Source organism: Ixodes scapularis, unplaced genomic scaffold (genome assembly GCF_016920785.2).
Source record: "Ixodes scapularis isolate PalLabHiFi unplaced genomic scaffold, ASM1692078v2 PGA_scaffold2__306_contigs__length_199485367, whole genome shotgun sequence".
In the NCBI taxonomy this organism is placed as follows: Eukaryota; Metazoa; Arthropoda; class Arachnida; order Ixodida; family Ixodidae; genus Ixodes; species Ixodes scapularis.
In genome coordinates this window covers 71,188,299-71,332,477 of record NW_024609857.1, presented here as the reverse complement: position 1 = coordinate 71,332,477, position 144,179 = coordinate 71,188,299, and the positions used below count along the sequence as shown (strand labels likewise).

The 144,179-nt window shown below is 46.4% G+C and overlaps 1 protein-coding gene across 1 annotated transcript; it reads right to left on the bottom strand.

The window, feature by feature from the left end:
• Nucleotides 1–44,155: 44,155 nt before the first annotated feature.
• LOC8050584 (4-coumarate--CoA ligase 1) lies at nucleotides 44,156–102,233 on the bottom strand. The gene is made up of 9 exons (XM_029978191.4): nucleotides 102,213–102,233; nucleotides 99,983–100,184; nucleotides 79,790–79,893; nucleotides 79,409–79,611; nucleotides 63,449–63,614; nucleotides 55,393–55,668; nucleotides 45,912–46,056; nucleotides 45,499–45,762; nucleotides 44,156–44,443 (listed from the first exon to the last, which is right to left on the bottom strand). Exons 1-9 carry the CDS (start codon nucleotides 102,216–102,218, stop codon nucleotides 44,316–44,318), a joined length of 1,494 nt encoding a protein of 497 aa, XP_029834051.2. The 5' UTR covers nucleotides 102,219–102,233; the 3' UTR covers nucleotides 44,156–44,315.
• Between the last annotated feature and the right edge of the window lie 41,946 nt (nucleotides 102,234–144,179).

The window sequence follows — 144,179 nt, the reverse complement described above, 5'->3', positions numbered from 1 at the left end:
GAGTGTGAGCGTGAGTCCTGAGAACTGATGAGCGTGAGTCTGATCGCGAGTGTGATCGCGAGTTCTGAGAACTAATGAGTGTGAGTGCGAGTGTGAGCCCTGCGAACTCATGAACGTGAGTTTGACCGTGAGTGTGATTGTTAGTTCTTACAACTCTTGAGTGTGAGTGTGAGCTTGAGCGCTAAGTGAAGTACTCATGAGTGTGAGTTTTGAGGTCTCTTGAGTGTGATTGTGAGTTTCGAGGCTCATGAGCATGAGCCTGAATCAAGACGTGAGTCTTTGGGTGGATATGAGTCCGGTGATCGCATTAGTCTGCGTGATGGCGTGAGCCTGAGGCCCATGGCCATGATGAGTCGCGGTGAGCGCTGGTATATTCTTAGCTGGGTTGGTCACGTGAGCTCCCGGGCCGTCTTAGTGGGCGAGGAGACTCTCGCTTCGCAAGTACTGCGTGGGGTTCGGGCCTTCAGAGTTGGTTTGGGTGTCGCTCGCCTGCTCCTTCGCCATGTGAACGCGCCGGTTCCTGTGGAGGGCGGAGGAGGGGGGGGGGGGGGTGCTTGTTCTTGCAGGCTCCTCCTTGCCAGCGCCCTCCGCAATGTGTCAACCAGCTGTAGAGGGCAGAGGGAGTATGAGGAAGGGGGGGCGGGGGGTCGCTTTCGTCTCTCCTCGGCGTTCGCTCTTCGCTTCACGGCAGACTGCGAGACGCCAACGGACTGACGGCGCCTCGAGGCGGCGCGGTAACGTCGGAGTTAAGGAAGCGCTCCAAACGGCTAGCGCTCCTCTCTCTGTGGCAAAGAAAGGTTCGTGTGTATTTCGGTTCCTGTTGTCAAGTTGGTGTCAGTGGGCACAGAATTTTATGATTGCGTCAACTATAACGTTCGCACGGCTGCAATAAAATTAAATGACTCGCATGATCCTCATCAGCACCCGGAATTTCATTTCTCCGCGCACCTCAACGTACCTTTCGCAATGAGTCATCACTCAGGAAGTGCGACAAAGGCGGTGTCATGATCGATCGAAGCTTCGAGTGAGGTATTTCACATTGTGCGATATCATGCTTTTAAGTGTTGTTTGGGGCAAGATGGCGCAAGTGCAGGACAGCCAGCCGGCAATGGCCAGGCGGCGCCACGAGAGTGCTGCATTCGGCGCCACAAGCGGAGGGGCCGGTCTCTCTTAATGGGTCGGCCAGTGGCTAGTCTGCCCGTCGGGCCGTGGCGAGCGGCGGCGAACCCGATTTCAGCAGTCCCCGTGTGCACGTGCGCGCCATGTCCCTTTTTATTTTATGCGGTTTTTTAAGACCATCGGGAGCCTTGATAGGTCCAAGTGTTGAGAGCATAATCTGAAGCTGTCATTTGGACACCTGTTTGAACTGTCTTCGTGCGCTTGCGGCGTCGCTCTATAATAATCGCCGCCCGATCGGTCTGTGATTCGCTCGTCTCCCAGGAAGTGACACAACGCAACGAGAAGGCAGCGAATAGGTTTACTGAACTTCCCGGTTGCCCGTCTTCGAGAGCCGGCAGTCCGGACCCGCCGACCCTAGTTGTCGCCCGTCGTCCATAGCTGGCAGTCGGAGTCCGTGTCCACGCCTGCGGATCGTCCTTCCCACGCACTGCGTACGCTAGCTGTTCCGGGCTATCACAGCTAGAGTTTCGCTGCAGAACCACTCCTGGACCGTCATGGACTAGGCCGATAAGGCCAGGCTCGCCGTTTCCGCCGGTCCTGATCCGAAGCTCGCTGGTGGAACGCTCCTGGGACCGACATGGGCCGGACCAGCCAGAACGGCTCTATCGTTCCTGCCCGGCCCCAGCCTCGTGCAGCACGTTCTTCCTCTTTCCTCGCCGGCTGGCCCCCGCTCGCGCCTCGCTCGACCGTCCTCATCTTCTCCCGGCGCCCCCACGACACTAGAATAAAATGTGGGTAATTAGAACCAAACTCTCCGTGCTAGAGAACAGTGCACAAGTCTGGCGACAGGATATGAGAAGGATATTTACGCTTCGCATGAGCTTTTCCCAGAAAAAAAGTAAGCATCCTGTTTTCCGCACGCCGTCACATTTGTTACCAGACTCAGCATTAAATGTGGTAGCCGAAACAAACAAAAATTTGTTCTACGAAAATCCACTATTTAAAAACTTGCATGCTTAAAAGGTTTTGGTTGCAACCGCGCGTGCCGAACGGCGCGCGCGGTCGCAACCAAATGCACGCCTACAACTACGAGTGCCGGGAACAGGTCGAAGGGCATCTCGCTTGAAGACCTGATCGCCTGATTCTCGACGTCAAAGCGAAGCAACAATCGGCCCAATTTTTCCGGGTCCATATCACAAGAGCGAATGACATTTTAGCGAACGGCGACATTTGAGCGAATGGACGTTTTAGCGAATAATGGGGGCGCGCGTTAACCCATCCGTCGCGCTGCGCTTTGCGCCGCTTCGCGGCGACAGTCTGCGCCAGCTCATTACAAAACTATGAACCCACTTGGCCCACCCGAAAACGCCGCTTCGCGTTAACGTAGCAGCTTGGGCGAGTTGGTTGCACATGATAACACACACCACAGCGCACTATAGCCGCTTCGCGGCGTCCGACTATTCGCTAAAGTGTCGTTCGATGAAACGTGGGCGTTCGCTAAAACGTCATTCGATCAAGTGAGTGCCTCCCAATTTTTCCTACTGTATTTCTCTAAATGGTTGTCTCAGAGACTCGTAAAAAAAACTAGTATAAATACGTTATTTTGCAAAAGGAGTCTGTCAGACCACTTTCCAAGCCTGCACATCTATTTTCGTTCACTTCAACAATTAATGTAAAATTCACTTACTTGATGCATCGCACTTCAGTAATCCACTTTGTCGCCGTGTCGCTTCCCAAGGTCTTAAAGGGAAGCGGTAAAGTCTGACGCTTGGGTCACCTGCACGACCGTGGCAGTCCTTCACGCAGCAGTAGCGGCGTTTATTTTTGGGGAAAACTCTAGGCTTAGGGGAGATGTCACAGGAACCCGGAAAGGTCATAGAGACGTGAAGTTGAGACTCAATTTTATGAAAAAAGAGTTCCAAAAAGGCTCACGCCGATCCAAAATGCCACGTTCACACGCGGTTTCTAAATGCGCCCGCCCACAGTCCTCGCGACCCAGGCCGTCCTGGACTATCCAAGTTGTTTTATTTTTCAGTCGCTAGATAGCGCAACGTGTCGTGCCAACATTCCAAGCTGCATTGCTGGTTGCTTATGGGCACACTTAGCAAACTGTGGAAGCTACGACTCAGTGGGCCAATTAGAGCGTCGCATAGAGACAGGAGGCGTCTTGAATGGACGCCTGTGAGACGCTGCCATGTGTCTTACTCCAATAAATCTACTGGCTCATCGGGATTCGCAGAATTCGCCGTGTGCCGTGTGCCTTCGCTGACGGAGGCGCGCAGTGGCCGCAACGTCGCGGCGCCTGCCCCACGGCCACGGCCGGGTTGCCGGCGCGCCGGCTGGACGCGACTCCGAGGCGCCAATTGCCCGGGCTTCTCGGGCTTCGTGCGTGAAGCTGTGCTCCCCTTGGCCGTTGTTTATTCATGTTTCTTTTTTACGTTGTTATGGTCTAATGCATAGGTGCTCAGAGTGAGGCAAGAATCTCTTGTAAAACAAAAATAATACATCTGATAACCAACTTTTTACAATTCAATTCTGAAACACTTCTTATCGTTGGAAGGCATATGACACATATCGCGATGATTCAAGCCCGTAATGAATTTTTACAATGGTGTAGCGGACAGCAAGACTGATCAGCGGTTCGTTGAAGTGCGCTACTGCGTTGAATGAACACTAGTTAACCGAGCGACAGAGAATCTGTCTCGAACCGATGGTTACAGAAAGGCCACGAATTTGATAATTATGCAACATAAATTATAATATATCTTGTGAATTTGCAACTAAATGTCCGGAGAAACCGTTTGTCATCATTTCCGCGAGTTATGAAAAAAAAAAACACTCAACTTCAATTTCCCGAATGTGCTGCTAATTTCCGGGAACTTAATGCGCGAAATAATGCTAAATATTGCATTAAAAAAAACCGCCAAGTTCGATTTTGATATGGGTGGACATTGTGCCCGGGAAGACACCTTCGATATTTTATTTTACAATTAGAATAGGATTCAGGCAATGTTGACAGAGTCATAACCTGTAGTGACGCTTGTGTGCCGAACAAATCACTTAATACCCCGCCAGTATTCGTACCCGTGGCGACACCTCGAAAAGGCGAGGAGACCGATTTTCCGTGACGTTCAAGCGTACCATCAGAGTAGGCTCGTAAAGGCCGGTTCACACATCTGCCTTCCGAGCTACAGGAAAGACAGCAGCGACACGAACGACATGACACCGGGACAACCGTGACACATGATTGCTTGACAAAGCTGCTCATTACATTATCTGCCACGCTCTGTAATACGAACATAATCGTCCCCTTTGTCATGTCGTTCGTGTTGTTTTTGTCGTTTCTGTCGCTCGAAACGCAGATTTGTGAACCGGGCTTGGGATAATAGACCGACCTCATCGCCAGTTTCGCAATGCCTCCTCTGTCGCAATGAATTGCGGGAACTGTGATCTTTCCGCACGAGGGTAAACGCCACGGTAGTGCACGAGACGAGCCGTCTCGTGCACTACCGCTGCCTCCTGTGAAGTACAACTATGGCTGCGTCACGCACGCTCTTGACGGTTGGTGAGATCGGTCTATTGGTCAAAGCCAACGTTGGTCAAAGCGAACGGCGAGCTCTCGTTTTCTTTCTTTGTCGGGGGGTGTTTACAAATATTGCGTTTTCCTGGGCCCCTAAACTCGTGAAACACAAAGTTGGGGCCGAAGTTGACGGAGCGCACCGATTGGTCTATCACGACGATGACTTCGCGCTTTTTTTGCCAACGTCCAATCAGCGCGCTCTGTAAACTTTCGGCTCCAACTTTGTGTTTGACGAGTTTAGGGCCCCTGGTTGATAACAATAAACTATTGATATGTTGGGCCTGAAATATTCGCTACAGTACACACGGATGAGCACTATATAAATAGGATTACGCTTCCAGCGAGAGCTCGCGCACGTAGAAGCGGTCAGCTGCCCTATGGCAAAGAAGACGACGTAGGCGATTGAGGAGTTTCAGCGACGATGTCACCGCCCTGGCGGCCGGTCGCCGAAAGAGAAAGAGGGGGATAGGTTAGCTGGGCGTTGGCTTTGTGTAAATGCGTTGGCCACGAACGTAGGCTTACAAACTTCAGCAGCAAGAATATTACGCGGCTTTAGTGTTCCGGTACGAGCAACAGAGCGGACACGATCTGTTACGACTAGCTACGACCACCCGCCGCAGCGATGCAGACGTCGAGTGAGCGCAACCGCAGTCAGTCGCCGTCGCCCGACGCAGATCGTTTGGCATTCAGGGCTTTCCGCCCAGGATTCTTCGCTTGTACTTGGAACCGAGTTTTATTTGCTGTGCTTGTGTATGTGCTCAGTGGTTGGATATGGACCTCATAGAGCAGTTCTTCAGACTCAACAGCGACTCAAAGTTGACGGCGGAGGTGCTTGCAGCAACGCTTTCGTTTGGTGCACTGGTGTGACGACTACACGGGTAAAATTTAAGATAGCTGCTAGCATGGCGGGCCATAGTCGCTTTATGTTGACACGATTTTAAGTTTAAGTACTCCGTGCAAAGGCGAATCTATCGCGTTTCTAATCCACCTTTGTTTTTGTTGTTGTTTTTATCACGCACGACCGACTACTGAGCAAATGCTTCTGTACCGATCACGGAGTGAATGTCTTCGGCCTTACATTGCGGAACGCCCAATAAAAAGTAATGTTCGTTCGGCGAGAAAACTTCCGTTTCGAGGGTCCTTCTTTGATTGATTGATAATTTCTCCCGTATTTAGGTGCCTTAATCAACACGATCGATTAAGTTTGCTTCCCTAGTTAGGACATTTTGCTGCCACACGCGGCACTAATGCTTGGCACGATGTATGCTGCTGGTGGTATCGTGAACTGGTTTACTTCCAAAGCTAAAAGTGTAACAGGTGGGACCATTCAGTTTGCTAAAAATGTGATGATATGGGAATTTCGTCTACAGCATAAGCTTTCCAGATCTAGAATGGGTGTGCTGGTGGCTACAGCCTCAAGGTTTTTAATGGACCAAATGGGTGATTACACGGCGATAATGCGGTGGAAAACTGCCCATTGACTCGGTGAGTTTTGATTGTGACCATTGGTGTGCTGTTGGCAAATTAGGTAACGGCACACCTTTTCCCTGACCATCTGGCTTTAAGGAACATCGTGTCTAGATGTGCTTAAATATGTTTATTTCAAGGTTCAGTTGACCCCTCTGCATCATTACAGGAAGGCAGTCTCAAGCCGCAACAAACAGTGGTGAATATACAATGCATAATAACAGGCAGTGTCGAGGCGTTTAGTCCGCAGAAACCAATTTGAACCTAAAAATGATTTTTTTTTAGATAGTTTGCATTTGGTGTATACTCCGCAGGGCCTGGCTTCCGCGACCAGTGCATAGTCCACCAAGCTGGTGCGTTGTGTCTTCGTGCTTTTTTTCCTGGGTGGCATTTTCTTCGCAAGTTCTTCGGCGAATGCTATTGAGCCTGAAGAACTGCTCTTGAGGCCCATATCCAGCCACTGAGCACAGACACAAGCACAGAAAATAACACTTGGTTCCAAGTACAAACGAAGCACCTGGGCGGAAAGCCGTGAATGTCAAACGAGCAGCGTCGGGTGACGGCGACTGACTGCGTTGCGCCCCTTCGACGCCTGCATCGCTGCGGTGTGTGGTCGTAGCTAGTCGTAGCGAGATGATCTTCACTTCAAGCAAGAAATCTTGCCATACCCTAGTCATGATATGGGTGCAAGTGTTCGACGACGTGGGCTCTCTCACGTTGGTGCAGTTGTCATCAAGAAAGGTACATATCAACAATGTTTGGCGTTTGAGGCTGAAACTATGAGGCATACTTTATCTAAACCTAAATTTATCGGTCTGCGGCTACAAACATTTTCGTTGACGTTGCTTAGATGATGTAACCATTCAGGCCTCGCATTAAATGGTGTTGCGAACTCTTCGGTTGTGTATGAAATCCTATTTTTGCCCTAATAAAATACATTTTAAAAAGGACACGTGCCTTCTGCTGATACATATCTTTCAATTTACAATGCAGAGGCAAAAGAAAATTAACTGTGTACATCTACCACTTAGCATAAGCACCTTTTGCCATTCATTCTTGAGCACACTCAAATATCAGCTTAGGTTACTCTTGGTTCAGAAACTTCGCCCTCTTTTGTAAAAAGAAAAAAAAAGTTAAAAAAGCTTTACCTTTGCACACAGCAGATATCACCGTGGTACATACAACCCGAACGGCCGATGAGACTATTGATATTACAATAAAGCTTTCCACAAGAGCCAAAAGGAGGCTTGTAGGGGTGCACAAGCACATCGAAATGAGATTGGCGCTTCCGGGGCTTGTTTACATTATGCATAAAAACAGGACGATCGGCGACCAGGTGATCGCAATATAACACCAAGGATACCGATGTTTCCATACATAGAACGCAGGATAAAGACCTCAGTCGTCCCTTGTATTCTGTAGCTGTCATACTTTCCATCCAACCGCTTTTTAGCACTATTAACTAGAACAACCGAAGAGTTCGCGACACCGTTTAATGCGAGGCCTGAATGGTTACTTCATCTAAGCAACGTCAACGAAAATGTTTGTAGCCGCAGACCGATAAGTTTAGTTTTAGATAAAGTACGCGTCATAGTTTCAACGCGCCAACATTGTTGATGTGCACCTTTCTTTGGACCCAAGTACATTCGGTTCAACTTGATGACAGCTGCGCCAGCGTGAGAGCTCACGTCGAACACTTGCACACATATCTTGACTATGGCAAGATTGCTTGCCTTCGACTGGCTTGAGCACTTCATTTGTAGCATCACGGTAGGTCTTGGTTGAAGCGATGATCGTCTCGCACACGTAAACAAACAGAACAGCACGCTTTGTTTAATTTATACGCTACCGATCTACGGGCGCCGCAAATCTACCCCCTCTTTTCCGCCATGTTGGATCGATCGGAGTGCCCCCTATATTCGCTCAAACTCCTTATGCTCCGACTCTATAACAATGCAAATACCTCGTTTATTGACTTTTAAAGACTACCGAAACCGACAGATTAACCTCTACGTCACTACCTATTTCGGAACACTTGCAAAACGTCAGTTTTGGAATTTCGCGGGCATTACTGGGCACAAAATAAGCCTCACATGACGCTACAAAAATGAGCGGTATACTAAGCCACCACTGCGTCGAGAAAAACTCCTTTTAGAAAAAGTTTGGAATGATTCAGCATCTCGCGAGCGTCAAGTGTGCACGCGGCCAAAAGCACGACAGAAAGCAACAATTACGTCCGACCGTCTGGCTGCCGAGCTCCGAGCCTCAGTTTCCCCCCCCTCCCCCCTCCCCTCCCCTATAGGGCACGCTCCTTTCGTAAACCAATATCCGCTAGACAGGCCGAGCACGCGGCCAAACGGTCATACGTGTGCAAAAGGCCGCCGCGCCGCACGCACCACTCCAGCAACGTAAGCGACGTAAGCGCACAGCCAACACCACGCACAGCACACTGCACTGCATGCGTACAAAGAGTGAGGAGCATTTGCGCTTGCGCCACCTGCGCCCTGTCCGAAGCGGACACCGTAGTGCGCTGCGAACACGCGAAGAACGCATGACGTCAAGGAGCCAACGCCGCGTCGATGAAAGAGAGAGAAAGAGAAATGTCGTTAGACGTACGAGTAAAACGAAACGAACAAAAAAAGTGTCGACGAAATGTAGTAATATGGTGGCTGAGTAATAAGCTCTGTCGAGCATCGAATGTCGAAGAAACGATCTTCGGATGACACATCGATGAAACAAATGTTGAAGAAACGATCTGCCGATGAAACATCGCAGTGTCGATGAAACAATCTGTCTATGGAACCTTGCTCGACGAACTGATTGCCCATTATAAAACTGCGTGTCAAGAATGACGCGGTTTGCCACATGAAAAGTGGCGCGCCCTACATGATCGAGAGCGCGACAAAGAACCACATGGGGAGGGCCGCAAACCCCCAAACCACTCCAAACCAAACCAAGCAAAGTCATGCCAAAGTCAAACCAATCCAAACGAAATCAATTTAAGGACGGCTGCATGTATCAAGATAATGAATGCTGACAGTATTTTGTAAAGGCCGAGATGACTGAAAAACAGTGCCAGCCGATGATTCTCCTTAAATCGCAGCCTACTCCGGCAAGCACGGTCGATCAACAAAATCAGAAGCAACTCAAGTGAGAAGAAAACTCGGCCACCGCGGCCTCTGTTCATAGAATAGCATACGACTGACAGACACCACTGTGAACAGGGATTACGGTGAGATTTCAAACCGTCGTCACGTGCAACCACCCTACCTAGTATAACCGTTCTCCCCCCCCCCCCCCCCCCCACACACACACAAAAAAAAATATGGGTCGATGCCCATATGCTTACTATATATACATTCTGCATAAACTTCCGTAGAAGTACCTGTGGGTGGCACAAAAAAAGAAACGGAGGTGATATATGTAGTAATTGTTTATCTGTGTACAAATGAGCGAGGTATGCACAGCGAGGCGATGTTCTAATCACTGCGACATTGTCTGTGTAACCTGTCGGAAGGCGCGTTTCTGTTTTCCCGCCGCCCTGGTCAGCAGGCGAAAGTTAAACGCACCCACTTTAGTCAGCTTGCATTTAGTTTCTTTCGTAATTCATCCAGGTTTACGAAATTTGGTAGAAATGTGCGGAGCATAAACATTAACATAGTACATTTCTTTCAAATTGGATTAGTGGCTCAGAAGTTTCCCCGCCGCACGACTCACGCGAAGACAAACCAAAGGCTTGAGAGAAACAAAAGAAAAGCACAAAGAAAGCAACCGGCAAGCGTGATGACCTGTGAGTGTGAGGACCCGTGAGTGTGATGAGCGTGAAGACCTGTGTGAGGACCGTGAGGACCTGTGTGAGTGTGAGGACCGCAAGGACCTGCGAGTGTGAGGACCGTGAGGAGCTGAGTGTGAGGACCTGTGAGTGTGATGAGCATGATGACCTGTAACAGTGAGGACCGTGAGGAGCTGAGAGTGTGAGTGCCGTGAGGACCGTGATGACCTGTGAGAATGAGGACCGTGAGGATCTGTGAGTGTGATGACCTGTGAGTGTGAGGACCATGAGGAACTGTGAGTGTGATGACCTGTGAGTCTGATGATTCGTGATGACCTGTGAGCGTGATGACCGTGATGATCTGTGAGCGTGACGACCGTGATGATGACGGCGAGTGAGTTTTGGTTTTGCGTTGAGTTGTGAGGGTGAGTCCGGGTGATGATCCTATTTTGAATAAATCGTGATCGTGAGTGGGCGTGAGTTCTGATTGAAGAAGAAATAGTGATCGTGAGTTTGAGTGAGGACAGCTTAAAATGCCGACCTATGCCGAGGAGTTCCCCAGGCAGCCTCAGGCAGGGCCAGGCGAGTGTTGCGATAGGCCTTGGCGAAGGTCACGTCCTTCCTTCGCCTCCCCTTCTCGTCCACCCGGCGGGGTTTGGCCTTCGCATTTAGGATCGGCGACCGGCCGTCTGAGCCGTTGTTGACAGAACACGTCGCCCGGCGCCGCGTGGACGCCGCCACACCTGGGAGCGGAGCTGAGCCGGACTCTTCTCTCTGGCTGCGGGGGTGAGTCCATCCAGGAACCAGCTGCCCTGCCGAGAGAGGATTCCGGGGGACGACGCCGGCGGCGGGACTTCCGGCCGAGTACGTTCGGCTCAAGTTTTCGTCCGGCGCCACTTGCGGATTATCCCGCTAAACCTTTCCCGAGCCAGGACGCCGCATAATGAGGGGATCATCTCCATCACGGTCAACGTCTCACGAGCTGACAGCAGACCCTTCGTCACCGACTCCTGGCGCGGCTTATTGAGGTCAAGAATGCCCCGGCGCCGGATTGGGAAGCCCGTCCGACGCTGCAGTGTGTGCGTGTATGTGTGTGCGCGCTCGAGAGGAGTGGGGGCGGGGCCTGAACGTGACGTCCGTTGGCAGTTCGGCCACCATTGGCTGCCAACCGCTGGAACATAAACAGCGACTGTATAAAAAGAGCAAACGAGAGGCCGCGAGTGTGCTCTCCGACGATCAAGAAACGTCTGTACATATGTATTAAACAGAGTTTATCGCGAGACACCCTCCCGTCTCCTGATGTCCCTGCCTGGAGTCGGCCTGCGGTTCCTGTCCTCGCCTGGCCCTGCCTGAGGCTGCATGGGGAACTCCTCGGTCGCAACAACTGGTTGGCAGCGGCGGGATGACGTGCCTGCTTATGGTTCCTGGTACGGGTGAGTGCTTTGCAATTTTCCCTTGATTTGCCAGACCTTTTGCTCAGTGTTAGGTACGCGAGTAGAAGGCTGCCCTTTCGGCTCAGAAAAAGCGAAGTTCAAGCTGACTGAGTTAGATAGGGGAGGGAGATTGCGACACTCGGGATCATGGAAGTCTGTAAGCTACGCATTCCTGAGTTGGTGGCGCTATGCGAGGAGCTTGGCATAAGCGTGGGGCAGGCAAGGCGAAGAAAGCCGATCATGGAGCTACTTCGCGAAAAGGAAGTGTCCGACGTAGAGCTTCAGGAGGCTTGGGAGCTGATTCGGGAGCGGGACGAAAGAGCGAAGGCTGAAAAGCAGGAGCGGGATGAAAGAGCGAAGGCTGAAAAGCAGGAGCGGGACGAAAGAGCGAAGGCTGAAAAGCGGGAGCGGGACGAAAGAGCGAAGGCTGAAAAGCAGGAGCGGGACGAAAAACGCGAACGCGAACGCGAGAAGCGGGTTCGTGAATTGGCGGAGAAAAGGCTCGAGATTGAAACGTTGATGCAAGAAGTTCGGTCTCAAAGAAGAACGGTAGTAGTAGAGGTCACAGACTCGAAGTACCTAGCAGCGACATTTCCTCACTGGTTCACGTACGAGGGTGATCCGAAGCCACGAGAAAAAGACCTTGTGTCCAGGAGGGAAAGAGCGGTTGCACTAAGCGGAGCTAGAACGCGTCAGGTAGCGGCAGAGACGGTGGGTCAGAAAGAAAAGGTTGAAGAGGAAGAGTTCAATTTAACCGACGACCAGGGTCTTCGTGCCGACGGGACTACCGACGCCGTTCCGCACAACGCCGACTCCAGACCTGAAGTGCTGGAAGTTGGAGGGGATCCCGCCAAAGGAAGAGAAGAGGCCTCTCAAGCATCTGACGTCTGCTTCCTGGGGGACGAAGACAAGGCCAGCATGGTGATGCCGCCGCGGAAGTCTATCCAACTCGAGGAAAGCAACGTGGAGAAGTCAGCGGATGGGGAGGCGGAGCAGGAAGTGGGTCGTCCTGGCCGTCCCCCGTGGAACTCTGAGACCAAGCCAGGGCTGGACGAGCGAGACCAGAGTCAGGGGTGCTCGGAAAAAGCGTCCTGTTCGAGCCGTCCTTCTGGAAAGAAGGAACAGAAGAGGAAGCAGCGCAGGGTCAGCGCTTTCCGTCCTGCTCCGAACGATTCTGATCAGCAACGTCAACAGATGCGCGACGCGTCGAGCCAGAAGCAGAAGTCGTCCAGGCCGGGAAGGGGGAAGCGCGGAGGCACCCATCCCAAGGATCCATCAGCCGGCGGCGGCTGCAAGAGAAAAGGATCCAAGGGGAGCGCGGAGAAAACCAGGCTGGATGAGAAAAATCCGGAGCAGGGTCCCTCGAAAACCTCGTCTCCATCGCAGAACGACATCGGGTGTCCGTCCAGACGGAAAAGACATAGGAGGAGGAGGCAGCGCGAGATCAGCGTTTTCCGTCCTGGTGCGGACATTTCTGATGAAGGGCATTTTTGGAAATCTGGCGAAGGCGAGTCTCGAAAAAGGGAGCTGTCGTCGAGACTGGGACACAGAAATCCCGCGCATATTCATCCCAAGGAAGTATTGACGGACAGCGGCTGCGAAAGCAAGGGGCTTGGCTGCGACAAGGAAGAGTTAAGTCTGGGCAAGCGAGAAGATCCGAAGCGCAGGCGGTCCGAGAGGTCATCACGATCATGGCACGGCAAGTCTGATGGCGACAATTCAGGCGCCGACATGAGCGGGCCGTTCACTCAAAAGAGACCCAAGAAGAGAAGGCTGCGCAGGGTCGGTGCCTTCCAATCCGGCCCGGCCCCATCCAATCAACAACGTCACCAGAAGCTGAAGAGGAGCAACTCCAGAAAGAGAAAGCCGTCGTCTGGGCTGGGAGACGGAAATCGTGAAGATATCCACCCCAAGAAAGCACCAGCCGACAGCGGCTGGAGGAGCAAGGAGCACAGCGGTGACGCTAGGAAGCCAAAGCTGAAAAAGCAAAAAGGTTCGAAGCAGCGGCGCTTTAAGAGGCTCAGTGCGCGCAACTCCAGAAAGTTCTCTTCGAGGCCGGGAGAAAGCAAACGCCAGGACACCTATCCCAAGGAGCCATCGATCCAGACCGGAAGTGCGAGCAACGGGCCTGGTGGCGACACCAGCAAATCTACACTAGATGCGGAAATGACGAGACAGAGCCGCTCGGACGAGAAGAACGAGGGCTGCGAGGAGTCACGCAGCGTAAGGAAGCCGAGAGTCAAGCCGTCACATTTGTCTCATGCTTCCACGACGAGAAGAGATGATCAACAGAATGCAGGAACCTTGCTGGACAAATCCTCCATCTCGTCCAAGTACCTCGGGTCCTATGAGTGCGTGCTCGCCTCGCAGCTTGTTCTTCAGCGGAAGATTAAGTCAGATGCGGAAATCAAGTCAGAACTTTCCGACTGTGGCTTTGAGGAAACTTTCGAGTCTGGGGACCAGGGCTTTTCTTGTGAGAGTGTCACCGAGAACAGACTGGGTGTAGGTTAGAGCGCTAGTTCTCGCCAGTGAAAGCGGACGAGGCAGAGGCCGCCAGAAAAGGGGAAGGCTTAATTTGAATGTCTTTTCCTGAAGTCGGCTTAGCAAGTGGTATGAATAGCTTTTCTTTTTTCGGGAGTCTGAGTTTTGCGTGTTGTTCGACTTCAGTTCGTTGTGTCGGCGGTAGAGTTCTTTTAAAGCGGTTTTATCCTCGGTATAGTTTGCCTTATGGAGGACGCGCTTGAATTTCATAGGGATATATCCTATGTAAGTTACGTAACGGTACGTAATGTGTTCTTTTCACGGGAGTCCGTTTTCGCGTTTTGTTGAGCCGCAGTGCGTTGCGTTAGCAAGCTCTAAAGTTTATCTCGCTTCACGGTAGTAGGCCTTCGACGCGAGGTAAAAAGGGGCACAGCTAAAAGAGGAACACTGATTAGCTAAGCCGGGGCTTCTAAGACGTGAACGAGCTCCATGATCGGATTGTACAAATTTGTAAAGTTTTTTGTTTGTTTCAAATCCTTGGAAAGGGTCATCTTGATTTTGTGATTGTGTTTTTACGTCAAAGCAGCTACCATAACTTTTGTTTCTGTCTGCCTGGTTTAGGGTATGGTTTACTTTAAAGGGCTTAGTGACAGCCTGAGCTCGAGTGTCGAATGAGGGAGATTTTAGGTAGTAGGTGGAGGGGGGTTGTCTTTATTTTTTTTTGGTCTGGCGGATCGGGGGAGGAAAGCGAAGCACTTGTCGCTGCTGGGATCGTGACTTGCTATGTTTGTCTCGCCCACGCCTTCCTCTTGTGACCTGAGTTGAGGTCCCCCACTCCAGAGATTTGTACCCGACCCTCGCCTACGTCTCAAGGCAGGAGATGATCACCGGACCCTCTCCCAAGAAAGCGAGGCACTCATCGAGTCAGCGCAGCAGTGTGGGACTGCTGCCCTCCTGATGAGCTCAGTGGCGGCGGAGGTGTTGTTGCGATAGGCCTTGGCGAAGGTCACGTCCTTCCTTCGCCTCCCCTTCTCGTCCACCCGGCGGGGTTTGGCCTTCGCATTTAGGATCGGCGACCGGCCGTCTGAGCCGTTGTTGACAGAACACGTCGCCCGGCGCCGCGTGGACGCCGCCACACCTGGGAGCGGAGCTGAGCCGGACTCTTCTCTCTGGCTGCGGGGGTGAGTCCATCCAGGAACCAGCTGCCCTGCCGAGAGAGGATTCCGGGGGACGACGCCGGCGGCGGGACTTCCGGCCGAGTACGTTCGGCTCAAGTTTTCGTCCGGCGCCACTTGCGGATTATCCCGCTAAACCTTTCCCGAGCCAGGACGCCGCATAATGAGGGGATCATCTCCATCACGGTCAACGTCTCACGAGCTGACAGCAGACCCTTCGTCACCGACTCCTGGCGCGGCTTATTGAGGTCAAGAATGCCCCGGCGCCGGATTGGGAAGCCCGTCCGACGCTGCAGTGTGTGCGTGTATGTGTGTGCGCGCTCGAGAGGAGTGGGGGCGGGGCCTGAACGTGACGTCCGTTGGCAGTTCGGCCACCATTGGCTGCCAACCGCTGGAACATAAACAGCGACTGTATAAAAAGAGCAAACGAGAGGCCGCGAGTGTGCTCTCCGACGATCAAGAAACGTCTGTACATATGTATTAAACAGAGTTTATCGCGAGACACCCTCCCGTCTCCTGATGTCCCTGCCTGGAGTCGGCCTGCGGTTCCTGTCCTCGCCTGGCCCTGCCTGAGGCTGCATGGGGAACTCCTCGGTCGCAACACGAGGACAGGAACCGCAGGCCGACTCCAGGCAGGGACATCAGGAGACGGGAGGGTGTCTCGTGATAAACTCTGTTTATATTACATGTGTACAGAAGTTTCTTGTTCGTCGGAGAGCACACTCGCGGCCTCTCGTTTGCTCTTTTTATACAGTCGCTGTTTATGTTCCAGCGGTTGGCAGCCAATGGTGGCCGAACTGCCAACGGACGTCACGTTCAGGCCCCGCCCCCACTCCTCTCGAGCGCGCACACACATACACGCACACACTGCAGCGTCGGATGGGCTTCCCAATCCGGCGCCGGGGCATTCTTGACCTCAATAAGCCGCGCCAGGAGTCGGTGACGAAGGGTCCGCTGTCAGCTCGTGAGACGTTGACCGTGATGGAGATGATCCCCTCATTATGCGGCGTCCTGGCTCGGGAAAGGTTTAGCGGGATAATCCGCAAGTGGCGCCGGACGAAAACTTGAGCCGAACGTACTCGGCCGGAAGTCCCGCCGCCGGCGTCGTCCCCCGGAATCCTCTCTCGGCAGGGCAGCTGGTTCCTGGATGGACTCACCCCCGCAGCCAGAGAGAAGAGTCCGGCTCAGCTCCGCTCCCAGGTGTGGCGGCGTCCACGCGGCGCCGGGCGACGTGTTCTGTCAACAACGGCTCAGACGGCCGGTCGCCGATCCTAAATGCGAAGGCCAAACCCCGCCGGGTGGACAAGAAGGGGAGGCGAAGGAAGGACGTGACCTTCGCCAAGGCCTATCGCAACAAAGGGTAAGCACAGACTTGTCCGCCATTTGGATACCTTCTTTAGCCAGGACACGTCCCAGTACCTCGCTTGTTTCGTTTATGATAGGAAACGCCGATGCGCGAGTTTGGGCGGGAATTTGCACTTGACTGTTGCTGCACATGTCATTACAAGGCAGGCCATACGATGGATGAAGCTGCTCGTGTAACCGTTTTTTCTTTTTTTTAAGGTACGCAATGACGGTTTGTTCTTTTCTTCTGCCCTCTTCCAATGAGCAGATGATCTTTGCCCTGGTTAAGAGTGTCCTGACCACCGACGCCTTCAGATTGGCTTTTCGTTTTACTTTTAAAACACGTAATATTTCTTCGTCATGTCGCGAACTGTTTAAACATTTGGGAAAAACGGAAAAGCGTTCCCTGTGGTTTCAAATAAAGCTTGAGATAACCGGCCACCATGATTTTAACCACTAAGAAAAGTAAGTGTCGTTACTCTGAAGCGTAGCTTGTTTAGTAGCTCTACATTCCTACCTTTTCTTTAAGTTTCAAGGCAAAAGACCAGATGGGCTGACGAGGACTCGATGCCGCAGTAATACAAGAATAGTTACCGTTAACAACTAAACAAAATATCAAAAACGCTCTTACAACATTACATTTTTCTGCACTCCCAATAGTATTACAATTGAAAAGAAAAAAAAAAAAACTGCGAATAACAAGTCGCAGATGAACAATCCATACCAAACAGTCACTTCAGTTTCAATTTGATTTCCTCTTTATGATTCTATTCCTATCAAGGTTTTTTTTTTTTTCAGTATGCACTTAAATTTGCTTATTGAAGTACTAGATGTGATAAGTTTTTGAATGTCACTACACGTATTTAAATAGTTCAGGATTTGATACGCCACTGTATGTGTGCGATTGGCCGGCGCTGGCCAATCGCGACGGCGGATCCGTCCTCGCGATTGGCCAGCGCCGGCCCTCGCGCCTTCCTCGAGGAAGTGGACGGGCCCTTCAGTTTGAGTGTAGTTTGAGTGACGTTTCTGAATTCGGCGGTAAGCCACCCGGAAAAAGGGCGGGGGGAGGGGGGGGGGGGGGGACGGGCTAAAAGGAAGGCTGGTAACGTCAGAGTTTCGTTAGAAATGTCTGGTCATCAAACATATAGTACGAACAGTAAGACAGATAGCCTTGCAGAGAATAGAACTGTATGAGTTGTGAAACTTGGTTTGTATATGATGTTTGAAGAATTCATGCTAAGAAGTGTGTAAGTTTTGTGTCATGATAAATTTAAGGCTTCTTATATATAAACTATTTTGTCGTAATGTTCGTAAGAGAAAGACAACAAAATAACGTACATAAGTTATGTGTATTTAATAATATTTAAAACAAAAGCATGCGCGTCCAAATGAGAGCGCGCTATACAAGATTGTAGGTGTTTAAATATAGCCGCAACTCAAGCAAAAGAGAGTCCACACTAAAGCTATTTCACTTCGACATGAAAATTCGCAAATCAATACCAGTTTGTGTGCGGAGTTAAATATATCGTTACTTTTATTTGAGAAGGCGTATTTTTATCCATATTTTTACAAACACAATGCCTCATATCTGGTCGCACCTTCGCGTTAACTTAAAGCATCCTAACGTACGACCTGTGGCGGGTTCGAATCCCGACCGAGGTGCCCGCAATCTGACGGAGGCTTATTGCGGAGAAGGCGCCGTGTAACCGAGCTTTCGGTTGCAGGTCAAAAGATCCGCAGGTGGTCGAAATTAATCCTCAGTCCTCCGCTGGGGCGTGCCAGATGCCCGTCGTTGGTCTGGCACGTAAACCCCCCAAATTTGACTAACGTACGACGGGGGCGATGTTTACTAGTGCTTCAGGCGGAGCTTGGGATTTAGTGGCACTGACACGAAAAAAGACTACGCCGTCGTCACCGAAGCGCGTGCGTGCGGCCCATGACACGTTGGTCTTCTAACGCGACAGCGTTAAGGCGCCCGTGTCGCAGAAAGGCCGGCGTCGGTGGCGTTGTGGCGGAAAACTACTGATTGGTCGATAGGGTAATAACGTCACAGCCACATAATCTCGTGAGAGAATTTCAAACAACCCACAACGCTCACGTGAGACATGATGTAGCCCGTGAAATGAAAGTTATTAAAGAACATGCGAATTAAAGGTCGACGCACGTTTCAAATAATTCCGCGTTATAAAGTACTTCATTTCCCTTGAAGAGAATGGGAAGAATTGTACGCGGTATTCGAACCCACCACTCTTCGCTTGCCAGCCGGACACGCTACTGACAAGGCCATGTCCGCCGCACTTCCTGCTCATTGGCAGGAAGAGCATGAATAGCCAACGAGGAGGCGATGCGAACGGACCCCGTTAACGCTATTGCGTTCCACTCTTTTAGGTAACTATATTTTTCTTTTTTTTGTGAGGAAAATTGAAGGCTTACTGACACACGCCTTGCGCGTTCCTGCAGTAAAAAAAAAAACAAAAAAAAAAAAAAAAAACGTTTCTATTTTTTTTTTTTTTTTTGTGCTGAAGGAGTCGTAAAAAATACCGCTAGCGTTTTGAAAAGCCTATATAGGGCAGACAGGAGGATGTTTAGACTACGAGAGCACAAAAACATCTGCAAGCTGTCGCAAGTCCCGAGAAATCTGGCAGCGCAATGTGCAAGATACAGTTGTGGGACGCAATCCCCCCCCCCCCCCCCCCCAAAAAAAAAAAAAAAAAAAAAAAAAACAATCATATTGACTAGCTGAAAGCACAGGCGAAGTGGTGAATGCGTTTTTCAGGACGTCAGGAACGCACGGGCCTTGCGCACGTACCTCAGTGACAACGGCGTAAGTTTGAGCGTTTTTGATGGCGGAAATCGCTAAACAGCAGTTAGATATTTATATGTTTTTTTTTCAGTTCTCTCTCTCTCTGTTTTTATTTATTTATTTATTTATTACATGTACCCCACAGCGCCCGTGAAGGCATTATAGTGGGGGAGGGGCAAAAAGAAGAAAAACAAAGGGCGTCACAGAACATTAAGTAAAAGCACTCGCAGCCTGCAGCAAGGCATAGAACAACATGAAACCAGCCCTGCGAAAATGTAACGCAGAGAAACGCGCTCATTGTTGCACCAATATACACGTAACAAGGAATAACACATAACGAAGACAGCATACATTGAGTGCTAAAGGCCAAGCAGAGCTTGAAAAATGTTTGAGTTGTTTTTCTCTAACACTAATTCCTCCGGTAATTCATTCCAGCTCTGAATAGTGCTCGGGAAGAAAGAATGTTTAAAATGTCCGTTTTGGATGAGAAAGGTCTAATTTTCGTCGAGTGATCACGTCTTTGGGAAATGAAATGTGGTTCAAGTAAGTATGTTCCTTTATCAATTCCAGAGAGTTCGTAATGGATCGCGTGTAGTAGTTTTAATCGAAGGCAATTACGGCGAGTTTGGAGAAGCTCCCACTTGAGCTCCTCTTTTAAGCCGGTCACGCTTTGACGCCAATTATAGGAGTTAAGAACGAACCTGGCAGACCTATTCTGAATACTTTCTATGTCGTTGATGAGGTACTGTTGCTAAGGGTCCCATGTCTTCTCTCTTTTTTTTCGCTTTTTGTTACACTCTCCTGTGGAAAAAAAAGACCAGTTATTGATTCGCGCCGATGTTTGTAGGTCGGGTTGTCTGTCTCGTCTCAGTGCTGATTACTCGTAACCCTTCGCAGCGCCGTGTAGTCAAAGTTTTTTATCTTCATTTCAATTGAGCTTCACCCCAATCAACGTGGTAAAATTGTGTATTTAATATGTAGATGTCGCAAAATGCAACCTTGAACCATCTCCAGTCTCAAGGAACTGTGCACCTGGCACAGCCGTTAGCTCCGCTTAGTTGAGCACATACTGAAAAACAAATTTCATCGCTCTTTTCAAAACTTGGGTATAATAATAGGTTATAATAGGAGTTTATTTTCCAACAAAGTACAGGTTGGAGGGCGGCTTGGAAAAAAAGCTGTTAGCACAGCTTGACTGGTCCCAAGCCCCCACGACATCAGCAGCGGCAGAACAGCGAAAAAAAAAAGATGGAAAAAAAAATCAACATTATTTTTACACGGAAGAATCATTTGCACGTATATTAGGAACAAAGTCGAGCTCTTTAAGAGGACACTGCCGCAGTGTTTTCGAACGCAAACACATGAAATACACCCACAAGAAAAATATACATTGCACAAAACCACTCTCGTATAAGAAATACAACAAAACATTCAAAAACAACAAAACCTTCAAAAGCATCTTTCAGTCATGGTCGTTCCGGCTAGAGAGCATCATTTCCCGCAGACCGCCCACTGATAGGTTATCAAGTTCTATGTGATTTGTAGAAAGCTGATTCAGAATTGTTGGAAGTGTGTGAGCTATGGTTTGACGACCGTAATCTGTTCGAGAGAAAGGCACTTGCAAGGGTAACATTATACGTGTTTGATAACTGTATTCTCTTCTTTTTAGATTTGATAACTCTTCAAGATGTCGTATGTGCATATTTTGTTCAATTTTATATCTTAAGCAATTTTTTTATTACACCAAGTTCATTGAAAAGCAAATCTGCCGGGTATTCCAGTGAAACATTGCAAATACTTCTTAATATCTTTTTTTTCAGTACGAATACCTTTTGAAAATTGGTAAGTGTGGTTGTACCCCATATTAAATGACCATAGTTTATGTGGGAATAAAATAAAGGATTCTATAGTAACAGTTTTATTCTACGTGGGAAGATATGCTTATTGCGGTATATTAAGCCAGCAACGCTGGATAATTTGGATATAATGAAATTAATATGATCATCCCATGACATAGTCTCCGAGAAAGATATACCTAGGGTTTTAAATGCTGAAACTAATTCTATTTTAGTGGAGTTCAAAAAAATTGCATTGGTTATATCTACTTGTTAATTTCTTGGGCGGAATAAAATTGCCTTAGTTTTATTTACGTTCACTTTTATAGCGTTACTTTTGCTCCATCTCTCAAGTTGCCTGAGTGCATCATTCGCGTTATCTATGAATTCGGTGGCCGTATCACCAGTAAACAATAAAGTGGTGTCGTCAGCATAAATTATAAACTTCGCTGTTTGGCATATACTTATGACGTCATTTACATAAAGGTTGAATAAAACCGGTCCAAGGATGCTTCCCTGAGGAACGCCTGATGTAATTGATATTACTACTGATGAATGACCGTTCATATGCACATATTGTTTACGATAAGACAAGTATGAATTGATAAGCGCTGCTGATTGACCGCGAAATCCATACATGTCTAACTTCTTAATAAGCAAGTCATAATCAAGACATAGTCAAAAGCCTTTGTAAAGTCAATGAACAAGCCAAGCGTTCGTTTTTTATTTTCGAAATTTTTAAGAATATATTCCTTTTGTTGAAGAAGAGTAAGTTCAGTTGACCTTTGTTTGCGGAAGCCAAATTGAGATGTGCTGATCAAGCTATGATTATCTGCAAACGCTGTCATTTGAGTTAACAAAAGTTTCTCGAGGCCCTTTGAGAATACTGACAAAATTGAAACGGGTCGGTAGTTTCCCAATTCATTTTTATTACCTTTCTTATATAAAACTATAACTTTCGCCAATGGCATCCGCTTGGGAAACACGCCGTTTAAAAGGCAAAGGTTAAATATATGCGTCAAGCAAAGGCATATAATGTCAATTATGTATTTAACAGGCTTTATTTGCAAACCATCACAGTCACAACTTTTACTATTTTTTAATGCATTAAATACGTTTACTACATCTGTGTCTGTAACAGAGCTAAGAAAAATGGACGCGCAGTTTCGAGAACTTATAAGCTTGGAAACATCTAACTCAGGACTTTCTTTGCTTGAACTAACAAAGTACTCATTGAATAGATTTGCTAACGCTTGGCCTGTCACATCGTTACCATTGTAGCTTATCTTTTCTATATGGTTTGGAGTATATGTACGATTTATAACTGAGTTTAGTTTTTTCCATAGGATATCACTTCTATTATAACATGTTCCCTGCCATTCTGGTGGACGTGCGCACTGGTTTCTGCGAACGAATTAGATTTAGTTTATTGCAAAAATATAGTTTATAAAAAAGTTACGGGTCATTTCTTAAGACTAAAAAAAATATTTTGGTGTCGCACCATAGATATTTTTAATGCGTTAGTATTAGTGGTTTGGTACAGTGGCCCAATTTTTAAATAATATCAAGGGAGCGTGGACCGTCGGGACGGCCAGCGCTGTGCCGCGGAAAAATGCGGCGTCACGGGAGAGATTAAGCGCGTGCGCACAAAACTTTATCTGTTGCGGGCGTCGTCAGCTAGGGTATTCCGCGGACCACACACAGCCTCTGTTGATTATCTGCTGGCATAGCTAACCGCCTTTAAGCAAAGGTCTGAACAGCGCTTCCTTGCGTGATACTGCTCAAGCGTGGCATAAACTGCGCGTCGTCTCGAGTTTAATTTACTTTTTTTGTTAATTTCATGCATGCCTTTATTTTTTGGGAACACCAACAAAAATGAAAAATACGGTGACGCGACAAACTGAATGCAACGATGCTTTAAACTACATACCGCAGAATATGCTACGAGGCATCAAAACCAATCCAGTGCTTCCTCCCTGCCACGTGACATCGTGCTATACCCCGTGCAGTTGTACCCAACGGGAAGGCCACGTGACACACTTTTAGCGATGGACTGGCCAAGATAACTCGTAGCGTCGGCTGCGGTACAACACAAAGTAAAACGGAGTATAAACAGGGTTTTCGCTTGGTGTTATGTATTATCAGCTGCGTTGTTGCTGTCGTCATCTAACCTGTGTAGCCGGGTGGTCACAGTTTTCTTTGACCAGCGGGCGCGCGCACATTTTTATGCCTCCTCGGGGGCCCATAAATACACGGGAACGTATTGTGAGAATGTCGATGGGCGGCATGACGCAGAGGGATATAGAAACAACGGTCGGGGTTACACAGCTAGACCAACGAGGTAGAGGGGCTTAGAGCGATAAACCGGGGTTCCGGTATGCACTCGAAAGTGACCCCCATAAGGAGGCTGCCATTGTACGCAAATTTGACCACACGTCACATGACCAAACCAAAGACGTGACGCCACAGGAAAGATGGCAGCGCCCATGCAGCGGCTGGGCCCAGCTGGGCCGGAGCATTGGCCGGAGCTTGTCGGATGCTTTGTTCGTTGTCGTTCGTCTCGGCGAGTTGATTTTAAACGCGGAAGCCGTCATATGAGGTTGTGTTAAGCCGGTCGAAAGCGACTTCAGAACGTGAAAATACGGAGGGACGGTGAGCATTTCGCTAGTGACTTACGGGGACATTGCCACGAAGGAGACAATCGGCCCTACGTTGCTTGGACCTCGGATTGATTCGGACACCGCTAGGATAAATTTTAAGGCGACATTCTTGTGCTATCGCTGACCATCGGAACCTTCGAGATCTGCAGTATCTTACGGGGACATTGCCACGAAGGAGACAATCGGCCCTACGTTGCTTGGACCTCGGATTGATTCGGACACCGCTAGGATAAATTTTAAGGCGACATTCTTGTGCTATCGCTGACCATCGGAACCTTCGAGATCTGCAGTATCTTACGGGGACATTGCCACGAAGGAGACAATCGGCCCTACGTTGCTTGGACCTCGGATTGATTCGGACACCGCTAGGATAAATTTTAAGGCGACATTCTTGTGCTATCGCTGACCATCGGAACCTTCGAGATCTGCAGTATCTTACGGGGACATTGCCACGAAGGAGACAATCGGCCCTACGTTGCTTGGACCTCGGATTGATTCGGACACCGCTAGGATAAATTTTAAGGCGACATTCTTGTGCTATCGCTGACCATCGGAACCTTCGAGATCTGCAGTATCTTACGGGGACATTGCCACGAAGGAGACAATCGGCCCTACGTTGCTTGGACCTCGGATTGATTCGGACACCGCTAGGATAAATTTTAAGGCGACATTCTTGTGCTATCGCTGACCATCGGAACCTTCGAGATCTGCAGTATCTTACGGGGACATTGCCACGAAGGAGACAATCGGCCCTACGTTGCTTGGACCTCGGATTGATTCGGACACCGCTAGGATAAATTTTAAGGCGACATTCTTGTGCTATCGCTGACCATCGGAACCTTCGAGATCTGCAGTATCTTACGGGGACATTGCCACGAAGGAGACAATCGGCCCTACGTTGCTTGGACCTCGGATTGATTCGGACACCGCTAGGATAAATTTTAAGGCGACATTCTTGTGCTATCGCTGACCATCGGAACCTTCGAGATCTGCAGTATCTTACGGGGACATTGCCACGAAGGAGACAATCGGCCCTACGTTGCTTGGACCTCGGATTGATTCGGACACCGCTAGGATAAATTTTAAGGCGACATTCTTGTGCTATCGCTGACCATCGGAACCTTCGAGATCTGCAGTATCTTACGGGGACATTGCCACGAAGGAGACAATCGGCCCTACGTTGCTTGGACCTCGGATTGATTCGGACACCGCTAGGATAAATTTTAAGGCGACATTCTTGTGCTATCGCTGACCATCGAAACCTTCGAGATCTGTACAACATATTTGGATACACAGTTTAGGGACGGAAATTGCGTGAGTCGTGCTTGGCAGTGAGCAATCGTGGTGCCGCTTCGTTCAAGTGTCCGAAGGCTCACTTTGGTTGTGCGGTGCACCGGAGGGCTGCCTTGCCACTTGAAGTTCCCGTGCGTTGCTAAATGATACTGTGCTGCTTCCCAAATTGTTCCGGCGTAGACGTGCACTTTCACGGAGCACAGGTGTGCGGCGCGCCGAAGAGCTACCTTCAAGCTGATAGTTCCTGTGCCGTGCTTTAGGTGATGCTGTGCTGTCTACTAAATTGTTCTGGCGTAGACGTGCACCTTCACGTAGCACAAGTGTTACAGTTGGTATTGATTCCGCTAGTCTGTCGCACGTTTCGTCGACAGCAAAGTTTCATCAACACTCGTTACGCGAATTGCAAGCTGTATGGACATTTCATCGCGCGTGTTACCTACCCAGTCCACCCATTCACGCCGCTTTGCGACGGCAGTCTGCAGTGGCTCATTACCAGAAAAGTGGTCTCACATCGATTTCAGTTCAGCTCGTCCACAGCAGTCGCCAGACCCCGAAGGAGAGGATTTATTCAGACAGAATGCCACTAAAGCAGTGCAGCTTCTTTAGTGGTCAGGATAGACTCTTTTCTGACTGTTTTGTTATATTGTCACGGATGCTTGCTCCAGTCCTACCTTCTGTCAATATTTACTATTCTGGAAAGTTCCAGGCCATGCTCAGCTGTCATTGTATGTTCTGGTGGAGGTGCTGCGCACTTTACCCATAGCCCTTCACTCTGTGTATGCCCTGGCGGCTCCCCAGCCGAGTTGCCCGATAACAAGACACGGGTGGCACATTATCCCGAGTCAAACCTCCAGCGAGCCGTGAACCAGGTCCTATCCCGAGCCCGGCAGAAAAACCGCAAGAAGAGCGAGTATCACAAGGACGAAACTCGGAAATACACCACGAAGAACTTGAAATCCAAGCCAGTCGCTGCTACCTGCAAGAACCACCGGAATTAGGTCTTTTGCCAGAAAAAACCGAAGCTGACTAAGTCAACAATGACAAACCTGTAGCAGCAAACCACATCCGCTCCCACCATCGTTTGCATGCCCGTCGCATTTCGCACTCTGATGCCCTTTCACGCAAGGTGCATAAGACGTCGAGGGCTGGATTGAACAATATGACTGTGTCGCCCGCCACAGTGGGTAGATGGACAACCAGCTCCTGCAGAACCTATACTTCTCGTGGAAGAAACTGCGAGGCACTGGTTTGAAAGCCACGAATCCTCCTTAACGTCATGGGAAGTTTGCAAGATCGAGCTGAAGTGCATGTTCATCAGCCAACATTGACGAGAGAGAGCCGAATTCCTGATTCTGTCCAGGACACGGCCCCAACAAGAGCGTCGCTGCCTTCATGGAGGATGTTTTGCGCTTGATCGAGCACCCACGCCAACCCCGTATGCTACAGAAGACAAGAAGCTAAGAATCCCATGTTCCTTATGTGAGGTACAACACCTTCAGCAGCCTTGTCCGCAACCCCACGACAACAGTCGAAGGCCGGGTTCATATCAATGAAGCTTCCAACATTGAATGTACACTGCAGGCCTGAGCATGTCACTATCAACAACTCCCCAGCGTCGCAACACTCGAGTCGTCCAGCTGCAACGTCGACACCAGCCCCCCAGGCGTCCGTGACATCATTCACAACGGTGTCCGGGAGGAGATAAGGAAGCTAGTTCCTGCCATCAGTTGCCCGGCTTTTATTTTGATCGCCGAGATTGTTTCGGAAGAAGTTCGACAAGCATTTCAACTGGAGAGTTCTTCGAGCGAAGCGGCATATGACGAAACTAGGGCGACTTATGCCACAAAGTCACAACGACCACCACAGGCTACCTGTTACTATTCAATGCCAATTCAACGAGACACCCCAACGCCGAAGCATTCCTGACATCGGGAAGAACCAGTGTAGGTCCGCGCTGAACAAAGTACACCGAGGAAAACAAAGGTACTGCGAATGGCCAACCGAAAACCACTCTGCTGCCACTGCATGAGGCCGACCATGTCTACTAAAGGTTCCCGTACCAATAAATTGGCCTGCAAGGGTTTGTGCCGAACGACCCTCGACCACGTCTCGACGAGCGTCCGGGGAAGATTGAGGACTATTTTCGGCGGTCTTTGTCCCTGGTGCCGACATTACCCCGAAGCTTCTGATCTACTTCATCTGGACGGGAGGTAAGCACGACAAAGCAGGTGAGCGGCCATGCAAGGAGAGTTGATCAGGTGTCGGTTGTCGTCCAAGGACAATACCTGATAATTTGCTGACACTAATTATCTGTGTCCACACCACGAAGCACACAATTTCCAACGTTCACAGAGAATGCCGCTCAGTGACCTTAACAAATAGAATGGTTGGTTGCTCTCAAAAGTGGACTGCAAGCATCACGAGACTTCACTTTGCCACACAAGACTTGCACAAGTTGCAGTAGTCGTGGGATGCAGAATAAATCTCCATTACGAAATGGAAGTGAAAATTCTTGGATAGCAAACAAACATTGTTGCCAGCTATCAAGTCAACGGTACAGCAAAAGGCACAGCCACCTAATGAATACGTGCCCGAGCTTGCTGCATTGATGCAGAAAAATACCAGGAAGGTTTTGCAGATTAGAAGCCACCCTGGCAGCTTCAGTGCATCAGATGTCAGTGGGCACACATGACGTATGATTACATGACGCCATCAGTCGGTCAAAGTTGTTACTCAACCAAACTGAACACAGACGTGCCAGGAGCGTCGTCCTACAACAAGGTCCACAGGTATTACGACTGAACGCCTGACGTGAAACTGTCGCAGAAAGAATTCGTTCTGGAACCATTAACTAAGAATCAATAATTATGTAATCCAGTGGAAATAAACATATTTGATACACTAACCAGATAAACCTATTTCCGCTTGCCTTTACGCCTTGAAAGTTTATACACCAAGAATTGTGTTCACCACACGCGCAGGTCCTTTGAGGACACACTCATCTCTGACCCTTCAATATTAATTAATGGGACATGCCAGATTGGCAGACTTGTTGCATTGGGCTGCACTCATTCCACTTCTCCGGAGCACACCTCTGTGCATATACTTTAATCGTATGTGTTGATGCATTGTTATATGGCATGACATTTCCTATACGTAAGACACAATAGACCCTTTGCAGAACCCCATCAAGCAACACAACTGTCACCATTTTATTTCGGCGTAAAGAATACGGATGGGCCCCAGTTCATGTCGAATGCTAATGCAGCATTCGAGTCCAATAGGCGCTGAGCCGAGGTCAGAGTGATGGCGTACATAACATTCTTGTTGAACAAATGATCGAAGTATGAAAGCCTGGGGTAATTAGAGTAGTAGCTACTGTAATTCGTTTCATCACAACTTGGCAAACAGCAAAGGCTACAGTCTCGGTGAGCCAATATGCTCGTTGGAGAGAGGCACATGACAACATGTCATTCAGGGTGCTTGTCTGCACAGATTTGTCACACACCTTCGCTCTGTTTATCTGACTGGCTCGAGGAGGCTGTGGCGGTTGCCCTTTTCCAGGTTACAATGATACGAAGTATAGGCAACCCACACTCTTCAAAAAAGGCTATTGAAGAGACCGAAAGGAATGGTCAGCATTTTTCAACAAGACTGCTCTTCAGGCAAGGGATGAACACAAATATTCATCATCTTATCAGGTAATTAGAACAAGTAAATAATTGACCGACTAATACAATGCACTCTTGATTAAAAAGTATTGCTGCACTAAATCCTACGAAAGAGAAAAAGGTGCAGTTAGTCTATGCATACACCAAAACAATTGTTTTTATTGCAAGTTGAATAGCTTTGAAGCAGGTGCTGCAACGATTTATTCATCCCCACACTCAATAAAACGTCATCCTCGTAGCTGAAAATAAGTGTGCACTTCGCATTCACCAAAAAAGGAAGAAAAGCGATCGAATGTAGAATCGTCGATTAGCACAAGGGGTTAAAGATCGCATGAGCTTTAACTCCTTGAATTGCTATGGTTATTCGGTGACGCAGGCCTGAAACAACTTCTCCTAGGCCCTAACGCGACGTATACCTTTCGCGTCGATTCTCACACATTACAACGTTCAAACAAAACTAAGAGAATGCAAAAATTTTATGCTAAAACCACTCAAAGTTCTATCGATCCTCGAACAGATCCCGAATCCGAGCACCGGTAACGGCGATACGGCTGATGCTGTCTCACAGGTGTTAATATCCAGATGATCCAGAGCGATCTCGAGCAAAAAGGGTATAAAGTCTCCTTCCTTCATGTTTTTCACATTATACCTGCGTCAGCGAGCACGAAAAAGCCCGAAATCGTCAGAAAGCCGCTGCACATCACGGCTGCCGCGCACCGAACAAACTCGCATCCGTCAGCTCTGGGCGCTGCCATCTTACCTGCGACGTCACGGCTCTTGTGAGGTCACGTGACGAGTGGTCACATTTGCGTAAAGCATGGCGGCAACCGGGGGGGTGCCACTTCCGAACTTCCGGTTTATCACTCTAAGCCCCTCTACCTCGTTGAGCTATTGACTGACGTCAATAGGACACAGACTGACGTCAACAGCGTACACGCCACCTCGCGGCGCCCCGCCCATAGAGTAATATGGTAAACGTAAAGAGAGGACACAGAAGTCGATTCGCGTTCCAGATAGTGCGTTTAATGCCCTCCGCTACGTGGCGCTTTTCCGTGATTTGGTTAAAATTAGTTAGAACTTTTTCCGTGAGAAGTATTCATTTTTGAAATTGTTATGCTTTAGAATTATTTAAAGTACTTAGAACGACTAAATAATTTTAATTTAATACGTCACAAAAGTCACGTGAGGAATGGCGCCTGCCACGGCCTGCCGTGTGCCTGCTTGCATGCACGCCGTCGCCTCAGCCTCTGCTCGTCTGTGCGTCGTTCGTCCGTGCCGTGCGTGCCGTCCGTTTGTGCTTTCTGCTGCGGCGTGTTCGGTCGGCTTTGCATCAAACAAGGTGACGCATGACTGCCCGCCTGCTCGCATGCTCGGCGTGAGTTCGTGGAGCCGGCTTGAGCTTCTCGCGCTGTTGTTTCCGTCGGGTTGTCGGGCTGCAATCGTGTGTGCACCTTGATTTTCGATGAGATTTCTTTGAAAAGGGAATTGACTTATGACTCTGCGAACGACATTGTCCATGGATTTACAGATGACGGTGTTGAACGGTGTTTCAGATAGATCCTTGGTTGTTGTGTTGTGCTCTCTGAAATTTCCAGGAGGTGAGTTCAGCCACTTGCATACACTGTTGTGCACACTTCAACACCGTTTTCTGTTATCCGCAGTCTTCTAATTTCTCTCATTGCAAGAACTTAAGACTGGCTTCACAGTAAAGGCTTTGGTCTATGATCAAGAGGCTTCAAACGTAAGCTTGGCCAACCAACTTGGTGTGTCTGTGGGTAAGCCGTGTTTTCTGAAGTTGATAACTAATATGTTTACTTCACCTTTGATATTTCGCACCTCATCAAAACAACCAGGAACAATCTCCAAGCACACAAATTTTGCATTGGAAATGAGGTCATTGACTGGTCCCGTATTGTTAAACTTTATCGTTCTACCCATGAGATGAGGTTGCGATTGGCTCCGAAACTTCCAGAGAGACACATTTTTAAAAACCTTTTCAATAACATGAAAGTAAAACGTGCCGGAAAACGTCAAGGTATGAATAAAATGTGATAATTAATAATATATTTACGTAAAATTTGCGACTTATTCTTAAATAGTAGTCTAATTTTTCAGATTACAAACAGATTTCTTGCCCCTCGTCCGAATATGATGTAGCAAGTGCTAAAAGTAAGAGAACCGAATTATTGTTCGTGCTGTTCTTTGGTGAACATAGACTGTCTAGAGTCTGCCATACCAAAACTAAGTAGAAAACAGTGCCAAAAGCTGCGCGCCCGGAGCGACATCAGAGTGCGGGGTGCCATGGTAAGTTCCACGCTACACTCTCTAACTGACGTCCGCCTCGGTGAATAACGTTATGCTGAAGGTATAATTTTTTTTATATAAAGTGAAAGTGCCACTTTTAATGTAGCATCAGTGTTTGGTGAAACACCCTTACACTTGTAAGTTGTACTGTGCGGCTTGCAAAACACTCGAAGTGGATGATATGGGTCGATGACGTTTGTCGGATAACGTTTGGATAGCTCTGGGCTTTATGAAGCCAACCAAAACCGTATTACCGTCATTTTATGCCGGCTAGTTACGAACAGGATGTGCGCTTCCTAGCTGCAGTTGGTTTCTCAACAAAGAACACGAAATTATGCTGCGTCGTCGCTGTTCGCGTATACAGTCAACCCGTTTATAACGAACAGCAGAAAACGCTACGATCAGTTCGATATAGCAAGTAGTTTTATATAGCAAAAAAACATTTGCAGCGAACTTCCACGATGAGTTCGTGGTAAGGCGAGAGCTTCTCTTTCTTTCTTTCTTATTTTTTCACTTCCGCCTTGTAACACCGCGCTAAAACACTCTTTTTTTTTTTTTTTTTGCATGCGTGCAGTATTTTCATTTTATTTTTTTTAGCTTATCTCCCCTTCTGAATCGCTTTTCGTCGTGGGCAAACGCTTTGGGATGAAAAGTATTTTTTTTCTGAGCGCGTGTGCAGGGTGTATTTTTCCAGGTTGAAATGCCTTACTACTTTTTGGTCCCGCACACCAGAGACGAAACCCACGTGACTGGCAGCGAAACAAACTAACGTCTATACCGTCCGCCCTCTCCTCTGGCAGGCGGACTATCGATACATGATGCATGCCACGCGAAGCGCCAGTCATATGTTCTCCGAAGAAAATGCATATATAAACCTAATCGGAGATTAAGTCCCCTGCATAATACAAAAATCCCGAAAACCGTCGTGCCAAAGGTCGCGCGGTGCCGCACGATCGCCTCCCATTGTTTTGACCAGGTGACCTAGACTCGTCAAACACAAAGTCTGAGCCGAAGGTCCCCGGAGGCGCCGGTTGTATTTCGTCGAAAAGAAAAGCACAGCGTTATCGTCGTAGGGGTTCATTCGGCGCTCTGTATACACTCCGTGCGACGCGACTGGCGCGCCGCAGCGCGGCCGGTACCGAAGGTAGGCAGTGAGCACCCCAGAGAAAACGAAACCAAAACCACGCCACGTACGTTGGTATGCGTTGAAGTCGGAGTGGTGCTGTTGCGCTGTGTTCACAGCATGAAGTGCTGCCTGTGCTGCGTCATTAAGTGCTTCAATAGTTATTCGTCGTATCTCGTGGAGACAAAGTTTCACAGTTTTTCACCTCGCCGATGTTTTGTGGGACAGCGACAACGATGGAGCCGTGCCGTACGACGCGAGAAATTTGGTGTCCCGATCATGTCTGCCACTGTGTCGGCACGGCTGACATATTCTGCACTGCCGCTTTGCGCTCTGCGTTTGTTTTCGTACCAGTAACGCCTACGTGTGTCAGCGCCGATGGGACGAACTGAAATGCCATCCCACACTCGCGGGTAGGCGGTGCCAATTTCGTTGGAGGAATGCCCTCCAAAGAAGTTTCGTCCCCATCGTACGTGTCGATGATATTTCCGGACAAATATGGCACGCAATCTGTACTTCATGAAGAAAGATTCGAACGGTAAAAAAAGTGACAAATATAAATCTAAAGAAAACAACCATGAAACTCGGAATCACTGGAGAATCGGCGTTTGAGTATGGAAGTTCATGTGGTGTGCTTTCTTTCTTGATCAGCCTCCTTTTGGATGTGGAAACACTGACACCCCGAGTTCTATAGACAACATTTTTTTTTCTCGGCTTTGGAGTCACCTATCGCAAAGTGGTTCGAACTGGAAGTACCGTTCACTGGTCCCTTCCTACCTGTAAAGTGTGCACCTCCCACGATGAGTGGTATTTTCTGACAGCCTTTGACGGTCAAAGCCAGTTCCCATTTAGTTACGCCGCAGAAACTAAATTTCCACCTGGTTTCGCTGTGTCAACTATTTTTGTTATAATAAGTGTTGTGCCAAGTGACGGTCATGTCAAAGCACCTGTGGGCCGAAAATCAGCACCTCGCACAACAGGTTATTACACAACAGCTGACCGCAAAAGCCCTTGGCGGCCAAACCGTGTGGTGGCCGACAGCTTTGTTTTCTCGGCTTTGGAACCACCTTTCGTAAAGTTGTTCCAATTGGAAGTACAGTCCACTAGTCCCTTCCCACCTCTAAAGTCTCCACCTCCCCCGACCAGTGGTATTCTCTTGACAGCCTTTTCATGGTCAAAACCGGTTCCCATTGAGTTACGCCGCCCAAACCAAATTTTCACCTGGTTTCCCTATGCCACCTTTTTTTTGTATAATAAGTGCTGTGCCATGTTACTGTCAAGTCCAAGCACCTGTGTGTCCAAACCTGCACTTTGCACAGCCCGCTATAACACAACATTTTGGGTCCAATATTCGATATACCGTACAGCTTTATTTTTTTATTCGTTAGAAACAACTTTCACACCTGCTGTCTTAATGAAACTTGGCACACTTCGTGCAGAAACTTAGTGAACATCTCACTCGCCTCCAATATCATCGTTCCAGCAGTCTTACGTTTAAAGCGACGAGCGAAATAAATTTCCCGCTGAAAGCAATTATGGTGGCGGCCTTCTTGCTTTTCGGAAAATTGCTCCAACTCCTTTTTTGGCCGCAACTAGAGAAATCGCCCCGAATAACGACTAAAACTCAATATATAAGAAGAGGAGAACAGCTAAATGCCCTTTTTAGGTCTGCCCCAGCATTCATGCAACGTCACCCTCAACGTATCGGCTCAAAAAGCAAAAGTTTCGTCCGTGCGCGCTTCCGCCGCCACAGCTTGGCATGCGAAAAGGCGCCGCAGGCTGCTGAACGTGCCTCACGGTCGAACGCCAGCTCCTCCACTAGCGGCGCTGCGCGCGTTTTTGAAAGCGCCCCCTATAGTTCCCGCACGGAGTGTATACACCTACTAAACTCTTTGGCGTCACGCCGCTACGGCCGCACTGCTGTCGGTCTTGCGCATGCGCAGTAGTTTTGCCCTCACGCGAATCAAGTTTCTCCGCACCCGCAGTGCCCACACCCGGCGTGGGCAATCGCGGGCTTGTCTGTAAACAGTGTGACGAAGTAGAAACTTCGACCCCTACTGGCAGACGACTGCGAACAACGGTATGTCTCTCTACACCCCGTATATATTACAGCCATGCCATTGGCCACGGTAATATTTGTCGCATCTAGAACGTGACAAATCGGCGGCGTGCCAAAAGTTTATTTTTCAAATTTCGACCAACTTTTTATTTTGATGCCACCAAACTGTTCATTCTCGGAAGAAAAGACTATGCTAATATCGCGGGAAAGGACCCAGTGAACACGGTTAAAAGTGTAATGCAATAGCTATAACGATCTGTCGTAATTTTTTTGTGTTTAACATATAATAAATGTTAATCAGCCCAGAGAGAATCTAGAGTTCGGTGGAAGCAAAATTTATGGAAGGATGTCCTTTGTGGAGACAAAAAGTACGAAAATGGACAATGGACTCCCGCACCAACCAAGTTTCGGAACGCTCCTGCGCACATTCAGTGCCGACACCCGCGTCGTGCTCACTGATAAACAGCGTACCCGGCTACAATACCTTGAGAGGTGCGCTGGAAAAGATACATATTACTACCAACAATAGCAATGAACGTTGTAAAGAGAACAGGGAAGTCATGTGACTAGAATGAATATAAGAAACCCCGATTCTTGAAGACGAGAGGCTAGCTCGAAAGCATATACTCACCCATGTTTGATGAGTCTATAGCTTCGCTGGCAGCAGCTCACGCGGTCTGTGCGCAACCGCCTGGAATTGGGGCTGCCAGCTCAACGACAGGTGTGCGGCGCAAACATGGTTCGTTGAACCAGTAAAAGCCGTCACCACCGCTCTGCACCCCAGATTTATTCGTGGCTCTCTGGCAGAGCGTTACATGGCGCGCGTGACAAGCAACGCATCAGTTGTATATTTGGTACTATTTTGAGAAATAAGTAGCAAGTTTGTTACTTTCCAAGAACACAAACGAGTAACACATATTCGGTCTGTATGTGCAACGAGTAACAATACCTCGCTCCTTTTTTTAAAGAACATGTTCAGTTGGTTTTAAGTAAAAATAGCAGAAAGGAGCAATCACCGAGAATGGTGACACGTGGCGGGTGTAGCACTTGTTCCCACAGCGCGTTTCCGAAAGTCCGCTCGTCTGCCTCGGGCTTTCGCCGGCCATGTGTGACCGTGCATGTGGAGTTTTCATAAAAAACGAGAAATAATCATGCACCCGCAAGACACATATCTGAAAAAGCAACACGGAGGAACATAAGAATAAAAATCTAAAAATGAAGTGGGTTTTGTCAGAAGAGCGGAGAATTTTAGGTGATTCAAGGCAATCTGCCTAACGTATACACGTATTGCTTACCTAAAACGCAAAATACTGCCGATGATGTGCGCCACATTTATTTAATTAAAATATCGCCGAGTATAAAGTTACTAAATACTGGTGCAAGAGAAACAATGCGATTTATACGTCGTTTGACAGGTAAAGTATAATATACAACCAAGGCCAAACCTTAAATTCACGCGTGCGCTCTTTAATGAGAAAAATGCATCTAATGTATCATACGATCAGACGTGTGCTGGTTAATTGAAAAATGTAAAGAAGATTAGAATTACAAATTACCGAGCCTCAAATTTACTGGATTACCGTTAAAAATTACTTTCGCTGAAATGTAACTGATTATTTTACTCGTTACGTTAGAAATTACTTTCACGTTACTTTTTCCGTACACTTATCAAAAAAATATTTTGATATTTTCCAAAAAATGTTCTGCAACACTACATTTAATTTCTTATGAGCCCGTATTATGGCAGTCCTCGTAACGATGAAATATTGTATTTAAGAAAAAGAGTGTAGGTGCACTCCGTTCACCTGTAAGCTGGTAATTAAGGCACCGAAAGATGCAACTACACCCGCCATCCCGCTAGCTTACGGCCTCCGGAAATGATCCCTGGAATTGTGCAGACAAAGCTAGCGGTGCGCATGCTCAGAAGCAGCGTCTACCTCCACTACGAGATTCGGAGCTAAAGAAGTGATCTACGAAAGCTTCCTGTTATTCGCAAAAAAAGAAAAAAAAACTTGGTTCTATCGTTACAAGGTTCTATCGTTACAATAGCCAATGCAGAATGCAGGTGTCCCAGCTTACCTTGATGTGTTTCCGTAGATTAGAGTTTGCTGTTCTTGCTGATAACAATGTGTGTCTTTTTGGCAAGGAAAGCATGCACTGAAACTCTACGTTTGCATTCTCCTTAATGATCTGAATTTCGAACATCTCATTAAGAGATGGCCATGGAGACGACGGACACTCCATGACCAAAAACTCGACCAGTCAGAAAAAAAGTGGCGGTTACGGGTTATCGATCGTCCATCGACTCTCACTTTAATACCAATATTCGTGGAGGCAGGGGGGAGGGGAGGGCATAGAGACGAAAGAAGTGGTGGCCATTGACCTTACAAAACAATGGACGATCACACCACCTTTACCCGTTCTCTCTCTACCTCTCTTTGTGAGCACTCCTTGATGGCCGAACCCCCACCCCCCACACACAACACTTTATGTTGACAGTTGACTGTAAAGTGAGGAGTGGACTCTACCACCATGCCCAGACAAGTAAACCAAAAGTATCGTCCATACCATCGAAGACGATGCTCTTAGCCTCGTGCCGGGCGGTTTTTAGCCTTACCTCAAGAGCGTGCTAGAATGCAGTACCACACGTCAAAGGCAAAGATAATTCAACCCCCTCGCGCGAGGCTACATCGCCTGTTACGGAAGTTGTGAGCCCGCGAATCGAGGGGGCATGGACCCGCGTTGGATGTCTGTGGAGGTGGCGGGAGACGTCGAAGAAGTTGGAAAGGCTGAAACAGTGTAAAAAAAAAAAAAAAAAGAAAAAAAAAAACATGAAGAGCTTTTTTTTTGCCCGGGAGAAGAAGAAAAACACGATGGAAGGCGACGGAGAGCCTACTCGGCGTTGTCTTACTTGATAATTGCCTCTCGTATATTTGTACATGCCTTGGCCATTTTTCTAGTGGTTCTAGTGACCGGTCATACAAAAAAATCGTGTTTTCTTTTCGGCTATTTCCCCCTTCCTGGTGTTTTGTATTTTGTTGAACTCGCTCTCTTTATGCTGCTGAAAGTTCTACTCGTAATGCTCCAGTTACTGTATAATGCTCATATTTTAAAAAAAGTAACGAGTAATCAAAGTAATCAGTTACAATATTTTGTAACGAAATTACGTTACAAATTACTTCCGAAAAAAAAAGTAACGAGGCGATGACAAATTACTTGAAAAAGTAAAGGATTACAAGCAATCCGTTGCTTGTTACGAATTACTTCTTAAATCTGCATACGGTTCATTGATATGGTGATATGGGTCGTATGGGTGTGTACTTTTTTTCCGTGTAGGGGGCGTCGATTAAAACGTTTAACCCGGCTATAACCGGGTTCAAACTTTTAGTATTATAATCGCCCTCCCTTTAATCCATTATTCCAGGTATAATATCGCTGAAAAAGCAAAAGTACATTTCGTTGTGCTTTTTTTTTTTTTACACGCAGCAATGTACATTTTTAGCTGTGTATAAACGCAGTCAAATAAATTAAAAAAAGAAACACTTAGATTATCATGTTAGCTGCGAAAGCAAAGGATTTTTCTGGCATTATTCGGCATGAGGGAGTTTCTTGCGTCTTCACAATCAACCTTGCTGCACTATAGACACACGTTCGAGAGACGTTTAAAGTTTTAACCGGGAGAGGCACTACTTTTCTTGCGGCCGGCACTATCCGAGGAAGGAGGAAGCACCGCAATCGCCACCGCAGTTCACCGTTCGTCACCTCTGCCATGGAACGATACAGCGACACTCCCGGACCTTTTGTTGACCATTTGACACTGTGTCCCGCCGCCATTGAGCGGCATGACGAGCGGCTGGAGTTGTGAAAATCGGCTGCTTTGAGAGTATTGACAACGCCACGAGTAGCAAACACTTTACGAGCGTCATTATGGTGGGACCGACCTCAACGAGGGAATACGAAAAATGCGTCGGCGGCCGTCGACGCCACAGGAGCGAAAGAAAAAGCCCCAAAGCCCTACAGCTGTGCCTCTGACTGGATGCACTATTAGGGAAAGTGAAGCTGCGGGACTCAAGCCTTCTGTCCATCTTGGCACTGTTGGAGAATTTCCGCGTGCAGGGCTTTGTACATGGCTTTCGAGTTGGAATTAGCCCTGGCCTAACCATGAAGAATGATGTCGGTATTTTTTTTTAGTTTTGCGCCGACGAACAAGATGATGCTTGCGTTTCAAAAATAAAAACCCCGTCAGTAAAAAAAAGCAACAACAAAAAACAACGCATTATTTCCCATTTCCCATTTCCATAACAAGCATTCCGTGTAAACTTCTTGAGCATATTATTTTTTCTCATCTCATTCAACACCTAGAATCCAATTCATTCTTTGCTCCTGCACAACATGGCTTCCGTAAATCATTTTCGTGTGAAACTCAGCTACTCACCTTCACTCATGACCTTCACCTTATTCTTGATCATGGTTCCCAGGTGGATTGTATTTTCCTTGATTTCGCCAAAGCTTTCGATAAGGTGTCACATAATCTATTACTCCATAAGCTTAGCAAACTTAACATTGATCAGGATGTACTTTCATGGATTCGCGCTTTCCTTAATAACCGATCTCAATTTGTGTCTGTGAATAATACCTCTTCAAGTCCAGCTCCCGTGACATCAGGCGTACCTCAAGGCTCAGTGTTAGGTCCCCTGCTCTTTCTTATTTTTATCAACGACTTATCTTCCTGCGTTTCGTCCTCTATTAGCTTATTTGCAGATGATTGCGTTCTTTACCGAGAAATAACTAACACCTCTGATGTTGCTATCCTTCAGTTTGACCTCGATTGTGTTTCTAATTGGTGTAACAAATGGAACATGCAGCTCAACACTAACAAATGTAAAGTAATGACTGTTTCTCGTCTTAACTCGCACTCTACTTTCTACTATCTAAACAGTGTTTTGTTGGAAGGTGTATCATCGTATAAGTACTTGGGGATCCATATTTCATCGAACCTGTCTTGGGAGCCTCATATTCGCTACATAACTAACAATGCTAACCGCATGCTTGGCTTTCTCAAACGTAATTTTCCATCTGTTCCTGTATCTCTCAAGCTACTACTATACAAAACCCTTGTCCGCTCAAAATTGGAATACGCCTCCCCTATATGGGATCCCGGTACTGACTTACTTACAACAGCAGTCGAAGCTATTCAAAATAGATCTGTTCGCTTCATTCTTACTAACTATCACCGTAGTGCAAGCGTAACATCCATGAAAACGTTTTTAAACCTACCTAACCTTTCTTCACGTCGTGAGTTAACCCGTCTTTGTCTGTTTCATAAAATTTATCATCACAATTCTTCCTTGCTTCAAAAATTACTAACCCCCCCCTCATATGTCTCGCGACGCGTCGATCACCAACACAAAATCGGTCTACCTGTTTGTAAAGCCACTACTTTTTATAATTCATTCATCCCCAAAACAACAATCACGTGGAACCACCTTCCATCGTCAGTTGTGTCTGTAACAGATGCCACCATGTTTAAGCGTTGTTTAACCACTTTACTAAGTTAAAATTTCTTATGTTCGTGTTTCTATTCTTAGGTTGTCATTTTGTTTTTTAGTGATTTTACTTTGTAACCCACTCCCCTCTGTAATGCCCTCGGGCCCTGAGGGTACAATAAATAAATAAATAAATAAATATGTTTATATTTGCTTGGTTTACCCGGCTTCAAGTTGAACCGATTCACCATGTAATCGTGATTAAACCATCAATTGGTTAATCCATCAACCGCTTAGCCCTTTTTCAATAGTATTTTATTTTCTTACTTGTTGAGAGCAGAGATTTCTTATTTTCTATTCATTGCTTCACCAAGTTTCACCATCGTTCGTAGTTTTTGAGACGCTGAGCTAGAGATGATCATAGACAAAATATCCGGGTAGAAAAAGAGAAAAAAATATTCTTTGCCAACTATAACGGTATGCTAAAAGACCCCCGAAATAGAAAGACGGCAACGGCCCAACCACTCTCTCTTTTTCTCTTGGCGTACTACGATTTTACGCTTCCGGCCGTCGGGCTCTTACTTGTGCTAATCAATTTCAATGCCGACCGTACGTTATGTATTATTTTCTACAAAAATGAAGCATTTTTTATATGATAACGTCTTCTAGAAAGCGATGTTGCCAAAATTTACCAAACTTGTGGCACACCGAAAAGAACATATCCCTCATGACAATGGGCGTTTTCAGATAAGATCGAACAACCACGTCCGGCGACCATTTTTAATTTCGATGAAAAAAATATATTTTGCTGGATTTATGCCAAGAAGAATAAAAGCAATCCTTGTTTTCAAAAAAAAAAAAATTTTTGCGAAAAAAAAAAACTGTAAGTACCCTCTCAGTCACGTGCGCGTTTTGCGTATCACGCGATGTTGACATTTCGGGCGGCTTCCCCCCAAAAACTGTTCTGGCTACGGGTCTAGAAATATTCACTGACAAATTAGGCGTAGGAAGGATTGACAAAAAGTATTAATCACCGAGTATTACGGTAGTTATTTTGAGAAAAAAATCACAAACAGGGTACCTTGCCCTATAATGCTCTGGATTAAAGAATATCTTTCTCCGCATCTATAAAAGCTACGGTCTTCAAGCTTTGCCAGTGTGTTGCCCTCCATATAGTTCATCGTTGCGTGAAATATTGTTGTCCTGTTTAGCGGGAGAAATTTACAAGAATGGCTAACACAGGGTCATTTAATTAAATTTACATTATATTAAAATCATTAAAAAAGGCCATCTTTCATATTCCTTAAACTCTCTGAAATTAACGTCTATAATATGTACTAACAGAGTCTGTAATAACATGACGCAATATTTGTGTGGCTTTTAAGCTATAAAGCGAGAAAATGGGCAAATTGATGCTAACGCGGTTGCCATAAATGAGGCGTGCACATACCCGTTCTTCGCAATTTCATTATTATTAAAAAGCGCAAAAATGCTACAGGGTGGTCAGGAAAAACAAATTGACAGCAAAGAGGTGAATGGTAGTTTCGAAGGGAAAATTCCTAATAAATGTTCGCACAACCGACCCAAAAATGTCCATAGGCCGGAGCGATCGAGGTGCGCCACCCTGTTACATGCTTCGCGGTGCCTGTTTCAACAGCCGGCGTAGAGCGTCTCCGTCTATGCGACGTAAAGAAAGCAACCGGAACGACTTTGCAAACAGATCAGCCTACAACCTTGGCGGTAACACGATATGGGAAGTAGGGCGCGGCAGAACCTGAGCCTGCGCTGCCTGTGAGCGCCAATAGATCCGCCGCCGTGGAGGGCCGAACAACGCGTAGAAAATAAAGATACATAAAAAAAAAGGAAAAATCATTTCGATTGAATGAGATTGTATGTAAGTTAATTTATAAGACAACGGTTTGGAGAATCGTGGAATCAAATTTAGGTATGCTTATGTGACCTAAGTAAGTGATAGTGCAGCAAGCCACTTTAAGAACAAGTACGAACTATGCACGAGTTGCAGAGCCACACATACGCGTTAGCGAGGTGTATTTTTTCCGCAACTTGACATGGCAAGAGTGCCTGTGATTAAGTCGGGGGTCGTGTCAAGCACCAGGCAACGTTGTACAGCCTCCAACGGCCCTTCAAGTCCGTGATCAAGTCGGCGCAGAGAAGGTTGCCCCACTGAACACTAAACTGCCGAACGTGAAGCTAATCCACCTCCCGAAAGCTTACGTCAAAGCGTTCAGGGACATGAAAGCAAAGGACTGGGACTCTGTTCCCGTTTTGCGTGGAATTCAGTCCTGTCACTTGTGGAAGTGTACGCGGTCCGACACTTCCAACCACAGCTGTTTTAGCAAGAACAGTAGACGCAGAAAAAATGTATCTTTAAAAGTAAAGTTTCCTATGGCTGCGAAAAGCAGATCGATGTCGCGAGCTTGCGGTGCCACTGAGAAGAAACGAACTGTGATCGCCACAGGCAAAACGGGGGGAAAAAAATGTTCCTCCTCGGAGTGCCAGCAGAGCGCCTTGACCGACTCAGGTCAGCGTCCGGCAGAAAGAATTCACGCAACAAGCTCCGATTGTGTCCACAGGATCTTGATTACTAACAAGTGTACTTTCTTATCACTATTTAGACCTGGTCGTCAGCAGCCCAGCCTCCCCACAAATGGTATTCTCGGAAATTCACTGATCCGAGAAATTTGTAATTAAATTGTTGACTTATGCTTCAAACTCATCTGTAATCTTTTGTATGAATTCTTATTTTTCACGAACTCCTGTCACAGTGCTTTTTGTTCACAGAGTTCCTACATTTTTCGACCCCTTGCTTCCCCTTGTTTGAAATCAGCAACGTCCTATCTTTCTCTACTCCCGTTACGGCAATTCTGTATATTTAAAACAACGTAAAATAAAAGAAAAAGTAAAAAAAAACCTATTGCAGAGCATATTTAAAGGCCCCGATAGGCCGGATTATAAGCCTTGATCTCTGAAAAGCAGAAGAAAAATTACTATGGAATTCATTTAAAACTGGTTTTCTAATTATTGCAAAATCAGTAGCCTGTCTCAATTTCAGTGTATTCTTTTATAAAGGTTATCATTTTCAATTTTAATGACGATTTATGCGAATATAAAACAGACGCGTCCAAATCATTTAAAAAAATTAAATTTCCAGTTTTCAAGATCCGGATTCATAAAGCTGTGAATTGCCTCGTAATCGATAATGCTTGCTTGCCTACTTTTATTTTATGTTGAGTATCTGCACAAAAACATTAAACCTAGAATGACAATAGTTTTTCTTTAATAAATGTCCAAAAGGACGGTTTCACGCAAGTCGCAAAAACGTGCCCGTAACCGACAGCGACTTAGTAATTTCGTTTTCCTCGATAAAAAATGTATTTTCCGCAAAAAAAGTTTGAATATTCTTTGCGCTTGCACAAGTAAAAAATATATATTTTGGTAAAAATAAAAAAAATAAAATGTCGATCGGCCATGGTCGTTCGATCTTATCTGAAAATAATCAATACAAACAATCTCAGGTAGTCGGAATTTTTTTATAAGTATCTTTTATTTTCTACGCGTTGTGCGGCCCTCCACGGAGGCGGATCTATTGGCGCTCACAGGCCCCTGGGCAGTTTTGGGTCGGTTCTACGAAAATGCGTTAGGAATTTTCCTTTGAAAACTACCGTCCACTTCTGTGCTGTCAATTTGTCTTTTCCTGACTACCCCGTAGCATTTTTATGCTTTTTAATAATAATGAAATGGTGAAGAAGAGGTTTGTGGGCAACCCATTTAAGGCAATCACGTTAGCGTCGATTGGGCCATGTTTCTCGCTTTATAACTTCAAAGCCACACGAATATGGCATCATGTTTTGTAGACTCTATTAGTACATATTATAAACGTTAGTTTCAGAGAGTTCAAAAATATTAAAGATGGCCTTTTTTTTAATTGACTTTCAAAATGATGCATTTTTAGTTAAATGCCCCTGTGTGAGCAATTCTTGTAAATTTCTCCCGCTAACCAGGACAACAATATTTCAGGCAAAAATTAACTTTACACAGGGCAACACACTGGCAAAGTTTGAAGATCTTATCTTTTATAGATACGGAGAAAAATATTCTTTAATCCATGGCGTTATTGCGCAAGGTGTCGTGTTTGCGATTTTTTTCTCAACTATTCTAATACTCGGGGATTAGAACTTTTTGTCAATTCTTCCTATGCCCGATTTGTCAGTGAATACTTCTAGACCCGTAGCCAGAACGGTTTTTTTTTTTGGGGAAAGCCACCCGAAATGTCAACATCGCGGGATACGCAAAACGCGCACGTGTCTGAGGGGGTGCTTACAAATTGTTTCCGGAAAGACAAAAAAGTTTTTTTTCCGAAAACAAGGATAGGTTTCATTCTTTTGGGCATAAAGCCAGCAATATATATATTTTTTCATCGATATTAAAAATGGTCACCGGACATGGTGGTTTGATCTTTTCTAAAAACGCCTCAATGACAACGATTTATCTGTAACAAAAAATGAAGATATCAAACAAAAACATAATCATAATGAGTGAAATCTTTATTGAAGTCAGTCATCTATTGATCGCACACCATCATGAAATAAAGATGTAATAAAGCAATAATGTAAAAAAAAATATACTTTTCATAATATGCTGCTTGAAGCAGCGTGGTTTACGAAAGTTGTCTATTTTCCCGATAACGGGTCAGCCGCGGATACTGCTGGCCCAAATGTCGACGAGTGCTTTCCTCCGAACCTTTCCGGTTTCCGTTTTCGGAAGAGATTCCATGAAGAAGACGCCCCCATAGAGATGTTTGTGCCGAGCACAAGTCCCTTGGGAGAAAAGAGAAACCGTCCTTTTTATTAGAATTAGGTCAGCAAAAATAGACTATTAACGATGAGCGTCACCCATGTGCTTGTACGGCCCTACCGCTAGGCAGGTCTGATGAATTGCAAAGCCCTGTAATACTATTTGCGCTAATGTCCGACTTCAGATGTCCAGTTACCTTGCGCGGGCGCAAGTACGATTTTATACAGCTTTACGCCACATCCCCCGACACATTATATAATAATATTAAAATGACTGGGTACCCAGACCTCCGGCAGGGGAACATACGTGCACGAGTTCTTGTTTTAGAGTCGCTATTATTTAATAATTTTTCATTGCAATGTAAACGATCAGTGTGTAGAGATGGAATAGGTCTTCTACTCCTTGCCAAGTATTTATTTCAAATGTCTCGGGGTCACTGTCGTTAAGTTCAACATTTACCAGCTTATCTTCATTGTACTGATGTAAAGGGTTACTTTGGGGCAAATGTTAACTGAAAAATTCATGTTCGGAGTTCTTTATTCATAGCGTTAAAGGCGCATACAATTGTTAGGTGTATCTTGCTCATTGAGAGTTTGATATGTGAAGTTACTGCATTCGCTGATTGACATTTAGGCAACAGATCTAAAACACAGGGCGTGCGACAATTTGAAAATTGTATTGCATGTGACCAGTCTACGACAACTCTCCGATCTTTAAAGTCGAACATCTGCCAGAACTCTAAATAGATATTGGCAGTATATTAGACGGTACTGCAGTGAAGAAAAAAGAATTAAAAAAAAAATATTTTGTAATATGATTAAAATAACCCCGTGACACCTTATTCGTTAAATCGAAAGGCTCTACATTGCAGTTCTCAGGAAAGTATTCGTCAAAGCGTAGACCAATGGTGTCTGAAAGATGGATTTGTTATTGTGCGGGCGCCGTTTCTACAGTGTGCTATAAAACATCCCGCGAAAACAAATTAATACTCCTTATTTATGTCACGCATTTTAGTGAGGAGAAATGTCGTGCAATATAACGCGGCACTGCTTTGAAATCTGAAATGAAGGAGAGATACCTGCAATAATTCCCTTGATTTCTTTTTCCATTGCTTGACCGCCGTTCCCGATATCTTTCTTGGGCACGACAACCGCGGCCGGTGCTTCGCCGTAGACCGAGTGGGGTAGGCCAACCACAGCCACCTCCGCGATTCCGTCGTGGTTGGCGAGCAGCAGTTCTTCGAGTTCCGCCGGGACCACCTGGTTGTCCAGGCACTTGATCATTTCCTTGATTCTCTCGACAAAGTAAATTCGACCATCTGTGTCGTGGTACGCGAGATCCCCTGGAGAAGGCAGAGAAGAACTAGCTCTAATTGTTCGTTCACCAAAAAGGGAGAGTGTTAACAACACGCTGTAAATATAAGGACGTGAGACTCATTTCCATTCGGACTAGTGCCAAACCAAGACTAGAATTATATAACGATATACTCACCAGACCGACACCATCCGTCACGGTCTCTGAATTGTGCAGTAGCCAGAGGACGCTTGTAATAGCCTCTAGATGCCGCGGGTGTTCGAAAACAGAGCTCGCCAATTTCATTTGCTTTCAGGGCTTCACCACTGGTCGGATTCACAATCTGCAGAAAGAATCGCCGCTAAAGCATTGTGTGAAAAAATGCTGTGCCAAGGAAGACGATATAGACCCTTTCCGAAATTCAGTCTGGCCACTTTGATTACTATCATCATCTGTGGAGCGGCATCCGTGCCATGCCAATGGCGACCTTCTAGTGACTGATAAAGAAAGACGTTGAAGATGCTCCTAAGGGGATGATGCGAGGCCTGTACCTTGGGGGGTCAGTACGACGCGACGTATGAATGGAACACAAAGGTACGTAAGCGTTTATTTCTAATAACTCAGATACAGTCAATCTGTGGGCGACACACAATCGGCTTTAAAGCAATTTGGTGTATAGAATTTTCTCGAGGCATCTCAGGGGGGTTGGAGCTTTGTTCTGAATGCAGGTTCTTGGTCACCATCGAATTGAAAGTGATCAATAAAGAACTCACACTGAACAATTCCTCGCATGCCGGTAACTTGCGAAAGTGACGGTGCCGATACAAGTTCATTCCCGCCATTGATATGGCGAAACCTACACTGCTTTACGAACCACCGGATGGCACTGAATTTAGGAAAGGGTCTATTGAGATATAGTTCCAATGCTTGAATAATCCGCAGCATTATTTACTTGTTGCGAATCAAACATGCACTCGAATCCTTGAGTTTCAGTCCAATTGCCTTTGCACTCTTCCCCGCATACTACCCGGCATGTTGTACGTACCAAACTGGACTATGAAAATAGATTATGTTTTACATCATATCTAGCAAGCCCGTTTTATAATCAACAAACCACAGGAAAGAGTTGAGCACGTTGGTTACACATATTTAAGAGACACCAGCTGAAAAAACCAAGCATATAAATGTAAGGAGGACGAGAGAGACGCATTCAACCGCTGGACTAACAACTGCATTTAATGAACACTTCATCTTCATCGACAGGCAAGGATCAATCATACCTAGCTTGCTTCACTTCTTTCTTTTTTTTTCCTAATTTTTTAACTAAGGCATCCTCCTCGTCTGTCTACTTGTGGGCGGTACTTGCACCTCGGAAGTGTTGGAAGTACCACCTCTTCCGAGACCTCAAACTTTGTTTTTCCCATAAGGAAGGAGGTTTTGTAGTTCTTGACTCGGGGGCTTTTGGAGAAAAAGCCCTTCAAGCCATGGACAAGAATTTTGTTTCAGTTGATGTCATAGAACAAAAGTAACAAAAAGAGCCATTCTCACGATACTAGAGAAAAACCATCAGGGTGGTTTGTGCTCCAAGATCAAGGCAGCCAAGAGTGACCAGTTAACGGTGTTCTTCTCAGCCAAAACGCACAAAGAGGGAAGTCCGTTCCGGGCATTTATTTCGGAGAGGAACACGTGGCAAGCTTGCGTGTCCAAAGTTCTTTCCGAAAAGATCAACCTTGTTTCGATGCAAGACCCTTTTCGGATTTCCAATTTTGAAAATGTGACATCTTTTCTTAAAGAAAAGGGGAACATAATTGTTTCTGGGTTTTCTATGGACGTTCAAGACACTTACTACTCCATCCCGCATGCACGTCTACTACAAGTTGTTCGGTAAAACATAGAAGACCAAGGCCTCACGTCATTCCAGAATGCGGCAGGGATGCAAGTGGATACCTTCTTAGAACTTTTGGGCTATTACCTATTAGCCACAGTGGTGTCCTACCAAGATCGCCACTACGTGCAGAGAAGTGGCGTGTGCATAGGATCCCAAGTGGCCCCACATCTGTGTGAAGTTTTTTCTCGGAGCGTGCGGGCGTGCCATCCAAGAAAGCATTAAAGATTCAAGAATCGCGGCGATATTTAGGTATGTAGATGATTTCCTCGTTTTATGCACTACAGCAGTTCACGATCATAACGACGGGTGCCTGAACAACATTCTGAGGAGTTTTCAGTAGTCATGCATGGGGCTCACTTTCACGCATGAGCTTCCAGTCAGGAAGACCATCAAGTTTCTTGATTTGGTTTTGGAATTCAGAGCAGATCATGTTTGCTGGAGATACCAAGCCCGTTCAGGCAAAAGGTTTCTCCCCTTCTCGTCGCAGCATTCAAAAACTGTTAAGCAGGCAGTAGCTGTCACAGCCCTGTTTTCTAGCCTGAAAAATCTTGTGAGCATCAGATCTCCCGAAGCTTTGAGTTGCAAATATCCAGACTCGAAGACGCGGGCTACCCACGACATGTAATTGCCTCCGTGTGCGAAAGAATTTGCCGCACCATCAGGACGACTTGCGGACGCAACGATCCTTCCACACAGCAAAAAAAGAAAAGAGGACCGTTTGTGGTTGTCTCATATATTCATGGGATCACACATAGGTTAAAAAAGATGGCAAATCGGCACGAGGTACAAGTGCTGTGTTCGGCGCCCAATAAGGCCTATTCGTTGTGCCGCAAGGTCAATCAGGGGCAAACCAGCAACAGCAAGGGGTGTGGCAGCAATCACAGGACCGTTTATGCCCAGTGCGACAACGAGGTTATATTGCCGCGCGTGCAGCTGGCCAAGTAGGCAGCACGCGCGTGACCTAACGGTTATCGTACCTGGCTCCCACGTGAAAAGCCAGGGTTCGATTCCTGGGAGCGGCGCATCTTTTTGTTTATTCCTGCAGACTAGAATTCTGGTAAATTCGAGAATCATGTTGTTTCTTCTTAACCAGTACGACTGGAGAGGCCCAAGGACTGCTTGAGGGCTGGATTATGTCGTCGTTTAGCATCTCTTGGACTTGCTCCTGGATCACCTCCCTTTCTTTAGCGGAGACTGTGTACGGCGATCGATGAACAGGGCGCGCGTCGTCCTCGGTGACGATTCGGTGCTTCGCAACGGCAGTTTGGCGCACATTCGACGGCGCCGCAAAGCAGTCCCGGTATTCGGTGATGAGGTCACTCAGCTGCCGTCGTTTTAGGTCCGGAAGCTTAGGGTCAATGTCAAGTTGCGCTGGCGACGTAAAGTCTTGCTGAGCGGGCGATGATTCTTCAGCAATCGCGACGACTTCGGCGGAGTTTCGGAGTTCCTCGACGTGGCCCACACCACCTTTAGTGAGGTGGTGCGTTTCTTGTCGGAAATTCGTCACGAGGACCACAGTGCGCCCATCCTGAAGTTCAGCTACTCTTCTTGCGACGCCTATTCCTCTTCCCAGGAGCAACTGGAGGTTACCTTCCAGAAGAACTTCGCCAAGGGTAGCTGCATCGGTCACGACGGGTGCGACAACACTTGATCGCGGCGGCAGATTCACGTGGTCGGCAGCGACTCGGTCGGCGGCTGACGCAGTTTGCAGTTTCTCTGAAGGCGGAACAAAAAGATGCGCCGCTCCAAGGAATCGAACCCTGGCTTTTCGCGTGGGAGCCAGGTACGATAACCGTTAGGTCACGCGCGCGCTGCCTACTTGGCCAGCTGCGCGCACGGCAATATACTACATACCTCTGACATGCAGCCGCTGTTATATCGGCCAGACCGGGCGGTGCATAAATGATAGGACTCGGGAACATGCCAATAGTTTGAAGAACTTGACGGCAGCAGGTCACTTAGTCCTACACTGCCTTGACTCCAAGTGCAAGGCGAACCTAAACAAAGTTACCATCATGGGGCACCATCGAAACCGGTTTGCACGTGAGGTTTAAGAAGCTCTAAACATACAAGAGAAGGGGACATCTGCGCTAGTTCACCATCCGTGACCTTAACCAGAGAAGAGAAGACGTTCTTGCGAGGTGGAAGTACCGCCCACAAGTAGACAGACGAGGAGGATGCTTTAGTTTAAAAATGAGGAAAAAAAGAAAGAAGTGAAGCAAGCTAGGTATGATTGATCCTAGCCTGTCGATGAAGATGAAGTGTTTCATTAAATGCAGTTGGTATATAGTCCAGCGGTTGAATGCGTCTCTCTCGTCCTCCTTACATCTGTATGCTTGGTTTGTTCAGCTGGTGTCTCCTAAATATAATCAACAAGTTGGTTCCTCGGGCAAATTTGATTTCATTGGGGGACTCTCGTATCCGGTACTTGACAAAAACTTTGCAGCGAATTCCAGAGGTTTGTCAGTGTTACCTCAATGCAAATTCAAAGCAATAACAAATAAATTCCTCGCAAAGTCTGAGGAGCTTTCATCCAAAACGTACATGTATTTAAACTGTGCAATGTGCGAGTCATGCGCACCTAATAATTTGCATATAAAAACTATTTTATTACGGTATTTTACATTAGAAAACAATTATAAGCAACCCGCAAATTATGTATTCACAAAAAAAAAAGAAAAAGGAAAGGACTGTGTACTCAAATGCTTAGGCACGCCGCACACGAAGCCACATTTCTACAAATCGCAGCAACAAAAGCAAAATTGTGCCGGCATATATTGTTGGGGTTTCCTACCTCTGCGTACAAACTAGAATTTATGCAAAGCACGATTTATTTTGGCACCGGCATACACCACAAGCAAAGTGCAGAGCTCGCACGGGATCAAACTGCCGTATTCAGCGACAGGGTAAGAAGGGCAGGGATGTCTTTCAGTTGTCCCGCCTCATGCACGAGCTTTCATGCCTCCGACAACACGTCGGCGTCTCCTGAGCTTCGAGTGTGCACGCGCAGTCAAAGCACGGCGGAAAGCAACGAGCGTGTGCTGGAGAATGAACGTCGGAAGCAAACGCCTCGCGCTTCTATGGGTGGTTTCGGGTCGAATTTTGGTGCAACACAGAAGTAGCCTCTCGGTCAAGCTTGCAGCCGAATTGTGTCGCATCGACTTTATTCGCACCATGCTACTGTGGGCACTTCCTCTGCGGCTAGTTTATTGGGTTGCATGTAAACAGTGTCCGAGCCCATAAAGCTGATATAATAAAGCTATAGATAATGATCCGCCACCTCCCCCGCATTTTGGTTGTCTCAACACGCCGGAGTTTAGAGGGAGACATTCTTGGTATAGGCGAACCCATATTGCTGGCGAGACATGGATGACCGCAAAGCAGAAAAAAATATCAGCAAATTCCACTGAAAATTTTAAATCTGAGTACCTACCTTAAATAAAAATAAAATAAAAAAAAAACTTTCAGCCTTTCCACCAGTCCCCATAAACACCTTTCCGACCTCAAGTCGGCAAGCCAGAGTGGAAAGGCTGGAAAGGTTGCCACCATCCATGAGCGATTGCGGCAACCTGACAACCGGCAAGCCCGTTGTATGGTTGCCGAAGCCGTTTATAGATGGCGGTAGCTGCCCCGAGTTTTGTGTCGACATTTGCTGACCCGCGGACACGATACTGGGGAAAGCCATTAACAGCTCCGCTGTCAAAAAAGTTCTAAAGGGTTTAGATGGGACACATAATTCTTTTGTAAATTTTTCCACGAAAACATTTTTTTTTTTGTATTATTTACGCCGTCTGGGGCAATCTAGAGCGGGGGGGGGGGGGGGGGGGGGGGGATAGCGTCTACTGTGACGGTTCTATTTTGACTTTAATCGGCCATTTTGGCGCCGAAACATATAAGGTGTAAAAAGTATCAGGGGTGCCAACCCCCGTCTGCCAGGTGAACGCGCCGCAAATTACTACCGAAGTTAGGACGCGCTCTGGTCGGGACGTGCTATCTGAAATCACTGGTGTGACATGGTTGTATAAAAACAATATTAATTGTACCGCAAACCTTGTAAACTAAAGTTTTTAGAAAACATTTCGCGACTGTCATTTTGTTCTAATCTCCAATAAAAGTCCCCACAAAAAGAGCTTTTTCCGTCTGTTTCTACGCAAAAACACGATTTTCTAAAAGTTTATGGTGACCACAGTAAAGAAAGAGACTGAACCGCCATCTTGGCGGTTCTTAGTACTCTGGGAACAATCAGTGACTCGCTAAAGGGTGGCGCTGTTATCGTATTTAGCTCGGTCTCGGGGGACGCCAACGACCCAGCTTTCAAAGATGACTTTCCCAGCTGATTGTTTTAGTAACGTTGGCCATGACTAACGAGGTAGAGCGATAAACTGTTATCCCGTTCACCGGGCAAAATGACGCCCACTTGGCCGCCGCCAGGTTGTACAGTTTTGACCAATAGACAAGTGACCGTACCAAATCATGAGGCTTTACGCAAAACTGAGTCGAGAATTGTATTGTGATCGCTGTAAAAAACATTATAAACTATTTTTTTAATACTGTTAGCCCCAGAGATCAGTGTCCAGCTCCGATAAAAACCCAAAATACAGCACCGCGGCTGAGGGGCATCTAGCGAATGCATTGCGAAGCTGCCCGAGCTTTAGTCGTAAAAGCACATTTTGGGCTTAAAACAAACGAAACATTACTTATCTCGTGGGTACTGTTATTAAAAATCAATAAGCAATTATTTGTGCGCGGTGCTTTGTTAAAATCTAGAGGAAAAACTATAAGGTCACGTGTCTAGTGGTCGAAAATGTGCAACATGGCGGCGGCCAATGGGGGTCACTTTCAGCCGCCAGTTTATCGCTCTAAGGTCCTCTACCTCGTTGGTCATGACGCTCAGCCACCTTGCTCGAGGACGGTATGCAAGAAAACAAAAAGAACGGAAAAACTGAAAGGGCGACATATTTAGTGTTTGTATTTTTTAGTTCTTTCGGTCGCTTTTTACCTCACATCGACAGATGCTGACACACCCTTGTATTAGACCAGGAGTGGCCAAGCTGCGGCTCGCGAGCCGCATGCGGCTCTTCGCGTGTTGAAGTGCGGCTCGCGACTCCCTCCAATACACCCCCCCCCCCCCCCCCCCCCCCACACACACACACTCCCCCGCCTTCCTTTCGATCACACGACCGCTTCCCCAAACAGAGAAATGGAGAACGTTTTAAGTAGAAAGACATGTTGTGTTTTGGTGGTCTCGTGCTACTGCGACCTTACGTACAGATGGACTGCTTTTGACTCGGATAGATAGAAAGTAGTTCGAGTTTCGTTTATTGCTCTACAAAAATGTGTCCCCTCCCCCCCGTGGCTCTTGGAAGTTTCGTGGTTTTGTTTGCGGCTCTTAGGCCGGGTCAGCCTGGCCACTCCTGTATTAGACCATGGCTCGTACATGATGGAACGCTAGAAAAACAACGTTGGGTAGAACAAATCGTAAGGGTGCGGGCGAGCTGGTGAATATTAACCATGTTGAATTAACCTGAGACTGGGGTAGAGAAGAAACATCAAAACGTAGAAGAAACAGAAAATAGACAGGACGACGTCTCAAAATCAGCTAACTCATTTATTTAGTCCACCTCCACCAACACAAAAAGACGAAGTTATACAAATCAAGCGCCACAGCCTTCATCACACAACGCAATAAAGTTTACAACGTTTACAGGTCGCGCAGTGCACGATAATCTACAGGAGTTGTCCCCGGGTACGGCAATAGTGAGTAGATATATGTAGATAACATCTTAATATGCACGTTTAGCGAAGGTCTAACAAAAACCCTAGAAGGCGTGATAAGGTCAACGGCTCCAGAATTTAAGTTTACTGTAGAAAAACAGGAAGATAATGTTCTGCAGTTTTCTTGATTTACGTATTCACGTAAATCGAGGGTTATGTTGGGAATATGGCAAAGAAAAATCGAAACCAGTTTTGCCAAGGATGAGTTGTCATTCGAAGACCGTAAAGGCGGGGATTGTAAAGTCATTGGTCAGGAACGCGTTAGAAAGATCATGTGTCCATCTCCATCATATCACTGAATCAGTAGAAAGGCAATGGAAAAGGTTGATAAGTGTAGGTTATGATGACAGTTTTAAAAAGCGGCAATTAGAATTGTTTATTAAAGGCAGGAGAGACACTGAACAGAAACCAAGGAACCGCTTTGCTGTAATCCCTTATTTTCATGACATCTCTCACAACCTGAAGGCATGTGCAAGGCAGTTTGAAGTAGACACTGTCTTTAGTTCGGATTTCAGATTAAGTAAACTGACGCCATTTCAAACAGGTGTGAGCGAGTGCAAAAAGGCTCATCGGGAAAAATCGGTATGTTGCGAGACTGGTGTTGTGTATGAGATACCATTAGAGTGTGGATTTAAGTATGTAGGACAGACGTCACGCTGCATAAATGACAGATTAAACGAACACAAAAGAAATGTAAAGAACAATGAACAAAACTCAGAAATAGCAAAACATATTCATGAATGTAACAACTGCACGGCGCTCTGGTCGGAGACGGAAATAATACACAAAGAGAGGAACGATGTAAAGAGAGTAGTAAGGGAGACCTTGCGGGATAAAGTCTCTAGGCAACTGCATAAGTCAGGCTTCAATACAGTTTGGAAGCAATTCAAAAAGCTTTCTAAAGGTGTATTTTTTTTTATTTGTCAATTAGGTGGTTTTGAGTGTTTGTGATTTTCCAAAAACCTGTAAAACTTTTTTTTTGCTTTATGCTTTGTGTGGGTCTCCACGTGTTTTGGCCCAACTATCGTTCAGTGCTTTTTTTTTTTTTTTTTTGTAGAGAGGTTGTGTAATGATTCAGAAGGGGTATGAACTGTGTATAGAATAGTAGGGGAAGACTTCCTTTTGTTCAAGTTTGAGGGTGGATGGATGTTGCCTTATCGCGTCGACCTGTAAACGTTGTCAACTTTATTGCATTGTGCGATGAAGGCTGTGGCGCTCGATCTGTATAACTTCATCTTTTTGTGTTTGTGGAGATGACCTTGAGATTGAGACTATATAAGGAGGTGGACTAAATAAATGAGTTAGCTGAGTTTGAGTCGCCGTCCTGTCTATTTTCTGTTTCTTCTACGTTTCGATGTTTCTTCTCTACCCCAGTCTCAGGTTAATTCAACATGGTTGGTAGAACGCCATTCCATGGTCGCGTCTGGCGATCGTCGCAGACAAGTTTAGACGGGGACGAAATAGCAGACGGAATCAAGCGACGGCGGACACGGACGGACCGCTTTAATCGTCGTTCGTTTCCACGCTCGTGCCTGCACGACTAGCGGACGGTGTAGGCGGCAGACTTGAACGCACCAGATGTCGCAACAGCGATCCATTAGGCTTGCGAACATAACTAACCGAGCAGCCAAGCCAATCCAGTAGTAATGGGCGGGGCCACCACTCTGTGGGCGGGGCCTAGAGCGGGTGGTGAATTCCATCTAAATTGCGCCTAGCGTCGTAAATGTTACCCAATTTGTTTTTATGGGAAAATAAAAAAAAAGAAATACGAGCGTTTTTGTTTGGGCACAACTAGTTTTGAAGGTACATGCATTTAATTTATTTCGTTTCTCTAAAAACTTGCCTTAAAACCTCAGCCTGGTTATAATCGACAGAGACGTAATATATGTAACCTTAAAATAGGGTAAAACACAAATCTGTCTGAATTTCGCATGATTTCAGACTGACGCATTGTCCAATGTCAAACTTACAGGTCTTTCAAAGCCGGGATAAAAATAAAAGAACGTAATCTGTCACCTTAATTTCCACCATAGCACAAGGCCATCCGACGTTAGTGTAGCAGACGACGTCCTTGGGCGGAATGCAGATGGAGCCGTTCGATTCGGTCATTCCGTAGATATACCTGAGGCTCCGAAGGTTCCCGAAGGTGCTCAAGGACAGCTTTGCCAACTGCTCCGAAAGCACGCTACCGCCGACACCGATGTGCAGCACCGTGTTCAGCCTCCGGTCCGCGGACCGAGCGTACTGCACCAGGTTCCGAAGGCGCGTCGGAAAACAGGTCAGAGCCGTTACCTGCAAGACGGGAGCCGAGAAAAGCCACATCGAGCCGTGGTCAGACTGCTGACATGTCGTACGAAAGACACCCTGCAGAAACTGCAGAGTTTAGGGAACCGTTTTCGCACGCCCGATAGGGTACGATGGGCCGTCCGGTACGAACTGCGCATATGCGAGTCTTCTGTGGTAGCGCATGCGCAGTTCGTACGGGGGGGCCCATCCTACCGTATCAGACGTGCAAAACTAGTTACCCAAAACTCTCTACTGTCTGAGGCGTGTGTCCTTGTGTGACGCTCCCGCCACATTGAACATTCAAAAAGTGTCTTCAAATGTGTTGGAAGCACACGTGTGTGTGAAGTAAACTTGGTTGGCACATGTCTAAAGCATGCCCGCAGATAATGCTGTCCCAATATCTGCAGCGAACAGCGTATCTTTTGTATGACGTATGAGCGATGCGTCGCCGGCTTCGAGGCTGGTCCACACATCTCTGAGGGTGACCGCGTGCGTTGTGCCCGCTTGTGGCCGCTTACAACACACTGGCGCCATCTACGAGGAAGCCTTGGAACACCTCCGATCAGCGCATTTCCAAATGATCTCGACAGCGTCAAAGCCGGCCTATTGTCGGAAGTAGCGAGTAGATATAATACTGGTCAAAACTGCGAAACCTTAGTCTATAGTACGCAGACAGGAAAAGTTGCACAGCTGCCAGGTAGTTGGCGTACGTTCTCTCGCCAAGAGTGGTCAGAAACGGAAACGAGGCATGCCGCCACATTAAAATGCTGATGCGTGAATTAGCCTTCCCTTTACGCGGCACCCCACAGATGTACTCCCTTTAGTCAGTGCGACTGGGCTTACCTGAGGGTGATTTCGGAACGATATTTTCTGGGTAGGAGAAAAATTGGGTCGCAAATTGCCCTGCAATTGTGTTTCTACGGGAAATCTTCTCGATTAGCGCTAGTGGTGCTAGTCTGCTAGACCACTAGTGCTAAAGCAAGTGGTTAGCGGAATTAGTGGCGAGTGAGTATTAGTCAGGGTTAGGAAGAGTTAAATTTCGAGTTCAAGTTTGTGCTAGTTAGAGTAAGTGGTGCTATCTCCCCGTTTCACGTGTAAATTTTCCCGCTAAATGTCTATGGTGCCCGGAACGCGTCTTCGACTGGTGTGTTTACCCCGCCATCAAATCTGGTCTCTCGAGTTCCGCCTGATGACGGCTGATGACGACATACGAACGTGACCTCTGAGAAGGACTCAGAACCGTTGTTGTTGACTTGGCGTCTTGCGCCCAGACTTCCTCCCCTTCTTGGAAAGGGCGAAGATCCCGAGTAGCGTGTCGAGCATTGAAGTCTCTCTGCTGCTTACGGCGCTGGGTGGCGCGACCGCTCGTTAAAGTCCTGGACTTGGGGCCATTCCGGAACCAGGCTTGCGACGGTGACGTGCAGACGTGTTCGTAGAGAACGTCCCATAAGAAGCTGGGCCGGGCTGTACCCCGACACGCCAGGAATGTTCCGGTACGTTAACAGAGCCAGGAAGGGGTCCTCCGCTTTCCAGAACAGGTCTTAGCTTTTGCGGATCATTCTCTAAGCTTCCCAGTTGTATTGAGGTTAGCAAGGCCTACTCGTGAGGCGTGCGAATTCATAGCGGTTTGCTGAGTGTCGGAACGCTTTGCAGGCGAACTGCGGGCCATTATCGTTGAAGGATGTCTGCGAAATGCCATACCGGGCAAAGGTGCTCTTAATGACACTGATGATGGCATCAGCGGACGTTGAACGTAGCGTTATGACCTCGATGCTAGCCGACGACGAGCAGAAAGTGCTGGACATTCAGTTAGAACAAATCAGCCGCAACCCGGTCCCATGACTCGGGAGGGGTTTCGGTGGCGATCGCATGGACATGCAGCGCTGAATTCGGATGCTTGCAGACGCAGCACGGTTCTCAACGGCCGTCTTCACATGGCTCATGAGGTCCGGCCAGCACACCGAGTCCTTGGCTAGGGCCAGACACCAGTTCACACCTTGGTGCCCGTCGTGGAGCAGGCCCACGATGTCCTTGTGCAGCAGTGACGGTGCGACTAGACGTCAACGCATGAGGAGCAGGTCTTTCGGAATGAAAAACTCGCCACGGCGGTCCCAATAGATCGTCATGTTCAGGGGAAGCCGATCGCATCTTGGACAACTTCTCGTGCAGTATACCTTCAGGGCAGAGCACTCAACATCTGAAGCTTGATGTCTTTTGAAGTCCTCGAGGCATACTGCCAGAGTCGAAGGAAGGGCTGTCACGATTTGGGGCACGAAGAGCTCAACCCCTACTGAAAAAAAGTATATGAATCTATATAAGAACTGATATGAAATATCTAAAAACTGATATGAGACATATGAAACTGATATGAAATATCCAAAAACTGATATGCGACATAGGAACTGATATGAAATACCCAAAAACTGATATGCGATATATAAGAACTGATATGCAACATATGCCAACTGATATGAAATATCCAAAAACTGATATGCGATATAAGAACTGATATGAAATACCCAAAAACTGATATGCGACATAAAAGAACTGATATGCAACATTTGCCAACTTATATGAATGTGTCCAATAAACATATAAGAAATAAATTCATATAAGTTTTTTTTCAGTATACGACGTGCCGCGCGGGAAAGCAAACACGTGACTTGGAACCGCAGTGGAGCGGCTTGATTTACTGGCTTTCAAATAATTACGGCATGAGCGTTTACTTTTTATTAAGAGATTCGTCCCCTGAGCCGTTCTAAATACTCTCAGAGGTACGATCATTACTGAAAAAAATCTAACACGCTGAAAATATTATTTATTGCGTAGGTGGTCACCGAAAAACTCCGTACTTACAAAACGACCTGTATAAAAGGCGGAAACGCAGAGCTCCGAAGTAGTTATTGGGTGTGCTGCTGTATTCATGTTTGTTGTGCCGTGTATGTGTATGCACTCAATGTATATGTTCAACTGATGCTAGTGGTATGCGTAATGTATCTATACATGGTGGCGTGAGTAAATAAATATATTTTTGCAGCACATGAATTGGGCGGTACCTAGCGCCACCTAGCCTCATGTAACTGATATGCGGCATAGGAAACTGATATGAAATAATAAGTTCTGATTTGAAAAAGGTGTCCAATAAACATATCAGAAAAAAATTCATATAATTTTTTTCAGTAGGGACGCTGTGTGTGGTAAAGAAAATTCTAGAGAAAGTTTAAAAGAGTCCATCGGGATCTCTTGCCAGCGTGTCAGCAGTGTCGGGGTACTTTTCCGGGACGTTATATACCGAGAACTGGTAGCGCAGAAGTCTCATGCGGAAACGCTAGATGCGGGGCGTTTCCGCATCAGCGGCTGGTGGTCAGTCTTCGCAACGAAGCTGGGGCCGCGCAGAAACTCTTTAAAGTGCTGAACTCTCCACGAGCAGTAGTCAAGGCACGCAATGCAAAAGCGACCGATCGACGTTCCCCTGATGTTTGCCCCTGTTTTATCACGGCGCCCAGGCCATACGACCTGGCATCTGCGGATATGGTCATGGTGTTGTAGCGGGCGACGCAAGAGCTTGGATGTCACCATCCTCTTTGGCGTCTTGAACTCTGTAGCTTGGGCGGATCCGCAGGTCCGGTCTGTGTATTTATTCAAAAGGAGCCCGATCGGCGCAGTCGTGGCAGAGAGATACGGCAAGAATTGTCCAACGTGGTTCAAAAGGCCCAGGAAGCGTCTAAAACCGTGCACATACGTCGGAGGTCGCTTAAAGGGGCGGTGCAACGATTTTATGATTAAAAGAATTTGCATCTCGTCACTTTCACGTTGTTTATCGTGTCCCAGAGGATAGAGAAAACACTTCTTTCATTAAAAATGTCGCGATTCCGCTGCATAATCGCAAAGCAAAAGTCGAGTTTTTTCCCCAACCTGCAGCCCCAAGTGGCAGCCGAAGGAACTACGGCGGAAAGATTACGTGACCTCGCTCGGCTCTAAGCTGCAGCATAGCGCCCGCTAATGTACGCAGAGAGAGGGAGGGGAAGCGTCCTCCGAGATAGCACACGGGAAGCTACACGGCACTCCGAATGACGTCACTGGGAGTGCGACCAGGTGTGGCCCTGAAGGCTGGGAGTGAGTTGAGGGGTGCCCGAAATGACAATCTTTATCTTTTTTTTTACGCAACAACTAGGACACGCAGACGAAATCGGTTTTCTGTTCTTTACTTCAGAAGTGTCAGGGGGCAACTTCCAGAAATCTTTGACCGAAGTCCGAAAATCGTTGCACCGCCCCTTTAAGGCCTGACCAAACTAGCGTGAACGGCGCCGCCGGTCGGCGCCGCTGGGCGGCACCGCCGACCGGAGTCCCAATGCAAGTCCTCATTGGCCTTCGTTTTGCGGGCGTCACGTGACAACACTGGCTCTCGCGATAGCCCGCGCGCCTCCCGTCGCATTTCCCGCTCTTTCATCATCTGCTCTTCGTTAGATTCTTCCGTTTCGGCTCTCATCTTTCGCATATATCAGCATACAAACCGCACTCGCTGCCTACATGGTAGGTGTCCACGATGACCTGGTGATCAGAGCGAATGTGATTATCCTAGCCTGCTTGTTGATCTTGCGACGTCGCCGCGCTCTAAAGGGAGGGAGGCGCAGGTTTTGGGTCCGGCCGTGTTGCTTCTACCGAAATACCGAAGGACAGGTCAGTGCTTCGCTGCCCCGGCGGCGCGCCAGAGATGAAGACAACTTTCGAGAGTGTCAAGAAATCAACACAACATCCGTCACAACACAGACAAAATGCAACAAGTGCCACGGAGAAACTCACTTGTAATTTCGAATACCTCTCCTATAATTTCCCTGCGGTTGTTTGTAGCGTCCTTATCTGGGTAATATGGCCGCGTCGTGTCATATAAAAGGAGAAACAGTCGCAGAGTTTCGAGAAACCGCTCCAGTGGGAAAGGCATTGGGAGAAATAGGGATAGCAGACGAAAAGAAACGACGCTACGTTCCTTCGGGACGTGAAAGACAAGCGGAGAACCGGCTTGCTCGTTGCCATGGTATCGCAACGTCACTATCCACGCTTGCTCCGATTGCCTCCTCTCTTCTACGGCGAGGAGTGGCGAGCTCGGAACCGCGCAAGGACCGGTTGGCTTGGCGATCGACGTTGTACGGCGCACCGCAGAATGCGAAAACTGGTTTTCGTCGGCAGCCCGCGGCACCGAACGTCCCACCGCAAGCCTCCGCGACGCCAATGTGGTCGTGCCTTTACTCATGATGGCGGAGACCTTGTCTGGGTCCGGAGTGATGCCCTTGGGACTGACGACCTCGCCCAGGAACTTGACGGACGAAACGTCAAACTGAAATTTGGAGGCGTTAAGCGTAACGCCAGCTTGCTGAAGTCTCTCCAGGACGGCCTAGAGTCTAGCGTCGTGTTGCGATCTGTCCCTGCCGAAAACAAAGATGTCGTCCACGACGTTCACGCGCCCGTCGAATCTCTCGAGGATACGTGACATCTGGCGTTGAAACGCCTCCGGGGCTGAGGTGATGCCGGAAAGAAGGCGTCTGTAGCAGTAACCGCCAAAAGGCGTGATAAACTTGTGTACTGGCTGCTTTCGGAGAGACGCATTTAATAGAACCCCGATGTCGCATCGAGTTTTGAGAAGAGAATAGTACTTTCCAGTGGTCCCAGAACCTGGACAATAGTCGTCAACATGTGCCTCTCCGGGAGAAGAACCTCGTTCAGCTTGATTAGATTGACGCAGAGTCAATAGCCACCCGTAGCCTTGGGTACCACTACGAGGCCGGCGCACCACGCCGTAGGTGTCTCAACACGCCGGATGACACTTTCTCATTCTATTTGGTGCGCCGTAGGTGTCTCAACACGCCGGATGACACCTTCTCATTTTATTTTGTCGAGTTCGTCTTTCACCACTCCTAGGAGAGGAATGGAAATCATTCTGGGTACCCTGATCGAGAAGGGCACACCTCCGGGCTTGATGCGGATGTGGTACACGTTCGGCATCGTACCAAGTCTCGCGAAGAGTGGAGTAGTGACCGTAGGCGTCGTCAGGGCGGGTGGCGACGGAGCCGTCTTCAAGAGGTCGGTGTCGGTTACGGAATCCACGAAGTGGAGACCCCGAGAGCGACTATCGCAGGGCAGAGAGGTACCTATGCAGCCGACGACGTACAGCTTCTGGTGCACTGTCCGATCTTGCTATGCCGGGGTAGCCGGGAACATCCAGAGAAGGTTGAGACGGCGGCGTCCCGGACCGACGAGTTGCTTGCTCGCCCATGGGTTGGTCTAACAAGGCACGACATCATGGAAAAAAGCGCAGGATGATATAGAGAGCAGCCGTTGAACTGGAGAGGGCAGCCGTTGACGAGTATAACGACCTAGCGGCCGGGCGCTTGCGACGATTCCAGGAAGTGCAGCTGATATGACTTAGACGCTTCGTTTTGGAGCTGTAAGCCGACGCAAAATGCCCCTTTTGTCAGCAATCCTTACACGTAGTCCTCCTGGCTGGTCACTCTGAACGTGAGTGTGGGTTGTTGCTGTAGTACTCGCACGACGCCTTCGACCCACGGGGTTGGCTTTCCAGAGCGTAGTCCCGGCTTCCGAGACGGTACTCGAACTCTTAAGGGTGTCGCCGTTGAGGGTGCTTTGTTGCGAAGCCGTTGCTTGACGTTTTCTCTCGTGTTCCGTGTCCTCGTGTTGAAGAGCCAGCAAGAGCGCATCTTGGGGCGTCAGCTTCGGATTCCGTCAAAGTTGGTCGGACAGGCGCGAGCCTTGCAGCCCGACAACCAATCGGTCCCGTACGATGCGATCCTTCACCGCCGGTCCGGATAGTTGAACTTTTGGAAGATATCTCGTAACGCGGTGATGAACGCGTCGAAAGTCTCACCCGCGACTCGACTCGTACACCTCGTTGACGGGGTGAACAAAGTAGCCTGTAAGCTTTGCTGCGACGTCTGCGTACGATCGGTAGGCCTCGTCGTCCCTTTTCATGAAGGAAAGGAACACGCGAGCTTGGGGACCCATACATTATAGGAGGGTGCACACCTTGCTTTCTTCGGACGCGGTGGAAAGGCTCTACGCAAACTAGTAATCTTCGAACTGCTGAAGCGAGGCAGGCCCCTGGCTAGCTTCGTCGAACGTGAACGGCGGCGGAGTCCAGATCGAGAAAACAGCGGCTGCTGGCAGGAGTGGCGGTGAGAATTTACGAGGTGTCCGCCATCCCGGAGTCACTTTGGACACCATGAAGTGGTCGTGTAGCAGCGAGACGCGAGGCCCGAGAGCGCAAGCGCGAGCTGCAGGGGGCGGCTGAAAGTGATGAGACCCACCAGCCAAGTGTGCCAGTCAAAAAAAGCCCCTGTTCTTTATTCCGTACGGCGCCCTCTAGTGCTGTCTGCCGCGATCCTGGCGGTGGAACAACAGCAGAGTTTGATGCGGCGAATGCCGGTTATGCTGCAGGTCGCCCTCAGCTCGGCAGGCCACGGAAACTTCGGCAGGCACGAGCTAGGACGCCGCGACGACAGCGACTCCTACGTTCGCTCGTGCGTTTTTACCGGAACTCGACAATCAACCGTCGGGATCCCGGCACCTTGTAGAATGACACTCCAGCTTCTATAATTTCTTGCTACATCGGGGCTACTTTGACGCATGGGCGGTATATGACGCTAAACATATCAGTCGAAGACGTGATCTTCGTAGAGTACATATTAAGGCTCTTAGAAGTGAACAACCTGGTTTTTCTCCAAGCTGCACTAAGCTGCCAGTAATTAAAAATATAGTTTGCACATCGTCTCACCTTGAATCTGTCGATCAAATCGGCGTATCCTTCCATGGACAAGGTATGAGGTGCAACTACGCAGGTCGCTCCAATCAGAGCCGTAAAGATACTCCATAACCCTGATGCGTGAGTGATTGGGTTCCATAGCAACGCAACGTCTGCTTCGGTCGCGGTAGAGAACGGCCTGCAATGGTGCATTAAGAGACAGAGTCGAATAACGCAATAACGCAAGGGAACAAAGACCTCGTGTTCAGAAACATTGCAGTTTCGATATCCAAGGGGCAGAATGTCTGTGCACGAAGCCACCGTGTCTACTTCCCCACTAAGCGTACTGCGCACACACAGATCGGACTTACAGAAGTGGCAAGTGAATTGACGACGCCCCGAATATACCTATATTCACGAAAGTGTGAGTGGTGCTCGACATTGATGACGTGACACAACGTCCTTCTCAATGTGGCTGAGCAGGATGCCTCTTGGCTTCGGAATGCCATATGCAACCGGAATGCCATATGCAACATGATTGGCTACGGCCATCTACCCTGTGCACTCAGTCTTTTCACTAGTCCAAGGGACATCACATCTTCTCCGGCAGCACAAGCGAAAGGGACTGACCTCTCAATGCAAGGTTGGGCAGTGTCACGGTCGAAAACAGTGTGGCGAACAAACATACATCTTCTATATGTATTTATGTATCGCGATAACCATTAGTGAAAAAAGCACCGATTTATCTTAAATGTTCTACATTTTGTATTTGTTAACGTCATTATATTTCTAGCATTGACAGTTCGTTTCTTACCATTATTCGTATGATACACGCATACACTAATTTGTTGTCTTATTTTAATTCGAACACACACACACACGCACACACACACACACACACACACACACACACACACACACACACACACACACACACACACACACACACACACACACACACACACACACACATATATATATATATATATATATATCAGTATGTCGAACCGAAAAAAATACGGGTTCGGTTACGGTTCAGGTTCAGGTAAATTTATTTTGTTCCGGTTCAGTTCCGGTTCGATTAATTCGATCCGCGAACCGGTTCGGGGCGCTGAACCGGTTCACGAACCGGTTCGGAAATTATAAATGACAAATTGCAGCATCAAAATAAATTGCAAATAAAACATCTGAAATCAGCACATACGAAACGGGATACATCGTAGTGTAAGGCACAGGGATTTCTACCAGGAATGATTTCTTTATGTGCACTCAAAGGTTACCTCACCGACGTTTACGCATTCGGACTTCATCTAATTCGGTCCGACGCAGTAGCTGTAAAATCCGCGACCTCCTTACAAATCCACTTACAAGTAGAACTCGCTAACTATCCCGCCACCTCGGCGTGTAAGCAATTGAAGGAACAGCGGGGAGAAAATACAGCTTTCTTTATTTGAACTAGCCTTCGGTAACTCAAATTAGACCCTTAAAGAAGTTTTCACTAAACAAGATACGGAATATGAAAAACACTTCACCGAACGCAACGCCAGAAGGACGTAATAGGATAAATATTAAAATAGAAAAGTTCGCTGCCTCACAAACATGTTAGCTTCTAAGTGCCTATACGAAACCGGATGCATTATTATCAAACTCCACAGCCTTTTCTTTTCTCATTTCGATGGAAGCAAGCTTCAAGAACTCGCGCGTTCTAGAAACGTGTTATGAAATGAGCACACAGCAGCATCTAGGATTTACGAGATTGTAGGAAAATAAAATCCCGTGACGCGATTTTTTTTTTTTTTTTTTTTGCACAGCCTTCCAATTATTTTTCTTCCGTGCAAGCCGCGACCAGCGCAATACTGGTTCCTATGTCAAGATTCATGGATGCAGCGTTTGTCAACATTCATGGATGCAGCGTTTATATTCCTAAGACTGAGTGGAGAAGAAAAATATGTAAGCGAGGTGTGTGTCAGTTGACGGCACTTAAAAAACAAATGGCATTGATAGCACATTCATTGTCAACAGCGCGTGGCCGAACCGTTTTGACATGAACCGGTAACCGTTATTTTTTTTTCCGGTTCAGTTCCGGTTCGGGTTCATCGCGATAACAATATAACGGTTCGGGTTCGGGTTCAGTTCCGGAAAAAATACCGGTTCGGTTCCGGTTTTCGGTTCGGTTCGGTTCCGGTTCGACACCCTGATATATATATATATATATATATATATACTGGGTGTTTTTTTTTAAGCTTAACAGAATTTTTACAAAGAAATCAGGAAAGCTAGGTTAATGCGGTCTGCGCAGGTGAGTTATACGGCCAGGGGGACATAAGATGGGAGTCTAATCGTAACGATCAGTCGGCTAATTAGTTAAAATTCGTTAAATAAATTTTTAATTAATGAAAATAGACATATAGTTCCCATTATAAACTAGCTCAGCGTCATCGAAAACCACTAAATCAGTAATTTGCAGAAAGACTTTGAACGCGTGAGAAGCGAAATAGCGCACTAAAGTTACCGCTCGTGGAGCAGGTACAAGGCTGGGGATAGATAAGAGGCAGAAAAATTGCGCGGGCGCCTTATCGCAAGCGCTAGCTTTGGACGTGCTTCACGAGTGCTAACTTTAGTGCACTACTACGCTTCTCACGCGCTCAAAGTCTTTCTGAAAATGACTGATTTAGGGGTTTTCGACGACGCCCAGCAAGTTTCTAATTGAAACTATATGTCTATTTTCATTAATTAAAAAGATAATTAACAAATTTTAACTAATTAGCCGACTGATCGTTACGATTAGACTCCTATATCATGTCCCCCTGGCCGTATAACTCACCTGGGCAGACCGCATTAATCTAGCTTTCATGGATTTTGAAAAAAAATTCTGTTAAGCTTAAAAAAAAAACACCCTATATATATATGGGTGATTTCATCTCAAATCATGCAGCAAAAAGGGTAGAATTATTAATTTCGCTGAAAAACGTATATATTATGGCGTCGTCTTTACAAACTCAGTAGCCGCAAACCGCAAGCTCGTCGGATTTTTTGTTCTCAAATTACGAAGTTTAAAAGAGGCCGCGACGGAAAGCAGTGTTTTTGCACATCCGTCGTGGGTCGGATGTTTCGCTCGATCTCCCGCCGTGGATTTTCAGTCCACATTATTTGAACTTTTTTTCAAGCACTCTGTGAGCACAGGTAAAAGGCCCTAATACCATAAAATATTTTAGGCATTTTGCTTTTTTTCTGTGAAAATGTCAAAAACGCCACCTCGGTGTAATGTTGACGAATTTGACAATTAAATACTGGCGACATACTTGGGTTACATCAATATTTTTTATGCCTAAGGAGAGCCTAAAACACGCTCTTTATATATATTACAAAATGACTCCGCTGTATAAAATATCCTTTGCGGTACGTTTACGTTAATTTCATGCTAAACCCAAAAAGTGTAAATTTTGAAATCGATTTTCTAAAAAAAAAAATTTGTTTTTCTTATTTTTTCCTAAAATGTCGATATGATAGTTCTATACTCGAAAAGTAAGTCGAGAAAATGTGTATTTTGTTTGTATGTTTTATATTTAAGGCTCAATATTGAAAAAAGACGTATTCTTTTTGCAAGACCTAAATCAGACATAGCGACCCGTGCGCTTCTGTGAATTGTGAACAAGTTTTATTGAATTTTCGTGCATTTTCTAATCAATTATAAACGCAATTTGTGGTATTGAATAGTTATTTATGTTTCGATAAGAGCGAGAAACCACGAGCAACATATCTACTCAGATCAGCAGGCCTAGCAGACCTTCAATATCGAAGAGGCACAGACGCTGTATTGCTTCGATTTATAAATCTTTCACTGTAATCTAGCATGACTAGCTATTAGCTGTCATATTACTAAGACATAGAAAGTCACCACATAATTGATATATTATATACAATTGTTTTTCCAAAACCAAATGCTAGGGTTTGTTCACCGCACATCGCAAAGATCACCAGGGAATGGACTTACCCTTCCGTAATACACAAAAGTGAAGACACAGAAACGGTCCGAAACACAAAGAGAGATTGTCACGGAGAGGGGTAAGGAATAAAATAAATAAATGAGAATAAAATTACCCAACTCCGATCTTAAAGAAAATTGCGTTAAAAAATAAAAGATTTAGGTTCGAGCGGTGGCAAGGCGATAGGTCCACGCCTGGTGGAGAGTAAGACAAAGAAGTCGACGATACGTAAAGGTAAAACAAAAAGCAAAAATTGAATCAAGACGGAAATACTCAACCGCACCCCTCCCCCTCCCCCCTCCCACCTCCTCCTCCTCCTCCCCCCCCCCCCCCCCGCCTTCCACGTCATCTTCAAGATCGGCAATCTTCAACCCTCCGCAAGGTGGTGCTCGAAACCCGACGCTACAAAAAGAGCTGTACTCCGTCCGACAAAGGCACAGGCAGCAGCGGCAGCACCGTGAACGCGGCCTAAAAACAACGCTCTGTACTTTCAGGTTGGTTTCACACCCGTTTTTATTCGCCCATCTCTGCCGCTGCTGCTGCCATACAGCCATAGAGTGCGACTGGAATTATGAATGACCTGTGTTTACCGTGTGGAAAGTCCCTTCCCATTGATGGACCTATCGCGACCTGCTCTGAATGTTCCTATAGTTACCATTTAGGAACATGCAGCGGGATATCTGAAGTTACCTTCAAAAAGGAAGGGGAAAGTGCTAGAGTAGAATGGAAATGCCAGACTTGCCAAAAGGGCAAGCAGAGGTGTCAGTCTTTCAGGGAGACTAAACCCTCGGAGACTGACACAACAAAGATGTTCGCCTCAATAAGCCTAAAACTCGAAATTCTCACAAATCTAAAGGTAACAGTAGACAGTATCGAGCAATCTGTAAAGATGATGTCGGATCAGTACTACGAGGTCATGTCCCAACTGGCAACTCAAAATGCTGACATCAAAGATTTAAAAGCAGGGGTCACGAAACTTGAGGAGAACAAAAATGATGTTTCCCAGATGAAAGCGGACTGAATGACCTCGCGTGGAGGCGCAGGCTCCAAAATCTAGAATTCCATGGCATTCCGCTAACTAATAATGAAGATTTGCTCGAGAAGATAAACGACGTGGCAGCTAAGATCGGTGTAGCAGATCTCACAGAGCCGGAGGTGGTGTCAGCACACCGGCTCCCTCCGAAACTTGAAAAGGTTCCCGCAGTCATCGTTCGCTTTCCAAAACAGCAGACTCGAGATCAATGGCTCGAAAAAAAGAATGAATTAAGAAAGCAGCGGTGTGATATCTACATCCAAGAAAACATGACCCGTCTAAACAGAGAACTCCTTCACGCGAAAGACTGGGCGAGTGCCAACCGATTCAAGCATGCATGGCATAAAAATGGAAAGGTTATTGTGCGCGAAAAAGATGGAGCTCGACCTTTTGTTGTTAAGAATGTGGATGGCCTTGCAAAGGTTCGATAATTCAACATTCTTGTTTGTATAATATGTTAATTCAGGTCATTTTGCGAGATGGCGACTGCCAAAATTCTATTGCCGCGAGAACTGAAAATATTTTTGGGCGCTAAATGTGCATCCTCACCGAAATGTTTTCATCTAAACACCAGATCTGCCAAAAATAAATCTGCTGATTTGCAGCTTTTTTTGGATGAGCTGGATGTCTCTTTCGACGTAATTATGCTATCGGAAACTTGGTATAAATGTGATAGTGATGCTTTCAAACTTCCTGATTACAATACCCATACCGTAAATCGGCCATCTAAGCGCGGTGTTGGTGTTGCTATGTTAATTCATAAATTAATGAGTTACGAACTTTTATCTGAGTATTGTCGCTCTACCGATGGCTATGAGGTACTGTCGATAAAAATGGATAAACATGATGTGTCAGTATTTTATCGTCCCCCAGACGGAAACTTTTTAAAGTTTTGTGAATTTTTGGATCGCTTTTCTATGTTTATAGAAGAAAAACAGTACAACATAATTTGGGGAGGGGATTTTAATATTGACATGTTAGGTGATAGTAGTTCAAAAAAGAATATTACTACGCTTTTTTCAAGTAAACGGGTGCGTGAACGTTATAGATCAACCAACACGTATTACTACCACGTCAGAAACGTTGATTAATTTATTCATTTCCAATTTTGAGCTATGCAAAACAAAATCAGGTTTGATAGCTTGCGATATCAGTCACCATTTTGCAACTTTTTTTTGTTTAGGTGAAAATATAAGTAAACGTAAATACCCTAAACTTCACACTCGGGCACAAAAAATTACCAGCGACAGCCTAGATCATTTCAGAGATAGTTTGAACAGTGTAGACTGGACTCCGGTCTTGAACAAAGCTGATGCGAATCAAGCTTATGAGACATTTCTTCGAATTTTCAAAGCTATATATGATAAACACTTCCCTTATGTAAACGTTAAGCGCTTCAAGAGAGCTCGAAAACCATGGATAACATGAGAATTAGTTGCAAAGATTCAAATAAAAAACAAACTATATCAATCTTTCATCAAAAGTAAAGACCCCGAGAAACTTAATTTCTTCAAGGCATACAGAAATACTTTGAACAAGGAATTGAAGAAAGGAAAAATTATCGACTATCACAATTTGTTTAATACGGTATCCCACCGGGCACTGATGTAATGTGGAAAAAGCTGAACACTGTTTTGAATTGCAAAGTAACTCAAAGTAACATCGAATCAATAATCCATAATGACGTCGAACTGACTGGTCGCTCTCTGGCTAATGTGTTCAATGATCTTTTTATTAATTTAGGAGGGAATACAAACATGGCCGATGCTTGTTCTTATATCCATCGAAACGTAGATGAAACGATTTATTTAAACCCAGTTACTGAAGTAGAGGTGGCCTCAGAATTCCGCACCGTGAACATTAGTCATAGCTGCGACGCCGATGGTATACAGATACGTCCAGTCCTGCTCGTTCTAGACATCATCGCTCGCTGTCTGGCATATATCTTTAATCTTTGTTTAGAAACCGTCACATTCCCCCAAAAAATGCAGATAGCTAAGGTCCTTGCACTTCATAAGAAAGGGGATAGAAATGATATAAATACCTACAGGCCTGTGTCACTTCTCCCAGTGTTCTCGAAAGGTTTAGGAAAAATAATACATAATCGTCTTACCATATTTATAGAAAGGCGTAACATCATTACCAAATCCCAGTTCGGGTTTAGAAAGAAACTTTCTACAGAATTAGCTTTACAGGACCAGAAAGAATATATTTTACGCAACATAGAAGATAAGAATGTAGCCCTAGGCACTTTCATAGACTTTACAAAATCATTTGATTATATTAACCACGAGCTACTTATTCGAAAACTTGAGATTTATTGTATCAGGGGACATGCAGCAATCCTCATAAATCATACTTAGAAAGTCGCCAACAGTTCGTTAATATTAGCGGCCACTCATCCGATACAAAATCAATTAAATCTGGAGTACCACAAGGCAGTATACTGGGGCCACTACTGTTTAATATATACATCAATGATACCGTTAACATAGCAGCAAACGTAAAGTTTATCATCTACGCTGATGACACCAGCCTCTTTTTTTCAGCTAAAAATTGAATGAAATTTCTTGTGTTGGTAATAAAACCATAAAATTCTAGAAACCTGGGCTAATTTGAATAATCTTATCATAAACAAAAAAAAAAACGAAGGCGACCTTTTTTAGCTCCAGAAATAAGAATATCATCCTAACAAGCGACATTGCCTTAGACTCGTGTCCAATCGAAATAGTAAACACATTTAAAATTTTGGGGGTAATTTTCTCAAAGCACATGTCTTGGACCGAACATGTGGACTATTTAATTTCTAAACTTTGCAGAATAACTGGCATGTTACATAGACATCGACATATTCTTCCTACTGGAGTTAAGCGGCTTTTATATAACTCATTATTTTTATCTCACCTGAACTACTGTCATCTAGTCTGGGGAACCACCACAAAAACTAATCTGCAAAAACTATTTTTACTGCAGAAAAGAGTGCTAAGGGTCATATGCAACGTGCCAAATAATTTTCATACTAACGAACTTTTTGTTGGGCTGGGTGTTCTGAATGTATTTCAATACTATGATTTTAGATTTTGTGTAAAATATAAACAGAAATATCAAGATATTAACAGCTTTTTGATACGCTTAGCATCCCTTAGAAACCAAGCTATAACATATTACACTCGCCATTCAAATTTCTGGGTAGTAGATGCATCTCGTACCGACTATGGTTTACAGATGATTCAAATAACACTGCCAACGTTTCTGAACAAAATGATGCGGTCTAATTTTGATATAGAATCCTGTAGCATGTATGATATTAGGAGATATTCTCTATCGAAGTAATTATGTGATTACACTGAATCCCTCGTAGGTGTTTTTCTTTTTTATTTGCTCTTTGCTTTGATATTAGGAGATGTTTTTCTGTCAAAGTAATTATGATTTCCTCGTAGGTGTTCTCTGTTTGCTTTATGCCTTTATTTTTTTTATTTTTCGTGTATTTAATTTCTTGTGTGTGCTTCTGCAACCGCTGTGTACCTGTGAGGGGGCTGAGGACTAGTCAAGCTGCTTAGACAGCTTTTTTCCTCAGCTCCCACCATATTTATATGGTAAATAAAGCTATTATTATATCATTAAATATTATAACCGTTAGGCCACGCGCGCACCGCCTGCTTGGCCAGCTGCGCGCGTGGCAATATAGACTCAAAATCCACGGCGGGAGATCGAGAGAAACACCCGACCCACGACGGATGTGAAAAACACTGCTTTCCGTTGCGGCCTCTTTTAAGATTCGTAAGTCGAGAACAAAAATCCAACGAACTTGAGGTTTGTGGCTACTGCGTTTTTAGAGACGACATCATGACATATATTTTTGTTCAGCAAAATTAAAAATTCGACCCTTTTTGCCTGCACGATTTGAGATGAAATCACCCATATATATATATACAGTCAAACCCGTTTATAACGAACAGCAGGAAACGCTACGATCAGTTCAATATCGCAAATAGTTTTTTTTTTCTTTCACGATGCCTTCGTTGTAAGGCGAGAGCTTCTCTTTCTTTCTCATCTCTTGTAACATCGCCTTGTAACAACGCGCTGTAAATTTTTTAATTTTTTTTTATTTTTGCATGCATGGAAAGTTTTTTTTTTCCTTTAGCTTATCTCCTTTTCTAAATCGCTTTTCTTCGTGAGCAAACGCTTTGGGATGAAACGTTTTTTTTCTTTTTCTGCGCGTGCGTGCACTGTGCACTTTTTTAGCTTTTTTCCCTTCTGAATTGCTTTTCTTCGCTCAATTTTGTTCGAAACTTGAGCTCTTGGAATTTTCTTTCTTTCCTACTTCTTTTTTTGGGAAAAGGACAGGCTAGAAGAGGATTGCTTTCGCGTTTTTGGAAGCCTTCCCGGGGGGAAAAGTTCGATATGGCCAATAGGCTGCTCGTTATAAAAAGTAATTTTTTGCGTGCATTTTTATTTAAATTTTCCGTGAGTTCGATATTGACGATAATTCGCTGTACGTGGGTTCGTTCTAAACGGGTTTCACTATATATATACAGGGAGTTTCAGAGAACGCAGGCCAAATCGCTCCTGCGAAAACTACTCATCGCAAAGAAAAAAGGCTTGTGGCGTTTTGGTCCTGGTCCAGGGGCCCATCTCGGAAAATTATTAAAGTCTGAGATAATTAAGTTGTTAATTACTTTTGCGTAATTAACTTTTTTAATATTGTGTTTAAGGACATGGTTTAAATTAGAAAATTGCTCAGCATCATCAAAAAACACTAAACAACAAATTGCAGAATGATAGAAAGCACGCGAAGCATTTTACGGCTTTCTGAAAAAACGCACAAATTCGCCCGGTTTTTAAGGTTCGGTTTGCTATCGGAGCGCATCTCGGCCTAGGCGGCACCGCGCCCCGTGGAGTGATAGTGACACCAGCCCATGCTGCGTCGCGCGATGACAGCGCAGCAGAGGTTGGGTGCACTATCTCTCCACGGGGCGCGGTGCCGCTAAGGCCGAGATCCGCTCCGATAGCAAACCGAAACTTAAAAACCCGTCGAATTTGTGCGGTTTTTCAAAAAGCCGTAAAGTGCTTCGCGTGCCTTCTATTGTTCTGCAATTTGTTGATTTAGTGTTTTTCGATGATGCTGAGCGATTTTATAATTTTAGCCATGAACTTAAACACAATATTAAAAAGTTAATTACGGAAAAATAATTAACGACCTAGTTATCCCGGACTTTAAAAATATTCCTAAATGGTCCCCTGGCCCAGGACGAAAACGCCACAAGCCTTTTTTCGTAGCGATGAGTAGTTTTCGCAGGAGCGATTTGGCCTGCGTTTCTGAAACACCCTATATATATATATATATATATATATATATATATATATATATATATATATATATATATATATATATATATTGTTTAAATTGGGGTTGAGAACTAGACAAATTCTATCTTCACCATGTATTTTTTTAGCTTGGCGGACATTAAATAAGGGAATAACCATCACAGTAAGTTGACTAATTAACTATAATTTCTTAGTTAACTTTTCAACTGTTTGTTTCTTTGCGTGATGACGGAATTGAAGTATCGACGGCAATTATTAAAGGGGCCCTGCAATCATATTTAAGCGTCTAACTTTTTTTGCGGTTTCCACGTCTCATGGGGTTCGGGCAAGCCAGCGGGCACGGAGAGAGTAACTAAATATCAGTGCATCATATTTTCACCGGGCGACGCGGAAACCTCCTCCACCGACGGGGGCGACCCGCGGCACCGAAAACGCGCAAAATGTGACGTCTTCGGTCCTGGGCTTACTACTGGTCAGAGCCGCAAAAAGCTTCTTTTTAGTCGAAATACAAAATATATGTGGCGCGAACTGTTTCAATTATTTATAAAAGTACGTTTCGTTCAGTATTTTAGACCAGAAAAGAAACAAATGCAGTTTATGAAGTACGGAAACAAGAAATGACCCGTCAATACACCCGCCACCAAGCGGTGGAAAAGGCGGCACATACTAGAAAGGAGTAGTGGGATCAGGCGCCGACACGGAAAGGTCCCGGATGTACGCGGCGGTGCTGCGGTCGTATCGACTGGAAGATCCGAGCGGCTCCGAGCGTTCAGAGGGCCTTCGCGGGCAGGTTAGTCTTGCGGTTTGGCCGTTTCGCGTTATCGCAGCGCGAAGTGGCTCCCAATCTGAACTGATCTTTACCCCGTGTTTGCTGCCGTTTGTGGCCAATGAAGTTTCATGCCGAATTAGTGTTTAATTGCGCAGCAAATGCAATGAGAGCCGCTCTGACTGCCCGCTGCATACAGCCTATCCAGAACATGCCTCAGTGGCGCCCTCTCGCGCCGTCGACACGGAGTGCGGCAGCCGTGAGCGCTCGCTGAGCTCACTGCCCCTCCTCTAGTTCACGGCCACTCAAGCAACCAAGGACGTCATGAGAGAGGTTATTTTTTGCTTGTTTTTGTAATTTTAGTTTGCCTATAACTTTTAGAATAAAGCGCAATTCAAGAAAAGAAAACTTTTATTAAGTTATTACGTCCAGTGCGCTAAGGCTCGGTGCAAATTAAAAACCAGTAAAAAAGCCCTTTAAGGTCAGACAAAATTAAATAATTTGTGAGAGGGTAATAATACTTAAGATATTATTCGATCAATTTTCGCGTTTTTTCCCTGGGTTTAAAAATTGCGCGCCAAAAAGCGCATCAAGCACTGCACACAGCGACGCTTGGAAGAAGTTGTCATTTATGTCACATAGTCACTTGTGTCGTCGGCGCACCTACCAAGGATACGGTGCCGAGACTGTGACGACATGATTGAAGTGACGATGTCACTCTACCAAGCGTCGTCAACAGGGCTCGCGGCGCTTTTTTTGACTGAAAAAAAGAAAACATTACCTTCTGACATTTTTTTTAATTGGTCTTGCCTTTAATAATAATTGACGTCAATATTGGAATTCCAGCATGACCTCTAAAACTAACAAATAAGATATGAAAGACCTTTACAATTCTCTGAATTCCCGAATTAGAACGCAGCTCCTGAGGAGGAGGAGGGAAGGGTACGGCGGTGCATTTACCGGGAAATCGTGGGACAACTTCCGGTAAATTCCCCGGCTAAATTTAGCGGGGAAATTTCTCCCCTAAATTTGACGGAAAACTTTCCCCGCTAAGTTTAGTGAGGAAATTTTCTCGCTAAATTGGCGGGAAAATTTCCCCGCTAAATTTAGCGGGAAATATTTTCGCTAAATTTAGGCGCCGTGTGACGTCATTATGGGAAATGTCCTATAACGCAACGCGCGCTTACGCCGACGGCGACACCACTCATGCATGAATCGGGCGCCTAAGAGCTACTCTTTTAAAGTTAACATACCCTTTTCAAATGTCCGTCGAGGAACATTGGCGGTCGCCATTGCTTGGCGATGGGGTCCGCGAATGTTACAGGCGGGGGGCCATGTCTTTAATTCTTTTGCCCGATCCCCCAAAAGTCAACCTGGTGATATCCCACGCCACCTAGTGATGATTACAAAATTGCAGAGGGGGAGCAAATTCGCAAAGAGAGGAAATCATTCTTTTGGGTTTTATTTTTCTAGGCTAGGTTGCGCAAGCTACCACCCGTTAGAAAGGCTGCAGCCGTTAGCGTCTATCCATCCATTCATCTTTGGACACGAAGTGCGTGATCAGATTCGGGTCCTCGCCGAACGCTGATACAGCGCTCATTTTCAATACGAGCTTAACCGAGTTTACGCTGGACACTGTCGCAGCCCTCGCGGACGCCACCGGCGCCGCGCATGCGCGATGCGGGTGTGGGCAAAAGCTCGCCGTCGCCCATAAACAAACCATTGAAATGCGATGTTGTCAGCGTGCGTGTGAGTCCCCGTGATCTTTTTTTTCGGCTGGAATTGCTGATTCTACGTCTTCCTGGCAATCTCTGACTACTTGAGTGGCCTGAGTGAAATTACCGAGGCTCGTTATATCGCGAAATTTCGCGTGAATAATGTGACATGCGGCGATTCACTCCGCGTGGACGCCGCAGAATGGACGCTGAACCCTGATTCGCACGATGAGATTTCGCTCGCAATTTTCAGTCACGACGTCGCTCGGGCTGCAAAAGCGTGAACCGTAACTGAGATGGTCGACGTCGATACTGAAAATCGCAAGCAGAATCGGACCAAGGGAATCAGGGATAACAAGTCAGTGATTGGTCACTGGTAACAATGATCAACATCTCCTTGTATCCACTGTTTACATCGAGCCTGCTTACCAACCTTCAAACTTAAGTCTTTTCAGGCATGCACTTACTGCTTATCACAAGTACCGTGCCCACGTTTGGTCTACGGGCCGGTGTCGTCTCAAAGAGCATACGACAAGCGGAAACGTTTGAAAAAGCAGACGACAGTTCGGACAATCAGGCGGCCGTCAAAACAACGCAGGAATACACGCCTCACATGGGGACATCCGCCCACAGCCCCAGACCGGAAGTGCGCCCGACGCGCCACCACCGCGCCATGGCGTGACAGATGTGAGTTCGTGTATGGCACGGCATCTATCAGTAGTTTGTAATTTGGAGATGTATTATATTATAACTTAGCACATAGATACATCTTCTAATTATACATACACACATCTCCAAATTATACATACCGTATACTTTCTGGACTATAGTCCGCACCAGGTGTATAGTCCGCAGGGGCAAATTTGGGGTCTAAAATTAAAGTTATTGCTTAGATAGTCCGCACCCGGTGCATAATCCGCACCTGGTGATTAGTTGCCACAAAAATCCCAATCGACGGCACCCCTTGACAAATGTCTGCTTTCTTGGCTCACAAACAAGCCTATAATTTGCATAAATCATCATTAACATACTCTTTCATTCACAAAGCCCGTCTCGTCATAATCAATGATATTGAAAGACAAAAATCCTGTATAGTCCGCACGCGTAGATAGTCCGCACAGCCTAAAATTTCAACTTTTAAACACCTATAGACCGTTCCATTAGGGTCATAGCAGAGAAGGTAAAAGAGAAAAAAAAATGCACTCTTCCTCTCACCCCTCATGTCGTCCGCTCCGCCCAGTGGGCTGTAGCTAGCGTCCGGCTGGCGTGCAAACTCTGTTTAAAATCGCGTAATTTTGGAACTTTCAAGCGCAGATGCGCAGATTTTGGTATGCCAGTTATCGTGTAATACTATGCTAGATAAAAAGACTTACAGGGCCCAATTGCGCTGTAACCTGCGTTTAAATAAAAACAAAAAATAGGGAAAACTGTGCAAGATTGGCCGGTCTCTTTGGCGAAAATTAAATTCGTTTGCTGTAGCTTTTTTACTATACAAAAGTTAGTACTGGTGTAGGCCTTTAGCGACCATGAGCGGAACTCTGAAATAATAAATAACACGTGCTCTCTTGCCGCAATACAAGCAGTAGTTGAGGGTAGTACTGCCGGCTGACTCAACTGCTATTTAAGTAACGGAAAAAAGATATGCTAGTTGATCATATAGCAAAATAGAACAATAGAGAGCTATAGGCTGATTTTGGAATAGCCACAACTATTCTAAGAACGCGAACCACTTCACAACGGCAGCCACGAGCGAGAGTTCGATGTTCGGTAGAGCCCGCCGATACAGCCCAAAGATGGAGAACGGCAACCTCCCGGTTTGTCGTCTGCTAGCGGAGTCGGGCGCGTGCCCTCTCTCTCGTTTTACCCCGCCGAACCCGCTGAGCTTTCCGGATGTGTGGAGAGGGCGCTGCGGTCGAACAAAATGGTGCTGCCCAGAGAGCGCTAAATGGAATGGTCTATAGTCCGGAAAATACGGTACATACATTTTCAAATTAGATGTGCTATAATGTTATTTGATTTTATGGTTGGGGGGGGGGGGGTGCGTTTTCTCTGCCCCCCAACATAAAAACTTTTGCTTGCCGTTTTAGCCTAGAAGCGTGCGGCAGTGTATGAGCGAGAAGTTGAAAGGGGCAGCCCGCCGAGACGCCGGAGGCGGAAAGGTTAAGAGGGAAAGGGAAAAACATACATGACGGGTCGGAGAGGGAGAAAACGCACCCTTTGTGGGGTTATTGAGTGGCTTCGAGGGGGAAAATGCAATAGAAGAAACTGCTTCTTAGCCTCCCTTTGTCGAGGGTAGAAAGTTGGACAAGTTGGTGATTCATAATGATTAAAATGCGCAACAGGACGACGGACACAGAAGAAGACACAGACAAAGCGCTGTGTCTCTGTCTTCTTCTGTGTCCGTCGTCTTGTTGCGTTTTTTAGTCATTCTCCCTTTGTCCTTTTGTTGGGTCAACGAGAAGCGAATAGCGTACCTTCCACCCCCCATTTTTCACCCAACCCCAACCACCTCAAGGTTTGCACAAAGGCCAAGGAGGGTGAACCGCCTCTCCAGCTTGGCCGAGGCGCTCTCCGGGGCCCGAAAAAGTTCAGTATAGTAATATGTTGACTCCCCATACACCCCCAAAACGTCATCTTCATGTGACCGTTAATGCAACTCCTCTGCCTCCTCCTTTTCCTCCTCCTCCTCCTCGGCCCCCCCCCCCCCCTTTCCGGAGTTTCCAGGAGCCGTTTTAGCACGTTTTGCGGGTGGGTTTAGACCGTCCTCAAATCCTCATTCGTATAGAACCGGTGGATTTACGAAAGCGGTGGAGAACGTTTGACAACAATGGCTAGGACTAGTAGACGACGCCGGTGCTCGGCGTCGCAAAGACTGACCCTGACGCCACCACTCCCTCTGCGCGAGGAGCAGAGGACGACCTCGCTGGCTTTGATCGGGGGAAACAATAAATAGAGACAAAGGACGCTAGCCCTCTGCGTGTACCCACTATCCTTTCAATAAGAGCTCGGCACAGTGACGTCACCGCAGCCTCTCCGCAAGGAGCAGACGAGCAATCACACTGCACAAGTTAGAAGATTTTGAAGCTAGAGATTTTACAATCCTTACAGTCATTATGACAAAAGACTAAGACAGGCAAAATAACTACACGTGTGATCAGTACATACGCGTAAGTGTAGAAGGAAGCAACGTAGTTGCAGTGCGTGATTTCTACGGCCTTTGGGAGCCCTGTGGTGCCCGACGTGTAGGCCAGCGCCATGAGGGTGCGCTCCGGGTCCGGTACGAGGATCTCTTGGAATTCTGACTCCTTCCAGTGGGAAAACTTGGAGGCAGACACAAACCCCTCGGCATCCCCCATCACGAAGAGGCCCTGAAATGTGCAATCAACTCCTAGAAACTCTTTCTATTACGTATCAAAGTCCTAATACTGTTCCTTCGTAGAAATCACGGAGTAGTAATGTGCCTCTCAATAACATCATGTAAAATATATTCATACACAATATTAACATTATTTGCTTTTATATAATAGCAGCATTAGCTGTACCCACCTTGAACGGAGCCTTCGCATGCACATTGCTAACTTTTTGGACGAAGTTTTGTTCGGTCAATATGTGCAAAACGTCGGCGTCCTTCACTTGGTAATGGAGCTCTCCTTTGAACAAGCAGACAGAGTGGTCACAGTTAGATTAGAAGAATGAAGCACTTCATTTTGTATTTAAGCCATACGAGCTCAACACCGCAGACCGGAGATGACAAGAGAGTTAAAGCGGATGTCACATACCATAGGACGACCATTAATTAGCCAAATACATATGGCTTAGCCTAGAAGGGCAACTCCGCTCGCTTCCGACGATTTAGGGATAATGGGTGATTTCGCATTAAAAAGCGCTAGTAGAAGACACTGCGTCATTGCTTCGAGTAAAATGGGACATATATTTTTAGATCGAATTTAAACACAAGCGGAAATCGAAACCGAAACTTCGGCTCCGTCCGGCAGCATTTGCCTCGGGCCGCCAAGCACATGACTATCATGTGGTACGAGATGTCACGTAATCTTCCACGCAACGACGGGTGGGATTGGGCGGGCGTATGCGAGACGAAAGTGTCGTCTGCACCGCACTTTTCACCACGTTTTGGTGTCTACGACATTCCACAACGTCCGCACGATTGCGGCATAAATCTGCGTATGTAGTGTCCGTATTGTGAAATAAAGACTAGTGAAAGGGACTCCGAGAGACAATGATCATAAACGGTGAGACGACGACGGCGGTTGTGACTTGTGACGCGGGAGACGGCGGTAAAGGCGGGACTACGGCGGGGCGACCGGACGGCTCCCAAGGCGCTCGTTTCGCAAGCGCACCGAGAGGAAATGAACTTGCTGACCTCACCCGTTTCGCTTGCCCGGAGAAGTAAACACAAGCAAAAGAGGGAAACGGTGATGACGTTTAACTCAATGTTGGCTACGCCCACGCCGTAGCCTTGACTGCGCTGTTGGCCGTGCCTCAATAGACTACTTCCATAAAGCCCTGCATGCAACACGGCGCGCGTTGCACTCTGGGAACTAGTTGGCCAGGGAGGAGAGTGCCATGGTTTCGGTTTCGATCGACACGCCGACAAGAGATTACACACAGAGCATGGACTATTAACGGCCGTTGTCTCATGTTTTCTGGCCCCGAGAGCGTCATTGGTGGTCTCTAAACTAACCTAAATGGTCAGACCTCGAAGCTTTAGCACAAGCCCTAGACGTATAGCTTGTCTTAAGACATGCGCTTGTTGTATTTTTGTACTTGAGCCATTCTGTTAGCGTTTCGAGGTATGTGGACGAGCCGGTGCTGGGAATGTCGACGCTGCGAAGCTCGGGGATCTTGCTTGTGTACGAATCAACAAGCTGTAGACACCAATAAGTATGCATACATCGAGCTCGCGCCTTTACATTAGTGTTGTTGATCAGGAAGTGTGTTTGTTTCGTGCGTCCATAGACAAAATATAACTTTTTGCAATTATCGATTTTCTTGATACGCATGTGTACGCGTGGTAAAACTCGGAGGTACCATTGAATTATAACACATTTCTTGTCTCTTATCTGTACTGACCCGCAGCACTGCACGGAGCGAAGCTTTCCCCGGCCATTTGCATTTTACTAATATTCAACATCGCGTATGTGCGTAAAGTTATCCTGCAATCGTATAGGCACATTCGCGCATACAAACCGTTTTAAGAAAGCAAAAGTAGAGCACTTGTGTGAAAAATGTCGCACCATTCGCCAGAAGTACACCGGACGGGCATGAACCCCTATGCGGTGCGCCAAACAAACTAAATTATTCAAATTGCATTTGACGGTTGCTAATAACCATAATATGTGTTACGTGTTTGCTTTCTTCCTGCCTGAGTATGCCGAGATAATTTCAGACACACCGTTCAGGCACAGATCTTCGGCGTCAGTAAAAGCTCGTCCAAAAAGGCCTAGCGAGGAGTAGGGGACGCTTGTTAGGGCCTCCGTCGTAGCTAGCCGAGGCTCAGCGTTTGGGAAAACTTAATCTTCTATCAGCATAAAATATGACTGGGGGATATATGATGACACGAGGACGACATCATAGTAACTTTGGTGCAATAGTGAGGTCGAATTTATTGCGTTTCCTTAAAAGTTCATGCGTCAACGCTGGGCTCAACTTTGATACTCCTGTGAGGATGCGGCTTGCTTTTCGCCCAATAAAGTAACAAGAAGCGGACTTTTGGCAAACAAAGTACGTGTAATGCTCCAGGTGACCGAATTTCACTTGTAGTTCACTGGTACTAGACGGTATTATTGAAAGTGGGCTCAAAGATGAGGTGACTAAGCCACGTCTTACTACGTTTGCATAAGCACTCATAATATTCGGTGTTTCGGGAACCAAGGAAAGTGCCCCGGCCTTCGTTTTGTATCGCTCGAGAATGAGTGTATTGTACATTCGGAAAAAAAGTCAGATAATCGAAAACGCAAGCAGCGCGTTCGGTCGCGGCGTGATAGCATGAGATGGATCTGCTCAGTCGAAACCGAAACTGAGTGGCCAACTAGTTCCCAGAGTGCACTGCGTGGTATTTCGCCGCATTGGGGCGCGTCGGTTTTGGAAACAGTCCATTCGCCCTTTGAGTCAGCCGATTTTGGCAACTTGGAGAGTCCCAAAGTTTGCTGGACCGTTAAAAAAAAAAAAACATTTAGACAGAACTACGTCTTAATATTTGACGCGCGGTCTTCGTTTTTTTTCGAAAACAAAAATGAAACGGAGTAGCCTTTCAAGCGCCAGGATTAAAACGTGCACAAATGAGGATTCTGACTTCCATAAAGTGACCATATTCCTCGGGCCCCAAAGCGGGACGCATATCGGGGGGGGGGGGGGGGGGGGGGGGGGGGGGGGGGGGGGATTATTGTGTTGCAAGACTTGAAAAGTTTAAATTTCAGTAACAAATCACACCCTTTCATTATTTCGTATACACCGTGTGAATTTCTTTTTCTTGTAATTTGCATACTGTTTGGCTTGCACTGACATATCTAATAAATTGGTTGGAATATTTCTTTAATGTTAATGTATTTATTTTTGTGTACTATGTCCACAGTACTGTTCACATGTCATACGCCAGTTAACCTTCAGCATCTTCTCTGTCGAGCATATCTTGTTTCTTGATCAGAGAAAGTACTCTCTCACCGGTGCGATCCTTTCGTTTAAACGCATCTTTCATCTATCCGCGGTTCGGGGAGCAAAAGCGGAACAAAACGGCGTCCCACAAGCACGCTGGCGGGACAGCGGGACAAAGGCCGGAAAAGCGGGACCTGTCCCGCCTAAATCGGGACGTCTGGTCACTTTAGACTTCCATGTCTTTCGTTTAAAATCAAAGGGGAAAAAAAATAATCTCGCGTTGCAGAACCCAATTAAACGTGCATTCCATCGCCGCCCCTGTTCGTACCGTTCTTGATGAGCCCCACATCAATATGCGTGTGACATAACTTGATGACCTTAGCCGATCAGTGCATGGAAACGGGATTTGGGACGAGGCCCGCGTAAGAGTCGCATTCTAGCATATAGAAAACGTAGAGGGAATGTGTAGTCTGGAAGAGACGCTCGGTGGTCGCCTTCCAACTCACGCAATGCAAAGCAAGGCATGGGCGGGCCTTAATCCACAATGAACTCAAGGTTTATGGTGACGCCTCGCACCAAACAAGCACAAGTCGGAAGCTGCCTCGTAAACGATATCTCTGTCACACCAAGACTCAGCCAAGGCTGCGCAGATAAAGCGTGGAACACGTGAGAGGAAGTATCGCGTCGCATCGCACCGCCGCTCGGCGTAACCACGAATGACAACAATGGTTTTTATGGTTACGCCGCTCAGCGGCGCGAGTTTTTCTCACACGTATTTAGGGACACTGACAGGGTGTTTATGCTCGCCGAGGTTGTTAGTTGTACGTGACATATGAGGGCTCAACTACCCAGAACAGAATTTGCGGCTCGAAATTCGGTTTCTTTCCGCCCGAAAACCGCCGATCAAGAATTGGCCGGTTCGAGTCTCGCTCACTCTCTTTTTCGCGGTCACGGGCCGTTTTCTAAGGTATCGATGCGACCACCAAATTTAATCAAAGTCGTTGGTCACTGAAGGCACACACTCAATATTAAAAATAGAAAAAAACATGAAACCCATTTTTTGTGGCTTCTAAAAAGCTGTAAATACGTTGATTGAAAAAAAAAGTTCCACAGACAACCGGAAGCATTCTGTGCGTTCGTCGTTTCGCGTATCGCGGGACTCGCGGGGACGGAGATGGCAGCGGACGACGGGCGTGGGACCTCTATTTCAGAACTGTCGTTCGCGGTACCGGCGAATTCTGTCTACCGTTAAAAGAGAAATTTGGGACTGATCAAAAGAATTGGTATTCATCCCGTACGACACGCCCGGCCACCAAGCCGATTTGCACGAAGACGTCGCCGAGCCGTCGCTCCCTTCTCGTGGCTGAAGACATCGCTCGCGCAAACGTCAAGCACGACGTGTCTACTTCGAGTTGGATATGCACGCGTACGATTTCTTTACTAGGTGCGAATGTCCCCAAAGCGTGGTGCTTCCCGACTTCGACCCGGGAGTGCTTTTGCTAGAGAAAACTCGACAGCAAACTTTCAAACTTACAGTTTACCGGCTGAATTATTACTAAGGAAAGAGATCCACCAGGAACGAGATGCCCCAGTAGCTCAGTGGGAAAGACGTCCGCCTCACACGCCGTAGGACCGGGTTCGATCCCCCGTGAATATTTTTTTTTTTTTTTTTGCAGACAATTTTCGATGTTTACATATCTTTTTCTTTTCTTTACAATCATCACTGAAGAAACAAACAAAAAAATAACAAACAAATGTTGTGGACGATACTTCGCTGAATTAAACAGTATGGGATTTCCGTTTTGACACCTGCGAACTCAATGTAATCACTTTCCACAAAATGCAAGGAGCATATAAATCAGGTAGGGTCCGCTTTCCGAGGTGCCCGTAAATGTTCTACAGGAATTGCAGCCAGCCATTGGTCCCGATCCCGTTGATCTTTCGACAATGCCACTTTTTTTCGGATGCAGGACATGTGAGCCAGCTCTTCACGCAACATCTTGGGTTTATTCTTTTCGGAGCCGATCATGGAAATTCACCACGGGCACTCACTACTCATCTCCAACTCCTCAACGTACAAAACAACTCATCTTGGAGTACATAACAACGAGCGGAACGAACATAACTGCAAAAGAATCGCACGGCAAGCGGTTCCCGCACGCCGCATCGCACGCCGCATGTCGTGTCGTCAGGTGTCGTCTGCTACCGGAGAGGAGAAAAAAAAAAAAAAAACGCACGGTCGGGTGTAGCCACGTGACTTCCGCCAGTCACTCTCTTCTCTCCACTTCTCTGACCGCCGTCGGGTTTCGGTTTCGGTTTCGAGCAGTTGCGTCTTTTGGCTTTATTAAAGAAATACGCTACTCTGTTGCAAAATATTAATTGGGTAGTCCTCCGACACCATAATGAAGCACCTGGCAAAAAATAAAAACATTTTTTTGGGGGGTTGTCAGTGTCCCTTTAACACGGCGTCAGCCTTCTCTTCCTTTGATGTCATAAAAACGTCAACTGCGTGTCGTAGCATAGATGCTTTAAACACGCGCCAAATTGAGCCGCCATTGACGACCTTCTCGTGTGTTACCGACATGCCGAGCCACTGAAGCGGGCGTTGACGAGCCTCCACAAAGGCCTATGCTGGAGAGAAGGACACAGTAGCACCTAAAGTGGTAATAACACGTCCAGCTGTGGCAATCATGAAGTGAAGCAAACGAATTAAGATGAAACCAAAACAAAAAGTTAGGTTATGGCGGCCCCCATACACAACTGCCTGAAAGCATCCATAGAAACGAACAGGAAATAATTGTCAAAGGAGACGAGCTGGTGTAAGTTTAACATGATGGTAAACCTGCGGATGGAATAGAAAAAGAGAAAACGCGAAGGAAAACAGAAAAAAAAAAGCAGCCAACGCCTCAAGTATGCTTAAAAAATAAGTTAGAAGACGTAAAAAAAAAGGGAATTCATCAGTTATATACTTGATAAAAACTTAAAGGCCGACGTACCAACCTCGGTTTTCTGCAGGGAAGTTAATCCTCTTAGCGGTGCGCTGTCCTAAACTGCGAACGGAGCAAAGTTGGGGCAAGTTAAGAAATGAAGAGGATATAAGAAAGGAGGAGGTGGGCAAAAGTGGAAAGCGCCAAGTGCACGTCGGCCTTTAACATGGACTCCGCATATAAAATATGTTAAGTTAAAGCTTGGTTCCGCGTGCAATGTACTTCGCTGTCTGACAGGGAAAACATGGGGCAAGTCATGCTCGGCCATGTTGAAACTGCAGAACGCGTTGATCAATTCCCATCCCATGTATAGCCTGCCTGTCCTACATAGTATCTCGTTCACGTACACCAGAAGTCTTCAGGCAGAAATAAGCAAATTGTTAAGGATTTGTCTTGGTGTGCCTGAGGGAACATCAGTTATTGGTACAACAGCAGAAGCTGGAGCACGTCCCTTGGCAATCATGCGTTCCAAGGAGTCATTGCGAGTGTAATTAAGACATAAATCTGCTGCTAGAGGACATTTCATTTATTTATTTATCCTTAAGGGCCCGGGTGGGGCATTACATAAGGGGGGGAGTAGACGAGAACTAAAATACACTTTGACACTTGAAAACGACAAAAATAGCAAAGGAGAGATTCAAAATAGCAATAGTAAAAAACACAAAGTAATGATATGGTTTAGTCGGGAATAGTTAGTGGTTGTGTAAAGAGACTTCCTGGCGAAACGTCATTAGGTCAGTAATGACTACAATGTCGTCGGGAAGGGAGTTCCAAATGGCTATTGCATGAGGGAAAAAGGAAGTGTTGAAGGCAAGCGTTTTGCCTGCAATACGCTTGATGCATTGACTGTGATTAAGGCGTGATGATACTCGGTCTGGAGGAGCAAGAGGGGTGGTATGGGAGTATGGATAGTTATAGGAGAACTTATGCAATAAACATAACCGAGAGTTCAATCTTCGACTGGAGAGTAAGGGTAGTTCTAGAGTTTCTTTAAGTTGGGTTACACTGATGTCATGAGCATAAGCTGATGCGATGAATCGAGCTGCGCTGGTTTGTATGCGTTCCAGGTTATCAGAGAGGTAAGCTTGAGAAGGGTGCCAGATGGATGACGCATATTCAAGCTTTGGTCGAAGGAAGGCTATGTATACAAGTTTCTTAAGGTGACTGGGCGCGGACTTTAAATTACGTTTGAGGTATCCAAGTGTGCGTGATGCCTCAGCTATAATATTATCAACATGTAGTACCCAAGAAAGTGTTGAGGTTAAATTTACTCCTAAGTACTTATAAGAAGATGAAGTATTAATTGGGGTGCTATCTGTAGATTTTTTTCCTGGTAAACGAAACTGCTTTACACTTGTCCAGGTTGGGAGGCATAAGCCATTGTTCACACCAGGTATTAATTTGTGTTAGGTCGTCCTGCAATATAAGATGATCTGAATCATTTGTTAGTGGGCGATATATCACGCAATCATCGGCGGATAGCCTAATTTTCGAAAGGATGTCGTGAGGAAGGTCGTTTATGTATATTGAGAATAGTAGTGGGGAGAGTCCTGCACCCTGGGGAACTCCTGATACTACTTTACCAAGGGGTGATTTGTGATCATTAGCCAATGTGAACTGAACTCTGGAGGTAAGAAAATCCTGAATCCAAGCGATGATAGTCGAATCAATACCAAGAACTGAGAGCTTAGTGAGTAGATGACGATGCGGAACACGGTCGAAGGCCTTCGCGAAGTCGAGAAATATTACATCTGTTTGGTAATTATTATTCATGTTAACAAGTAGGTCATGAGTAAACTCTGCAAGTTGGGTCTCGCACGAGAGACCTTTAAAAAAACCGTGCCGCTGTGGGTAGAAAAAATTAATCGAGTTAAGGTGACTTATTATGTTCGAGCTGATTATATGCTCTAATAGTTTAGAAGGAACGCTTGTTAAAGAAATGGGGCAATAATTGATCGATCATTACGTTTATGGACAGGGAGGATTTCCCAATTTTCCAGTCTTTTGGGCTTTGGGGATCTGAGAGTGATCGGGAGAAAATTAGTGATAGATACTCACTTGCAACAATATTGGTGCTTTTAAGGATTTTGGTGCTGATGTTATCCATGCCAGCAGATGATGATAGTTTTAGTTTGTCAATCAAGGCACTTATTCCAGCAGATGACATAACAATAGGTGACATGATGGCACTAGACAATGAGCGGGGAGATGCTACTTCGCCAAGGCCTCCGTCCGTGAAGACAGAAATGAAAAAGTCGTTTAAGGCTGTCGCGCTTTCGTTCTCAACAATGAGATCTTTATTGCTGTCTGTCAGCGACAGAGATTGGGAGTGATATTTGGGAGACAGGAGTTGCCGAAATCGGGTTGGGTTAGAACGAAGAATGGAAGGCATGTCGGAAGATAAAACCTTTTCCTTATCCCGTTTAATATGTTTTGCATATTCTTTTGAAAGTTGACTGTGCGTGTTCCAGTCTTCAACGTCATCAGTGCGCTTAGCTTTGCGATACTACGATTCTTTTTGTTTCGTAGTATTTTTAGTGTCTTATCAAATCAGTGGTGGTTCTCGTCGGATATAATAAGGACTGTTGGTATAAAATGTTGATGAGACTGTTTATTTCATTTCGGAAGAGGTTCCAGTTTTCTTCTACAGATCTCGAATAAAAGTTCCTCCTGAAGTTTGTGTAAAAAGTTTGTAGTTCATTATTGATGGAATTAAAATCTCCTTTATTGTAATCTTTAATGAATTTATGAGTTGGCATTTTCCGAATAATAAGTAATGACATAATCATGCTTAAGAGTTGATGGTCGCTTAATTCCGGTGAATGAATAATGTTTTCAATATACTCGGGAGTAGTGGAAAAGACGAGGTCAAGCGTATTTTCGAGTCTTGTTGGATGACTAACTACTTGAGCGAGGGTGAAGTCGAGCGTAAAATCAATAAATTCCTTTTAATTCATTTATGGCACTTTTGTTCGTCACCGTGAGTGAGGACCAGTTGGTGCTTGGAAAGTTAAAATAACCAAATAGAAAAAAAGAATGCTCTGGGGTGACTGGTTTGAAGCTCGTGAAGAGAATCCCGCATCTTATCAACAAAAATATTATCGCTCTCGGGCGCCCTGTAACAAACTCCGATTATAATGTTTGAGCGAGGGTAGCTGATGCGAACCCAGATTAGTTCCAGATTGTTGTTCCGACTGATACAAAACGATGAGATGTTTTTTTATGGCAATGAGGACGCAGCCTCCCCTTCTTGAGCAACGATCATGACGATATACATTATAGTTCATGTGAGGAGGGAATATTTCAGTATCATGCACGTCATTCGTTAACCAAGTTTCTGTTAGAATGATAATGTCGGCTGTGCTATCATCAATAATACTATGTAGGTCATCTCGTTTGGACATGACACTGCGTATGTTAGTAAAGATTACAGAAAGTTGTAGAAACTTTTCAGGTTTATTTACAGGAACTATGGGGCTTGTGATAGTCAAGCAATGGCCTAGTTAGCTGCGAGTTTCAATGACTTTTCCTGATTTAGCATCGTACACATAGCAGAGATTACCTACAAAAAGTTTATCGAGCCGTAGTTTAAACAAACATTTCTGAGGTTTGATAAATTCGAGCAATTTGTTGCGGGCTAATCGCGTCGCTGGTGCAAAGTCTTCGCGGATTGCAAAGTCTGTTCCTTTCAGTTTTCGTCCGCATGCTAAGATGGATTCCTTGTCCTTGAATTGATTTACTTTAATTATGATTGGACGATTTTTATTTGCAGTGAACTTCCCTATGCGGTGTGCTCGTTTGATGTTGTTTGAGTCAAGATTGAAATCTAAATATTGCGCACAAAAAGCAATCAGTGTTTCTTCCGATTGCTGCCAAGATTCAGACTGCGAGTCAGCAATTCCCAGGAACAGAAGATTATTCCTACACAGTCTGTTATTTAAGTCCTCGTTAGCCGCTTAATTGGAGGACGGCAATATCCTCCGAGATTGCGTGAGTGTTAACTATTGGTTCTGTGCCCCCTAATCTGCTGAGGTGTTTTCCAGCACCGTAAGTCTTTGCTTAAGTTCCTCCGTAGTTTTATCTGCAGAGTTGTTTTACAGCACCGGAACTCTTTTCTTAAGTTCCTGTACGGTTTTATCTGTAGTCTCTTGTCGCTCTTTCACTGTCTTAATTTCTGCAAGTAGGGCTGCTTGTCCCTGCTCGATCCTTTGTGCAATGGCTAGAACAGTTTCTTCTATTTCTGTAGGACCAGGGTTCATTTCTATGTCACCGGACAGTAACAAGACCACGTGCGATAAAAGGACGTTGGCATACGAGTTTAGGCACAAACACAAAAAACTACGCCATCTCAAGTCGTAGGGGCACGACATTATATATATACTACGGAGTTCGTCCTTTTTACAAAAACTGACACTCGATCACTTATCAGGTTGTTTGGAAAAGAGGAATTCAAGGAACTCTGGATAACCTCAACATTCCACTACAAGCCTGTTTTTAAAATCGACCCGTGCCTCAGAAATATACCTCCACGAAATTCATTAAGAAACAGAAACACCCTACCACCGCATCAGTTTGAACGTCGCCTACAATAATAAGCAAATATATAAGTATGGACAGATTTCAAGCCCGAATTGCCAGCAGTGTCACGTGGAAGAGGATCTAAACCATACTTTTTTCTAGTCACAAATATAATGAAGAGCGTTTGACACTATTGACCAGGATCAAAAAACCTACCAGCGAACCTTACAGTTTTGAGAAGGTCTTAGGTACCTGGTAACAAGAACCGCATCAACGAAGGGTGTTAGATGCATTAATGACATTTCTTAATACGACTTATCTGATTAACCGATTGTAAATACTCTTGTAACATACCGACTTTAATCTTGTAACATAGCGACTGTAAATAATCTTGTAAAGTATCGATTGTAAATAATCTTGTGACATAACTAAAAGAAATACAATTGCGAAACGTGTGCTGACCTCGACAAAACATTACACGCATTCATTTACTTTTTCAATGTACAGACTGTATAGGGAATCTGTTCATTATTTCTACGATTTATGTAAAGACTGAATGTGTTCAACGTACAGTGTGATTAGAACTTTCCTGTGCGGTGATGTATAAGTGCCCTCTCCTGTTTCTCTGCAAGTCTTGTGCTGTGTCTATGTCTTACACCGGAACTTTGATTTTTGTGTAGTAACCCATGAAGTATGCCTTCTTGTGCTATCTTTTTTCCCTTTCCCGTTCCCATGCGGAGTCGCCAGCCGGAATGCATTTTGTGACTAACCCCTCTTGCATTTTTTTTTCATAAGAAAAGGGGCTTAAGCCTGCTTCAGGTAAAACCAGCTTGGAGCAGGTGGAGCGAAAATTCGCGCTGCAGAACCCAGCATCCTGGGGTCGATTCCCACCCCTGCCCGTTTCGATCTGGATGAGCATCGTTCCGGCGTGCGGGGGTGTACCACTACTGCGTGGTGAACGTTAAAGACCCCAGGCTAGTGGTTACTGCACTGCCTGTCTTTCTCATTTACAGCTGAGACACCAGACGCCCACTGAGGCAGACTACTTCGGCTGTATAAACATACACACGACAACTTAAATTTGCTGTTTCAGGTACGATTTAAAAAAAAAAATGCAGTCAGAGTACAGACGAGCTGGTGTAACTTGAACATAATGGTAAACCTGAGACTGGGGTAGGAAAACAAAAAACGCAAAGCAAGACAGAAAAAAAAAAAGAAAAATACCGGCAACGTGTCTTCTCGTTTACCGTTTTCCTGCCCCAGTCATACGTTTACCATCATAGACACAAGTGTTCTTATTGAGGGATGAAACAACAGTGTTAAGCCTCAAACTCATCTTTATCTTAATTTCTAGCAGGGCCAAAATAGTTGCAACACAAACACAAAACGTACAGACAAAAACATTGAGCAATCTCGTGTGAATCCACAGTATAGTCACAGCGATAGCTGCGGCACGTGACGGCGAAGTAGTTAAACACGGGCGTCGCGTTCACCCACCATGGGGCAGTGGGGTACGTAAACAAAAGCGTTCGGAACAAAGTTGACACCTGTTTTGTGCCAAACGCTTTTGTTTTGTCCCATTCTGCTCCGAACGCTTTCGTTTCTGTTTTTTTATCTGGAGCGCGTGAAAGCGCGCTTCCCGGCAGTAGCCCCTGGCATTGACAGCGCGACGATGGTAATTTTGTATATACCCCCTCTCTCAAACGTCTGCAGTGCAGACAAAGGTATGGGAACAAGTGCGTGGTAGTGTGCCTTCATGTAGTCCGTGGCCTTGGAAAGATCCTTATATGCACGAGTTCCGTACAAACGAAAGCATTCTGCTGAGCTTGGCTCACACGCCTGTGCCTATGTCTTTATTGGAGACATTTGCGGGAGGAGATCAAAAGTCGTGCCTCTAGCGGTATAGCTTCAGCTGTGGGGCCAACAAACCGAACTTTTTGGTTTGTTTTTGATCAGATAAATTGAAGATGACGCTTCGAAGGCCGTTCCGCGTGCCACCAAAGCACTGATCATAGCGAAGCGCTCGTGCCCAGACCGAGCTAGGCAAGGTATGGTGACGATAAGGGGAAGTGTGCCGAACAGAAAATCGATAGCATGTAGGGTGACCACCTTTTTGCTGGCGAAATGCGGGACACGCGGGACCGGGGGGGGGGGGGGGGGGGGAGGAATTTACGACAACACACAACACGAACCGAGGCTCTGTTGACACATTTAATATATTGTGCTCTTTATACACCCGCATATTGCATTGCAATAATTAATCTAAAATTATTTTCACTCTCAGGGATATGCCTTCATGTTATTAAATCTGTCGAAGTTGAAAGTATAAAAATCAACTGTAGCAGAACTCAGTGCATCAAATGAAATTAAGAAGCAGTAAATCTTTTTCGGGTATTCAGCATGATCCTACGCACATTTTTAACATTATTTTCTTTCTCGACCCCTGTGAGTTGCAGCCTTTTTGCCTTCACTAAAAAAAAAGAAAAAAACATTTAGCAACACTTTTGCATTGACACAACGATATGAAAATAATTGCTGCACTTCATATTTAAAATTTTGGCGAGCAATTTTTTCTCACAATATTTTGCCACCAAGGGGAGATCTACGCACAACGTCGCATGCGCGTCGGTTCTCCTGCAAGAACGACGGGCGCTTCCCGCTATGCTTGGATAGAAAATGGCGTACCATTGCGATTCATACGATTCCCAGCGACCCTCGCTCTTCCCCGTGCCCTGTGGTTTGGGCTGCACAATGAGTTGCAGAGCGAATTTTACGACAGTGTGAAATGCGCGACAATTTGAAGATTTGAGAATTTCTCGCGGGACGCGGGACACGAGCCCTCAATGCGGGACAGTCCCGCGAGTCGCGGGCGGGTGGTCACCCTAATAGCATGCCATTTGTTCATGACACCGGTGGCACAGGTACGCTACGCCTGGTGCCATCGGGCGGCGCACAATGGCACCACGCGTAGAGCCGCGTCCTGCGTGAGGACGCGTAATACGAGACGCTCTTGTGACGCGCGCGCTCGCGCACAACACTTGAGACGCTTCACAACATGCCCCTTAGAGCAGAAGTGCACCGGTATCTAAAGTGGCTTTACCGTTATCCTGGCTACAGCGCCACTTATTCGTCATAAAGCGGCGGCACGTGGAACTACTCAAGAATGCAGAGCGCTCGGTACACCTACCCCCGTAGCCACCAGAGTCAAGGTTCACTTTGTTCGTTATGCTGTATTAGTAAACACCGGGCTCTAAGGACAACAAGCTAGATAAAGCGCACCCTACATTTCGATCCTTTTTAGCCACTGCACTCGGCTTACCTTCACTCAAGCTTTGCACCAAAGAGAAAGCTAACGGAATTTGTAAGAACCTTAAATCCCGTCGTAATAATGACGGGCACAGTAGGCCCCCCGCGCAATTCATCATAATTGCTTCCTGACGAGTTGGCAGCGACAACCGCTAGCTGGCAGCGAACAATAAGAGAGCCTGTATGACAAAGAATTTCCAACTGCTCCATCGGGGTCACGTGTGTTATGGGCTGCGTTTGCAATTCGACCTACAGGTGACGAACGCGTTGGTCGTCCGCGAGCGTCTCTGCCTTTCTGCCTGCTTCCCTTCTAGGCACGCGATAACGCAGCGCATGCGTACTTGCGACCAATCTCCGATGGCAAGTCCGCCATTAAATTACAAACGCTCGCGATGGTTTGAGTTGCACCCTCTCTACAATCTAAGCTCCCTACGAACAAAAGGCGACAGAGGCGACGCCGCCGGCGAACTCCCTTGCAGAGGGTATTTGGAACTACACAAACCCTAAATTCAGAGCGGGTCATTAACGCTGTGGCGTGGCTGCGAGTTAAAGCTGTGACGTGGCCGGTAATCTTCTGAAATCAGGCACAATCTGCGTCTGATCACTCTGCAACAACTTGAACAGAATACAATTCCCTTCTGCCACGACTACCCCACGGCAAGTTGCTCGAAAACCCCCTGATCCTTCATGGCGATCCATCGGCCCGTCCACACCACGTCGGCGATTTTGGCCGTACTCGATAAAAACGACTCAACCCAGAAAAAATGGCACCAATCGGAGCTTTCCAGCACAATCATGTATGGCTGCTAACACTGCGGTAAACAAAAGCAAAAACAAAAAAAAAGTGAAAGCCGTTTACAACTTCCTGTAACGCCGAATTAGAGCGCAGCTCTTGAGGAGGAGGAGGGAAGGGTACTGGGGGGGGGGGGTCAAGTGACCTTGAGGGGGGGTCACCTGACCTAGGGGGGTCACGTGACGATGACGATGCCGATGACGTCATCAGTAACGATGACGTCATCAGTGACGTCACTGATGACGTCATCAGTGATGATGACAAGGACGATGCGGATGCTGGTGACATCATCAGTGATGATGACGATGACGATGCGGATGCCGGTGACGTCATCAGTGACGTCACTGATGACGTCATCAGCGATGATGACGATGACGATGCGGATGCCGGTGACATCATCAGTGATGATGACGATGCAGATGCCGGTGACGTCATCAGTGACGTCACTGATGACGTCATCAGTGATGATGACAATGACGATGCGGATGCCGGTGAGGTCATAAGTGATGATGACGATGCGGATGCCGGTGACGTCATCAGTGATGATGACGATGACGATGCGGATGCCGGTGACGTCATCAGTGACGTCACTGATGACGTCATCAGTGATGATGACGCTGACGACGCGGATGCCGGTGACGTCATCAGTGACGTCACTGATGACGTTATCGGGGGTCACGTGACCCCGGGGGTCACGTGACTTGGGGAGCCTCGTGACTTTGGGTGTCACGTGACCTTGGGGGTCGCGTGACCCTGGGGGAGGGGTCACGTGACTTTGGGGAGTCACGTGACCATGGGTGTCACGTGACCTTGGGGTGATTTTGAGGTCACGTGACCTTGGGATGACATTGGGGGTCAGGAGACCTTGGGATGACCCTGATTACGCCGACGGCGACGGTGACGCCGCTCAAGCCGGGAACGGGCCCCTAAGAGCTGCGCTCTAAAAAGTGAAAGCCGTTTACAACTCCCTGTAACGCCGAATTGGAGTGCAGCTCTTGAGGAGGAGTGAAGGGTACTGAGGGGAGGGTAGACCCCTCCTCCTTCTCCTCCTCTTCCCCTCTTCTTTATTATGCTCCGGGGGGGTCACGTGACTTCAGGGAAGGGGGGTCACGTGACCTTGGGGTGTCACGTGGGATCACCTTGGGCGTCACGTGACCTTGAGGTGACCTTGAGAGGGGTCACGTGGCCTCGAGGGGGTCACGTGACCTTGGGGAGGGGACCACATGACCTCGGGGGTCACGTGACCTTGGGCTGACCTTGGCGGTCACGTGACCTTCAGGGGGCCACGTAGGGGTCACCTTGGGGGTCACGTGACCTTGAAGTGACCTTGAAAGGGGTCACGTGACCTCGGTAGGTCACGTGACCTTTGGGTGACCTTGGGGTCATGTGACCTTGGGATGACCTTGGTTACGGTGACGGCGACGCCGCTCAAGCCGGAAACGGGCGCCTAAAAGCTGCGCTCTAAAAAAAAAAACGCTGCAGCTTCCACAAATGCAAGTCAAGGAAACGAAGTGCATGATCATAGACGTCAGCAAGACTGTGCTCTCAATGAAACTACACTCAATTCCCATCAGCATCTCAGATGGCAACGTTGCAAACGCTCTATCTGCGTTTGGGAAAGTCTAAACCATTGTCCAAGACAGGGGCATTCTGGCTATGACTACGACAAGGATTGTTTCGATCGAGCTGAATGATGGGGTGACTGCGGACAGCTTGCCGCACCAGCTCAAGCTTCTGAAAACCAACGGTCTAGTTTTTGTGCCTAATAAGTCTCCGAAATGCCTCCGCGACAGACAGATGGTTCATCTCAGAGGCCAGTGCCACGCCCCTTGGTGCACCACATGTCGGAGTTTCGGTCACGAGTTTGAAGACTGCATTCCAACTTTCGCCAACAAAATAAGCACGTCTCTCGAGAATCCTACCGAATTCTTGAGGGGTACAGAGGAGATTATTCAAACGTAGGCCTCAGCAGAACCCAGCGTGGTTCCTAGAAAGATCAACGTTGAGACAGCTACTTTTACTTAGAAGAATAAAGGCAGGACAACGACATGCTCAGAAACAGAGGACAAAACGAAGAATGACGCAAGCACCATCTCACCCGTAGTTCTTCTCACTGACTAGCAAACTGAAGATAAAACCGAGGAAAAAGAAAATGGACCTAAAATGGAGGAAATATAAGAGAACGAAGCTTCCGGAGAACCAAAAGGAGAGAAAGCACAAGACCCACTTAAAACTGGCTCCACTCGTCCATGAATGAAGATGGAAAGAAAAACAAATCGGGAACAAAATATTTACACCCCAAAGCGGGAAATGATGCTAGATTTTATTCTGTGACCTGCAAAGCTTGTGATTTCAGGGGGGGGGGGGGGGGGGGGGCGATGAACTAAAAACGACTGTCCTTCCCAGTAAGCAATGTTAACTTACCTTCAGTCTTGGCTAAGTAACACCATTTCTGCTGAGGTATTCTTTGGCTAGGGCCCAGCAATTGCTAAAAGTAGGCTAACTCTGTGTTTTTGAAAGAAAAAAAATGCAAATCGTGGCAAAAGTAGGGGTGGGTTATCTTTGGGGGGTGGGGCATCTCTCGGAAAGCTTTCGGGACTGGAGTAACTGCGTAACATATAGAGTTACTCTAGTTCACACGGACAGGCAACGCCGCTCTGATGGTTCAACTAATAACTTATTCAAGATGGCCGCCTTGGTGCCGCTAACTTAAAGGGGTACTGCAACGAAAGTCTAGCGCCAATTTTATTGTTGAAATGTCAGCCACGGTATGGCCACAACGCAGACATCAATGTTTTGCTCTAAAAGAGACTTCCACGTTAATTAAAACGAAAGAACCTAATGACGTTACGTCATACCACACTTAAAAACAGCACCGCTCCGCGCAAGTACGGCAGCAAGCTGCGTCGCGCGAGCACTGTCCTAACTTGTCCCGAAGCGAGTTTCCCTTCTTTCTAGCGCCTTTTCAACTCCTGCAGGGAGCGGGAATCGTGAACAGCCGAGTTGTAACGGTTTGACGCTACCAAGTGGCGAAGCTCACAACCACGCCAGCTTCCCTGTAGCTTTGCCCGTCAGGGAAAACCTGACGCCGGACCTTCCGAGACGCATCAAAATCTCCAAACCCTTACGAAAAAAAAATTGAATTGTAATTTAAAGTGAAATGGTATCACTAAATACACCGCGTTGAGTCTCAATTGAAGCTCAATAGGTTCCGATTGAACCGTCACAACATATTGATCACTGAGTTTTAATTAAATTGTTAGCAATTGCATTTCAATTGATTTTGTGGCAATAATGTTTTTATACAAGCTTTTCAATTGAGTTTCAATAAACGTTTTGCGATTGAGTTTCAATAAAAGTTTTGCAGCTCTTTTTCAATAAACATTTTCGCAGCCGCGTTAAAAACACCTGCAACGTGTGGGGAATTTTTATCTTGTAATTCTTTAATGCATGGAACATGAAAGAAACGGAGAACATGAATGAAACGAACGAACACAAACGTCATAAAGCACTCACAACACACGAATCAGATTTCCTCTGACTAGTCCACAGCCTTATATACCCTACATATGAAAGGAGTGAATTTAGCCGGTTACCACCTCATCCAGTATGCTATCCCCTCCTCGAAAGTCCAATAAATGATAAACAGTGTTTCGACGTCATTGGACTCTACCCCATATAAAATAATATCAATAATATTAAAAGAAAACATTCGTACAAGTAATAATCGTTCAATTAAGTCGCTAAATCCACAAAAGCGATTCCTAGCCGGTCTGTTATCGTTTCTCTGCGTAGCACCATTTAGGACGAAACAACGCACAATAGTTGCTCGCTTTAAATATATTTTTGTTTTCCTTTACGAAGTGAGTATAATAGGCTGAATGATGTCACTATAGGCGCCGACAGACTGAAAACGGCATAGCTTCGCCTTCAAACACCCGTTCTTCAGCGCGCGCTCCACGCCTTCCACCGTGTTTTCACAGCGTGCACGCGCTTGATGTGCACGAGACGTTGCAGCATTTTCGAGGGGGTGATTCAAGCTTGAGGGGAGGCAAGTGAAGCTCCTCCCCGTTGTTCTCACCTTGTCAGGGACCTTAGAGTTATTATAATGCACCCTATATGATTTCCAAGGTGTCAAAATATTTGTATTCCCTTTGTTGCAGAAATGAACTTAAGCAAATATGTTTATTCTGAGAGACATTAGTCTACTCCTGGGTATTTGCAGCTGTGCACTTGCTGGGTTCATCAACAGCAAAGGGCGCAAACCAGCTGATGTCAATGATTCAATCATAAAAACTCGTTTGAATCACTAATGAAGAAAAAAATAAATGCCTGTCAAGTAATAAAACTTAAGTGCATGCTAAGCTAAAAGGAATAAGTGACAAAACAGACTTATATATCTAATGAGTGAACTTAGAATAACCAACATTGAGCTCTTAATAATGAAACTGATTTGCCAATGTAATAAGTTAATTAAAAATAATCGATATTGAGTTCTTGATGATAAAACTCGTTTGCACACCTAATAAGTGATTTGAAAAGAATAGAATTGAGTTATAAATGAGCAAACTCAATTGTATTCCTAATCATTAAACTCAAAATAATATATATTGCCTTCTTAATGAAAAAAATCTAAATTTCATTCTTAATGCGCAAATTCAGAAGAAAATGTATTGAGTTCTGAATAATCAAACTCAATTGCATTCCTAATGAGTTAATTCAACAGAATCGATATTGAGTTTCTTATGACCAAACTTAATTGCGTTCCTACTTAGTATATTCAATAAAATCGATATTGAGTTTCTTATGACCAAACACGATTGCATTTCTAATGAGTAAATTCAATGAAATCGATTTTGAGTTCCTCTTGATAACACTCAATTGCATTCCTACTGAGTAAATTCGATAGAATCGCTATTGAGTTTCTTGTGATAATGCTCATTAGACGTTGAGTTTATATTGAGTTTCAATCGACTCTATAGAATATATTAGAAACTCAATTGAAACAAATTAATTTCTGTAATGGATCGATGCTCATCAAGTACTCTCTGGAATCGGCAGTTTGAGATTTTAAGATACAAACGTGCGATTGTCATTAGCAGATTTCGTTAATCCTGTTTAACTTATTTTCGAACGTGAGAGGTATATTTACATTTTAATTTCAGTGCCCTTTTAATTCAAACGACCAAAAGAAGGTATTTTTACGGTCGGCGTCACGAGAACGCAGGTTGATTCACTGATTTTGAGCTGCCTTTAGACTGTCCGTGTGAATGCGTGTAGGCAATGACGGTACTTAAAAAAATGTATAACATAACAAATGGAAGCTGTGTTCCAACAATAAGAAATCAGTCGTCATGTTGAGCTTCTCAGGGCTTATGATATATTTAGCGTGAAACGTCATCAGACCTTGGACGTGTGCGAAAACTCCTGACGGTGTTCGGCTTTTCGCATGCACCCCAGATGAGTCAGGGTTTGGGAACGTCTGATGTTCAAAACTAAGAGATGTCGTTTTATAAATCTTACTTTCCGTCAGAGATGTCTTTGCCAAGACGACCACTGCTCCGGCGAAAATACATCCGTACATGGCGACGTAGTTATCGATGCTATTGTCCAAGTGTACACAAACGTGATCGCCGGGTTGGACGCCGTGAGCTTGGAACCCCGCGGCGAAACGCTGCATCTGAATCAGGCATTCGGCGCGTGTCAAAGCTCGTGAATCGTCTACCTGCAGGAAAAATAATAAAAAACACTTTTATTCTACGGTTTGTTCATACGCTGTGATTCCTGTGGTAATTATGTGTGTAATACCGTGGCCTAGCAGACACCCAGTAAATATCTTTAAAAGTAGACTCCGCGTTTGGTAGGCCCTCAAAACGTTAAGTTGTAATTTGACGAATTCCAAAAGCGTTCAACGCTTCCTTCGTTTCAGTGCTACTCGGCCGTGACCAGCCCTTTCTTCCACTGGTTCACAAGAGTCGTACTTGTAAACGAACGAAATCCGTGACCGGCGGAAAGACAGGCGAATTCCGCTGGTCGTTTTGGAGCGCGCCGGGATCGACTTTTCTGGAGCGAACCTATTTCACTGGGCGATCGGCATCGAGACGGACGTGTTCCACAGGTCACTTTGGATTAGCTCCCGCTCCAGATCTCGATCTGAATTCGAGAAAAGTCGCTCCCACGATTTTGGCGGATTCAACCGGAAGCCAGCCGGACCAGCCCTCGGTGCACACCCGTGACTTCCTTTCTCGCGGGGCATCTCGCCTGATCTCGCCCATCTTGCCTCAAAAAAATTCGTAATGGCCGCTTGCTTAACCCTCGGCTCGACAGGTTCGTTTTCCAGGAAGGAGAAGAGAAGGTTTTGCCGCGCTACGGGCATTCCGGCAATCTTTGCTAGAAGCTCCTGAGCCATTCCTGCCGCTCGTGCGTCGAACACGTGTTAGCGCCGCGACTGCGAAAACGTCTTCGAAACGACAGCGGCGGCCGCGGAAAGGGGATTCGCAGGCAGTTGAGTGACGGGAAGGCATCCGCCGATCCCGGAGCAGTGGTCATGTTCCATTGGGGATCCGTAGGCAGCGCGACCCCGTTCGGATTGTGTGCTCCATTCCGGATCTGGCCAACTGATCCCGGCGCGCTCCAAAACGCCCAGTGGAATTGGCGATAACCGTGAGGAAACTCCACAAAGCGTTTTAAGCACGCTTAACCTGGTTGCCAAATCCTGACCGTCCCTCAACAGGCCATGTGCCTACCAACAAAATGCCACCACCACCGTCAACAGATCGAGACACTATTAGCTGTAGTGAACTTTCTACTGCAAGCTTCTAAGCCCTACATGTTTTTTTTTTTTTTTGGCTGGCGTGTTCATTGTTCGTCGTCACATCAACCCCGTGCTGTTTACCCTGGTTCCGCATGCAGTACGGTGACAAAACTGCGGCATATGTTGCTCAATCGACAATCGAGGTTGAGAACCAACATACAAAGGACAAGTAGAAGACTGGAGAGGACAAGCGCTTCTATAAAAGATGTCCTGCCTTCTATAAAATTGAAGTCTATGCATGCTTATACAACCTAGAACTTAGTTTACCCTAACGGGTGACTTTTCTCCCAGCTGTAGATGAGACATTTAGCCAGTGCAGTACAACCGCTCACCTGGGGTCTTTAACGTGCATGACGCAGTAGCCATATACGACCGCACGCCGGTACGATGCAAGTGTGCAGATTGAACCCAGGATCCCTGGGTTCTGCAGCGCGAGCTTTCGCTCTACGTGCTCCGAGCTGGTGTGCGCTAGACCAGCCGGCCACCGAGCCCCCTTCCTCTCTTCTACTTGTCCTTGTCTTTCGCGCTAATTGTTTTTGAGATGCAGAACCCACTAGGCCATCAACTTATCTTAATAAAAAAGTGTGCAGCACGTTTCAACTCTACTGATATTCCTTATTCAACTCGTCGAGGTTGCTAAAAAAAACATTATGTCTCGAATGGTCTATTTCAAAGTACAATTGTGGCCAGATTTTTTTAGAGAGTTTGTTTCTGCTGATCGTTAAAAGTTTCATGGCGTAACAGCAACGATGATTATGCTGCACAAAGCTAGATTTCGAGCGAGACAAATTCCTATATTCAGGAATAAGAGGGAAGCAAGGAAGAGAGGACAGAGAGACTAGGAGAGAGAAGGAAGACAGGGGCGTCGCTTACGGTGATATGAACATTTGTTATTGCTCACTGTTCAATAAAAGAGTTGCGAACTGCGTTGTTACTTACCAGCATAATTTTTTCTGGAGAAGTCTTCAGCCGCTCACTTGTGATTGTGTAGAACGAACACTTCGGGATATCACAAGGCGGGAAAGGTGAATGCACAACGCCGTCCTCAATTCGCGTTTTTGTCGGTGAGTCTGCATTCGCAAAAATTTCCATGATCAAGAAAACATCATCTCTACTTGTTCTAATGACTTATGGAATATATCACAGGCAACAAACAATGACTTTGAATATACCCCAAAGGTCTTAAAAGTATCAGAGTAGCATGATTTATCGGGGTTGTTTAGAAAAAATGACAGCGAAGAAAGGCGAGATTAAGCAGGAGCGTACCGTTGACCGATATTTAGTAAGGAAAAAATAAGCTTATCTGCACATTAACGTTTAAATATATTTCTCTTGCGTGAGGGGGCATAAACAGTAAACCGAGTTTCCCACATTGTCTAGCAACATGTGGCTTTAGCGGTTTTACAGAATGAGATGTCAAACTGCGCGATTGCGTCAGTGGGCCTTTTCCGACGAAATCATGTCCGCCATTATTTATTTAGTAATGTTGTGCTGCTGAAAGCGCGGAGGCAGCGGGCTCACCACACGAATGGTTCCGGTCTTTCAGTTGCTTGCGTTGAAAGCAAACGAGAAAGCAGAAATGTTTCGGTGGCGCCCTCTTACGGTTTCCGTTAGTGACTTCACGACTAGACTTTTCTACGCCGTGACGTCATGAATTTTAATCGTCGACTGCTCATCACCAGTTCCGAACTATTGTGTGTAAAAGCAACAATGGAAGTTTGTGGTCATCGCATTCTCAAGTCATCATCGTCGCAGTTGACACAAACATTTCGCCGATTTCCGTCGACGAAAGAAAAATGAATCCAGATAACTACGTCAATGGGAGCGTTTAGGCAGAGCGACGCTTTTGATCGCGCACGACGCTAATAGCACGTGCCGGCGAGTGCAAGGATTAGTTAGATGTGCGAAGCAATTATGAATCAAACAGTCTGCTCCATTATTCTTTTCCGTTCGTGATTGGTTGGTCAGAAGTGACGTGACCGACGCGTCTCTTTCTTGTTTTGGTTACTACGCAGAATTAACACCTCCTACATAAGAAAGCCTATGTGCCGAATTCTCCAGCGTCACTAAAGCCCACCACAGGCCACAGATTGGACAAGACCACCGTATCAGCGTTCGGATTGAAGCCGTGTTCTCACTGATTGGACACGACTCCTAGCCGAGCGCTAACCACGTAGTCATGTCCAATCATTGGCGTACGGAGGCCTTCTTTAGTGACGCAGAAAAATTCAGCACTTATGCCTCGTGCACACCTGCGAACCGGCTGCCGGATCCGCGAGAATTTCGACGCCCGGTGACGAAAGCAGGCAGAAATTCCGGCGGAGAGCAAGATCGTTCAGGGGACCAAGTTTGAACGCCGAAAAGAAGTTTTCTCTCGCCGCAAGCCAATCAGAACGCACGGGGAAAGTGGCGGTTGATGACGTCAGATCACCGCTGACGAGCTGGCGACGATGGCGACGAGACGCGCGCGAGCAACGAGGAGGTTTAGGAACTCTCGTCAGCTCCTCGTCTGTTCAAAAAACTGCGAGACGCTTGCGCCGCGCACTCCGCAGGCGGCAACAAATGTGAACGGCCCAATGTTTTCTCGGCGAGCGAATCTAGTAGGCGGCGAGTGCGTATTTCGAGAGTGTGAACGAGCCATTAGGCTTTCGTATCTAGGAGTGTTGCCATGCGAGGCACGGTTGCTGTGGTAACTATGTCGGTCAGTTGCTCAAAATTCAAATGAATCGTAGCTAAGAACAAAATGATATGTACTCGTCTATCAATTAATACACTGAGTTGTGCGCTCATAACAAGGCTGGGACCTTAGCAACAGTTAAGAAAGTTACAAAGAAAACATATAAGTTACGGGATTAGAATGTATGAATAAGAAACCGGTCCTTATCCAGCAACAGCTAGAGCTAACCTGTGACATCCAAACCATACTCACACATGTTTCTTACGGAAAGCACTGATGGCGGCTCACAAAGTCTGCGTGCAAAGGCTCCAAATTGATGCCAGCAGCTGTCTGACTGGCGTGCGGCCCGGGCGAGGCTTGTTGAACCAATAAAAGCTGTCCAGCCGGCCGGCTCTTCACCTCAGTTTTATCAGTGGCTCTTTAGTCATAAGTAGGATTGCCTCTGTTCCACAGCGAAGGGAAAACGAGTAAACAAGGACGATTTCAGATAAGCTTGAGGAAGAAGGGGGCTAGTCGAGTTTTTTTATTTGCTGTATATTAGTATATATCACTTATGCATAGTATATAAACACATGTATCTATGTCCGCACAGAAAAAAAAAAGTTGCGTAACAAAAATGTAAACAAATTAAAATGTAAGCATACGTATTTACGGCCACCCCCGAAGTGGTCGTGCTTGAAAGTAAATAACTCAATACATTTAGGAGAAAACTAATAGTTATTTAAAAGTTATCTATGAATCTTGGTAAGCTTTTGCGAATAAAAGTAATTATTAATTGAGTAACGTGCATTTTTCTAAAATACTTTTTAACGTGAAACCTCTAGCGATTACCTTCAAAGTTTGGAGGCCTGCATTGTAAAACGAGATATTTGAATGACACAAGTGAAAGGTTATTATTATTATTAGGCATATTGTCCTCACATATAAATATAAGACTATATATATATATATGAAGTATTTGATACAGTTACCGTGATATTTTTACGCAAATACGTAATAAAAAAAATTCTAACGCCGCAAAAAAAAACAAAAAAACACAGAACATTTTGTTTATATTTTATTACAGGTCCCAGCTCTGTTTCCCGGCACCCTACGGTTCAACCTTGACCCGACCGGACAATACAATACTGAAGAGCTGTGATGGGCGCTAGACAAATCTTACCGAAGCGATTTCTACAGAAAAAAGGAAATTGCCCCTTTCCTTCACTATCGTGGCTAAAGCAGTGAGTGATAACACAGAATGAGATGGAGCGTCGAGCTAGACGCTATGGCAGCGCCGCCATGTCTAGCACCGCGGCTATTCTGGCACCAAGACCCTCGGGAGGAGACATACACGAACGGAGAAGATGAAAGCTGCGCCCTGCTGCGGTTTCCTCAAAAATGACGCTATCCAAAAAACGCACAAAAAAACAAAACAAGAAAAAACGGAAAACGCGCTTGTGGTAAAACTTGTTCAACCGTAATTTTGATGGTCACTGATTTTTATTGAATTTTCACAGTGTATTTGAATAAATTTCCTGAGCATGTCTACACAATATCTCGGCAAAATATAAATTTTCTTAGAAGAAAGTGAGTTTTGAAATTTACGCGTACGCGCCCAAATCTCTTGCTGCCGCTCTATTGGCCAACACTGAGCAAGAGCGGCGCACAGGGGATGCTATGATGGCGCTGACGTGGCCGGAACGAATCATGTTATTGAGGGTCGTTTATTTATTTATTTATTTATTTATTCATTTTACCCTCAGGGCCAGAGACAATACAAAGGGAAGTGGTGAAAAAAAAAGAAGAAAACAGTACAACGATAAAAACAAACAATAAACAAGGAGTTAAGAAAGGGGAAAACATGGATACTGACACTTGAACAAAAAAGAGCACAATCAACAATTGATTCGATTGATGCAGGCAACTGGCATCTATACCTTTCAAACTCTCCTGAGAAATTAGGGAAAATATTTGTTAGAGCGGCGAGAAGGTATGCCTACTTTGTGATTGTGATCAAGACGAGCTGAAACGAATTGATAGGGATATTAGCTTATTTTTGAGTGCTGAGTTGTGGTAGAATATATTTTTGAAAAAGACAAATGCTAGCAAATCCACGGCGATGTGCAAGACTTGGTAGAAGTAAGGTGATTTTTTATTGACGTAACACTTGCTGTACGATTATAATTAGCCAGTACAAAGCGTGTGGATTTGTTTTGGGTGAATTCCATGGTTCCAATTAGAACCTTAGCGTTAACAAAATCCACTAAATCAACTCTTTTTAGAACGACTTGATGCTCGTGGGAAACTCGGGGGCGCACCCAAGGTACTTTCCGTGAAGCAGGCGCAAAGTTGGCAGTGGCAAAACGCGGTTGATTAGATTATCGTCGCGTTCCGCCACTGCCAGCTTTGCGCCTGCTTCACGACTAATAACACTCGTGCGCCCCCGAGTTTCCCACGAGCTTCAAGTCATTAAAAAAAGAGTTGATTTTGTGGTTTTCGATGACGCTCTCTACGTTTCTAATTCGAACCATGTCTATTTTCACTAATTAAAAAGTTAACTAACGAATTTTAATTAATTAGCCGACTTATCGCGAACATCATCCACCCACATAATGTCCCCCTGGCCGTATAACTCACCTGCACAAGCTGTATAAGTGTAACTTTCACGGCGTTCTTTTTCTTTAACAAATTTGTAAAACAAATAAAAACAGAGAAAAACTGTATATGTTTTTTCATGAGTATTATTATAATTATAATGATTGGAGGCTTTATGACGCAAAATGCAACTGACGCTAAAGTGCGCAAACTGGTTTGTTCATTCCCATTCTAGTTAAAATGGGATGTTGCCCGTCATTACCATAGGTATTAAAGCTGGTGCAAAAAGCCAGTGTTAGAAATAAAACTGAGCACTCGTTTAAATGGGATAAGAGGGGAATCTCCTCGTAAAATGTATACGATATCTAAACAATTCAGGGAAATGATTCCGTCGTTTTTCATCAAGACCGGAACAAATCCATAGAATGTGTAGGATGGAAGCATCATCCCCGCACTGTATATATTGGGGTGGGTCCTCTCCGCGGAGGAGATATTTCTGGGTTATATAGGAATGGCCTATGCGAAGGCGACATAACAAGAACTCATGAAATCGATTTTTTAAAGAGGCATTCTCCCACAGTCCAAGAATGGGCTTGGTGAAGTGAAGCTTATTGTCGGATTCTTCGTCCCATTCTGGGGTGATTCCACGTCAGTTCATGCAATGATGGTCCGGGTCATAATTTTGATATTTTTGTTAAAACTATATATGAAAGCCATGTTCTTGGGATGAGCATTAAGCTATATATGAACGCCGTAACAAATTGTTTCGCTGATATATAAAATAGAGAAGCTCGTGGCGTGGAAATCGAGAAGATTTCACTATGCTACTTTGCGCAGTCGTCATTTTCTCATCAAAGCTTTCACGTCACCATAACTTTTTTAATTCATTTTACAAAAGATATACAACACATACAAAAAAGTAAAAATATAAATAAATTATTTTTATGCAAACAAAACTATCAAACATGGCATAAAAACGCGTTTCACAGACATATTCACACTTTTTTTTGCAAATAAACCATTAGTCATAATACTTCACAAAACATATCAAAATGCGCGCCTATAAATATTCTTTACGAATGTATAGAGATAATAGGCCTACCCTTAATTGTCTTCTTGTTATTAACGCGGAAATGCAGCTGATTTCTCGAAATGTGGCAAGATTGGGCGTCGATATTTCAAAAACTCCATCTTTTATTTTTTTTAAACTTTCCTTGGCACTTTGCAGTGACTTGAACTAACTTGTGGAGACAAAACATTGAGTAACGTATGACCTCCAAACGGGAAAAGCTACGACACACCTTCACTCGGAGCGAGCCGACGTCTTCGTCATAGCGGCTTTGCCGCACAGCACCAAATATTTTGAGCGTTAGTTATGGCATGTATTTTATATTTTTCAAGTTATTTTTTTCAGAAGGGGTTAGTATAACTGACATGAAAATGTACTTTAGGCTGGAATACCATTACTTAGCTTACAATTCACAAAAACAAAACGGCCCCACTCTGCAAATTCGCTAACTATGCATACCTAAGCTTAAAACTCTCAGTTGCGCAAGTGGCCATGTATACATCCGGCCTCTCGGCATATGATGACTTCTACAGATGAGATGCCTGGATTCCTCTTACAGGTTTTACGGTGGCCCACTCTACTTGCTTCACCGCACGAAACTCTCGAACCCGTTCCGCAGACAGGTGGAACATGCAGACATTTGTTACTTCTTCACGCAGCACTTCCACAAAGTCTTTAGCGGTGACAATCGTTGAGTTGAGCGAAGATATCAAGTTGGTGATCGTTGCGTGCTGTTTAAGATCACCACCCACTCCATCACAAGCGCTTTTTCCGTGTCCAGTGGCTGAAAAGATCCATCTTGCCAAAGAGTACGGCTTCCGAGATAATTCGTGCAATTGGAAGCGATTCTTGAAATGCGCCGCCGCTCCGTCTGATACAAAAATTATTTCAGAAAAGAGCGGGTAATGTTCATCAACATACTCTTCTATGGCTTTTGTGGCTAGAAGAGCGTGAGCTGTGTCATGTATCGTGTCATCGCTGACAACGGCAAAGCTTTCCGTGCCTTCCGTGGACGTAACCACACATGTGAAGAGAGACACTTGAGTTTTTTTCCAAGGAAAACTCTGCGCTTCGGTTGGGAAGATGACTGTACAATTTTCCGCAAAATCGAAGTGGAACATCACTGCCTTGGGTGGTAACGCGGTTCTTGTGTCACGTATCAGGCTTCGTTGAAGGTGACGGATGTAAGAATGCCTCATATACTTTTCGCTCCATGACTCCAGTTCCTTTAGGAAAGCGGAAGTGTCCATAACCTTTTTGACGAGTTCGCCGGCGTCCCATAACGCTTAACAGATCTCTTCGTCTTCGTCGAGATGGAGCGACTGCAGCGAGATGCTCTGCATTTTTGGGCACTTTCCGCAACGGCGCAGGAAGCAATCGTTTTGTGGAGCGCTGCAGAGGTAGATGCGCTTGAAGTCGTCTTCAGTAAATGTCTCCTCTGAGGCATTTCTTATTGCCGTTAAAAGCAACTGAAATTTGACGCAATATATGCAAGCGCACACCTCATGCTCGGGACTCTTTTTTACCCATTTTGGTCGCAGGGAATAGAACTTAGAGATGCCTAGTTCTCGATGGTGATGGTCCTTCCTAAACAGCTGGTAAGCTTCCTTAATAGAGCGGTTCATGAACCTTTTTACGACTTTGGTCTTGTTGTCGTTGATCATGGCTTTGACGACGTCCTTTTTGTTGGGGCTTTGAATAGAGCATGCGAGGTCGTCACGTGTGTAGTACTCGGGTGCAACTCTCACGTCTTCGGCATTCGCCTTTTTCCCCATGTAGGGATCAGGGGTTGCCCATACACCACCTTTACGCTTCAGTTTTCTTGTTTGATCAATCATGTAGGCAGTCGCTTCTGGCACCAGACGCAATATTTCTTTTTTCGAGATGCTTGGTGGGCAGAAGCGTGTACAATCGCTTGCGTTCATGGTGGGAACTGCATGCCTTCAGCGCTTCGCGGAACGCGTCAAACCACTCCCCGCAGTGCTCACAACTGTCTTCGCCGGTTTTCATGCCATAAACGCCTGACAGCTTTCTTCTAATCGAAGAACTCACTTGAGCTTGTTTTTTCTTCAAATATGCTTCGCGTTTTTTCTTAATGGTTTTACGTGGTTTCAATGGAGTTACCGACGGACTAACAGCACACAATTCTTGACTCACTTCATCAGAGTCCCGGAAAGAAGAGTCTGATGTACTCACGTTGTGAGGAGAAGCAATCTCATTCTGGAGGTATTTGTAGCAATGTTGGCATAAAAGGTCAGATTCGTTCACTGTCCGTGGAGCCAGTAGCTTTTCCAACCGCACTTTGTTGAGTCTCCCTACCGATACGAGGTGCTTATCGCTATACACTTTCTTCTTGTGTCTCCGTAGATAGTCCACACAGAACAATCGCACGGTGCTGAATCGTTGGGCCATGGCTGTTCGATTTGACACTAGACTCTTACTCGCTTCGTAAATGACAGAACTTCAAACGTCCTCGCAAACGCCTATTTGAGAGGTTCTGAATTCCTCTCTCCCAGCTCCGAATATCCGGTCAGAGTTCGGAAAGAAAATGTCCTTGTGGTTATCAACTTCTGTCTTCCATTGTAGATATAATCGGTGCGTCGCGCATGGTTAAGCAGGTGTTATTTGTTTGTAGTACCACTTATTGAGCACCAAAGACACCGAGTCTATTGTAAGCATAGCGATAGTCAGCCGTCTTTTTTCTTTTTTTTTTACCTTCTAAAAGTTTTTTATATTGTAATGTTTTTGGGGTTTTCGGTGTGCGTGCGTGCGTGCGTGCGTGCGTGCGTGCGTACGTGCGTGCGCGTGTGTGCATGTGTGCGTGCGTGTTGGGTGTGTGTGTGTGTGTGTGTGCGTGTGCGTGTGTGTGTGTGTGTGTGTGTGTGTGTGTGTGTGTGTGTGTGTGTGTGTGTGTGTGTGTGTGTGTGTGTGTTGGGGAAGGGGGTTAGGGGTTCGGTCTCGGTCGGTTCGCATAGCGTGGTGCAACCCATCTGTTCAGGTCCTTGGGAGAGGTTCCCGTTCCCGTTGCTGTCCTTAACCTTGGAGTGATTTAGTTTGTCTGTTTAGGTTCGGTCAAGTCTTTGCGGTCGCATGTCTTGATCTTCCCTATTTTATTTCTTTCCGCGTGGACATGCATTTATTGTCGTTCTTCTTGTGAATAAGTTCAGCTGCGTTTGAGAGTTCGTTTCGCACTGTCCGTTATTTTTGTTTTTCCTCGTCTCTGGGTTTAGATTGAAATGTTTCGTGACCAACTGACATGCATATTTTCCCTTACAACTACTCTCGCCTTATTTTGCCGTAACTGACTCTTCACAGCTTTGGGTTTCAAGGCAATGTGATGTGCTTACGATTACTAACTACCGCAAGCAGTGACGTTCGCAGGCGTTTCTTGCTCGTGTTAAGGGGCGGGAAGAAGAGGGCAGGGCGGGGGAAGGGGGGGGGGGGGGTATAGTCACACAACGATAAAGCAATGCTCGGAACAGCACGACTTTCCGCTCTCTACGACAGAGTCCCGCTTTCCAGCTTTTGACGCTTCCATGAAGGGGACGTTATGCGGCAAAGCCACTATAACGAGACGTCGGCTCGCTCCGAGTGAAGGTTTGTCGCAGCTTTTCCCGTTCGGAGGTCATATGTTACTAAATGTTTTGCCATCACAGGTTAGTTCATGTCACTACAAACTGCCAAGAGGAGTTTAAAAAAAAAAGATTTAGTTTTTTTAAATATCGACGCCCAATCTTGACACATTTTGTGAAATCAGCCGCATTTCCGCGTAAATAACAAGAAGACAATTAAGGGTGGGCATATTATCTTTATACATTCGTAAAGATAATTCAAAGGCGCTCATTTTGATATGTTTTGTGAAGTATTATAGAAGATAGTTTATTTGCAAAAAAAATTGTGAATATGTCTCTAAAACGGGTTTTTATGCCATGTTTGACTTTTTTGTTTGCATAGAAATATGTTATTCATATTTCTACTTTTTTGGGTATGTGTTGTGTATCTTTTGTGAAATTTATTAAAAAAGTTAATGTAACGTGAAAACTTCGATGAGAAAATGACGACTGTGCAAAGTAGCATAGTGAAATCTTCTCAATTTCCACGCCTCGAGCTTCTCTATTTTATATCTAAGCGAAAAACAACGTCACGGCGTTCATATATAGCGAAATGTTCCTTCCAAGAACATGGCTTTCATATATATTTTTAACAAAAATATCAAAATTATGACCCGGACCACCATTGCATGAACTGACGTGGAATCACCCTCTGTCGGCCATCTCTGGAAAATTGGTGCCCTCACGACCAGTTTGATATCCAGGTACGGTAAGGAGGCTGCTGACTGCCGAAGGTTACTGAAGTAAGGAGCGAGCGTATCAGCTTTCTCATTACCCAATAACATGACCTGGAAGCCAGCAAAGTATAATATGATGTCCGCTCTGTAATGCACGATTAATCTTGGTGCACACAAGCTGTACAATAATATTTTTTGTGTCTTTAAGGGAACTAATTGCAGTGATCACGCTTTGCGAGTCCACATATATAATCTACCTTACTGTGCTCTATAGTCTAATATGGTCAACTGCTAACAACACTGCCTACAGTTCTGCTGTAAAGATACTGGCGATCGGATTAAGGCACTTAGTTCTAGAAATGTTCTCAGGATACACGGCACATCCAGTGAAGGATTGAGCCTTAGCACCATCAGTATAAAACTGACAATAATCAGCATACTTTGTCTGCAAGTCTTGAGAATCTTGCAGGATACCGACCGAAGTAACACAGTGCTTATTATATTTCATAAACGACCAATCACAACAAACCGGCAGTCTCTCCCAGGGATCGAGCAATACAGTCAACTGGTCAAAGTAGGGACATTCCATCCGGAGAAACCTGAAGAGATGTATGATAGTGTGCAAGGCGGACGCTTAACGGACGTACAATGCTGGGCCTGTTTTCGAAGAGGCGACAGATCCTTGAACGGTTTATGGAATCATATGTTGGACGGCGAGGGTTAGCCAAGATTTTGTAGGCATATGTTCAATACTTAGATATTGAGGTCTTTTATCCAACGACAACTCGTTGGACTCGGCGTCCAAACTCAGAATAGGGGATGTACGGAAAACACCCGTGGCGAGTCATAAACCAAGTTGGTGCACTGGATCTAACATCTTCGGAGCCGATTGTGGTGCTGATTCATACACAATAGCACCATAATCAAGACGGGATCGCACGAGGGAATTGTATAGGCGCAGCAGACATCTTTTATCTGATTCCCAAGTCTTCTTACCCAAAACTTTTAAAAGCTGATATTTTTAAGGCATTTTTATTTAAGACACTTCCAGCGAGAAATAAAAGTAAGCTTCCTGTCAAAGATCACACCTAGAAATCTGTGCTCATTTTTAACAGGCAACCGAATGGCTTTCAGTTAGAGGTCTGGATTTAAAGGTAGCCCACGGCGGCAAGGAAAACGGCACACCAAGCGTTTTCTCTGAAGAAAGCCTAAAAGTATTTTCGTCTGCCCAACTATCAAGTTTTCTTTAGAGCTAACAGAAGCTGGCGTTCACAGGTGAAACTGTCACAGGAGGAACACGAGATTTGAAGATCGTCTACGTAAAGTGAGTATGAGATGGAAGACGGGAGAATTCTGGCAACCGAATTTATCTTGACCGCAAACAAGGTGACACTCAGGGTGCCCACTTGAGGAACTCCGTTTTCTTGAACAAATGGATCTGACAAAGTAGAGCCCGGTCAAACCTGGAATGTCCTATCCGTTAAAAAGTATACACTTTTTAACGGATAGGACAGTTAAAAAGTGCAGTCCTATACACTTCAGCATTCCGCCCCGAATACCATAGCTGTAGAGGTCCTTAAGTCTTCCAAACGCCCACATGGTATCGTATGCTTTTTCTAGGTCAAAGAAAACAGAGACGCAGTGTTGTTAATGCACGAAGGCTTCGCGGATCATTGTTTCCAGGCGGACTAAGTCATCCACTGCAGATCCTCCGCGACGGGAGCCACACTGGTTATTTGCAAAGAGATTCTCTTTTTCTAAAAGGTACATTAACCGCCTGTTAATCAGTCTCTCATATGTTTTCCCCAGGCAGCTAGTGAGTGCAATGGGTCGGTAATTGGAAGGGAGCGTAGCGTCTTTTCCATGTTTCAGGAGCGGTATAATGTGAGCCCGTTTCCATGACTGGGGGAAGCATGCCTTCTCCCACAGAGGGTTAAAAAAAGAAGGAATGTTCTGAGCGAGTCACGTGACAACTTTCGAAGCATTGCATAGTGCAGTGTGTCTGGCCCCGGTGCAGACATTTTTTTTTTTGTCTAAATAGAGAGCTTGTTTTAGCTCGCACACTGTAAAAGGTCCATTATATGGCTGTGAGTTAGACTCCCCCATAGAAATAAAGCAACTCTCTGCGCGAGATTTAAACTCTTTAAGTTCAGCACTATAATTATCAGAGCTAGATACACTATAAAAATGCTGCGCAGGAACATTAGCAACCTCTTTGACAGACCCCAGAGGCAGATTAAATGCAGAGTGGGCAGGCCGGCAGCAGCGCGACGAGCAGCATGCGTAACAGGCTGTCTTTCATCTTTGTGCAGTTTCTGCTGCTGCCACATGGAACTACTGACATCATCAATTCTGGGAACGGATTTCGACACGCGCTGGAGGCAAACGACGAAAACAGCGGTGCTGCGATGACCCAGCTGATCCCGGCACCTTACTGCAACATCACGATCGACAGTTCGCCAAAGAAGCACCAGGTGTCATGGCTAAACGGAAGAACACGTGGGACGTCAACGTCACCTCCTGGGGCTACAAAAGCGGAGAACCTGTGCGACCTGTTCAGTGGGCAGGCCGGCAGCAGCGCGAAGAGCAGCATGCGTAACAGGCTGTCTTTCATCTTTGTGCAGTTTCTGCTGCTGCCACATCGAACCACTGACATCATCATTTCTGGGAACGGATTTCGACACACGCTCGAGGCAAACGACGAAAACAGCGGTGCTGCGATCACCCAGCTGATCCCGGCACCTTACTGCAACATCACGATCGACAGTTCGCCAAAGAAGCACCCGGTGTCATGGCTAAACAGAAGAACACGTGGGACGTCAACGTAACCTCCTGGTGCTACAAAAGCGGAGAACCTGTGCGACCTGTTCAGTGGGCAGGCCGGCAGCAGCGCGAAGAGCAGCATGCGTAACAGGCTGTCTTTCATCTTTGTGCAGTTTCTGCTGCTGCCACATCGAACCACTGACATCATCATTTCTGGGAACGAATTTCGACACGCGCTCGAGGCAAACGACGAAAACAGCGGTGCTGCGATCACCCAGCTGATCCCGGCACCTTACTGCAACATCACGATCGACAGTTCGCCAAAGAAGCACCCGGTGTCATGGCTAAACAGAAGAACACGTGGGACGTCAACGTAACCTCCTGGTGCTACAAAAGCGGACAACCTGTGCGACCTGTTCAGTGGGCAGGCCGGCAGCAGCGCGAAGAGCAGCATGCGTAACAGGCTGTCCTTCATCTTTGTGCAGTTTCTGCTGCTGCCACATCGAACCACTGACATCATCATTTCTGGGAACGAATTTCGACACGCGCTGGAGGCAAACGACGAAAAAGCGGTGCTGCGATCACCCAGTTGATCCCGGCACCTTACTGCAACATCACGATCGACAGTTCGCCAAAGAAGCACCCGGTGTCATGGCTAAACAGAAGAACACGTGGGACGTCAACGTAACCTCCTGGTGCTACAAAAGCGGAGAACCTGTGCGACCTGTTCAGTGGGCTGGCCGGCAGCAGCGCGAAGAGCAGCATGCGTAACAGGCTGTCTTTCATCTTTGTGCAGTTTCTGCTGCTGCCACATCGAACCACTGACATCATCGTTTCTGGGAACGAATTTCGACACGCGCTCGAGGCAAACGACGAAAACAGCGGTGCTGCGATCACCCAGCTGATCCCGGCACCTTACTGCAACATCGCGATCGACAGTTCGCCAAAGAAGCACCCGGTGTCATGGCTAAACGGAAGAACACGTGGGACGTCAACGTCACCTCCTGGGGCTACAAAAGCGGAGAACCTGTGCGACCTGTTCAGTGGGCAGGCCGGCAGCAGCGCGAAGAGCAGCATGCGTAACAGGCTGTCTTTCATCTTTGTGCAGTTTCTGCTGCTGCCACATCGAACCACTGACATCATCATTTCTGGGAACGAATTTCGACACGCACTCGAGGCAAACGACGAAAACAGCGGTGCTGCGATCACCCAGCTGATCCCGGCACCTTACTGCAACATCGCGATCGACAGTTCGCCAAAGAAGCACCCGGTGTCATGGCTAAACGGAAGAACACGTGGGACGTCAACGTCACCTCCTGGGGCTACAAAAGCGGAGAACCTGTGCGACCTGTTCAGTGGGCAGGCCGGCAGCAGCGCGAAGAGCAGCATGCGTAACAGGCTGTCTTTCATCTTTGTGCAGTTTCTGCTGCTGCCACATCGAACCACTGACATCATCATTTCTGGGAACGGATTTCGACACGCGCTCGAGGCAAACGACGAAAACAGCGGTGCTGCGATCACCCAGCTGATCCCGGCACCTTACTGCAACATCACGATCGACAGTTCGCCAAAGAAGCACCCGGTGTCATGGCTAAAGAGAAGAACACGTGGGACGTCAACGTAACCTCCTGGTGCTACAAAAGCGGAGAACCTGTGCGACCTGTTCAGTGGGCAGGCCGGCAGCAGCGCGAAGAGCAGCATGCGTAACAGGCTGTCTTTCATCTTTGTGCAGTTTCTGCTGCTGCCACATCGAACCACTGACATCATCATTTCTGGGAACGAATTTCGACACGCACTCGAGGCAAACGACGAAAACAGCGGTGCTGCGATCACCCAGCTGATCCCGGCACCTTACTGCAACATCGCGATCGACAGTTCACCAAAGAAGCACCCGGTGTCATGGCTAAACGGAAGAACACGTGGGACGTCAACGTCACCTCCTGGGGCTACAAAAGCGGAGAACCTGTGCGACCTGTTCAGTGGGCAGGCCGGCAGCAGCGCGAAGAGCAGCATGCGTAACAGGCTGTCTTTCATCTTTGTGCAGTTTCTGCTGCTGCCACATCGAACCACTGACATCATCATTTCTGGGAACGAATTTCGACACGCACTCGAGGCAAACGACGAAAACAGCGGTGCTGCGATCACCCAGCTGATCCCGGCACCTTACTGCAACATCACGATCGACAGTTCACCAAAGAAGCACCCGGTGTCATGGCTAAACGGAAGAACACGTGGGACGTCAACGTCACCTCCTGGGGCTACAAAAGCGGAGAACCTGTGCGACCTGTTCAGTGGGCAGGCCGGCAGCAGCGCGAAGAGCAGCATGCGTAACAGGCTGTCTTTCATCTTTGTGCAGTTTCTGCTGCTGCCACATCGAACCACTGACATCATCATTTCTGGGAACGAATTTCGACACGCGCTCGAGGCAAACGACGAAAACAGCGGTGCTGCGATCACCCAGCTGATCCCGGCACCTTACTGCAACATCACGATCGACAGTTCACCAAAGAAGCACCCAGTGTCATGGCTAAACGGAAGAACACGTGGGACGTCAACGTCACCTCCTGGGGCTACAAAAGCGGAGAACCTGTGCGACCTGTTCAGTGGGCAGGCCGGCAGCAGCGCGAAGAGCAGCATGCGTAACAGGCTGTCTTTCATCTTTGTGCAGTTTCTGCTGCTGCCACATCGAACCACTGACATCATCATTTCTGGGAACGAATTTCGACACGCGCTCGAGGCAAACGACGAAAACAGCGGTGCGGCGATCACCCAGCTGATCCCGGCACCTTACTGCAACATCACGATCGACAGTTCACCAAAGAAGCACCCAGTGTCATGGCTAAACGGAAGAACACGTGGGACGTCAACGTCACCTCCTGGGGCTACAAAAGCGGAGAACCTGTGCGACCTGTTCAGTGGGCAGGCCGGCAGCAGCGCGAAGAGCAGCATGCGTAACAGGCTGTCTTTCATCTTTGTGCAGTTTCTGCTGCTGCCACATCGAACCACTGACATCATCATTTCTGGGAACGAATTTCGACACGCGCTCGAGGCAAACGACGAAAACAGCGGTGCTGCGATCACCCAGCTGATCCCGGCACCTTACTGCAACATCACGATCGACAGTTCACCAAAGAAGCACCCGGTGTCATGGCTAAACGGAAGAACACGTGGGACGTCAACGTCACCTCCTGGGGCTACAAAAGCGGAGAACCTGTGCGACCTGTTCAGTGGGCAGGCCGGCAGCAGCGCGAAGAGCAGCATGCGTAACAGGCTGTCTTTCATCTTTGTGCAGTTTCTGCTGCTGCCACATCGAACCACTGACATCATCATTTCTGGGAACGAATTTCGACACGCGCTCGAGGCAAACGACGAAAACAGCGGTGCTGCGATCACCCAGCTGATCCCGGCACCTTACTGCAACATCACGATCGACAGTTCACCAAAGAAGCACCCAGTGTCATGGCTAAACGGAAGAACACGTGGGACGTCAACGTCACCTCCTGGGGCTACAAAAGCGGAGAACCTGTGCGACCTGTTCAGTGGGCAGGCCGGCAGCAGCGCGAAGAGCAGCATGCGTAACAGGCTGTCTTTCATCTTTGTGCAGTTTCTGCTGCTGCCACATCGAACCACTGACATCATCATTTCTGGGAACGAATTTCGACACGCGCTCGAGGCAAACGACGAAAACAGCGGTGCTGCGATCACCCAGCTGATCCCGGCACCTTACTGCAACATCACGATCGACAGTTCACCAAAGAAGCACCCGGTGTCATGGCTAAACGGAAGAACACGTGGGACGTCAACGTCACCTCCTGGGGCTACAAAAGCGGAGAACCTGTGCGACCTGTTCAGTGGGCAGGCCGGCAGCAGCGCGAAGAGCAGCATGCGTAACAGGCTGTCTTTCATCTTTGTGCAGTTTCTGCTGCTGCCACATCGAACCACTGACATCATCATTTCTGGGAACGAATTTCGACACGCGCTCGAGGCAAACGACGAAAACAGCGGTGCGGCGATCACCCAGCTGATCCCGGCACCTTACTGCAACATCACGATCGACAGTTCACCAAAGAAGCACCCAGTGTCATGGCTAAACGGAAGAACACGTGGGACGTCAACGTCACCTCCTGGGGCTACAAAAGCGGAGAACCTGTGCGACCTGTTCAGTGGGCAGGCCGGCAGCAGCGCGAAGAGCAGCATGCGTAACAGGCTGTCTTTCATCTTTGTGCAGTTTTTCTGCTGCTGCCACATCGAACCACTGACATCATCATTTCTGGGAACGAATTTCGACACGCGCTCGAGGCAAACGACGAAAACAGCGGTGCTGCGATCACCCAGCTGATCCCGGCACCTTACTGCAACATCACGATCAACAGTTCACCAAAGAAGCACCCGGTGTCATGGCTAAACGGAAGAACACGTGGGACGTCAACGTCACCTCCTGGGGCTACAAAAGCGGAGAACCTGTGCGACCTGTTCAGTGGGCAGGCCGGCAGCAGCGCGAAGAGCAGCATGCGTAACAGGCTGTCTTTCATCTTTGTGCAGTTTCTGCTGCTGCCACATCGAACCACTGACATCATCATTTCTGGGAACGAATTTCGACACGCGCTCGAGGCAAACGACGAAAACAGCGGTGCTGCGATCACCCAGCTGATCCCGGCACCTTACTGCAACATCGCGATCGACAGTTCACCAAAGAAGTACCCGGTGTCATGGCTAAACGGAAGAACACGTGGGACGTCAACGTAACCTCCTGGTGCTTCAAAAGCGGAGAACCTGTGCGACCTGTTCAGTGGGCAGGCCGGCAGCAGCGCGAAGAGCAGCATGCGTAACAGGCTGTCTTTCATCTTTGTGCAGTTTCTGCTGCTGCCACATCGAACCACTGACATCATCATTTCTGGGAACGAATTTCGACACGCGCTCGAGGCAAACGACGAAAACAGCGGTGCTGCGATCACCCAGCTGATCCCGGCACCTTACTGCAACATCGCGATCGACAGTTCACCAAAGAAGCACCCGGTGTCATGGCTAAACGGAAGAACACGTGGGACGTCAACGTCACCTCCTGGGGCTACAAAAGCGGAGAACCTGTGCGACCTGTTCAGTGGGCAGGCCGGCAGCAGCGCGAAGAGCAGCATGCATAACAGGCTATCTTTCATCTTTGTGCAGTTTCTGCTGCTGCCACATCGAACCACTGACATCATCATTTCTGGGAACGGATTTCGACACGCGCTCGAGGCAAACGACGAAAACAGCGGTGCTGCGATCACCCAGCTGATCCCGGCACCTTACTGAAACATCACGATCGACAGTTCGCCAAAGAAGCACCAGGTGTCATGGCTAAACGGAAGAACACTTGGGACGTCAACGTCACCTCCTGGTGCTACAAAAGCGGAGAACCTGTGCGACCTGTTCAGTGGGCAGGCCGGCACCAGCGCGAAGAGCAGCATGCGTAACAGGCTATCTTTCATCTTTGTGCAGTTTCTGCTGCTGCCACATCGAACCACTGACATCATCATTTCTGGGAACGGATTTCGACACGCGCTCGAGGCAAACGACGAAAACAGCGGTGCTGCGATGACCCAGCTGATCCCGGCACCTTACTGCAACATCACGATCGACAGTTCGCCAAAGAAGCACCAGGTGTCATGGCTAAACGGAAGAACACGTGGGACGTCAACGTCACCTCCTGGGGCTACAAAAGCGGAGAACCTGTGCGACCTGTTCAGTGGGCAGGCCGGCAGCAGCGCGAAGAGCAGCATGCGTAACAGGCTATCTTTCATCTTTGTGCAGTTTCTGCTGCTGCCACATCGAACCACTGACATCATCATTTCTGGGAACGGATTTCGACACGCGCTCGAGGCAAACGACGAAAACAGCGGTGCTGCGATGACCCAGCTGATCCCGGCACCTTACTGCAACATCACGATCGACAGTTCGGCAAAGAAGCACCAGGTGTCATGGCTAAACGGAAGAACACGTGGGACGTCAACGTCACCTCCTGGGGCTATAAAAGCGGAGAACCTGTGCGACCTGTTCAGTGGGCAGGCCGGCAGCAGCGCGAAGAGCAGCATGCGTAACAGGCTATCTTTCATCTTTGTGCAGTTTCTGCTGCTGCCACATCGAACCACTGACATCATCATTTCTGGGAACGGATTTCGACACGCGCTCGAGGCAAACGACGAAAACAGCGGTGCTGCGATCACCCAGCTGATCCCGGCACCTTACTGCAACATCACGATCGACAGTTCGGCAAAGAAGCACCAGGTGTCATGGCTAAACGGAAGAACACGTGGGACGTCAACGTCACCTCCTGGGGCTATAAAAGCGGAGAACCTGTGCGACCTGTTCAGTGGGCAGGCCGGCAGCAGCGCGAAGAGCAGCATGCGTAACAGGCTATCTTTCATCTTTGTGCAGTTTCTGCTGCTGCCACATCGAACCACTGACATCATCATTTCTGGGAACGGATTTCGACACGCGCTCGAGGCAAACGACGAAAACAGCGGTGCTGCGATCACCCAGCTGATCCCGGCACCTTACTGCAACATCACGATCGACAGTTCGGCAAAGAAGCACCAGGTGTCATGGCTAAACGGAAGAACACGTGGGACGTCAACGTCACCTCCTGGGGCTATAAAAGCGGAGAACCTGTGCGACCTGTTCAGTGGGCAGGCCGGCAGCAGCGCGAAGAGCAGCATGCGTAACAGGCTATCTTTCATCTTTGTGCAGTTTCTGCTGCTGCCACATCGAACCACTGACATCATCATTTCTGGGAACGGATTTCGACACGTGCTCGAGGCAAACGACGAAAACAGCGGTGCCGCGATCACCCAGCTGATCCCGGCACCTTACTGCAACATCACGATCGACAGTTCGCCAAAGAAGCACCAGGTGTCATGGCTAAACGGAAGAACACGTGGGACGTCAACGTCACCTCCTGGGGCTACAAAAGCGGAGAACCTGTGCGACCTGTTCAGTGGGCAGGCCGGCAGCAGCGCGAAGAGCAGCATGCGTAACAGGCTGTTTTTCATCTTTGTGCAGTTTCTGCTGCTGCCACATCGAACCACTGACATCATCATTTCTGGGAACGGATTTCGACACGCGCTCGAGGCAAACGACGAAAACAGCGGTGCTGCGATCACCCAGCTGATCCCGGCACCTTACTGCAACATCGCGATCGACAGTTCGCCAAAGAAGCACCCGGTGTCATGGCTAAACAGAAGAACACGTGGGACGTCAACGTAATCTCCTGGTGCTACAAAAGCGGAGAACCTGTGCGACCTGTTCAGTGGGCAGGCCGGCAGCAGCGCAAAGAGCAGCATGCGTAACAGGCTGTTCTTCATCTTTGTGCAGTTTCTGCAGCTGCCACATGAAACCACTGACATCATCATTTCTGGGAACGGATTTCGACACGCGCTCGAGGCAAACGACGAAAACAACGGTGCTGCGATCACCCAGCTGATACCGGCACCTTACTGCAACATCACGATCGACAGTTCGCCAAAGAAGCACCCGGTGTCATGGCTAAACGGAAGAACACGTGGGACGTCAACGTCACCTCCTGGGGCTACAAAAGCGGAGAACCTGTGCGACCTATTCAGTGGGCAGGCCGGCAGCAGCGCGAAGAGCAGCATGCGTAACAGGCTATCTTTCATCTTTGTGCAGTTTCTGCTGCTGCCACATCGAACCACTGACATCATCATTTCTGGGAACTGATTTCGACACGCGCTCGAGGCAAACGACGAAAACAGCGGTGCTGCGATCACCCAGCTGATCCCGGCACCTTACTGCAACATCGCGATCGACAGTTCACCAAAGAAGCACCCGGTGTCATGGCTAAACGGAAGAACACGTGGGACGTCAACGTCACCTCCTGGGGCTACAAAAGCGGAGAACCTGTGCGACCTGTTCAGTGGGCAGGCCGGCAGCAGCGCGAAGAGCAGCATGCATAACAGGCTATCTTTCATCTTTGTGCAGTTGCTGCTGCTGCCACATCGAACCACTGACATCATCATTTCTGGGAATGGATTTCGACACGCGCTCGAGGCAAACGACGAAAACAGCGGTGCTGCGATCACCCAGCTGATCCCGGCACCTTACTGCAACATCACGATCGACAGTTTGCCAAAGAAGCACCAGGTGTCATGGCTAAACGGAAGAACACGTGGGACGTCAACGTCACCTCCTGGTGCTACAAAAGCGGAGAACCTGTGCGACCTGTTCAGTGGGCAGGCCGGCACCAGCGCGAAGAGCAGCATGCGTAACAGGCTATCTTTCATCTTTGTACAGTTTCTGCTGCTGCCACATCGAACCACTGACATCATCATTTCTGGGAACGGATTTCGACACGCGCTCGAGGCAAACGACGAAAACAGCGGTGCTGCGATCACCCAGCTGATCCCTGCACTTTACTGCAACATCGCGATCAACAGTTCACCAAAGAAGCACCCGGTGTCATGGGTAAACGGAAGAACACGTGGGACGTGAACGTCACCTCCTGGGGCTACAAAAGCGGAGAACCTGTGCGACCTGTTCAGTGGGCAGGCCGGCAGCAGCGCGAAGAGCAGCATGCATAACAGGCTATCTTTCATCTTTGTGCAGTTTCTGCTGCTGCCACATCGAACCACTGACATCATCATTTCTGGGAACGGATTTCGACACGCGCTCGAGGCAAACGACGAAAACAGCGGTGCTGCGATCACCCAGCTGATCCCGGCACCTTACTGCAACATCACGATCGACAGTTCGCCAAAGAAGCACCAGGTGTCATGGCTAAACGGAAGAACACGTGGGACGTCAACGTCACCTCCTGGTGCTACAAAAGCGGAGAACCTGTGCGACCTGTTCAGTGGGCAGGCCGGCACCAGCGCGAAGAGCAGCATGCGTAACAGGCTATCTTTCATCTTTGTGCAGTTTCTGCTGCTGCCACATCGAACCACTGACATCATCATTTCTGGGAACGGATTTCGACACGCGCTCGAGGCAAACGACGAAAACAGCGGTGCTGCGATGACCCAGCTGATCCCGGCACCTTGTTGCAACATCACGATCGACAGTTCGCCAAAGAAGCGCCAGGTGTCATGGCTAAACGGAAGAACACGTGGGACGTCAACGTCACCTCCTGGGGCTACAAAAGCGAAGAACCTGTGCGACCTGTTCAGTGGGCAGGCCGGCAGCAGCGCGAAGAGCAGCATGCGTAACAGGCTGTCTTTCATCTTTGTGCAGTTTCTGCTGCTGCCACATCGAACCACTGACATCATCATTTCTGGGAACGGATTTCGACACGCGCTCGAGGCAAACGACGAAAACAGCGGTGCTGCGACGACCCAGCTGATCCCGGCACCTTCTTGCAACATCACGATCGACAGTTCGCCAAAGAAGCGCCAGGTGTCATGGCTAAACGGAAGAACACGTGGGACGTCAACGTCACCTCCTGGGGCTACAAAAGCGAAGAACCTGTGCGACCTGTTCAGTGGGCAGGCCGGCAGCAGCGCGAAGAGCAGCATGCGTAACAGGCTGTCTTTCATCTTTGTGCAGTTTCTGCTGCTGCCACATCGAACCACTGATATCATCGTTTCTGGGAACGGATTTCGACACGCGCTCGAGGCAAACGACGAAAACAGCGGTGCTGCGACGACCCAGCTGATCCCGGCACCTTCTTGCAACATCACGATCGACAGTTCGCCAAAGAAGCGCCAGGTGTCATGGCTAAACGGAAGAACACGTGGGACGTCAACGTCACCTCCTGGGGCTACAAAAGCGAAGAACCTGTGCGACCTGTTCAGTGGGCAGGCCGGCAGCAGCGCGAAGAGCAGCATGCGTAACAGGCTGTCTTTCATCTTTGTGCAGTTTCTGCTGCTGCCACATCGAACCACTGACATCATCATTTCTGGGAACGGATTTCGACACGCGCTCGAGGCAAACGACGAAAACAGCGGTGCTGCGATGACCCAGCTGATCCCGGCACCTTCTTGCAACATCACGATCGACAGTTCGCCAAAGAAGCGCCAGGTGTCATGGCTAAACGGAAGAACACGTGGGACGTCAACGTCACCTCCTGGGGCTACAAAAGCGGAGAACCTTTGCGACCTGTTCAATGGGCAGGCCGGCAGCAGCGCGGAGAGCAGCATGCGTAACAGGCTGTCTTTCATCTTTGTGCAGGTACGTCCCGCACTTGACGACAGTCATTGTTACCGGTCCGACGACCGTTTTTTGCTGCTGCTGCCCCGCCCACACTGTCTGTTTTGTTTGCCGCGTTATAGTCAAGCGTGTGTGGGCTTGTTTAGATCACTGCTCTGTTGTGGAGATATTGAAACAAATCCGGGTCCCATGAATGCGGAGCAAGCTCAGCAATTTTCACAAATGTTCCGGTTATTAAATGAGCTATATTCCCGGTCACAGGGGTTTGAGGCTGGCCAAACAGCGCTAATCAGTTCCGTTGACGAAATAAAGCAAAGTAGAAAATCTATTGAAGAAAAGGTTAAAAAAATCAGTACAAGGCTTGTATCCGTCGAAAAAAAGACAACTGCTTTTGAACAAGAGATACAAGGTCTACGAAAGGAAATGGGAGAGCAGAGGAAAACAAATACTGCCCTACGTCATCGGTCGGATAAACTTGAAGATAGGTCTATGCGAAACAACGCCCTTTTTTATGGTATCGCTGATAGTGCTGCGAAAACGTGGGCTCAAGTTGAACAAAAAAGAAAATGGCTTTGTTTGACTGTTTCGATGGCGAAACTGACCTGTCTTTCGACATTGAGAGGGCTCATAGGCTTGGCCAGTACACTATACTCCGCGACAACTCTTCTTGGCAATGCAGTGGAAGGTACAGGCCCGCGTCCCCTCTCCCATTTTGAGTGTACGCAGGCTCCCCTCCTCTCCCATTTTCGGGGAGAGGAGGAGAGCCCGCGCACACTCAAAATGGGAGAGGGGACGCGGGCTTGTACCTTCCACTGCATTGCCGAGAAAAGTTGTCGCGGAGTATATCAGTAAATGTAGGCCAGTCATCGTTAAATTTTTTTCTTTCAAGGCAAAAGAGCAAGTCATGGTTTTAAAGACGAAATTGGAGTCAATGGACGTCAGTGTTAGCGAGGATTTTTCTTTTGCAACTCGTTTGGCGCGAAGGAAGCTTATTGAGTTTGGAAAATCGAGCGGTACTACTTTTAAACTTAATTATAATAAATTATTTCTAAATGAAAAATGCTATCTATATGACCATAACGCATGGCACGTCACAGAATTACTTCGACCGCATAACTCAAGCAGTGTTAGACGCCGTGATGCAGCTGATTCTGCCCTGGAGGGTGCACTTGTTCCTGTTAGCAGTTGCAGAGAGGTGGTGGCCGTCTTGATTCTTTGTCAAACTTGTCTATCCTTTTTACGAATATACGAAGCTTAATGAATAAACGCGGGGATATAAGCTCTGTCATAGACACTTGCGATGCTAGCATTATTGTATTAACCGAAACATGGCTCTCCACCAAAGTTAGAGACACAGAGTTGTTTCTCGGACTGAAACAGTTCACTACTTATCGGCAGGACATGGAGTTGCGAACGGTTGGAGGTGTTCTAATCGGAGTTTTTAAAAGTATTGCGTCCTTTGTTGTAAATATTAACAGTTCTCTAGAGATAATTTGGGTGTGTATGATCATTCAACATCAAAAGTTTGTATTAGGATGCTGTTATCGCCCACCTGCTTATGTTACTGATTTTACAGATAAGCTACATGATGCGTTGAATGTAATTTCAACGCGTTTTCTAAATACGCCCCTGCTTTTAATGGGTGATTTTAATTATCCTAACATTGTTTGGGGACCGAGTGACCCCTGCTGTGACCCGTTTTTCACAGACTGTGCAAAGTTCTTAAGTGTACTCTCTGATTTCCATTTCATTCAACTAGTTCACAGCAAAACGAGAGTAACGGCTACAAAGTCAAGCATTTTAGATCTGATTTTTACTACTATGCCCAACCTAATCGGTCCAATTACTTACCTTCCTGGCCTCAGTGACCAACTGTTATTGCATTTTACCTTGTGCATTCCTTCAACTTGTGTCAGAAATCAAAAGAAAATTATCAGAGACTATAGCAAAGCCAATTTTGATGCCATTAATGTTGAATTTTCCAGCTTTTTAGATGCTTTCTTTAAGAACGTCTCGGAGTGCTCTGTTGAAACTAACTGGACGCTTTTCAAGGAAGCGGTGATTTCGCTCACAAAAAAGTATATGCCTTTGAAAACCATAATTGTAAATTCTACGTCACCATGATTCAACAGGGCGCTTCTGAGGTTATCGAACAAAAAGAAACGTTTATTTAGAGCTTGCAAGCTCACGTCCTGCCCAGTTCGCTGGCAGAATTACTTCAGTGCTGCTCAGTGTTATAAGAGCGCAGTTCAGAGTGCTAAGGTCAATTTCCTCCACAATTTGCCACCATCTATGTTAAAAAATAATCCGCGTCAATTCTGAAATGTATTGTCCCACCGGGATAGACCCTCATGTATTTCACTTAAAACACTAGACGAAACTCTGATCGAGGAATCTTTATGCGCTACAATGTTCCAGGAAGTGTTCATTAGGTCTTTTTCTAGCACCCCCATCTGTGCTAACCCAAGCTATCATGTTGATTCCTTCCCATTAATGGATCCTATCACCATTTCTCCCGATAGTGTTCTGAACATCATCAATTGTCTTAAGCTATTCTCGGCGACTGGAATAGATGAGATTAACTCAATTTCTTAAAGCTACAAATCAATACTCTTCCGTAATCCTTACACATATTTTTCAGCAATCACTTGAGACTTCATTGGTACCAGCCGACTGGAAAATTGGGAAAGTTATTCCCTTGCACAAATCTGGTAATAAGCACGTTCCTATGAACTATAGACCCATCTCACTAACCAGCGTCCCCTGTAAAATTTTTTAACATATAATCTATACGCAGCTCGTTAACTTTCTAGAATCTAATTCATTCTTTTCACCAGCTCAACATGGCTTTAGAAAATATTTATCTTGTGAAACGCAATTTTTGTCTATCACCAGCGACTTTCATTCGGCACTTGATCAGGGATCTCAGGTGGACTGCATATTTCTAGACTTTGCCAAAGCTTTTGACAAGGTATCCCACCGACTTTTAATGCTTAAGTTAAGTAAACGTAACATCGACTCTAACGTGTTTAACTGGCTAGTATCGTTTCTAACGAATCGATCACAATTTGTAACGTGTAATGGTACTAACTCCTCCTTTGCACCAGTTTCTTCCGGAGTACCTCAGGGGTCGGTTCTGGGACCTCTACTCTTTTTAATATATATTAATGACTTGCATGCGGTGGTTTCTTCTTCAATTAAACTTTTTGCTGACGATTGTGCTATTTATCAAGTAATATCTAATGACTCTGACTCACAAAAACTGCAACATGACCTAGATTCCATACTACAGTGGTGTGAACTCTGGTCAATGGAGCTCAATATTAATAAATGTAAAATAATGCGCATAACATGTAAAGCCAACTTCAGTTTTGCTTATAGTATTAATAACACACCCCTAGAACTTGTAAACTCATACAAGTATCTGGGTGTTATTTTAAGTGCTGACCTTTCCTGGAAACTTCATATTAACTGTGTGACTAACAACGCCAATCGAATACTTGGTTTCCTCAAACGGAATTTTATCTCGCCCCATCATCATTAAAACTATTTCTTTATAAAACACTAGTTAGGTCCAAGCTAGAGTATGCAGCTTCCATCTGGGATCCCTCTACTCTTTACCTCGTTGATTCACTTGAAGGTATTCAGAACAGAGCTGCACGTTTCATAATCGCTAATTATAACCGCACCGAAAGCGTTACATCAATTAAAGATAATTTGTTACTCCCAAGCCTCGCACATCGTCGCACAGTCTTTCGTATTTGTCTTTTTCATAAAATCGATCACCATATTCCTCAGCTTAAATCCCAACTAATCATCCCCCCCTACTTTGTTTCAGCACGCCTTGATCATCGTCACAAAGTCGGTGTCCCATTTTGCCACTCTAACGTTTATTATGACTCTTTTATTCCCAGGACTTCCAAAGACTGGAATCGCTTACCTGCATCACTCACATCAATTAATGACCACGCACTTTTTTGTATATCTATTGCCAATTTCATGTTCCCTGTTCTTTAAGTATTGTATATTTTGTTCCAATTGTTTATTATGTTTACTATTGTTCCCACTCCCCTCTGTAATGCCATGTGCCCTGAGGGTATATAAATAAATAAATAAATAAATACTGGGATGGTAAAAGCCCTGTAGTCACCTTTGATTTTCCGTACACGATCCGAACCCTCTTTAAACGTAACAAAACTACTTATAGAAGAGAGATATTTCATCCAAGATGTCTTTTTTGCCTTCTTTCTTGTCCAGCGGGCTTGCGCGTTTCGTCTCCTAAATTAAATTTTGTTCTCCACGGTGGGGTACCTACGGAAGACATTCTAGGCTCTATTTTGTCTTGTAAGTGTGGTTGGACAATCCTTGTTCCACCATGGCTTGCACTTTTTTGGCAAATCACCGGAGGCACGTGGGATAGAGTGCTCAGCAGCATTGACTATCTGTTGTGTAACGTATGTTGTTGTCTCATCAGGGGACAGAGTGGCCAATAGTGAAGCATCAAGTGTAGTAGCTAGGCTGAAACGTTTCCAGTCCGCCTTGTCAAGTTTCAACCTAGGCTTACGCTTTTTAAGTGTGGGGAGATCAACCAGACTCCTTAAAACAAGTGCAAAGTAGTCGCTGCCCCCAAATGGATTCTCTAACACCTTCCAAGAAAAGCAAGGAAGCAATGATGGTGATAAAATAGATAAATCAATGCAGGTGAAAGAGTTTTCCGCAGCACTAAAAATGGTTTAGGCTTTGTTATTTAAAATACATAAATTTGAAGACAATACAAACCGTTCAATGACTCCTCCGCTGGAATCAATTCGTGCACTGCCCCACATGGTGTGATGAGCATTCAAATCACCTAAAATTAAAAAAAAGAAGGTTGCGGAAGTTGAGTTAAAGGCTTCTGAAGGTCATGAATGTGTACGGGTGTGTGTGGTGGAAGGTACAGTGAAACAACCGTAATGAGACGGTCCGTAAGAACTCGTGCTGCCACAGCCGCGAGGGGCGTGTCAACAAGGGGGACCTGGGCACCATGCCACTCCACTCTGAACAATAATGGCGACAACACCAGATGAATGAGAAGTTAAGCGGTCTTTGCGGAAGAGATGGTAGTTTCGTAAAATTTGTGTATGTGTGGACGTCAAATACGTCTTTTGTAATGCTAGAGCGATTGGGCATAGCTCATTAAGCAAACATTGAACATCACCTATATTGTGGAGACCCCAACAGTTCCACTGCGTGAAACTAAGATGGCTAATCACAAGTTAATTAAATTATTGTCAAAAATATGAGTTCACAGCTGTGAGTGGACACAAGCTATTTTACACTCGTTGGGGCAGTGACCTGAGGAGGTTTTTTTTATTTTGTTCCCCCTTTCCGGGGGTATGTTTTCTACCTCCATTGGCGGGTGGAGGTGGTTCTGTCGGATCGGCAGATACCTCAATGGCCTTCTCCCTCTGTGAAATAGGAGTGGACCCCTAACTGCTCTGAGAGGGGGTGACGTCAAGCACTACTCGGGGCTTAGGACCAGGACGATGGAAAATCGTATTAACACGTGGGACTTTGGGCGGGGCCGCTCTGGACTGAGAACCCACAGAGGCCTCGCTGGTGGTTGGGGGGCTGGGTGAGCACTCCAAGTCACGAAGAGTGTACTGAGTGCCCGCAGCCTCGGCATGAGTGCCTTCTTGGAGGAAGGAAAATCGTTTTTTTGCCTCAGGGCATGTGAGGCTTTCTTTGATCTTTAGCCGTTGGGATTTTCTTTTCTTCCTGAAACTTCGGACAGGCTTGAGAGCTGGTGGGGTGGGCACCAGAGCAGTTGACACACTTGGGAAGTGTACCAACGCACGTGTCAGCTGGATGGTCTATAGCTCCGCACTTTGCACATGTTGTTTTCCCACGACAGGTAACAGAGCTGTGACCAAATCGTTGGCATTTGAAACATCCTCTCGGGTTTGGTATGTAGGGGCGCACCTTGCAGTGAAGATAGCCTGCCTTGATGCTCTCGGGCAGCACAGTGGAGGCAAAAGTGATAACTAAGTGCTTCGAGGGTCTGTCCTGTCCGTTTCTGCGCATAGAGATGCGTTGCACGGCGACCACACCCTGCCCGGAAAGGCCCTCCAAGATTTCTTCTTCACTAGACTCCAGCCGGTCGTCCTCTGAGATGACGTTCTGGCAGCTGTTCAAGCTGAGATGTGGGGTGACAGATACTTTGTAGTCCGATATCTTGTTTAAGTCTAAAAGAAGAACACTTTGCACTCCGTTTTCGACATCAACGAGCAAGTCGCCAATGCTAGTTTCTTTCCTTGTAAGTTTTTATCAATTAGGTTTTCTAAAGTTTTTGAAATAAGAAAGGGTGAAGGTTTGGCAAGTGGTTTTCCATTTTGTTCTTAGTGCATTACCAGAAAGAGCTGAAGCTATTCTGGGCAGCAGCTGATGTCTCTTTGGTAAATACTTCGGTCCGCACTCTTTTCAAGGTCCGATCGGGGGAGGTTTTTCGCTTGGAACCCATTTGAAGGGCAGAAACTTCGGCATCCGCAGCGCACCACCCACCGCGTAGTCCAACAAGGGGATAGGTAACATCTCATAACAGGTCTGGCTTGTCTGAGTATGTTACTCTACCAGTGCTACTAGGAAGATACAACCAAGTGTGAGTCAAGAGAGAGTTCTGTTGCCACCCATGGTTAGCCTTAGCCGCCAAAGGAGGTGAAAACAAAGAATAGGAGAAAGGAGGAATGAGAAAGGAAAGAGGTAGAGGATAGTAGAAGAAATGGCGACTGACTGAATCATCCTGGATGGGCCAAGCCAGGACACTCGTCTACGGGAAGCGGGGGCCGAAATAGTGTATTGCCTCAGCCGGGGGGCCCCGAAGGGTCCAAACCTACCCGGGGCTCGGCTCAACCACCAGGATGCCCTTTTACCCGGACACGGGAAAGCCACGCACAGCCAGACGTGGGCGGGCGCACCCGCATGGCTCGGGGTCCGTAGTGACGCCAGTCACCAAACACCTGCTTTCACAGGTGCCCCCTGCGGGGTTCATGAATAAACTTCAGCTGCGAGTAGCGCTCTGTGGTGTTGGTGTCTTTCACTTGTACGTTGTTTTTAGCGCTTTTAACCTCTAAACGATGAATTACCAGCTAGCCCGAAATGCATACCCATCTAGAGGTCTCTTCTCGGTGGTCATGTGCCGTTTTCTATGGTTTCGACACAACCACCACAGATAACCAAAGTCGTTGGTCATCGAAGGAACACACTCAATACTAAAAATAGTAAACAAATACGCATTTTCGTAGCTCCCAGACTTCAGCAAGCCGTCCGTTCTGTAGACATACGAAAGCTACGGTGGCCTGGGTGTTGTCTTGCCGCAGGAGTATGACGATGTGCTTCAGCCAGTTGCTTTCACGAGTCACATGATAACTCCAGCCGAGCGCAACTACAGTGTCGCAGAACGTGGATGTCTCTCCATTATTCATGCTTTGAAGCGCCTCGATATGCACCTAGATGGCGCAACGTTCCAGATTCAATCTGATCACTTAGCGCTCTCATGGCTAAGGGGACCTAAGGATCCAGCTGGACGTCTTGCTCGTTGGACGCTTACGCTACAACAGTACGACTACTCCATAGTGTACATCCTGAAGTCCACCAACAAAGTTTCTGATGCGCTCTCTTGTGCTCCGCTTCCCGGGGAACACTCGCACGATACCCAAGGCTTGGTGACCGTCGCGGCCACGGCACGAGGATCCCCAGATTAGCGGTGGGGTACATCGGTGAGCCGCGAGGGGCTTCGCAAGGCGCAACTGTATGGCGGACTCTGCCAACACGTGTCCGCTTGACTGACAGCAAGAGGTCCAGTCGACTGCCCAAGTTACAAGGGGTTCGAGTCTTAATTGATGAGCGACGACAGCCTCCGGCTGCGCTACATCCCCCAGGCCGACGACGATCCGGATGGCTCGGCGTTCCGGACAGTGATACCCCGCAAGCTACGCAAGCTTCGCAAGCTTTTCATTCGATAGATGCATGACTCTGCCTGGGCAAGACACAGCAGTGGGAGCAAAACTTACGAAAAGTGATCCCGAATTGCTACCTGCCCAGGCATGAGGCAGGATGTGCTCCGATACTCTCGTAGCTGCTCGGTGTGCCACAAGGCAAAACCAGGTGGTGCTCAGTCCCCCGGTCTTATGCAAACAATCACAAGCCAGAGCCCTTGGCAGATTTGTTGGTGTAATGCCATGGGCCCGTTCCCACGTAGTCACCGCGGCAATCAGTACTTGTTCGTGGTAAACAACCACTTCATGAAATGTGTTGAGTTATTTCCTTTGCGAAAGCTAGATTCGCAAAAATATCTGGGAATGCCTGCTTGAAACATTCGCTAGGTTTGGCTTTCCAGCGCAGCTTGCAAGCGATAGTGTCTCCTACCTAACGAGTAATTGTGTTCGTGGACGCATGCACGGTGCGAGGAATCAGACACAAGAAACTACACTTAATTAGACATGAATGAGATGATGAAGAATACTAACAGAAAACTGACGAGCACCCCCGGCGCTTCAGTTTAGCCCGTGACTGCCGGAGCGCCGCCTCTGATCCGCCTTATCAAGGCGGCGCGCGCGATGTGCGCGTGGCCAGCTTGATTCCGCCGCCACGCGAGGAAAATTTGCCACCTGGTGCCCCGCTGTCGGTCAACTGGGCTGTGGAGCCTCCAGTGTGCCCACAAGATTCGCAAAGCACCACAAGCGCGATAGTAGTCAAATTATTTGCCTATGCGAAAACTCCTATACCGATAGCTATGTTTCCAACACTGCTGATGTTGCAGAAATGTTTGCGGATTACTTTAGTGATTGTTGTTCCACCGTTCAATAAGCCGTTCAGTCTACAAATATTAAAATCAACTGCCATGACTGTTTGTCTCGTATTCGAGTAGATATCGAAAAATCGCTCAAGCTCAGCAGAAACTAAAACCAAAATTATCTACTGGGGCTCACTCCATTCCATCTTTTATTATTAAGTGTTGTGGTGAATTGGTTTACCTATATTGAAGCACATCTTTAACCCCTCTCTTAGACCCGGCGTTTTTCATCGCTTTGGAAGAACGCGGCGATTTTCAAAGGAGGTGACGCTTCTGTTACTAATAGCTATCGCCCCATGTTGTCTAAACTTTCTAAGGTGTTTCAACGCGTTATGCATGACCAAATTCATTTTCCTTCCGCCAAAGGTTTGAACCTTCCCGGCAAGGTTTCCTGACGGGACGGTCAGCTGAAGGTAATTTGTGCACTTTTCTTCAACTTCTCAGCCCCTGTTGTTATGAACAGAGGTCAAATTGATTGTATATATTTTGGTATGGCAAAAGCGGTTTAAGTAAACCATGAGTTGCTTTTATATAAATGATATTTATAGGGTTGTTGTGCAGAGTTGTGCAATTAATTTCAAAAGTTACCTATCATGTCGTCCCAACCGTGTTCGAATAATAATAGTCGCTCAAGAACTTTTTTTTTCCCATTCCGGCGTTCCCCAAGGGTCTCTTCTAGGCCCCTTTTTGTTTCTTATTTTCGTAAATGATTTAGCGTCGTATGGTTAAAATGCCAAGTTGTTGTTGTTTGCAGATGACATTAAGCGTTTTATGAATGTTCATACTCTGGTCGACTGCGAAACTTTACAGAACGGTGTTTCGCACATAGTTCAGTGGTGTACAGTGAATAGCTTGTCACTGAACCTACTGAAAACAAATGTCTTCTCCTTGTGCAGACGTGGTACTGTATTACATAACGTTTATGTATTCAAGGGACATTCAATCAAACGCATTTCTGTTGGAAGAGACCTTGTCGTGAGCATAGATAGTTAACTGACCTTTACTTCGCATGTGTCCTCTTCTGTTGGCAGTGCGAGAAAGATGTTGGGACTGATATCTCGCATCACGAAATAATTTAAAAACCCTGCCTGTATTATTCGTGCATTTTGCTCTCTACTTAGGTCAAGGCTTGAGTTCGGTTCTACAGCTTGGAATTCTTTTTCAGAAACGAAATCAACAAAATTCAAAGTGTGAAAAAGCGCTTAATACGCATCGTTTACGACCGCTATCTTCAGCGCAGCTTTTATTTCGATTGCAACTTTCTTCTAGGTAAGTTCTTGCATAGCCTCCTCTATACGGAGAAAGCCTGGCACATCGACGACGGAGCCATAGAGCGCGCGGCCGCAGGAAAAAGGAGAGGAGGAGCGCGTTGAACGGTGACCAATATGGTAGCGCAGAGCAGAGAGGGCAGACCTAGACAGCGAGCGCTTGGGTCATGAGCGGCCGCTCCCCGAACCACGCTTGTTTTTGTGTTTTCGTCACCGTCGTTTTCGTAGTCCGGGAGAAACGGGCGCGGCGATTCGAAAGGGCGCAGGGAGAAACGGGAAAGGGTGGACGTTGAGTTTCTCCTCTCCACGATAGCGACAAGAAAAGAGAGAGAAAAAAAAAAGATTGTTTCTGCGTTTGGCCGCTCGCTCTTTTGTGGCGCTAGCGGGCAAGGTTCTCTCCGCTCCCGTTTCTCCGCCCCTCCTTTCCCATTTACGGCGGCCGTCTTTTCACGCGACGCGCCAGGCTTTCTCCGTATAGAGGAGGCTATGGTTCTTGCTAAGCTAATTGTCTCACAAAAACAAAAAAAAAACAAAAAAAAACCTACTTCTTTTTTTTTTTGCACAAGATAGTAAATAGAATTATAGTTAGTGATGGCTTTAATCCAAAGTTAATATCCATGTCCCCTCCCTTTTGACTAGGAATCACTCTACTTTTCATGTGAATACCATCTGCAGATCTTCTCGCTTGTCATGCATGCAATCATTGTTCAATCTTATTGTGTTTGGGGTTACTTTTTGTTATATTTAGTAATTTGCAGCTTATTTATGTTAGTATATGCAAATGTGATTTTAATTAAGAAACCGTATCTTTAATTGCCCCAAGGCGAGCTGCGGTGAAGAAAATAATCAATAATAATCGACAACACCAATTGGCACACTGCACAAAAAAGTCCGACTATAAACTCTCTTGATGGTTACCTGTTTTGTTTTATTGTGTCTGGTGTTAGATTTATATCTTTATCATCCGGTAAAATCATTAGACTAGGTTGTTCGAAACGTGCCTTTTGAATCCTCTATAGTTGTTAGCCACGCACAATATTGAGTTGTCATCGAGAACATGAGGTTTTGTCGTAAGGAGAACTGTTACCGGGGTTATGATAACCCTAACTTTTGGTCTGGCACTGAAGAAGTGATTGCGAACTTCCAGCGACATGAATATAAATGGGGGAGCCACGGTATCTAAGTAGACCAATCTTCAGACTCCCAAGTTTACAAGTGCCAGCAAGTAATGAAATTCCGACTGCAATTTTATGTAAATTCTACCTTGACTGTTTCTTTTGAAATATTTGAATAAAGTTTTTTTTAGTTAGTCTGTTTTTTTAAAGGGATTTATATTGACTGCGAAATGATTTTATAATTAATTTTTCGGGAATACACAAAACAGAAATATTGAGATTTTGGTAATGCAGATAATGTATCATAACTATTGATATGGTTATCCGATGTACGATAACATCAGCTGCTTTACGTTACATGCAGTGTAGAGAAACGCTCAGGAGGCATATATGCGAATTTGGTATGTTTCGAGACATGTGGCCGCTGGAAATCTATAGTAGCAAATCTTTATTGATAGTTCGTGATGGTGCCAGTCGCACACAGGTTTTCTTTTTTTTTTCGCCAGAAGTTCTGGAAGAGACATTATCGTAAAGTATATCACAAAAAAAAAGTAAGTTCTTGGTGGCAGGTTTTGTATTAAGCGTAAGACAACGTTCGGTCCCACTCCGAGGAACGGACTGTTCTCTTCCTTGGGGGATTTCTTGCCTTCATAGATGAGAGAATCAAGAAAGATGTTGTACCGGTAAACGACATAATCTGTTCATCAATGCTAGCAGTTCGTGTCTTTGGTAGTTTCCAGCATGTTAGATGAACCTCGCTCAGCCTCGATCTGACTTTCCATAACCGATTATTCTTTTTTCATCATCGGAAACACCCAAAGCATTCACTGCTTTCGGGTTGCTCCTCAATGTTAAATAACCAATTCCTTGTGATGACATCGGCGATAGCAGGAACTCTGGTCCCATAAGCCCAGTACTGACGCATTTTAGGGTAACTTAAATGGCTCATCACGAATACAGTTCCAACAAAATTGTCCGTCTCAACAGAAGAGGTGCTCGGGAGCTTAGCTTTTACGTGGTGGGACGAAAGGGATGTCAATTTCTTCAAACTGTCATAGGCACCCTCTGGCAGGTACTGAGCAAAATAATCGCTTTGCCGCCAATCTTTTAGAAGCACTGGGTAGGCAGGCGTCCGGTGCGCTTGGAACAGGGCAAATTTAAGACTGAAAGGAATTTCCTAGTTCCCAGAGCGTTTGTCGGCAGTCTCTGTTACTTTGCGCAGGGTCTCCGTCTTCCTCAATCAAAAAATATATAAAGGCGATGAAAAAAATAGGGCGCATACGAGAGTATAATTACAGTATAATATTCAAATGACATTGCACTCAGTAGTCGCTCGCACCATCTACAAAATCCGCGGTTGACAAGCCAGAAGCGATAAACGTCGAAACGTCTGTTTCATCGGATAAGTGAAGATCCGAAGAATCTCGATTAATAATAGCCTCCAGTATGTGGGAAGCAGTCTCTTCTCGCACTCCAGAAAAATTATAAAAATACGCACTTATTTCAACTGCACCACTCAATCCGAAAATTAACAATCAAGTGCAAATTGCAAAAACAAAACACATAGAAACCGCTGAAAAAAAGAATATATATATATATATATATATATACCGGGTGTTTCTGCGAAGACTTTCAAAAATCCTAAAAATTAAAGCGTCAAAAAAAGAAAAAAAACTTTGGGAACAAACTACCAGCTACGGCGGACGTCAGGAACTGCCAAAAACATACTAATTGGCCAACTAGTTAAATAAAATTTGTTAATTAACTATCTAATTAGTGGAAATAGACATATGGTTCTAATTAGAAAGTTGCTGAGCGTTATCAAAAACCACTAAATCAGTCATTTTCAAAAAGAATTTCGGCGCGTGAGAAGCGTAGTAGCACACTAAAGTTACCGCTCTTTGAGTAGGTACAAAGCTAGCGGTTGCGAACTTGCGATAAGGCGCCCGCGCGATTTTTCCGTCTCTTATCTCGCCCCAGCCTTGTACCTGCTCCACGAGTGGTAACTTTAGTGCGCTACTACTCTTCTCAAGCGCCGAAGGTCTTTTTGAAAACGACTGATTTAGTGGTTTTCGATAACGCTCAGCAACTTTCTAATGTAAACCATATGTCTATTTCCACTAATTAAAAAGTTAATTAACGAATTTTAATTAATTAGTTGGCTAATTAGTATGTTTTTGGCAATTCCTGACGTCCGCCGTGGCTGGTAGTTTGTTTCCGAAGAAAGTTTTTTTTCTTTTTTTTTTACGCTTTAAGTTTTAGGATTTTTGAAAGTCTTCACAGAAACACCCGGTATATATATATATAACGTAGCTCTTGATTCTCGCAGATGATGATGATACCGTGTCTCTAAAGCTCATAAACAAAGAATACTACATGTACACGGGACGAGACAAACAGTGGGAGGATTTCTGGAGCACAAACGAGCACGTACCACGTGACACTAAGCGTCGTACCGCGTTCCAAGCGGGGGCGTGTGTCTCCAGAACACCTCCGATTGGATACATTTCGTTTCTTGTGCATTAATAAGACAGGTAGGAAACGCCAGAAAGCCAAGGTGGAGTGGTGTAGAGACACCCGACCGGACATTGGGAGGCCCAGAGTTCAAATCCTGGCTCCGCCGATTTTTGGCTTTCGGCGGGTTCCTGAAAACTTTGATCCTTTGATTAATTGGATTAAGTACGGTTCATTCATCTGCACATATATATATATATATATATTGAGGAGCAAGGAACCGGCCCTTAAATAATACCTACTACTCCTCGAGCTTCCAGGTTTTTTATGAATAATTTTTTAAAAATAATATAGTAAATAAATCGCCGAAAAAGTTAATAATATGATACATAGTCGGGTGACGCGAGCAGGACGTTGAAGTTAGAAGGGCCGCCTTTTTCGACGCGAGTACAAAGGGCTCAGTCAGCAGCATTCTTCATTTGAAAGCCACCAGACGGCTGCACTGGATGTGCACTCTGATAGAGAGCCTAGATTGAAGAAAGGGTCCATCTCAAACCATGCATAGCGCTTGCAAATTAATGGCGGATGCATCTCGCTTCTATTGATCGAAAGTGCGCATGCGCTTCGTTTTCGCGTGGCGAGAAGGAAGGCGGGCGGAAAGACGGAGACGCTCACAGACGAACCAGTTGAGTTCTTCACCTCCCCGGAACTCGTACTGCAAGCGCGGCCCATGAACCGCGTGGCCCCAACCGATCGAGCAGTTGGAAACTCTCTGTAATTCAGGGCCCCTACACTCTGATTCCCGCTCAATCTGGGGTTGTATCATGAATACGTCCGAAGGATTTGTGCTGCGTGCATGTGGAAGTGAGGTATGTCGTAGTCTCTGAAGATGAGCTTTAGGGCTTTCTCTTTATTCTGCGGCGTGCGGTAGAGTACGAAACGTGTGCATCTTTCTGTTTAAGCGAATGAGGTTTTCCGAACCATCGGCCTTAGGCCAGCGCGCACAACATGGTAGTTACGTGCACTTGGCAATGAGGAAGGTCAGCCGAAATAGACCGATCTCGCGAGCCAGTTTTTGGGCTACGCAACCGTGGCCCCAAGGCACCGAGGAAACTCTTTTTGCACGTGCAACGGCCTTGCTGGAGCTCTTAGCGTGCGTAGCAGAAAACGGCTTGAGTTGTCGCGTGCACTGCCGCCCCTGCCGCCTGCGTCTTGTGAAAACTGAAGTTATGACGGCAAAACGCATGTATTGGGCGCATGGTGAGACAGGTCAATGCTTTTTTGGAAAAAAGACACGGTGAAAAAGATGCATCCTATCGTGGCTCTACCGGTTAAAAAGCAAGACGCAACAATATTAATAGCAGTTACGCGGAGTTACGGACCAGCTGCCTTCCTCTGAAAAAAAAAAATGCGTTAATGTCGACGTTGTCACGACTTTATTGCTATAAAAAAAAAAAACTTCGTCTCAGCTTAGTGCGGATTATTTTAGCCGCTTGCTAAAAGCGCGAGCTTGTTGCTTTGAATGAAGCATCGGCGCCTGCACGAGCGCCCGTGCAGCGAGTGCTCCAGTCGAGGTAGTCAAGGCTAACCGCTCGCGCTAGCACAGCATTCACACTAAACTTTTTTACACCCCTTAGGGGTGTAAAGCACTTGTCCCAGGACGAGCACCCTTTGAGGGTGCAAACGAGCACCCCTCTGCCAAAGCACCCTATAGGGGTGTGAAGTAGTATAGGGTGCAAGGTGCAATGCACCGCAATCCAAGGGTGCTGATGCTGATTTTAATGGGTGCTCGAGGATGATTCATTCTAATCGAAATAAACTTTTGTAAAACAAAACTTTTCTCATTTACACAGATGATCTCGTTACAGATGAGCACTTAGCCAAGCCGACACTTTGTACAGGCAGGCTGGTACTAAAAGTGGACTATTATCTAAAATTAGTTGATTAACTTTTCCAATTACTGGTTCGACAGCTGTTACGAAATTGAAGACAATCACTTCCTTAAATCAGTAATTTTTTTATAAATCCTGAAATGAGCACATAGACCAAAAAAGAGAAAATATCATTTCACCAACGGCAGCGGTATTGTAGCGGTCCAGAAAGTATTGTATCCCACAACCCGTTTTGTGTGCAACAATCTTTCACAATCGTTTTTTTCTGAGGTTTGTGCTCATTTCACGAAAAATAAGCTGGTCTGAGAAGGTGACTGCCCCCATTTTCACAATATGTGCTGGTGCTATCGAACCAGTAACTAAAAAGCTAATTCATGAATTTTATGCAATAAGTCCACTTTTAACTGTCATCTTGACTGTATAAAGTGTCTGCCAGGACAACTATAACTCAACTGTAAAAAGATAATTTGCATAAAACAAAAGTTTTATTTTACAAGAATGTGTTCCGATGAGAATGAATCACCCTGTATCTCAGCACCTGTCAAACAGGGTTCAGTATGCCAAGCATGGCAACCAGAAAACCACGAAGTATGCAGACCAGATAAGTGAAGAAATAAGGAGATGCAAAAGTGCAGTGCCAGCACAGGACCTTGTTACAGAAACTGGATTCCTGATTTGATGTGTGCAATGCATCGGCACATATGCTACTTGAAGCAGCCGTGCATAGATGCACTGTCCGATAATGAAGGCAAGATGTGCATGGCAGAAAAGGTAATATTTCAATGTGAAGCTTATGTGCAAACGGAAGTTGCAGGAAAATCTTGAGCAATTTAAGTTTTACTTCCGACAAAATTTGGAAGGAAAATAAGAAAATATCACAGAATTTGTTCCATGCCTAAAGCTTCTGAATTTATTAATTGCTCGATGGTCTTAATACTCGTATATTAGAATAGATCAGCGGGAGACATTCTCAAACATCATTTTAAAGAAGGAGTCTGCCACCAATCTCAATGTGTCATCAAGTGTCCAATTGTCAAAATGCCAACACTGAAATGTGATATGCATCACATGCATAATCAGCACTTGCTCATGCAAGCTAAGCAATGTGAGAAAGTGTATGGTACAAACATAAACAAGGAGCTTAGCTTGTTCAATTCCGATACTTGGTCCTTGCATCCTGCTCTGGCACGTCGGTCACTTCCCTTGCATATGAGGTGGTTACGAGTTGTCATACTTGGCATGCCGTAGTACCTTTACACTTTCGCCCAAGGCATGGCGAGTGGCATCAACTGCATACAAACAGCATGTGATTGAGCTGCAAGTAAATACAATTTGTTATAAAATGAGTAAAAAAACTGAAAGAAAAACTAAATTAATAACTATTTATTGAGCTATTATGGGACCACAAAAAAATAATGAGGTATGTCCTCCACACACATATCCAAATACAATACTTGGGGCATTCTATCAAATATCACAGCATATATAGGCCTAGATGCTAGTAAAAATCGAGACAAAATTAAGGGGTTTGAGTCAATAAAAGCCAAACTAAATGAATAATCATTTATTGAACTATTATGTGAGCACAACAAAATAACCAGCTATGTCCTCCATACAAATAACCAATTATATTTTCTTTAAATATCACAGTGCAGGCCTAAGATGCTAGCAAAAATAAGAAAAAAAGAACAAAAATCAATACAGATTACCTCAGTACATCACAATGGTTCTTGATAAAATGACTAGAACAGAAGATCAATTTAGACGCCTTCCGTTTCGAGTGTATACTTTTTGTTCCCTTGCACATGAGACTTTCATTTAGGACCCTAAAGTTGCATAAAAATCAAGCTACACTTTTTTTAGTTTAGGGCTTAAAACATTAAAACAAGCTACCATATTTTCCAGACTATACTTCACAGTCAGCTGTATAATGCGCAAGGGTAAGTTTCGACTAAAAAGAAAAAGTATTTTCTTAGATAGTCCGCACTCGTTGTATAGTCCTCGGGGAAAACTTCAGGCTGGAGAACTCCACAAAAGAGATATCTGCGGATGAATGCCAGGGGGCTTTCTGTAATCTGCTCGTCAGCCAATCGCAGAGTTCCTCAAGATTAAGCTTGACCTAAGTTGGTTGCTTGCGGGCTCCCAAGCAAACAACATGTCAGATGCGAGGTATCGAAAGCCTGGGAAACAGACTGACGGTAAGAGGTTGTCTTGATTACTTTATCCCAGCGTAAAATATCCAAAACACGGCAATCTGGCCTAACCAGTTTTGTAATAATGAACAATCTTGAAACTAAAATAGTAGAGTCCACACCTGTAGATAGACTGTACGGTGTAAAATATCAACTTTTAGACATGTATAGTTTGTGCACTATAGTCTGGAAAGTATAGTACATTTATTTTAGTTTCGAGTTAGAAGGTTAAATGGGTGCTGTACTGAATTTTGACTTCACAAAACAAGGCACCAGAAGCACACAGAGAGATGCTACAGACCCCAAAACATCACTCATGCTGCAGTATCTCAACTGGATGGGTATATTTTCGAAAAAGGGAAGAGAATACAAATGTCGCAAGCTTTGTTAATCATGCTCATATTTTCCAAAAAGTACTGCCATCCGTACAAGATACCGTCATATGAGTTATGTTCTAAGGTTTGCAGCATCCCACCTAGTGCTTCGCCCTGGTTTCGTGCATCCAAATCTCGGTTCAGCATCCCTTTGGTACTAGAACGGTTGTTTGTCGGCCTCATTGATTCCACGCTCTTGCGACCTTGTTCAGGAATTTCATCAGAACTGGCCTCGGAGTAGTGCTGCTGAGGCCGACAAACAACCATTCTAGTACAGCAACTGTGTTTGCTGCCTTTTTCGAGTACGTATATTAAAAAGCCAGTAAGCCACCATGATGGCAGCGATGTCGTCCTCTGCATTCTTCACGGACAAAAACCGCTGCCTATCGACAGCGAGGTACAAAAAGTCAGCCCCCTCGGCGTCATTGCCAGAGTACACGACGCACGGCATTGCCGGGATGTCTTGCTCCTGTGTTAGCAAACAAAATCAATGCAATGTAAGGCAGGAACCATGTGTGATAGTCTTCTCTAAATCATCACAGTTAGTATATCACTATCTACCAGCGAGCTGGTCCAGTGTTATTTGCTATAGTCACTTGATCTATGTTAAATATGTAATACCCCCACCCTCTGCAGGCCTGATTACACTTGTACAGAATGCAACTTAGACAAGTAGCAGTAAATCATGCTTTCCCAGCACTGAAAAATATGCAAGATCATCAGTGCGACAGGGACACCTGCATTATCTCTGCGATTAGCAAAAAATTTCGGCAATGCAAGCCAGAAGTCTGGTTCCACATAGAGACGTAAACGTTGCTTTGGCTTGCTCATTGCAAAAAAGCCAGAATCAGTCAACAGGAATCCACATTCTCCTTGTGTGATCTTCTGATCTGCAATTACTTCACCTCCCATGTACATTTAGGCCAAAATATTTTGCTTTAGATGGTTAGAAATTTTGTGGAAACTGCTTTTGGCCATGATATTTCCAACCATCAGTGTGTCAGGAAAGACAGCCACTGGATTTTTTGTACCTTTCTATAAGAGTGTGCCGTGCAGTGATTAGAAAGCTTGTTTGACGAAGTTGTAGTCAAACATGTGAAGCAGTGCCATCAGCATCGTATTGGCTCCCCTGAGACCATGCGACTCCTAAACATCACCTCCAACTGCATAACTTTGCTAAACTCTGATCTAGATGAAGGCTAAACTATGTACAAGCATGGAACATGGCTCTATCTGTTGTGCAAGAAAGGTGCTAGTTTGTAATGTACCA

What these genes read in the sequence shown, in the direction of transcription:
- LOC8050584 (XM_029978191.4), bottom strand. An exon ending in AAAGACATCTCTGACGGAAA is followed by an intron (nt 79,894 to 99,982) that starts GTAAGATTTATA and finishes GCTTGTTCAAAG; the next exon opens with GAGAGCTCCATTACCAAGTG. An exon ending in GCTTCCTTCTACACTTACGC is followed by an intron (nt 63,615 to 79,408) that starts GTATGTACTGAT and finishes GCACCATTGCAG; the next exon opens with GCCGTTCTCTACCGCGACCG.